This window comes from Lepisma saccharinum, chromosome 18 (assembly GCF_977018435.1).
Source record: "Lepisma saccharinum chromosome 18, izLepSacc3.1, whole genome shotgun sequence".
NCBI lineage: Eukaryota > Metazoa > Arthropoda > Insecta > Zygentoma > Lepismatidae > Lepisma > Lepisma saccharinum.
Window position 1 is genome coordinate 65,355,015 of NC_139246.1, and position 144,179 is coordinate 65,499,193.

Sequence of the window (144,179 nt, forward strand, 5' to 3'; positions counted from 1 at the left end):
CACAGACACGGGTGGCTCGGGAACGTCAGCTGATTGTACCACAGCGCCGTGCGGACGTGTGGGCTGCAGGCGTCTGTTCCGCGTACACAGTGCCAGATTGGAAGTGCAGCGTCAGGGAGCGTGCCAGTGAAAGAGCGAGTGCGGTGGTGGTGTGCTTGACGTACGACAGTTGAGTACGTTGTTTCGAAACCGATGTGACCAGTGTGTGTGTGTGTGTGCCACCTGTGCACTGGAGTATTGGCACTGTCCTCACCGTACCATGGAACGCTACACATAGTATGTAGAACTGAGGGACATGCATTTTGTCTACGGCCTTGCAGATGTATGCGTGTGTTAGAATGAAAGACAAGAAAACAGTTTGAAAATTGAAAGTTGGGCTTTTGAGTACAGTGTCCCGTTCTCCGTTTCTGAAAATATGGTCACCTTACTTAGTGATATAGTTTAACTTTTAATTGAAAATGAAAGAACGAAAAAATAATTTTAACAAAGTAATCTATGCATTTACAGACAAAAATAATTAAACTCTTAACATTGTAAATGATAGTAATCAATTAATTCAATAATGTAACACTATAATTATTTATTCATTTTTTATGACTAAAGAAGGTATTGATTGTATTTAAGTATTCGGAAAGTAACTTCTTAAAAGTGACTGAGTTACTGTTAGAGTTACTTGGTTAAAAAAGAAACTCAGTTACAGTTACTGATAGTTGAAAAGTAACTGTAAGTTACTTTTACATTTACTTTCCGTTGGTGGAAATTTTCTTGCAAACAATTGCATACAACTGACGGTCAATAACAGAAATAAAATAATAAAAATGATAACAAGGCTTCCATGCGTTTTATTTATGCTCCTCTTTGGTACATAATATAAGTCATCATATACAGAGGTGGCCAGATCAACATGGTTAATTTGGTGAAATACATTTTGGTGTCAGAATATTTTGGTGCCTGACCATTTTGGTGCTTAACATTTCGTGCCTTTCTATTTACACACCCTTTCACCTTTCACCTCTGGCATTTTTACTTTCACTTTTCAGTCACTATAAATACTGAATGTGAGTTACTTCCTTATCAGTTAGAAAATGGCTTCGTTAGTGAATACAGTTTCTTAGTTTTTGTTGCACGATTCTAGCAAAGAGAACACCAATAGGATTCTTCTATTTGGGACTAACACCAGCCTAGATCGTAACAAGAATTTTTCAAGCTGGTTTGCGGATGGGACATTTAAGGTTGTACCTACTTTGTTTTATCAGCTTTACTTAGGTATACAATCCATAAGCAGATAGAGAGCTCGGTACTTCCAGCGTTATAAAGGGTGTCTAAAAAATACGGGCTTTCTTAAAATTGTTAGTTTGCAACACTGCAATACATGTGGCGACGTGTAACGCACACAACGTGAAGTAGGTACTACTGTACCATGCCATTCAGTTATCTTGTGAAAGATGCTGTGAAAGCGTATTATAAGAATAACGACAGTGTGGAGGCTGCACGTCGCGATTTTCGGCGATATGCACAAGTTCCATCCGCGCATGCAGTGCGAACTTGGGTTAAAAGATTCGAAGAAAAAGGTTCGACCTTGAAGCTGAAACAAACAAGTCGACCTCGTAGTGCTTGAACACAGAATAACTTACAGGCTGTCCAGGCTGCCGTCGAGAGAAGTCCAAGACGCTCTGTTCGACGCCAAGCGTCATCTCTGCAGCTGCATAGGTCAAGTGTACACCGCATAATGAAGTTTGACCTTAAGTTCCATCCATACAAACTTCAGATCGTTCAGCAATTGAGGACTAAAAGTGGTAAACCTTGAAAGTGCCAAAAGCGAAGGTGTTGGGAAATCGCATCGTTCCGCATATCAGCCCGTAAGAACGGGCACACTTGTGACCTCTTTACACGCCCTTTGAACTACTTAGAGAGCTACCAGCCACATTTCACGTTTACCACATTATAAAGCATGGCACATTTCACAGTTTAAGGTGGAAAATGGTGTTTGAATTATTGTAGCACTTATAACGTTTACCAATTTTAGTCTTCAATTGAAACCAAACGACCACAAGCAACGCAGGGATTTCTGTGCAGCAGTGCTGGCAAAATTGGACATTCACGAACAGTTCATTGACAAGGTGTGGATGTCAGACCAGGCCAATTTTCACCTCAGCGGCTTTATCAATAAGAAAAATTTCAGGTATTGGACCTCTCAAAACCAACAGTTAGTGCATGAAGTGCCGTTACACAGCCAGAAAGTGGTTGTATGGTGTGCAGTGTCATCATCTGGTATCATAGGCCCTTATTTTTTTTGAAGATTGTGAAGATAACCCAGTAACCGTCAATTTCGAACGTTATGTTGCTATGTTGAACAACTTCCAGTGGTGTGGTATGCTGAGACAAAATCTGTGATTGCAACGCAACGAAATTTCAGACGAGTGTATGGAGGAGTTGCTAAATCAATTAGGCTGTGGATTAGTAAGTTTCTAACAACCGGCAGTGTTCTAAAACAATCTGGTGGAGGTCGCCGTCGTGTGTCAGAGGAAAAGGTGGAAGAAATTCAAGCGGGTTTCAGAGAAGCCCGAGTAAATCCATCCGCCAGGCATTTAGGCAATTCATTGTGCCTCCAACAACAATGCATCGAGTTCTGCACAAGCGGCCTCGGTTGTATCCGTATAAAGTGCAGATTGTGTAATAATTGAAGCCAGATGATAAGCCGCGTCGCAAAGAATTTGGTATGGAAATGCTGCAGCGTATCGACATGAATCCTCACTTCCTTGACAACGTCTTGTTTTCAGACGAAGCAACGTTTCACGTGTCGGGGATTGTCAACCGGCATAACGTACGGATCTGAGGATCTGAAAACCCATATGTGTACAGAGAATATGTACGCGATAGCCAAAAATTGGATGTTGGTGTGGTGTAATGAAGGACAGGATCATTGATCCATTTGTTTTCAATGAAGATACAGTAACAGGCATTGTGTACTTGGACATGTTGGAGCAGTTTTTGTACCCCCAGGTAGTTCTTCTACAACCGGACATCCTCTACCAACAAGATGGGCTGCCCCAAACTGGAGTCTGGATGTTCGGAGGTCCCTCAATTCGACATTTCCTAATCGCTGGATTGGAAGCGATGGACCGATTCGGCGGCCACCATGTTCACCTGACCTCACTCCGCTGGACTTCTTCCTCTGGGGTTACGTCAAGGATCGTCTGTTTGCGACTTCAGTGAATAACATCCCAGAGTTACGAACCCGCATACGTGACACGATTGCAACAGTACCAGGGGACATGTTGGAGAGAACATGGCAAGAAGTTGAATACAGACTGGATATTGTTCGTGTTACCAATGGGGCACATGTGGAGGTGTATTAGTTTGTGAAAAAAAAAATATGAGTTTTTCTTCAATTCTCTGAAATTTCATTGCTCCATCATTCATACTTTCTTTTCTACGATTAATTGAAATTAGAGAGATTTGAACGGAACACCCGGTATATTGTTTTATGCATGCATGTATTTATTCGGATCGTGCCTCCTGAGGAACATCCACTGGTCCATTGGCGAACTAACAATCATAATTTTGCTAGTCAGCTGTCGGTTATTGTGTGAGTTAGAGTGTGTTAAAATGTCTACACGATTACACAATCCCGCCAGTTGAGAAGTATTTTCTGTGGTTCGATTTGTTAACGCCAAAGGTCATAATGCTGCGGAAATTCACCGAGAATTGTGTGAAGGAGTGGCGGCTCGTGGTCTGATTTATGGGTGTGCACTTCAGCATCGCGTCCAGAAGAAGTGTTTTATAACCCTCTCAAATACTCGCTTTTTTTTTGCGTTCATAATGATGCTAAATGTATTGGTAACCCAAGTTATGAACACCTTTTACTGAAAAATAAGGTTATAGGAGGGTTTTATTTCACAAAAATATTAAGCTTAGAAATTTGAAATACTGCGGCAAATTTTCCGTCGATCACGAAAAGAGCGATGCTATTGGATATACAGGGTGCTCAGAAACTATAGGGACAATTCAATATTATAATAGATAATTCAACATTCGATAACCTGACAAAATCACTATAAACATAGAAATGCCGATCTACAATATTCAATATTATTGTCGATTTGCAAAATATTTAGTAAAAACATTCCCCATCGCTCCACTAATAAATATGAACAAGAATAAATTACATTTGCACACATGAAACAAGCAGGATCGGGCAAGTACCTAGGGCGCCAAACCGGGGCATCCTCTTTGATTAGAGCCAAATCCTAAGCGTGAGTTTATTTTTTAGTCCACTTTATGCACAGAAAAGCAAACAGAGACAGACGATCTACAATTTAAAGAGGGATCCGAACCAGTATGTGGCTCTACCGGCTGCGTGGCTATTTGTTTTAAAACGAGTTGAATTCATTGTTGAGAGGAATTATTTGAAGCTACTGCTGAATAACTTAATAAGTATATTGCAAAATCATGTAAGCTAGGAGATTATTGTTGTTTTGATGTCATTATGTAGGTATAAAATAAACACATACCTACAATACACGTGTTATGTGGAGATGGAAAACAAACAACGCTGTGGAGGACTGTCATCGAGGATTCCAGTCGCATGTTTCCGCTGACCATCCTACAATATGGCGGTTCCTAGAAGTCCTGCGTAGAGAAGTAGCACTAAACGAAACTCGTTATGGACAGCTAATCAACGGAAATGCCGAGCGACTAAGAAAGAGGTTCAAAGACTGTTACACTTGTGGATGCATATCACAGGACAAATATCGTTCGCTACTTGCGAGGTGTTACCTATAACTTTTACATATATGTAAGAAATGTAATAAAGAGCAATCGATTCAAGAATACTTTAATTTGCTTCTGTACACAAAGTTATATGTTATTTGCACCAAAATGTTCTGGAGAATAAGTGTGTGGTACCAATATTACCTGCCACCAACAAGTTCTAGCATCAAAATGTCCGACTCCCTATTGCGGCATACATAAATCGTGGCAAAACATCAGTGAAATAGTGGACAAAAGTTAACGCTAGATGACAGGGATCACCGAGCATTAGAGAGGATTGTCAGAAAGAACCGCAAAACTACAGGACCAAAGTGACAGCAGAACTCAATGAACATCTTGCAGATCCTGTTTCCACAAAAACAGTTTGACGGGAGCTTCGTAAACTCAACATTAGAGGGTAGGCCTAAACCTCTGATTACCGTCACCAACGCCAGTGCACAAACAAATTGGTGCTATGATCATAAAACATGGACCTGTGGTGACTGAAAAATATAATATGGTCAAATGAGTCGTCTTTCTCGTTGTTTCCGACAACGGGGCGTGTGTATTTGTGGCGAACCCTAAGGAGGCGTACTTTCCGGACTGCCTGAATCCTAGTGTCAGACATGAAGGTGGATTTGTGATGGTTTGGGCGGCGATTTCCTGATATTCTGTTAGCCCCATCATTCCTCTGCAAGGTAAACTTACGGTCAGTAACTATGTGGGCATTTTAAGTGACCAGGTGCATTTTATGTCGCTGTTATTGTTCCGTAACAAGGATGCAATCTTCCAAGATGATAAATCGCCTATTCAAACTACCAGAGCTGTTCAATCTTGGTTTACGGAACATGAGGATGAACTTCAACACCTTTCCAGGCCAGGTCAATCACCGGACCTCAATATTATTGAATCCCTGTGGTTGGTTTCAGAGGATCGAAATACAACGTATATTTCCTCCACCCTCATCTCTGCAGCAAATGCTTGATGTGCTTCTGAAAGAATGGTACAATATTTCACTGCAGACTATTCAGGGCTTGTTCGACTCGATTCCACCAAGAATCTAAGCTGTCCTAAAGGCACCAAGCCACTATAGTGAGGTGGAAGCGGGCGAAATTCTTCCGATGGAGAAGTCTAGGAGCTTCTACAGGCAAAAAGTTATCTTCGCTTCCATCAATTGGCTTGGGGTTGAGGAATGAAGCGGCGGTATTTTTAAACCTCGGGACTCTTGTTTCTTTCCGAATGTCTTCGGGAGACCTCTCCAGAATGACCATGGGTTTGTTGGAGTGAGTCGCAGCCAACATTTCAAAGCAACAACCTGCTTCATCTGTATCTTTTTTTTAAAACGAGCTGAAAAGGTAAGTTGCTCTATCTGGTACAGGTAGATGTCGGTTTAAAGCCTCACAACGTCATCAACGTCTCTACCATCTGTGAGGGCCTCTTTTTTCAGTTGGAAGAAGGACGCAAGACCATTTGTGCCTTACAGCCTTGTGCCGGAGAACCAATTTTTAGGAGTTACTATAAATGAAAATCTAAATTGGTCAAACCACGTAAAAATACTTGTTAGAAAACTAAATTCCAAAATATTTGCACTGAGGTTCACAAACACTTCAAACAAATTCACTAATTCAGGTATATTATGCAATGTTTCATTCACTAATAGATTATGCAATAGAATTTTGGGGGAACTCACCGGCAAGTCTAGAAACATTTAGAAAACAAAAGCAAGCCACTAGGATAATAGCAGGTATAAAGCCTAGGGAATCGTGCAAAACGTTGTTTAAGAAATTTAAAATATTAACCCTCCCTTCTCTGTACATGAAATGTCATTATATGCAAGAAAAAATATTGCGCTGCGAAGTTCAATAGAACACACACATAACACCCGAAATAAACAGCTCTTAAAGCCTTACTTCACCAGGCTAACATTAGTTCAAGAAGGACCCCAACAGATGGCAATTAAAATATTCAACCATTTACCAAATTATATAAAAGCAGAAAGTATGACAACTTTCAAAAATAAATTAAAGAAACTATTAGTTAATAAGGAATATTATAGCGTTAGTGAATATCTAGATTGTAAATTATAGAAAATTTGTAATTATATATTTTTCTTTTATATGAATTGTACTGAACCCTCCAAATACCAATGTATATGGTTAATATGGAGTAATAAAATTGAAAATTGAAAATAAGTAAATGTAGGACCTTCCCCATGAGACAGTATTCCAGAGCTGACGAACTCGTACTTGATCGGGCAACAGTCGCGTACTTTCACACCTAGTATAGAGCCAACGCAAAGGCCTATTGTCCTAGGTGGAACTTTCTACGAGGTGTCTCTGCCGAACAGGAAGGGTAGAATGCTCGAGTCCCTCACCTAGTCTGAATGGGGGACTGCACCTCCCCCCATCCCTTCGCGCTGAGGAGAGTTCCATGGCTCTGGATACCGATAGATGGCGATCAAAACGACGAGCAGTGGCAGATGTACGCCGCGAAAGTTTCTGGCAAAGTTTGGAAAGATCTTACAGGTTTACTTATAGTCCGAACGACGGGGTTCTCCCCTTCAATGCTATTTTGAATGCTATTTGCAACAAATATTATGGCATTATTCTTAGATTGGTTCATAAATATTAGTGGTTGATAAATTACAAAATAATACATGGGTCAGAGCATGAAATTTACCTGTTTTACACATGTTACTTCAGACAAATCCTGCGTGCTATCCTTTGTGTACATATATTAGGTCCAGTCATTAAATAACAGGAAAATTATTATAACTTTCAGGGAGATTGATGCACCACGAAAAATTGTATTACTGGACACAAAATGGTTCCTTAGCAATACGCCACATAGGTGTCTAAACGATCAAGCAGTTTGCGCCTGCGCAGTAGTACATACAACATGGTCGCTCCGCTGTCGAGATACACCAAAAAAGAGCAACGAAGAGTTATTCGTTTTTTGTGGTCAGAGGGAGTTAAACCTTCTGAAATCTACAGCAGAATGAAGGTTCAGTATGGAGACAAGTGTTTAAGTAAGGGGAGAGTGTCCGAATGGGTGGAAAGATTAAAAAAACGAAAAACAAAATGTGAGTGATAAACAGCGGAGTGGAAGATCAGTTTGCGTGGGAACTTAGACAGTGAAGCAGCAGATCGACCAGCGAATCCGTGCCAACAGGCGAGTCACTGTTGATGAAATTGCCGTGGAATTCAACATGAGTCATGGATATGTAACCGATGAGTACCAAAGCATCTGTCGAGTGTTCAAAAGCGTGCGCGGCAGACAATCTCTCCAGAGCACTTGGATCGTTATCGTTCATCGAATTGTGACAGGAGACGAGTCCTGGATGCACCATTATGAACCAGAGAGTAAAAGACAATCAATGGAGTGGAAGCACCCAACGTCTCCGGCCAAGAAAAAATTAAAGACACAGGCATCCGCTGGGAAAGTGCTGCTAACGATCTTTTGGGATGTCAATGTCCCTATATTGGATTAGTGCACTTCAAGGAGAAGGGTCAAACTGTGAATAGTGCTCGATACAGGGACATGTTGGTGAGCAAGATGAAGCCTGCTAGACGATCAAAACGTCGGGGACTTCTCTCAAAAGGAGTATTGCTGCTCCATGACAACGCCCTCCCCCATACGGCTGTGCATACTATGGATACAATACGCGATCTGAAATTTGAGGTGTTGAAACATCCATCATACAGTCCCGACTTGGCGCAATCGGATTTTCACTTGTTTGGTAAAGAAGGTAAAGTGTTCCCCTGTGCATAGCACCACGCCATGAAGGCGTATAGGGGGTGTGAGGGTAACGCCCCACACTTTCTTGATCCGGTCGTGAGTGGGGGTGATGTGATCAGCATCACGCCCCTGACCGCCTTTACCCCCCAGGGTTTCCCCCAGGTACCCATGTTATTCGACACTGGGTGGGCGCCGGGGCCGCTTCCATCGTTAGAAAAGTTCCCGGATTTGAACCGGCCGGGGATCGAACCCGGGACCTTTAGCATGGTGGTCAGACGCGTTACCGACTGAGCCACCGCGGCCATACTATTAATATTAGTGAGATTTCATATCACACTGCAATATATTGCATACCAGAAGGCAAAAGGATACTGTATAATAATCATGTGGTATGTTTATTGTGAATGCCATATCTAACGTACAGAGCTTGCAAGTCAGTAATAATGTTTGCATTCAAGCCGTAGTTGCTTGGACGATAAGAAAGACGCAACTCCTGTGTTCATTGGAAATGTTTGGACCTTTGAAAAAAACTTTGCAGAGTCAGACGTTTGCCGATGATAACGAGGTGATCGAGGCGGTGCAAACAAAGATGGTTACACGTCATGCCTTTTTTTTTTTGTGTGTGTGTGTGGAGTGCATCTGCAAGCTTGTGGACAGGTGGACCAAGTGTGTTGAAAAGCAGGGTGACTATGTCGAAAATTAAGGCAAAAACAATTTCTGTATGTATTCTTGTAAAAAAATTATAATACAATTCCTGTTATTTAATGACTGTACCTTGTACTACACGCTACTGTCAACAATACAAATGGTGGGTGCTCCATCCCGTCGTAATATAATTTACTATTAATAGACGCAGTTCGTCCTGTCTAGAATTCCGAACAACAGTGGCAATGACACTCGATGTACCAACTAGGCGTCCTCGAACTAAAATCTGATTGGCAGGCATTAGCGCTCAGTCAAAATGCTGTTGCTCTTAGGGTTGGTTTATCTATTTTACAGACATCTTAAACATTTTTGCATTTATCATTAATAATGTAAGTGCGATTGAATCTAATATAAATATATATATATATATATATATATATATACATACATACAGTAAAACCTCGTTAATCCGGACCCGATAAGCCGGATTTCGTTTAATCCGGACCCCGTTAAGCCGGACTTCGCTTAATCCGGACAGACAAAAGGAAAAAGAAAGGAGAATGCAAGGTTTTAAATGTGGCTAGAAGTCACCCTGTATATATATATATATATACAGGGTGATTGGTAATTCGACCTATTCCTGGAAAGGGGTAATACTAGAGAACATTTGCAACAAATTTGACCATATGCACCGGGGGTCGGAAATCAATGGGTTTCGAGTTATTGCAGTTTGTAGATTTTCGTGACATATTCCGACATGCGACCAAAAAACTACTAATTGTGAAAAAATTACTACACCCTGGGCACTTAATCGACATGGTGTTAACAGCTGACGAATGAGTGACTACTGGGGGAAAAAATCATGCCCAAAATTCCCATACCCACAGAAAGAAACAGTCATTGGAGCACACGTCATGAAGAAATTTGGAAATTATCGTTTAAATCGAAGAGGATTACTCAAAAAATTGGCAACACACTTAGCGTAAAAATTACGGAAAAAACTTCCTCGTTTCATAAGCTCTCCAAACAATACAAATGTTGTTAACTGGTACACGAGTTGGGGGAAATATCTGAAGAAAAAGCGGAGAAGGCGCGTTGTACACCTCTTTGTAAAGTGAAAAGAAGTTGTCCGTTGTGAGAAATAAAGGAACGAAAATGAAGCGGCTGTCACAATTCTCTCTCCCAACTCTTCTTGGGAATCCACTGGTGTACTGTAGACTAACTCTTTCATGTGACCCCAAATGTAAAAGTCGCATGGCGTCAAATCCGGACTCCTCGCCGGCCAGGAGGTCTGGCCGCCTCGACCAATCCATCGCATGGGATAATTGTCGTCCAGCCACTGTCGCACACCCCCCAAATAGTGAGCTGGTAAATCATACCCCTTTTTGTGGCGAGCGGCACATCCGCCAGCAGCGTCGTCAATTCTTCCCTTAGTTTTCGTAGGTAATGCCTTTCAGGTTTTGTGGCAGATAGAATGGGCCTATCACATGATTGTGGATGATTCCCATTTAGTGAGAATTTTCTCTGGTGAGCCTTTTCTTTAGATTTTCTTGGGTTATGAGCCTTAGGAGACCAAAAATACGCATAATGAAAATTCGTAATACCATTGGGGTCGAATTTGGATTCGTCCGTCCACAGAATTCTTGTCAGATGATGGGGCTCTACAACGCGACTTCTCCGCTTTTTATTCAGATATTTCCCCCAACACGTGTACCAGTGGACAACATTTGTATCGTTTTGGAGAGCTTATGAAACGAGAAAGTTTTTTCCGTAATTTTTACGCTAAGTGTGTTACCGTTTTTTTGAGTAATCCTCTTCGATTTAAACGATAATTTCCAAATTTCTTCATGATGTGTGCTCCAATGACTGTTTCTTTCTGTGGGTATGAGAATTTTGGACATGATTTTTTTCCCCAGTAGTCACTCATTCGTCAGCTGTTAGCACCATGTCAATTAAGTGCCCAGGGTGTTTTTTCACAATTAGTAGTTTTTTGATCGCATGTCGGAATATGTCACGAAAATCTACAAACTGCAATAACTCGAAACCCATTGATTTCCGACCCCCGGTGCATATGGTCAAATTTGTTGCAAATGTGCTCTAGTATTACCCCTTTCCAGGAATAGGTCGAATTACCAATCACCCTATATATGTATATGTGTGTGTGTGTGTGTGTGTGTACACACACACACACACACACACATATTGGATTGGCGTCAATGAATCTCATCACTAGCTTATCATGATACACAAAGGATTACACATCGAATAGAATCGGACTTAGCAGGCATTCCCGATGGCGTAGTGGTAACGTCGACACCTTGTAAAGGGTAAAGGGGTCCCGGGCTCGATACCCGGTGAAGGCATAAAGAGGCTTGAATGCCAATTTAAACTGTAGGTCCAATCCCGATTAGCCTATCTGTGCAGAAAGTGGACTTAAAACGACAACTCTAGGTACAACAAAAACTACTCGGGCCTAGACAGTTGATATTTGTATCTTAACTCACATTTTTTCAAAACATATTTTTGCGGCATTATTGAACTTTTGATCTGGCATAAAAGACAACCTTTTGTTCTAGAAAAAAATTTGTTATGAAATGACACAAATATCAACTTTTATGATAAATATGGAACACTTATGTACTATCATCCTGCACTTGCCAGTGTCTCTCCACTTTGGAATGTAATTCTGTCGTTGTCCTGGAACTAGAATTAAAACTTTATTATTTACTTTAAGTAGAACTAAAAAGGAATCTTCTCAGTCACAACATGTCGAGCAGGCGGTTTTACATGCTGTTTCATAGTTACTGTAACAAGTTTCAACAATGCACAATTATTGTTGAATGCATGAACATTGTCATGATCGAAATATAAAAATCTTTGATCATGTCCTCGCTGATAATGTTTCTACACATTTGCCTTATATATGTACTGTATAATGCGAGTTTCACAAACGTACATTTTATCGCCTCTAACGCCAAGGATGGGATGGATCGATAAAAAGTTGATAAAAGGGCAACTCATGCGATTGTTGAGTGGTAGGAAAGGCATGAATTAGCAGTACGTCACTAGAGTCATGGGTAAGCTCTTCCATTTCAGGTTGGGTATTTCTATATATTTTTAGAAGAAATTTTTGTACATTGTGTTTGGAATGGAGAACCTCATCCCACACAGCACAAATATACCAGCAACGTCAATAGGATATCCACAATGTCCAGATCAGATCCATGGATATTGTGAACATCCCATGAATATACAGTCCTAGATATCCAGCTTTGGACAATAATGGGGCGTTTATGGGTAGCACTTCTTGGATATCCAGAGAATCTCCCATTTTGGTTGTCCAGGGGATCTCCATGTCCTGGATATTTATGGGATATGTGGTATTACGTCCATGTGTTATTAAAAATCCGACATAAATATTTTGATATTCGTGTAAATATTCATTCACAGTATCTACTGTGTGACAAAAATATCGGTTTGACTTGGTCCCCAAAACACGTCCTTTCTGGATATCCTATCGATGTCCCCTGGACGGACATATGGATATCCAGGGGACGTCCCATGGATGTTTACTGGACATTCCTGGATATCCTAAGGACGTCCACGTCATCGCCTTGTAATCAAGGTGTCCCGGGGTCGATACCCAGTTGAGGCACATAGTGGTTCGGATCCCACTTTAAACTGTAGGTCCAGTCCCGATTAGCCTTACTGTGCATATAGTGGACTTAAAACACCAAATCAAAACCTAAGGATGTCCAGAATTTCGGCACGAATATCCAGAAGACATCCATTTAGACATCTCCTGGATATTTGTGCACTGTATTGTTATTGAAGATGCGAGAAATTACATATACTCGGAAAGTTGAGCACAGTGTAATGGCATACTATGACAATGTATATAAAAAGATTGAAAAGAATAACTATTATTTCAAATGTGATTAACTCCAAATACAAATCGTTAAAATATTATTTTTCTCACTGTCTGTTACAACGTGTGTTATTTGTATTTGCCTCCAAATTAGCACATTACACTTTTTCCATCAAGGGATACTTATGTTCAGTGCCATGTTATAAGTGTCCTATAGACCCTGTTAAAAATGTCAACATAAACATTGGTGACCTCTTGACTTGGTCCCCCCAGAACTTCCGGTTTAGCCCACTCCTTTTGTTTACAATAGAGATATGCAGCACAGAACTAAGGTAGAAATGAGCAAATTATTTTCAACAATTGTGCGACAGTAGTCAAGAGAGATATTTGTTAAAACTTTATAATGAAGGTGTACAATTGTTAGAAATGTAAAGCCGTATCAACTTCACCTTTGCATCGAAGAGGTTTACGAGACCACAGATAAGACACGCTACTTTTTTCCTGTACGAATTTACTACTTTTTCTCCTGTACGAATTTACTTCAAACAGCAGGAAACGTGCGATTCCCCACAAAATCATAAACTCATAAACGAAGAGAGTATATTTGCACATACCTGCAGAAAAATGCAAGCCGCACAAACGACTGTGTTCGGTCGGGTACCAATCCTTTCTTTGTACCGGTTGTATCCACAGATTTCTTCTCTCTGTGTCTTTCGGAAACCTCTGGAATGATACTTCACTCAATAAATTTGTTCCCGATCGAATTGTGCTACCATATGCTACACAGCTAGCACCCTATTTTCTCGTTCCATGTTAACGTCCATAACGTATTTACTTTCCTGTATATATATATACCCAAACGTACGCACAGAATCTAGTTCTGCTGCAATACCGCCAATTTTCTCACTGTCTGTGATATGAACAGCCTGCTGGTTGAGGCAAAACTGGCATGGGAGATTATGAGTGCAGTTCTCACATCGAGTAATACAATACCTGCTGCAAACTTAGCCTGTCGTGGGGCATAGGCACGACGTTTGAAAAATACGATGAATAAGTATTTACAGAATCCCACATATTACTTATAGAGAATCAACTTCAACTTAAAGTTACCGCTAATCAAATGCGAGTTTTGGACTTTTCTTATGACCAAGAAATTGTTCGTGTCCTTTTCCAAGTACTTTTCTACACCATTGGACGTTTAATATTCCCGAGAGAAGAAATATACAAAACAGTAATATTGCCTGTAGTATTATATGGGTGTGAAACTTGGTCACTTACATTGAAAGAGGAACACAAATTGAGAGTATTTCAAAATAAGATCCTTAGGAAAATATTTGGACCTAAAAGGGATGAGGAGACAGGTGAGTGGAGAAGGTTACATAATTTAGAACTACATAATTTGTATTCATGTCCAGATATTATTAGAATAATTAAATCAAGAAGACTTAGGTGGGCAGGCCATGTGGCACGAATGGGAGAGGAAAGAGGAGTTCACAGGATTCTTGTTGGGGAACCTGATGGTAAGAGACCTATAGGAAGGCCCAGATGAAGATGGAGGGACAACGTTGAGATGGACCTAAAGGAAATCTGTAGAGATGGAAAAGAGTATATAGATCTTGCTCAAGATAGGGACAGATGGAAGGCCTGTGTTGCTGCAGCCATGAACCTTCAGGTTTAAGAAGGCTAGAGAGTTAGTTAGTTACAAATAAAATAATGCTCCCATAGGCGTAATGCATTTCTCCTTGCCTTCTACGGTCATCCTAGCAGTGTTGCCAAACCTGATGCACATAAAAGAGTTAAATTTCACCTTAAATGGAGCTAAAGTTGACTATCAACGAGCTAGATTTAGGAAGGCTGGATAAAGTGACTCCTAGAGTAATTTTAGGTGTAAGAGAGGTGTGATGACAATATTTCTTAGTTTTCACTGTTTGGATGTGGCAGCATCACCCATCTCAACAATCCACTGATGGTTGTATGAAATCGAAAATAAAGGATTACTGGATCATGTCAACCATGGTGCTATAAAAAGTAGCTGGGGAGGTAAGAAGGGCCGGGGCAAAGTAGCCAATATAACAACATCATATGCAAAATGTATATTCATGGCAAAAGTTGGTCTATGTGGACCGTTCCCAATTCACAGCCAAACGAGTCCACGAAAGATCCACATCTTGCTCCAAAATAGCTAAGTTGGCAGCAGTGCTCAGAGCTGCTGCTGAGGAGAGAACACAGTTGAAACACTCACTTTCTCATTAGATTTCTATGACGTACGCTAGCGGAAATTTTATTTTTATATCTTGATCATATTTGTTGTCACCAGCCTCTACGTAGTGCATGTTGTTCAAAGTAGGATGCCTTCCCGATGGCGCAGTGGTAGCCTCGTTGCCTTGTAATCATGGGGTCCTGGTTTCAATACCCGAAGGCACATAGTGGTTCGGATCCCACTTTAAACTGTAGGTCCATTCCCGATTAGCATTACTGTGCATAAAGTGGACTTAAAACACCAAACCAATCACAACCACAATGTTCGAAGTAGGGGAAAGCCCATTAGAGGATTTTTTCTTTGGGGGAAGGGGGAGGGATTTCTGGGAGTTCATGAGAAAACATTGAGCAACTCTCTACAAAATGATTCCACTTTTTATTTCAAATGCCCAGGTTTGGTACTTTTTGGTTTAATGACACTGTAAAGTGCAGACTAGGGTCTGGTGTGGGGCGCACCCAGCTTCCACCAAACACTAAAACTAAATGCCAAAAGCTCTAAACCTGGACCACCTAACCTAACAATTCAACTTAGGTCCAATAATGCATGTATGATTAACTTAGGATGGACAAGTTTAGAGCTCTTAGCATTTAGTGTTGGCTTTTGGAGGAAGCTGCCATCCACCACAACCATATAGACTACTAAATTTAAGTGCAAAACAGTGTAGAAATAAAATATGAAGACAAATATTATTTTATACAAAACATTTTATTCTGGGATGAAAAAAATTTCTGTTTTTTCAGTCATATTATAGAAAACTCTTTGAGACTTTCAAATAACAATTACACAGCACTAACAAGAATTTCTTGACATAACAATATCAACCTACACAAAAAATCTATCCCACAACATTCTCCCTTTACATAATCCAGGGCATGAAGCACCACAAAGTTACTGTTCAGTATTTACAAACAAACAAATGAACAACAATGGTATTTAAATACCTACAAGTACAAATTACAAATCACAGAATATTCAAAACAAATTATTTTTGTAAAGAAATGCTCACATTTTTTATCTTCCTCAAGCAAGTGTACAGGGTGTTTCAATAAAAGGTAACTGAAATTCAGCACTCAAAAACCATTCTCAGTTACCTTATTTTGAAACACTCTGTACATACTAAACATTTCTGTAATTTATAAATTGCAAAGGCTATGTGTGTATCAGTTGCAAGATAAAAACAAAATTGTAAGTGTTGTTTCCTTAAGTATATTGTGCTATATCAATAATTAACATGGAACTTATTCTTGCAATATCAATGTCTTTCATATTGGTTGACATCAAATAATTTCCTGGGACTCAATTGGAAGGATTAATTCAAAAAAATATTTCTGCAATGTCTGATAAAATTTTACTCAATTTCAATATCATTCCTGTTTGTGGATGGCATTTGTTAATTTTTATTCAAATTACAGTATGACTCTGTAATCCAGTCAGTATGATACCTAACAAACATGACAGAAGTGATTGATTTGAATCTTACTACTAAAATTTTTAATTGTCCATTTTAACCAAGATAACAGAAAAGCAAAGTATCTGAATTGTATTTAATTTAAATCATTTCGATGCAACCAATGAAGCATCATTGCATGTTTAGCCCTTCATTGGTCATGCACGGTCTCTAGTTCTGAGTGTGTGACTGTAACATCGCCAATTATTAATGATTGTTTTGTCAACACCTTCCTCTGTCTAGCTGAGTTTCTGACCTTTCTCTTTTACACCACGACTTATCTTTCAGTCTCAGATCTTTGAGCCACTAAAGGGGGTTTCATTGAAGGCCCTGGTCTCAAAGAGTCCGTGTGCATATCTAGTTCTTACTGAAAATCTAGTCTGTCCTTCCGTGCATTTATTCTTTTTTGTGTGTGTTGTGATTTCTATTAAATTGTGATACTTGTGCAATAACTGAACAGTTGGTGTAATAAGATGGACATACATGAAAGAGAGCAGAAAAAAACAGCAATTTCTGGACATTTTGAGGGAAAGTGATTCAACAGTTGGCAGTTTGATTCAAATGACCAATGGGATCCATCAGCGTAATATTTGTAAGAGTGTTGTGAAAAATGATAAAGATTTTCAATCACCAATTATTTTATTTGCGGAAGAACCAATTTTTTCAATTGCCTCCCCAACGTCATACTGGTAACGTCATCCCATTGTAATCAAAAGTCCAGGGTTGAATACACCCTGTGGAGGCACATGGTGGTTCTACTCACTTTAAACTGTAGGTCCAGTCCCGATTAGTTTTTATGTGCATAAAGTGGACTTAAAAAAAATGATTTTTTCAATTTTATGGTCACACATGTAACACTGAAATCTTTATTATGTGGAGTATTAATTATTTTGTCCTGTGTACTTAATTTTTTAACTAAAATGTACATATCATAATTTTATAGAATCTCAATTTGTTTGCATAAAAGATTTAATTGTAATGATTTAAGGTATGGTACTTTAGACCTTTATTTGAATATATTTTAAGATTCCGGTCTCTGGCACCGTGCACTACCATCGACGCAATTTTTCTTGCTCGATCTACGAAGGGTTACTGGAAGTAGTGCAATGCCATTGTTATTCAACTGTGGTTTCTCACACCATTGAAGGGGAATTGTTGTTGTTTTTGTTAACGTCTGAAAAGCCTGAGAAAAATTACCCCTGTTGTATTGATATTAATTAGAAGTTGGTACTACCTTGCATGGCGGTCAGCAAATGCACTACGAAGCCAGAAATCTCATGTAAGAAGTATGGAAAAAATCACTGATACATCATCATGCTGGTCTTATTCATTTCACGAGTTTACTGATTGTCACGATTAACCCAAGAGGTACAAAAATGACATTAAGTAAACAAAATAGAAAGCAAAAACATAGCATAAATGCTGTTGTAGGGAAAACACTGTAGTTTCAGTGAGGAGATGCAACATGAATTTGCTTCTCTGTTTCAATAATTTTTCAATATATGAGGGCTATCCAGAAAGTCACTCATGGTTCGGCGGGATAGCGCTAGGAGCAAAGCGAGCGCCACCATTTTGTGCAGGGACTTCCGCCCGTTCAGTGTGCATCCAGCTCTGGACGTATAGAGTTCGTGTCGCTTCTGCTCTGTTCATAATACATTGTTAACATGAGTGGTCCGATTGAAAATTCCACCAGTTGTGAAGTGAGGTTGGTCATACGATTTTTGTTGGCGAAAGACAATAAAACGATTGACATTCATCGACAACTGTGTGAAGTTTACGGTAAAGATGTGATGAGTGGAAGTGGAGTGAGGCGTTGGTGCCTCATGTTTAAAGATGGCCGTAAAAACATTCATGATGAAGACCGAAGTGGGCGTCCGAGCATTGTGACAGATGAACTGGTCACAAAAATCAATGACAAGATTCGTGAAAATTGCCGTTTTACGATAACAGAGTTCTTGTTTGAGTTTCCGCAAATTTCACAGAGCTTACTGCATGATGTTGTGACCCAAAAGTTAGGCTACCATAAGTTTTGTGCAAGATGGGTTCCGAAATTTTTGACAGAGGAACACAAAACTCAGTGGATGTTACCTGCCTTGAAATTCCTCGAGGCCTATAACATAGACGGTGATTCCTTTATTGATAATATTGTTACTGGCGACAAGACTTGGGTTAAGCACGTTCATTGTGAAACAAAAAAACCGTCCATGGAGTGGGGACACACAAGTTCACACACAAAAAAAAAAACAAGAAGGAAATGCTTGCAAACCATGTCTGCAAGAAAACTTATGGCTACTGTGTTTTGTGATAGGGAAGGTGCACTGCTAGTCGACTTCTTGGAACGTGGTGCAACAATTACCGATGACAAATATTGTGAAAGATTACAGAAGTTGCGAAGAGCAATTCAAAACAAACACTGAGGAAACGGAGTGCAAAAGTCCTGCTGTTTCATGACAACGCCAGCCCGCATTCGGCCAAGCGGACTCGGGAACTCTTACAGGCCTTTCATTGGGAGGTTTTCGACAATCTGCCATATAGCCCGGATCTCGCACGAAGTGACTACCACTTGTTTTCCCACAGGAAGACCTGGCTAGCAAAGCAGCACTTTGATGACAACACAGACCTTCAGGCTGGTGTGCAAAATGTGTGTCACAGGCGCCAACTTTTTATGACAATGGACTTTGTAAGCTTGTTTATCATCGCTATGATAAGTGCCTAAACTTTAAGGCGACTATGTTGAAAAGTAGTGTAAGAATGTCGCTTCAAAATGTATATAATAAAAAATGTCTACTTTCACTTTTCTTCTTTTATTCCAAAACGTGAGTTACTTTCTGGATAACCCTCGTATATATACAGGGTTTCTATAAATTAGTTATACAAAAGTAACCCTTAATTGTGAAGAAAGTGTATGTGTAACAGAAATGGTTTATACATAAATGAATACAGCATATCTTCAAGTTTATTGTCGCACATCATTTGCTTCCAGTTGTTAGTTTCCGACGCCGGCACTGGAGGCGAGAGCATTTGCTTATATTCTCTAGTATTGCGCCAGTCATCATGGATTGTCAGAGGCATATCAAACCTGGACATGCTTGAGAATTATCTAATGCCACAATTGCGTGAAGATATGGGTGATGATTTAGTTTTCCTCCTCATTTTCATCAAAAAGTAACCACCTACCTCAATCATGAAGTACATGGATTGGTCATGGTGGAACAATTCCATGACCACATCGTTCACCTGATTTAACCCCATGGATTTCTCTATCCGGGGTTACATTAAAGAACGTGTGTTTGTTCCCCCTCTACCCAGCAAAGTCGACGAGCTGCAGGTCCGGATAACGCAGGCAGCTGCGACCATCGATGCAGACATGCTTCAAAGGCTTTGGCAGGAAATTGAATACCGCTGGGACATTTGCCGTGTGATGAAAGGATCACATATTGAACCCTTGTAGAGAAAACTTGAAGATATGCTGTATTCATTGATGTATCAAACATTTCTGTTACAAATACACTTTCTTCACAATTAACGGTTACTTTTGTATAACTAATTTATAGAAACCCTGTATATCTTTTGAATTGTTCACCCAACCTACGAATAGGGTATAAATTGACCAACAGCAGAGTTTGAGTGTGCAATGATGACAGAAGAGATGGATAACACAGTGAGGTAAAATTCAAAATTATAATCTTCTTCCAATATTGTCATGGTTACTTTGTAGGAGAAGCTGAAAATGATAGAATGTTCCAAAGCAAGGCAGTATTTCCTTATTGGAATATGAAGTGTAGAGAAATTATGGGCTCAACTCATGTGTAACGAGGGGTATGTCCAGGTTTCAAACAATGCAGTGTGTTTGTAAAGAATGAGAGCTTTAAAATTTAAATTTTGCTAATTTTTAATATTTTATTACTAGAATGATTATACTGAGGGTATATTAGAAGTCAGGGGTGAGCACCCTGGCATGCCTTTGGGTATACCACACAATTATGTTATGTTAGACAGTGAAGAGCAGGGGTGCCCATCCCCACCCCCAGACCCTGGATGCAGTCTCCTCCAAATTCATTCATCATAATCCCCCACAAATTATTTTGTTAAATATATAATAACTGATTTTAATTTGGATGTAATAGCCTCTCAAGTGGCTGACAGTTCTATCTTAAAATGTTGTAATCTTTCGACACGCAGAAACAAGCACATTGATTAGCTAGACACTTAATTTGAAATGTCGAAAAATAAATTAATATGTTTAAACAGTTTTGGGGATGGGAGAGGGGGCTGGAATTGTAAAGGTAGATATTACATAGTTTCGTTCTGGGAGGAGACAGTATAAAGTATAAAATATTTTTTAAATATTTTTTTTAACTTATTTTTAAAAGTTGTTCAAAGACAAAAAGGGTAATCGAGGGTCATTTAAAGGGGAGTTTGCATTTATCATTTTGCCTCCCCCCTCCCACCTCTGAGTTCTTTCCTGCTTTCATTTTAAAATTTTGAGCTGCAGTGCCAGTGGGACACTCCAAATATTTGTGCTGCAGTTGTCTTAACCAAAACCAGTTTGATTGTACGACCGATTCAATTATTGTTTCATACACAGAGCCGTAGATGGTGAGAATAGAATTTGGTGTCTCCTGCAACAAATTCTCCTCCTGTGCTTAGAGTATTTCATAGTCAAAATTTTCTGGATTGTATCTCGAATGTTTAAAATTCATTTCCTGCGATAAGTTAGAAATGCACATTTTACATTATATATATATTTTCCCTTGCATTGGGTTATTTACAATGTGTATGTAGCATATTTAGTTGAATTATTACAGCACAGGGAATAGACAATACAGTAGTATTTCTGATAGAACAACATTGTAAAAATGGTGCCCCTGCAGAAAGAAATCACATGAGACAAGTCCTGTGAATAGGCTGGATGGGGAATAAATTTGAAGCAAAATTTGTGCAATTTAGCAATTGCGACGCTCGATTTGTGAGACAGTGCATTTTCCTGTTGTTGAAGCACTTCTTGGACTGTTGGGAAAGTGATCTATTCACCTAATGAACAGCATTGTCTCCTGATAATTTACTAACATTTTCAAACAAATAACTGATGTTCTTAATCAACACCAAGAATATTGTTCATGTCTGATAATGCAGAAGCCGACCTTCGTGGTGGAGTGGTTAGCACAGTGATCTAAGACCCCTGGGAATCACGGGGTTTGAATTTCGGTCTGGGCATGTATGTTCTTTGTAAGTATGATTTGCTTTATTTTACTTCCCTTTTTGTGCCATTTTGGTTAATTTGCAAAGATGTGGATGAGTGATGATATGATGAAATTCATGAATGGACACTCACAAATATCCATGCCCAGGCCAGGATTCGAACCTGGGATCCCTGGCATCGTAGCACGATGTGCTACCCACTCCGCCACTCTTCATCAATTTCATCATATCATCACTTATTCTCATCCTCGCGATCAGCCAAAAGTGGAAGGAAAGCAACGCTAAATAACAAAACTCAAAAAATCGCAATGCAGCTATATTATAATCCTTCACAACCATCTTATCAAGACGTGAAACTCAGATAATTGCAAGCGAAGAAAGCAGGAAATCTATTTCTTTGCAAACTTACAAGAATATTAATTTGATTTAATTTAATTTGGGGTCAATACTTTCACAGGATGCCATGATATTTACTATTTCCCAGCTTTTTCTGCATTTGATCATGGGTGCCAACAACACAAAGGGTGCATCACCAAGAATCTGAGGTGGAAAAGTGGTAAAATATCAAGCAAATGGTGAGACAATCAAAAACTCAAATGATGTTTTTGTGTATGATATTATCACTAAATCTGCCCCGTGAAAATTTAACAAGTTTTAGGAGATGTCACTTCCTTCAATTCGCCGTACTCCACCGTGAGTAGATCTACAAAATTTGTACGGTATTTATTACAAAACTGGCAACAATACTAATTTAATAAGGAGTCAATAATTTGTCGCAACAATCACTCCTTCCAATTCTTTCTCCTTTTTGGTCCTTGTCAACCCACTTTGCCTCTGCTCTTCTGGCACCCCTTCGCCTCCTCTCGAAGCAAATGCTGTGTCTAATCATCACTCATCTTCATTAGCCTAAACTGGCAAGAAAGCAAAGTAAAAATAATTACACTTTGAGTTCTTGTTTAGTATTCCGATCTATATGTTACTTCACTGCATTTTCATGTATCCGATGCTTGTTTTAAGAGTGAATGAACAAAGACGGATGGTTATGACACCCACAGCTTAGCGAATAATCCAGAGTAAAATCCACTTGAAACCATACTACTTCCAAATGATTCAGAAAAATGACAGCCTAAATAGTATTCACCATACGAATTTTATACCAAAGTGCTCAATATTGCCCCCCCCCCAACCAACTTCAAAGTTCGATCCCCCCTGACTGTGGAAAATCTGTGTCAATCTAAGACCTAACATTGATATCCAATATCTGGATATTCCCCCCTCAAGAGCACCCCCATGTTATGCTGAATATCTCCCCATAGTAGAATTTCTGAGATAATCTAAGACTTCACATTGATAGTCAAGAGTTTTACTGTGACCCCACTAAAAATGCTTAATTTTCCCACAAGACAATTTAAAACTTAAAAAGAACTAGGCACTGTCCTCCCCAAATAATATTTATTACCCATCCCTTATCAGTATTTTAGGAGTATACAAAGTGATTATTACATGTTAACGAAGTCAATTTCTGTCCAAAAAGCAATTAAAAAATCACCCCCCAAAATTTTAGTGGATGCAACCTGCATCCTCAAACCTACCTGTGGGCACCCCTGGTGACGAGGGAGGGTATATTCCGAACAAGAGCCTTTTCAATGTTTTGATGCATTATGCATAATGAGTAAAAATGACAACATATTCTGTTTCTTGCAGTCATCATTGTTTTCTCCTTTTAACTGCTAACTATTATGAAGCAAATTCAATTTATGTCCATGCCTGTTTCTACCAATTTATATTTGCATATAAAAAAGTAAAGTAAAAAAGTAAAGTGTTCCAATGTGCATAGCACCACGCCATGAAGGCGTATAGGGGGTGTGGGGGTAACGCCCCACACTTCCTTGATCCGGTCGTGAGTGGGGTGATGTGATCAGCATCACGCCCCTGACCGCCTTTACCCCCCAGGGTTTCCCCCAGGTACCCATGTTATTCGACGCTGGGTGGGCGCCGGGGCCGCTTCCATCGTTAGAAAAGTTCCCGGATTTGAACCGGCCGGGGATCGAACCCGGGACCTTGAGCATGGTAGTCAGACGCGTTACCGACTGAGCCACCGCGGCCACCTATATTTGCATATGACTTTTAATATTTGGTGTAGATATTAATAGTCAAATGTATATTTAATAATTAATTTGCAATGTGTGTGTGTGTGCAGACCAATTTTGAGTGCTTTTTTGGGCCCACACTTTTGATAGCTTTTATGACTGAAAATCAGTGCACGTGGCTGCATTGTTTAACACAGGGAACAATTTAATCACACATTAATTCAGTTGTACAGAAAATGTGGATGCTTACAAGTGGCTAATGATACTATAGATAAAGGTAAAAAGGTAAAGTACTCCCCTGTGCTTAGCACCACGCCATGAAGGCATATAGGGGATGTGGGGGTAACGCCCCACACTTTCTTGATCTGATCGTGAGTGGGGGTGATGTGATCAGCATCATGCTTCTCACCGCCTTTACCCCCCAGGGTTTCCCCCAGGCACCCATGTTATTCGACGTTGGGTGGGCACCGGGGCCGCTTCCAACATTAGAAAATTTCCCGGATTTGAACCGGGCGGGACTCGAATGATACTATAGTAAATTGTAAATATGCATACACTCTCATAAAAGAGAATTGTATAGGAGTAAAAGTCTTGGGACTGAAAATTGTAAATGCATGCATAGCCTAAGTAAAAAAAAAAATGTTCACATTTTAATTTTTTATATTTCTCAAGCAAATGTACATACTAAACATTTCTGTAATTCATCTCCCCTAAGAAATAATTCAGGCTTCAAATGAACAACAGATGATACAACAGTATCAACTTTATCACAATTATTAACCTAATTTAAAATTAGGTTCCATTTCTTGGAATATATATATATATATATATATATATATATATATATATATATATATATATATATATATATACAGGGTGGCTACAAACAAGCCGAAATTAAATTCCCTGACTTTTCCAGGTTTTCCAGGACAAAATTTGCATTTTTCCCTGACAATTACAAACTAAACTAAATCGATGTTTTTGCAAATGGAAATAATAAACTCATACAGATCCAGGTGTGGATTTGTTAAGTACCAATATTATCTTCTATGAAATTGACTTAATTTCTCTATTCTCTATCATTTGAATTCAAACTGCAAAATAGTGAATTTGGAAAATTATTACAATAACAAGCTAGGGAAGGATTACGGAATTTTGTCACACGCAGTAAGTTTAAAATAAAATACTTGATTATTTTTTAAAGTTAAGACTAAATGAGATTAGAGTGAAGAGTGATTGACTAAGAAATACATTTTGTAATTTATCAGTCCCCTTATCCAGTCTTGGTATTATATGTTGATATTTCCACTGAGGTTTGGAACCCTCTGCTTAAAGAACCATGAGTGCGGACTCATTTTTCAATGCATAAAACTACTTCTCTCTTCTCTGTAAAGCAAACAACTTAACTCTTGCATATAAGTGAAACAATTGAATCGAACAAAATAAAGTGTCATATTTCCTTACATTATCAATGGGATTTCTGCTTCAGCACAGTATATCCAAGTGAAGTACTGTGAAACTGACAACATGCAGTTATAGGCTACCATTAATGCTGACGAAAAGGGTATGTAGGTATTTGAAATTTAACACAAGGAATTTATAGAATTGCATTGCATAGGTACCTGATTTAGCTAACCACACATTAAAACAGGAACACTCTAATAATAAAAGCTTCTGAAAGTTCATATACGAGGGGCATACTGAAAAAAGCACTAGTGGTCGGAGAGCGACACTCACACACATGCAGGCAGGAAGAAGTGACATGTAGCTGTAATCTGGTACAGTTGCAATGCAGCCATTATAGGACAGTTCTAGGTTAAAGATTGCAGCTCTCATACAGTCTCCCACCGACTGCGATGTAGCCTACATTGCACGCTCAGAATTTGGCACAGAGCCACCAGCAATCGTGTGAGGTGTGCAAACCGGACGTCGTCAGTGATAGTATGGTCAGACGATGGTGCAGACAATTCACGGAAGGCCAATCGAATGTGCACAACCCCATACAGCTGAGTACACATGGGCCCTTTGCATCACTTCAGGTGAGAGATCTTGGACCACTCCCTGTACAGCCCTGGCCTTGAATGTACCGACTTTCATCTCTTAGTTCAACTGAAGAGGTTTCTGGCAGGGCAAGGATTTGACAGCTACACTGTGGTAGAAATAGTTCCAGTCTTTGCTGTCAGACACATATACCATGGGCATACAAGATTTAGTGCCATGCTACGACAAATGCCAGAACAACGGTGTTGATTATGCCGAAAATTAGGTTAGGACTCACTGTTACTAATGCAATAAATTACAACAGATATTCTTGTCTTATTTATGCCTGATCGGAAGGGACCTTGATATTTTGTTATTTTTTTTTTCAAATTGGTGTATTTTCTTATTTTTCTATTTTTTACTATACGGTGTTATTTTTCCCAAAATTCACATTTTCATTTTAGCTCATTTTCTGGCAAATATCTGAAATTATACCTTCATGGTGTTTTTAAACTACTGTTTCAAATTGTAAGTCACATGGCTTACACCTCTTCGTGAGAGTTTGATATCTTGAAAGTTATTTTGGGAACGTTATTTTCCATACCACTTTTTTAATTTTAAGGTAAGGATTTTAGATAATGGAATTTTCCCCGTATATACTGAAGGGTGCATAATGACCATAAGTGGCGACGCACCCAAAAAATTAAAATCAATCAATCTCACGTGACAGATACCGATATATTATGGCACCAAAAATTGGCATTATCTTTTTTTGACTTGTTACTGTTACGTTTCCCAAAATTCGCGTTTTTGTTTTAGAACATTTATCTGCCAAATATACCAAAACTTAATACTCCATTGTGCTTTAAACTATTATTTTCAAGTGTAGGTCACATGGTCTACGTAATTTCGTGACAGTTTGATATGTTGAAACAGATTTTTGAGGAAGTAAAAGTAAAGTGCTCCGCTGCACTTTTCCATGAGGGTGTATAGGGGTGTGGAGTTAGGGCCCCAAAACTTTCTTGACCACGAAGGTAGGGGTGATGTGATCAGCACCATGCTCCTGGCTACCTTTATCCCTCAAAGTTTCCTCAAGGTGCTAGCTTCATATGATGCTGGGTGGGCACCGGAGTAGTTTGAATATGTGGAAAACATCCCGGTTCTCCCCCACAGGGGATCGACCACGGGTCTCTCGCATAGTAGTCAGACGCCCTAACGACTGAGCACCATTATTACTCGCTCAACAAATGCCGATGGTGCGCACTTAGCTTGGTAATTCAAAACATATCTCGTGCGACAAATCTGAAGATGTGAGTCCTGTGTGACGGTAGATACGCACTCGATCTCCTGTTAGAACCCTGCTACTTTGCTCTGTGATGCATATGGTTTTGATAGTTGAAAAAATCGTGGGAAATACATGATTTAATGTGGCTGTCTGAATTATTCCATGTACGTATAACTCTATAGTTTACTCGAGTAAAATGTTGGAAAACTTGCATGTTCTATGTACAAAAACATGGCCTAGAAAAGACAAGAATGTTGTATTTCATGGAATTTTTCGTTGTTTTAGGACATTTCTTTTAAAAAAATCGCTAAAAATGGCAAAAATTCGCATTATTTCGATATTTCGAACGGGCGAAAAATGTGTCCAGACATCACTGCACATTCCTAAACATAACTTCGCAGCAATTACCATTTTTCACGGTTTTGGCGTTTGCGAAAAATCAATGTACCTACTAATTGGAAATTACTTTCTGGCCACCCCTCGTATAAATCAGTAGATGGAATGTAAAAATTTAGCAAGGCTGGCAGAGAAAAGTCAATTCTTGAAGAAAGTGATTTGCTTTTATGATGGAATGATTCGAGTAAATATGATATTAAAATATTTACGTATTTATTATTAGTATTTTATTTCATAATATTGGACATTAACCTTACTCAGTGAGAGATTAATGAAAATCTCTCACGAGTTTAAACAGACAGAACAGAGAGTGGCGTTAATTTCATTGCGATACTAGTGTTGCAGTTAATTTGAGGTTGGGAGCATTCACTTGCCAATTTTTATAATGTTAACCAATGCAGATTTATGTTTCACTTTTTCGTGATAGTATTCAATATATATCCCGTTTGGTTGGATTCTTCTTGATATCTAAGAATAGTGCAATGCCATTGTAAACGTATGTTAACTTGTGCGAAACCAGTAATACGTCTGGATAATGAAAGAAAACCTTCGTAAGCACTGCTACATTAATAAGAAGTGAGCCAGAAGAGTAATAAAATTCCAACAGCTTTTCTTGTTTATGCATGCTGGATGTTGCAGTCCATGCAATTTCTATCGCATGTTGTAGTGACATACTTTGTCGAGTGGCGATATTCGACAAAAATCGTATGAATCAATGGAACCTATTTGTTTCCATGTTCCTTCAGTTTGTCCAACAAAATGCCTTACTACGACGTCCGACAACTATCGGACGGCGCCACCCGCTTTTATCCCCTCCATCTGTTGACAAATTCCCTTACTACTCCCATACGGACAAGAAAAAATGATGATTCTATGCATTTTCCATGTAATATTTAGAGGCTTAACCTTTACTACCCCGATGATACCATATGGTATCACCAGAGTAAGGTCGTACTCGCCCGATGATACCATACGGTATCATGGTGCTGATTACGAAATGAATGTGCTTTTTGGAACTTCATACTCTTATGTTTGGGTGGAAACTGACACAGGTCTGGAGCAAGCCTGGGAAATTCATATTGATGACCAACCTCCCCCCTCCGCAACATATCCATGATGCATTTCCGAACAGAGATTCACATTTTGGCTCATTGTTCAACTTGTATGGCACCCAGGAATATGAAACATGTTTTAATCTCTTTGAAAACGTCCATTCTTTGAAGAGAATACTAAGGTTTGTGCCTTCTCCCCAAACTAGAGGGAGAAGAGGGGGCAAACTCCAGATTTTTATGTTTTTTCATTAAAATTCGGATGTCGCGCCTCCCAAACCTCCCCCCACCCTCGGTTCGGCGTTCTGAATTTGTACACGGTTGCATGCTCTGATGTAAAACAAAACTTATCCGAAGTAGATTGCTCCCATAGTGCCCAGAGTTAAAAAAAAATTTCTGAGCAATATGCAAATTACCTATTTTTCGTAAAAAAACAGAGTTTCACATTTTGGCTTATTATTCAACTTGTATGGCACCCAAGAACATGAAACATGTTACGTTCTCTTGAGAAATGTCCATTCTTTGAAAATAATACTAAAGTTCGCGCCCTCTCCCCAAAATAGCGGGGGAAGAAGGGGCAAACTCTAGATTTTTATATTTTTTCCATTGAAATTCGGGGGTCGTGCCCCCAAGCCCTCTTACTCGGTCCGGCGTTCTGAATTGTACACGGTTGCATGCTAACAAAACTTATCCGAAGTAGATTGCTCCCATGCCCGAGTTATATCAATTTTCCTCCAAAAATTCAAATTACTTATTTTTCGAAAGAAAAATAATCACATTTTGGCTTATTATTCAACTTGTATGACACCCAAGAACATGAAACATGTTTCAATCTCTTTAGAAATGTCAATTCTTTGAAAATAATACTAAAGTTTGCGGCTTCTCCCCAAAATAGTGGGAGACGAGAGGGGCAAACTCCAGATTGTTATGTATTTTTCATTGAAATTTGTGGGTCGCACCCCCCAACCCCCTCCTCGGTTCGGCATTCTGAACTGTACACGGTTGCATGCTCTGATGTTTTAGCTGCAAAACAAAACTTATCCAAAATATATTGCTCCTATAGTGCCCGAGTTATAACAATATTCCTCCAAAAATGCAAATTACCTATTTTTCGTAAAAAAAAAAAATATTCACATTTTGACTTCGTAATCAACTTGTATGACACCCAAGAACATGAAACATATTTCATTCTCTTAAGAAATGTCCATTCTTTGAAAAGAACACTAAAGTTCGCGCCTTCTCCCCAAAATAGCGGGAGAAGAGGGGAGCAAACTCCAGATTTTTGTTTTTTCCATTGAAATTCGGGGGACGTGCCCCCCGTCCCCAAGCCCCCTTCCTCGGTCCAGTGTTCTGAATTTTACACGGTTGCATGCGCTGATGTTTTAGCTGCAACACAAAAGTTATCCGCAGTAGATTGCTCCCATAGTGCCCGAGTTATAACAATTTTCCTCCAAAAAGTGTCCGAATTTAAAATTCCCGCCTATAAGCCCGGGCGAGAGAAATTTCTCTCTCTTTCTCTCCTCCTGCCATCACCGGTTTCTGGCGCCGTGGTTGTGTTGCTCATAAAAGGGGTATAAAAGTTGAGGCCGAAACTTACGAACGAGATTTCCTGTTCCCGTGCAGAGTTCCATACTGATATCTTTAAATAAATAAAAAAATAAAATAAGAAAAAAAACTCAATGAAGACGAAATTCCCTGACATTTCTCTGACTTTTTTTGACACCTCAAATTCCCTGACTTTTCCCGGTTTTCCAGGTTTTCCAGGTCTGTCGCCACCCTGATATATAAAATTTATTTTCAGAAGAGGTATTCACTCTGTTTAGTGTATTAATTGTCATGTTATTACACTACTGTTTGAACAAGGAATGAGATTGCCTACACAGATTCTAAAATGTCTTACCCAAGAAAAATAATGGGTACAACTTATTCAGTTTTAGAATGGTACAGAAAAATATTAAATATCACTTGAATTTTCAATATTGTAACACAAAAGAACAGTTTATTAAATAGTATGTGTATATCTTAATAGTTATTATCAAGCAATTATCATGAATATATTCACTCCAAGTATTTGCATATCACAGTGACTCTAAAGGGGACACACAACTTGGAGGAAGGTAAATAACTATTCTCATCTTGCAACTGAAGGAAATTTTTAATACTAATTCTTTGTAAATAGTTCTGTGAGGATGTGGAAAAAGTTAAATATTTTACATAATACTTGACCAACAAAGAACAAGGTAAGAAATAAAACTGACAGGGAAAAATTGAATCAATACACACATTGCATCAATTGAAAATTAATTATAAGTTCAATGTTTACATTTCATAGCATGTATATGCAAGTAAACTCACTTTCTCTAATGCACAGGACATTTATGTTTGCCAAGAAAAATTCTCTTCCTGGGCTCATAATGCAAATTTACTTTGATAATGAAAACCAATATTTGTAGCTAGTGTAAATTTTTTGATGATCAATTGAAACCTAAAATATGATTTTCTTTTGAACTTTCCAGCCAATAAATTACAAGTAAAGCAAAACAGCTTGAGGAATATAATCAGCAGCGAAATGATGACAATCTCCTGTCGAGGAGAAAATTTCAAAAAAACATTTGAAAAAGCAAAAAAAAGTGCAACAAATAAATAACGAAAGTACCACACAAGGTGGTACACAACATAACTATTATTAACATATGGCACACAACTTATAATTAAATGTTGCTGCACTTAAATAAAAATCATAAACAGAAAATAATAATAATAAAAAAAAAACATACATGCACAGAATGACACTACACCCTATCAATATAATAATTACATGACAATATAACTTGACATTTCTCAACATTGAATGAAGTACCCAATAATTATATATACATAAGATTTGCAGCACAAGTACCAGGAATATTTGTTGTTTGCTTTGGAATGTAGATTTTATCCCCATATAAAATGTGGAGAAATCCTTCATATGCTACATTGGAAAGGCTTTTGCTATAAAAAAAACACATTTGAAAATCACAAAACTATGACTTTTCATTTGGCTAGAAGAGCTAAAGACTGAGGAGTAAAAACATGAACTAAGGAATCCCAACCACAGTCAGCAATTTGACCCTCAACATGATTGTTAAAATCCAAACCATAAACAAATTCTGAGTGATGTTTGATTGTTTCAACAGGGCTGGAAGAAACTTTAAAATCCCATATTCTGAAAGAGAAGTAAGAAATTTATGATAATTACAAATATTCAATGAACGCAAGGTGTCGTCTCTTTGTGAAATATTTTAATTATACGATTTGTATAACACTAACAAGAATATTTAAATGAGAAAAGTAATATTAAAGCATACTGAAGAAAAAGACATTCGTTATTACACTGGAATGGAATAAAGTTTCTGTGTTAAATGTGTTTGATAGCTACAAATTGTCTAAAAAAATATAATTATTTATTTTTCTAATTTCATTTAAAATATTCCAAATTTTTCAAATTCAATATCATAAGATTACAGTACTGTGCAAATTAGTTGGGACAAGCTGTATTTTTCATGAGAGCAAACTACGAACACTATCCCGTCAGTTGACATATACAGTGGTTGATCTTCGACATGTTCACTTGCTGTAACAAGTGAGAGACCAATGATAGCCTGGTGGTGATAAATATAAGCCTCACTTGCGAGCTAGAGCTTGCAGCCATAGGACGTGTCGTGAAGTACTGGAGCATGTTGATGTTTTCTGCTTTGTGTTAAGTGATGGATACCACTCCAAGGAAGAGGGCAATGATTGTTGAACTAAAGAGAGAAAACTTTTAGGATTGTTACAGACATTACGGCAAAAGTTGGTGTTGGAAATTCCAGTGTAAGTCTAATTGTCAATGACTACAAACAATTTGGGTCATCCATTGTGTAACGGAAGGGAAAATCTGGTAGAAAACGGAAAACGTCACCTAGAACAGACAAATGGCTGCTGAGAAACAGTAAAATCATGGCTGCTGAGAAACAGTAAAATCAATCTCCAAAAGACAAGCCAGGATCTACAGAAGGAGTTGACCTAAATTTTCTAGGTTTCTGGAGTCCATATTCATTCAGGAAATGTACGCAGAAGGTTACTGGAAGCTGGGTGCAGAGCACAGAAACCCATCAAAAGGCCACTGTCAACCCATACCATGAGCAAAAAATGTGTGCAATGGACGAAAAAATACCAATATCGGAGTAGTGATGATTGGAAAAAGGTTATGTTTGCAATGAAATTAATTTTGTAGCATAAGAAATCAAAAGAGCTGTAGTGTGACGAAGCAATGACGAGCCACTGAGGCTTTAAACATATTCAACAGTGTGTAACACTCTCCACCCCAAAAAATGTTTTATGGTAACTTTCCATATAGCAGGCCAGGAAGTCTTTACCTTGAACTCACAAACATACACTGAAATACTGTCAAGGAAAGCGCCATACATCAAAATTGGTCAAGAAATTCATGCGGGATAATGGCCTAGGTCAGCCAAGAAATTCACCACCTATAAACTCCATAGAGAATTTATGGGGTATAGTGAAGTGGGAAAGACAGACTGCTCAACAATAGAACGTTCCCTATCCTCTGTTGTCAAGGTGTGGTTTCATGATGACGAAGTGAAGGAAATGTGTTCAAAACACATTGAATCCAAGCCCAAGCGAGTTCAACAAATTCTGCAGGCTAGAGGTGGTCATATCTCATACTAAAAATAGCATGGATATACTGTCAATCCAGTTGCTACATTATATTTCTTAAATTGTGAAAATGAGTTTTTTAATGCTTGTTTCAATTAATTTGCACAGTACTGTAATTACAAAAACAATCTAGGACTGAAGACACCCTGCATTTACTCCACCACATGCACCTGTGGTACAGACTACATTGGACAAACCAGGACAATTGAACAATGTTATAAAGAAATACATCAAGAATTCTCATAACAAAAATCAGGGTTAGATAGAACATTCCATCAATGAAGGCCATGTAATTTACTAAAAATCATCAAGTGGATACATACTGGGACAGAATCAATCATCAATGAGGCAATAGTTCTCAATGGGGAAAATTCAAATCTCAACAGAAACGTGTGTATTTGAACTGGACCCAGCCTGGCTGGAAACAGTCACCAAAAGCAAGGATATGACAGAGATGACCTACATTGCACTTCAATCTCTGGAGATGAGAGTGGTGCATCCCTGAAAAACTCAGGAGCATATCTGCAATTGCTCTGGATAATAACCTGAGAAAATCTCTTCCATCACTAGCTGCTAGGACCTTGAAAACTATTTCACATGCGGAAAAAAAGGGCTTGCACACCACAATTTTCACAAATACACAGGAATGAAAAGTTGTAAACAAATGAAGTGGTTAATCCTATCTTTGCAATGTAGCTGCCTCATTTTTGATCTACCAGTAGTTCAGTAACAGTAACACGGAGTAACAGTTTCATGTTACTTACAGTATCTTCCACTTGAGAAGCCATTGCTGATCAGTAAACCTTGAATTTTAGGTTTCTAACCTATTTTCTTCTTTACAAGTATGTAAGAAATAACAAGTTATGTCAGCGTTTCGTTAAAAACACAAGAACTGATAATGTTTTATAGTGCCTAAAAAATATATTTTGCTTGTTAGAACCTATTTTAGGTTTATGCACCTAAATCAAGCCCATTTTAAGGTTTTTATATATTTTTAAAGGTTTTACAGCATTTTATGCCACACAGAAGTATTTGCTTTGTTTGGTCTTAAAAAATTCCAATGACGAACGTGTTTGTAACATACTCTGTCTATCTTCCTTCCACCAAGTCCATGGTGATTTTTCAAACCTCTAAACAAAGCAAAATGTCTGGTACCACTGTTACCTGTACAGTCTAAAGTGCAAACTTCTCATCTGTATGGTCTTGCTTATTTTCACGTCACTTTGGTGCTTTGTGGCATTCACCCCTTGCAAACTAACATTTCAGCATTGGAGTTTGCACCACTGACTATGTTTTTGTTGAAATATTATTTTCAGCATAAAAGATGATCCTTACAGACAAAACTGAAGACTTTGACTGTGGATAACATGAAAACAGATTTTTTGCAAAACTATACGGTGAAGAGTGGATTTTAATAGCAAATTTCCAATGGTAAGTTCTGCCATCCCTGTAGGGTTAGGCAACACACATGACGTTATGCAATATAGTGCATTTCAGGATATAGGTGACTATACCTAATCAGCATTTTTCAGGAATTCTGAACTATTTAAAATTTTTTTGAACCTACTTCAGGATTTTTCGAGCCTAACTTAAAATTTTTAGGACCTATTTTAGGATTTTAAGAATCTATTTTAGGATTTTAGAGCCTATTTTAGGAACCTAAAAGCACACCTTTTAGAACCTAAAAATCTGAGGTTTACTAATCAGTTTGAATGCCCTCATTCCATATCATATTTTTAACTCCATGAATATTATTCACAATGCAAGTTAACTTGTAGTAACAAATGGTGCACGCATTTCTTTTTTGAAACAAGACTATAATATACATGGGGATCGGAAAGCAGATTCCAGCAGGTGGCCTCCTGTCAACTGCTTTTTTCATCTGGAACATGGTTGGACTCCTTATCTCATGCTCTTTTTCCTTATCCTTTCTTTCTTCAATCCTCTTCCTTCTTCTCTCCTTCGCTTTTGTCCTTTCCACTCTTTCTAACTCCTTCTTCCATTCTTTGTTTATCTTCAGTCCTCCATTCCGGTTCATTGTATCTTCTTCACCTTTCTTCTCTATTTCCTTGGCCTCCTTCCATTTTCTCACTAGTACTATCTTCTCCCTTTCCTATCTGCTTATTATAAAAAAAGACGTTAAAAAAAATTTTAATGTTAAAAACTGTACTTACGAATGCGAGTATGTTGTTCCTATTTTTCTTTCTGTAGAACGTGGTACTATGCTAAGTACCTAGTTTTTTCATATGAACCTGAAGAAGCAGATAGTTAATCTTCGAAACGTCGTTCTACAGAAAGAAAAATAGGTACAACATACTCGCATTCGTAAGTACAGTTTTTAACATTAACATTTTTTTTAACGTCTTTTTTTATAATAAGCAGATAGGAAAGGGAGAAGAGAGTACTAGTGAGAAAATGGAAGGAGGCCAAGGAAATAGAGAAGAAAGGTGAAGAAGATACAATGAACCGGAATGGAGGACTGAAGATAAACAAAGAATGGAAGAAGGAGTTAGAAAGAGTGGAAAGGACAAAAGCGAAGGAGAGAAGAAGGAAGAGGATTGAAGAAAGAAAGGATAAGGAAAAAGAGCATGAGATAAGGAGTCCAACCACGTTCCAGATGAAAAAACAGTTGACAGGAGGCCACCTGCTGGAACAACTGGAAAGGAATGTCCTAGATAAACAACATTCTAATTATCTTGTGTCTGGAGGATAGTGATTTTTGCGTATATATATATCTTACTGTTTTGTACCTTTTTTCATTTGTATTTGGTACAGAGTCTGAAGAAGACCTTGCTAGAAGGTTGAAACGTAACGTTTAGTTTTATGTTTTAAAGTAAAATAAATTCTGCCTTGGTCAGCATATTGAGTTTTTGGTATAAAAAAAAAAGTAAGTAAGTTCTGCTGGACATTCACTCATCTGGTCGATCAAATAGAAAAGCACCCTCCAAATATATAATAGTAATAATAATAATGACAACAACAACTGCTTTATTATTACCTTTAATGGTTAGTCTTGTAAAATAATAATCAAAAGTTTGATAGATTTTGTGTTTTAAGTCCACTTTACGCACAGTAAGGCTAATTGGGACTGGACCTACAGTTTGAAGTGGGATCCGAACCACTATGTGCCTCCACTGGGTATTGAACCCAGGACCCCTTGATTACAAGTCAATGGCACTACCACTACACCATAAAGGAGGATTAATCAAAATCGTTATTATTTCTACTATTCAAGTTTTATCAATGGTCATTCTACGTGAAATCACCTAGAGCAGGTTGCTGTACAGTCATGGATTTGCTTCCAATTTTTATTACTGATAGGTACTTGGTCCAATATGACAAATACTGTATGTAAATATTAGAAATATCCAACAAATACAGGGTGTACATGTTAAACTTCCGGGATTTTGAAGTGATGGGAAATTAAAATGAACACAATTGCAAATTTTTTAGTAATTTTATTGCAAAGAGCATCTTAAAAAGTTTCTTACAAAAAATTACCACACTTCTATGTGAGCACCTTTAGTGACACGAAGAATGTCCAGCAGGAATTCCACTTCGTGCCACGTGTGCTGCAGAACGTCATCAGGGATGATACCAATGGCAGCAACAATTCAATCACACAAAGCATTCATGTTTGGCACCTTCGTTGAGTAAACTGCATCCTTAACTATGTTTACTTTGCCTGAAATGTGAGACATTGCTTCATCTGAGAACATTACCATGATCAGAAACCCAGTGTTATCATCATGCAGGAAAGAACATCGTTTGCAAAGTCAGTCCTTTTGGGCTTGTTGTCAACTTTAATTTGACAAATCTGAACTGTGTACACATACAGATGCAGCAGTATTCTTAGTACTTTTGAAATGTTAAGGAGGCATTTGCAGTTCTCTTGCAGCTTGCCTGATCGACTTCCACAGGATGAGGACAAAAACATTACGAACTTGCTCTACTGTCTCGTCGAAGATGGGTGGCGTTCCTCACCCTGACTTCTTAAGAAAAAATCCTCGTTTCGAGATAACTTCTATACCATGCCCTGATGTTCTTGTCGATTGGTGGTGTTTTGTTAAAGGCACGCCAAAATTTAAGCTGCACAGTAACAATTGATTTTGACTCCACAAACCATACCAGAGCATGTGCTTTCTCTTGAGAAGATGCGATTTTTACAAAAGCGATGACAGCGCTGTCATGCATGATGCATGCGAACTAAGAAAAACACACACAAACTTGAGCGTATATGGCACCAAATAAAAAAAAAAGGATTGTCGTAACATTATTTTCTGATTTTTAACACCACAGGTTCATGTGTACAAACTGTGTGTTAAGTTACACATTTTTGAAAATTTGGAGATTTTCAAGAATTGAGTGGATGAACCAAAGCACCATGTGACCAAAACAAGTCATATCTTGGAAACCAGGTGGATTTTTGTGATGATTTAGATACTTATAGAGACAAGGACAGTTTTTACAAAAAATAACTGTCACCACTCTTATCTGCATGGAAAGTATAAAAATCTTTAAAGAAAGTAATTTGTTGTGATGAAAAGGACACTCCATTTCGGGTAATTGATTGATAGGGAATCCCAGGTTTTACACCAATGGAATTTCTTACACAGCATAATCAATACATGTCAAACATAATATTAAAAAATCCGAAACATAATATTTTTCATAGTGGAAATATCACAGGTTTCAATACTGGGTGTATGAAGCAATGTTTGCACTGGCATTTTTGAAAATGACTAAAACACTCACAAGTTACCACTAATATGAGTACACATAATATTGTTAGAAATGTTGAATGAGTGGGAGAAGTATTATATGATGTTTATCCACTTTTACTTTACAGAAATTGTACCAAGACCAGAGTTTTTTTTCCCGAATGCATAAGGGTCAGTTCATATTGAATGCTCCAGCACTGGTTTCTTGACCATTTTAATTTTTTTATTAATATTTTGCTTGTTCTAACCCCTATGCAGGGTTAGTTCAAAGCTGGCATTATTTTTCTAAAACTTGACTTTGTTCAAAAATGGTGGCCATTTCATGTTTCATGACTTTGGGTATTTTTGGGCTTTGTAGACAGTTGCTATAATTATGATAACTCAGCTAAGAAAAGTGATAGAAAGCTGTGGTAAACAACATTGTTTTAAGTACATTTCAAGCTATATTTTATGTTCCATGCCTTTCTTCACCATCTCTAATGAAAATGTCTGAAATATAAGGCCAAAATTGACCTTCAAATTTGAACAAAAATAGGGAAGTAATATAATATCAATGCTATAATTATTTTTAGATAAAACGTACATCCAAAGTTTTGGCAGAAAATATTTGAGATCTGCTACTGGTTTTATCTTTTTGTTAAAGCTCTTTGAAAATTCGAGATTTTCATTTCTTTTTTTCAAAATTTGAGCTCCTATATCTCTGGTAGTGGACCAAAAAAAGTGATATTTACAGCGTAAAGTGTACTCTGAGATCTATCTGTTAAAAAAATTCACGATTGATATTCATTGGATAACAAAGTTAGAAGAGAGGGAAGTTTCTCAAAATGCTTCAAATTTATGCTAATAGTTACAAATAACAGTTACTATTTAATAGGCATACTAAGTCCGTTAGTAGCTATTTTGAATGGAAAGGTGTGTAAGGCAGAGGTTTCTCTGATCATGTTCAGACATGGAATCGGAGACCATTAGTGAAAAGTTGCACTACTCCATTAGCCAGTTTTCATCTCTTGATTGATCTGAATTGTTCCAATCAACATTTTTGGTGGAACTAGCAAAAAAATGTTAAGAGCTCCAGGAAAAAGTGAAATCTGATATCTGACTTTCAACAAGATATCTTTGTGATTGTGTATACAAACATCTATCCTAAGAAAATACAAACTATGTTTAATGCCAAGAGAATTAATAACCCCTTTACCATCAATCAAACATTGTTTAGCATGCCACTAGATTTATGTCGATGTTACACAGCTCGGAAAGTAAGCAACACACTTACATATATGTGGTATTTCTAGTGAAACCCCTTTTATTTTTTTGAAAATGTGATTTTTCTTATATATAAAAAAAGATTCATAAGAGAGAAAGAATGTTAGCACAAGAGGGAGGGAATGAAGCACTAATGGTTAGACTTGCATGTCTTAACCTGTTCAGACAAACATCTGCCTCACATATCTTTTCATTCATAGTAGTTATACTAATGGACTTATTATGCCATTTGCATGATGAAATTAATAAATAAAATAATTCTCATTGCATGATAGTTCATTAAAGGTAAATGTTTATTTGTAACCAATAATGTAAATTTACCTTTTTTGTCAAAATTTGTCATTATCATTGGAATATGAATCTAGAACTTTTTTCATAGGTACTTCTAAGAGTAACTTTATGCTGTAAATATTAAATTTCTATTAGAGATATAGAAGATCAAATTTTGAAAAAAGAATTTTCAGAGATCCTTAACTAAAAGAGGAAACCAGTAGCAGATCTCAAATATTTTCTGCCAAAACTCTGGATGTAATTATGTTTTATCTTTAATAATAATAAAAAATAATAATAAAAAAAAACACTGATATTATACATATATTACTTTAATATTTCTGTTTAAAACTGAATATTAATTTTGGCCTTATATTTCAGACATTTTCATTAGAGATGGTGAAGAAAGGCATGGAACATAAAATATAGCTTGAAATGTACTTAAAACAATGTTGTTTACCACAGCTTTCTATCACTTTTCTTAGCTGAGTTATCATAATTATAGCAACTGTCTACAAAGCCCAAAAATACCCAAAGTCATGAAACATGAAATGGCCACCATTTTTGAACAAAGTCAAGTTTTAGAAAAATAATGCCAGCTTTGAACTAACCCTGCATAGGGGTTAGAACAAGCAAAATATTAATAAAAAAATTAAAATGGTCAAGAAACCAGTGCTGGAGCATTCAATATGAACTGACCCTTATGCATTCGGGAAAAAAAACTCTGGTCTTGGTACAATTTCTGTAAAGTAAAAGTGGATAAACATCATATTATTCAACATTTCTAACAATATTATGTGTACTCATATTAGTGGTAACTTGTGAGTGTTTTAGAGTCATTTTCAAAAATGCCAGTGCAAACATTGCTTCATACACCCAGTATTGAAACCTGTGATATTTCCACTATGAAAAATATTATGTTTCGGATTTTTTAATATTATGTTTGACATGTATTGATTATGCTGTGTAAGAAATTCCATTGGTGTAAAACCTGGGATTCAGTATCAATCAATTACCCGAAATGGAGTGTCCTTTTCATCACAACAAATTACTTTCTTTAAAGATTTTTATACTTTCCATGCAGATAAGAGTGGTGACACAGTTATTTTTTGTTAAAACTGTCCTTGTCTCTATAAGTATCTAAATCATCACAAAAATCCACCTGGTTTCCAAGATATGACTTGTTTTGGTCACATGGTGCTTTGGTTCATCCACTCAATTCTTGAAAATCTTCAAATTTTCAAAAATTTGTAACTTTTAACATATTTGTTGTGCAAGTCTAATATTACATATTTTTCATATTGGACCAAGTATATATCTGTACAAAAAATTGGAAGCAAATCCATGACTATGAAGCAACTTATTGTCTATCAATTCGGTTGATTTCATGTGGAATGCCCCTCATGCAAGTATTATTAACTGAAATGGTTTGTCTAGCACATTTTGCTCCATTTTCCCAAAATTTAACACTAGCACACACACTCGCTCTCTCTTTATTTTACATGCCATGTCACAGTCATGTAGTGTGTGTGTGTTTACATGCCATGTCACAGTCATGTAATGTGTGTGTGTTAAATTCTGGGGAAATTGAGCAAAATGTGCTAGAGCATTAATAAAGAGTTATTGTATTATTTTGTAATCTTGTCATGATGTTCTCTGTTATATGCCTGGGTGGAGATTGACCTTTTTCTGAAACATTTTTATTTATATTTCTGTTTTAACTTTTGATCATGTTTTAAGCCCAATCTTGTCGAGCCTACAGAGGTACATACAAAAATTGAGTAATACTTGTGCTTTAAGGAAAATGTAACTACTTATGGAGTCAAATATAACTAATTGCCCAGGAGTACTTACCTTGTAGTAAAGTCATATGAAACTGCTGCGAGTACAGACAAATGATAGGGAGAAAACTTCACTTTTCTCACAGCATATTCACAACCCTAGAAAAATAACATATTTTATAACAGCTGTTTTTTATAGTTAGAGAATCAGCGCCAAGTACTGATATAACAATAATGAATATTTACTTCTACAATAACAGACATAGTAGGAATAACCAGTGGAATGATTGATTGATTGATTTGTTGTTTTAAGTCCTCTTTATACACAGAAAGGCTAATCAGGACTGGACATACAGTTCAGAGTGGGATTCAAACCATGGGCAGATATTCCATGGAATGAAGGGAATGAGTCATTCTCTTACAAAGTACAACAAGCAAAAGGCCAGCATATGGCTAAACTTCGTCCGAGGAGCCTTCTCGTACTGTTCCAGAGAAGAAGACCTGGCACTAAAATATGGATATACTGAATGTCAAATCTCCACATGGTGCAACAAAGCTGAAATAAAAGTCAGACAACCTGCACCATCAACACAATACGCTCCACCATTGCAACCAGATCCCAGTAGCAAAACCAAGTGGTTTGCCTTTCCCTACCATCCTACCACATCCAACCACCTTACCAAAGCCCTCTGCCCCTACAACATCCAAATAGCACACAAACCAACCTCCAAAATAGCTGACCAACTAAACAAACATAAACGGTACTTCCTCTCCCCCTCAACAATCCAGGCATCTAAGATGCTGAATGCAAGTACAAGGCTCATTACATCGGCAGATCCATCAGGGCCATCAGTGAGAGAATTCAGCAGCACCTATCAAATGCAAAAACTGCCCAACCCACCACCGGACTTCCCAAGCATATCAAATTCCACAACCATAAAAATTGAAAAAGTACATGTCAAATACAAAGCACACACTCTCATAGACATAAAAATCAAAGAAACACACGCCATCATGCACTACAACCATGAACTGACCATAGATAGTGGTCAGGCACACCACGCCTGGCTTCCGTTACTGCAGCAATTAACACCGGTGAACAGCAGACGACATATACACAGACATACAGGCGACAGCAGCACACCTAGCAGCGATTTAGGAAAAAACAACACCGGTGAACAGCAGACGACATATACACAGACATACAGGCGACAGCAGCACACCTAGCAGCGATTTAGGAAAAAACAACAGAAACGTGCCAAGCAACAACACAACAAATTCCAAAGAGGATGGTGGCAGTGGCTACTGAAATTAATAGAAACTAATGTAAAACAGCTTCACGGAAAATTATCTATTACCGCGTCTTTCATTCCAATTGAAAAAATATTTCAAAATAATATTAATTGGTATCGGTATATTTTGTATCTGTACGAGGGTCACTATTTATATTTTGAGCCTTGGCAACACTGATTGAAGTTAGGCGCGATTTGACCTTTGCACGGAATCATCTGGCATTATTGACCATAACGTACTTCAAATGTTTTGTCAATAGCTTCATTTGTGTTGTTTATGTTGCCTTGGAGATTGCGCGACAACAATAAAATGGAATTAACTCCTGAACATTTTTGTGCGATGATTTTTTACGATTTTCGACGTGGATTATCAAGACAAGAGTGCATCAATCAACTTACTTCCACATTTGGCGATGAAGTCCCATCCTTTGCCACTGTGAAACTCTGGTATAACGAATTTAATCGTGGCCGCCATTCGCTCACCGACGAGATTCGCGAAGGTCGTCCAAAATCAGTTGTTGTTCAAGAAAACATTGATGCTGTGCAAAACCTAATGCTGCAAGATCGTCATGGGACATACTGTGAGATTGAGGCAACCATAGGCATTAGTTCCACCAGCATATATAAAATATTACATGATCATTTAGCTGTGAGAAAGGTATGTTCTCGTTGGATCCCACACAATTTGACAAAAACTCAAAAAGACGCTCGCGTCACTTGGTGCAAACAAATGCTCAATAAATACAATCGTGGTGCTTCAAAAGACGTATATAAGATTGTAACAGGTGACGAATCATGGATATATGCATATGAGCCGGAACGAAAACAGCAGTCGACTGTATGGGTGTTTCAAGATGAACGCAATCCAACAAAAGTTGTTCGTGCTCGAAGCACATCGAAACAAATGGTCGCCTGTTTTTTCGGGAAAACTGGTCATGTGGCAACTGTGCCTTTAGAGGAACGTAGAATGGTCAACTCTGAATGGTACACAACAATTTGTTCGCAAGAGGTCTTCGGTCAAATACGGAAAACAAACAAATGCCGTCGGATAATTCTTCATCAAGACAATGCCAGCTGTCACACATCTTGTCTAACAACAGACTTTATGAACAGTCAAAAAATCAAATTGATGGGTCATCCACCGTACAGTCCTGATTTGGCACCCAATGACTTCTTCTTGTTCCCGAATGTCAAGAATTAATTGCGTGGACAACGATTTTCGTCGGCGGAAGACACCGTTGATGCGTTCAAAGACCATATTATGGAGGTGTCTCAAGAAGATTGGAAAAACTGCTTTGACAAATGGTTCGAACGAATGCAAAAGTGTATTGACCATAAAGGAGAACACTTCAAAAAACAATAAAGCAGTTTTCAATGCCAAATTCCTGTTTTTTCATTGTTAGGCTAAAAATATAAATAGTGACCCTCGTATCACCAAGTCCAACCAAAGGTCAAGCTTAGAAAATTATAGACCAATAGCAATCTTGCCTAGTTTTATAAAAGGATGTTAGCACACGTCAATCCAGTTATCACGAATTTACTCCAGATTTCTTTGCTTCATATTTGGCCGACTGAACACAAACTGTAGTATACAAGAAAATCAAAAGTCCTCCTTTCAAACGCAACAAAATACAGCAAAGTCACTTACTAAAAGCACCTCACGTTTTTCCATACTGAATTTAAAATATCCAAATCACATGCAAGAGTAAAATAAAAGACCTCGGAGTAACCTTCAACACAAAGCTCAAATTTAATAAGCATATTGAAACTGTTACTAACAATGCTTTCAGAAACTTAAGTTTCATAATCTGATCAAGTCACAGCTTCATGAAAATAGAACCAGTAAAAATACTTTATTATTCCCTTGTATGGTCAAAACTAGATTATGTGCCAGTAATCTGGGATCCCACTCAAAAAGACTTAATGCAAAGCCTAGGGAGAATATCCAATATTCGTTTCATACGATAATCAACAAACTAGCACTACAGCAACAAGTAAATGACCTGCTCTTTCTACATAAAGTAATTAACGGTATAATAAGACGATTCCAACATGCTATCAGCCGTAACATTTAAAGTTTATATTTTCAAAACACGTCCCAAACACAAAATCTTTCATTGCCAGAGAGCTAATACGTCAGCTGTTTCTACCTCTCCAGTGTGGAGAGCATGCAACTCTTTCAACACAATTTCAAGTGTGAATAACACCATTGATATTTTTGCAATAGTTAATACAAGTTTTTTTAAAAAAAAGAACACTGCAGTAAATATATTGTAATAATATCATGTAATTATATAAATAGAGCACTATAATGGGAGTCGGCTTGTTGGGTTCCATCAATAAATAAATAAATACATTTCAAATAAATAAATAAATAAATTAACCTAAAAGTAACTCACCTTTTGCTCAAAGAGAGGTTTGCCAAAGTTCCTTAAATCCCAGCCACGAATAAGGCCATCAGAACCACCAGTAGCAATTATATTCTGTTCATATTTACACCAATCACAGCTTAAAACTTCTGCATCATGTGCCTTGATTGTCATGGAAAACTTAGATGGATTATTAGAATCCCAAATCTTCATTGTGCCGTCACCTATACAAATATAAAGGTATACTGCAACTTAGCACTTCATTATTGTGAAATCAGATAAAAGATTACTATTGTTATATTTCATGTATGAAACATAAAAAGTTTTTACTTACTGTAGTGATGCTACACATAATTCTAGACATAAAACTTTCTTTCCAAGAACATACAAATTTTTCGTTACTGACATCCAAACATTAAATAATGTGGTGTCAAATCAACTACAAGGTCTATTCAGAAATCAACTCCCGATTGACTCGCAAAAAGTAATACGTAACCGCAGCGACATGGCAGTGCATAGTAGGCAGCAGTAATTGTAATCGCACTCCACACACAACCACAGTCCATTTGTTTCAACAGTGCATGGGTAGGAACCGACAAACATGGATGCTCGTATTACTGGTCCCACCAGTTGTGAGGTGCATGGTGTGATGATTCCTTCAAGCAGAAGCAGTCAATGCAGCCAAAATTCATCGTTGATTGGGTTCTCGTTTTTTGTGTTTTCTGGAAATGTTACGAAATTCCTCAGAGAGTTGTAAAATGGCATTTTCCTCGCACAATTTTTTCAATTTGTCGGACGAATTCATTGGTCAAAATTGAAGGTCTTCCTTTACCTCCCTCATTATGCACATCAACATGCCCTGCATTAAATTTTCTGCACTAGCACTCATAATGCCATTGCCAAAAACCCAACACAATCGACAATGAATTTTGGCTGCCTTGATTCCATCTGCTTGAAGGAATCGAATCACACCACACACACCTCACAACTGGTGGGAGCAGTAATACGAGCATCCATGTTCGTTCGTTCCTACTCACACACTGTGGAAGCAAATGGACTGCGGTTGTGTGTGGAGTGTGATTACACATTACTGCTGGCTGCTGTGCCCTGCCATGTCACTGTGGTTTTAAGTATTGCTTTTTGAGAGACAATCGAAAGTTGATTTCTGAATAGCCCTCATATAAAATCCTCAAAAACAGTTTGGTCTGACCAAAAAAAATTGACCAAATTCTGACAAATTACTGATCTATTTCTTTACACCATACCAATAATTGTCATCCTAAAAGTAAAAGTGGGATTTCATATTTTCAAAATTATTATCAAGTCTCCACCATCCCCATAGACAAGTATCTAACTAACTAACTCTCTAGCCTTCTTAAACCCGAAGGTTCATTGCTGCAGCAACACAGGCCTTCAATCTGTCCCTATCCTGAGCAAGATCTACATACTCTTTTCCATCCCTACTGATTTCCTTTAGGTCCATCTCAAAATTATCCTTCCATCTTCGTCTTGGTCTTCCTACTGGTCTCTTACCATCAGGTTTCCCAAAAAGAATCCTGTAAACTCTTCTTTCCTCTCCCATTCGTGCCACATTGCCTGCCCACCTAAGTTTTCTTGATTTAATTATTCCAATAATATCTGGACACGAATAAAAATTATGTAGTTCTAAATTATGTAATCTTCTCCACTCACCTGTCTCCTCATCCCTTTTAGGTTCAAATATTTCCCTAAGGATCTTATTTTCAAATACTCTCAATTTATGTTCCTCTTTCAATGTAAGGGTCTAAGTTTCGCATCCATATAATAGTAAAGGCAATATTATTGTTTTGTATATTTTAACTTTTAGTTTCTTAGATATTAAACGAGAAGACAAAAGTTTATGAAGAGAAAAGTAACATGCATTTCCTGAATTAAGCCTGCTCTTTATTTCCTCTTTAATATCATTTTGATTTGTTAGTATTACTCTCAAGTACTTGAATTTGGAAACTGGTTCGAACGAGTTGTTATGAACAATTAGATTTTGATTATTACGTAACACTTGGTTTCAGCCTGTAAGCATATATTTAGTTTTCTCTTTGCTAACTTCCAAACCTATATCTTTAGCTGCTTTGAAAAATATTTTAGAATTATTCTTAATTGTATTTACATCATCCCCCAGTAAGTCTACATCATCTGCATATGCTAACAGCTGAGTCACACCGTTTAGTTTTAGACCTTCGTTAGTTTCTTCTACCTTCCTAACAGCATATTCTAAGGCAAAATTAAAAAGCAATGGAGATAATGCATCTCCTTGTTTAACCCATCATGAATTGTAAATTTGTCAGACATATTAATATGCACACGAATTTTACATTATGTATCACTTTTATCATATTAACAAGCTTCTTAGGTATTCCAAACTTGACTAATATATTATATAATTTATCTCTTTTAACTGAATCATATGCTTTTTTTGAAAATGAATGAATACCTGATGGACATTTTGATTATATTCCTACTTTTTTTCAAGTGTCTGTCTGATGTGAAAAATTTGATCTCTAGTTGATCTGTTACGTTTAAATCCACATTGATAATCACCTATAATTTCATTAGCATATGGGATTAGTCTTGTTAAAAGAATGTTAGATAAAATTGTATATGTTTTTGAGAGTAGAGAAATTCCACGGTAATTATTGCAGTTCATTTTATCACCTTTTTTAAACACAAGAACAATTATGGATTCTTTCCACTGTTGAGGGATTTCTTCTTTATTCCATATTAAACAAATTAATTTATGAAATTGACATATTAACGAATTCCCACCATATTTAATTAACTCAGCTGGTATTAAATCAATTGCAGGTGCTTTGTTATTCCTTATCCTTTTCTTTTCTTATATTGACGATAATAGAGCAGTAAAATTAGACAAATTTTCTCGAAGCAAAGGAACTAATTCATAACAAGCTGAAATTTGGTTCATAACTTCTTTATAGCACTAATAACAACATATTAAAAGTCCCTGGCGAACACCCTGCCACTAAGTCTGCCATATTGAAAAAATGGCAGACAAATTCAAGTTTTCATGAAATAAAGGAACTAATTAACAATAGATTGGATTTTAATATACATCTTTCATTTAACACTAGTAACATCAATTACAACACATATTTCGCATGAGAATGGAATTGGCTTCTAACAGAATGGAATTTGGCAAATATTTTCAGTATGTAAGGTATGAAAACCTACAGCATTTGCCATCTCATCAAACAGGCTGTTGTTTTCACGTGGCTTGTTCTGTTCACAAACTAAATCCCACAAGATGCAAAGAAACTCTCCACTTGTTGCTGTCCTTGCACACAAAGGTCTAGGGCATGCTCGGTGAGCAATTCATTGCCTCAAACCACACCCCGTGCATGCCAGGCCCTCTCCCTCCTCCAGAACAGTCTACAACTGGAAAAGAGTCAACTGGGAGCAGCTTTCTCTTTTCACGAGCCTCATTCCTTGGACAGTAATGGACCCCCTCCCCGTGGAAGAAGCAGTGGTTTTCCTCGTGGACTGTGTGCAGGCTGTAATTAAAGATCACGTGCCCCTAATGAAAACAAAAATCATCCCGATTCCCAGTGTGGTATAGTGAAGAGACGAAACTTACGCTGACGAACAAAAAAAAATGAATGAATCCTGTAGAACCAAATTCCGAATGTTCACACACAGAACAGTTTAACTTACTTAAGGAAGATTAGCAAAAACTTAAGAGACTATAATAATTACATTTAAAGTGTAACAGAAAGTGCTGCTAAAATCTCCAAAACATTGTGGATGCTAATTAACTCCCGCCAACAACATGACCGTATTTCCCTTCAAGTCTCCTTGAAGCTACAAAGGATGAGTGTTCATCGCTTTTTAACTCCTACTTTCCTAGTAACTTTACAAAGAACACTGCTACCACACTACCGGAAGTCAGGTTCATTATTCCCTACACACTCTTTCAAATCTCAACTATTTGCAATGAAGTCCAAGAAATATTACAGAGGCTGTTCAGCGTATATGTGACCAAACGCCATTCCTTCCCCCTGCACTCAGAATTAACTCACCCAACCTTGGTCAGGCATGTTTGTCAGTGTAATGTGTGAGCTGTAAAAGAGTGGTAGTGTTTTCTCACTGGGCCGAAAATCCCACCCAAACTGAGCCACTTTTGGGCGGAGTACGTTGTATAACTTTTCCAAGCGTTTGCGTTTTCTGGCCGGGCCAAAAATGTTGCCAAAACTGAGTTGCTTTTGGGAAGGTTATGTTGTAGCCCTTTATGATGCAAAGTTCAGTGTGTCAATGATCAGGAAGTAGTGTAAGAGCAAGGATTGTGACGTTCGTTTGACTTTATTCAAGAATGTAATCGGCAAGTTTAAGGATTGCATGGTCCCAGCGTTCGGTTCTCCAACATAGGGGACGAGAACATGGCTGTTCACACAAGCCACCATGTGCAAGGTGCGGTTAACAGTTTCCAAAGACATAGTTAGATGATTCGCCATCTGTCTTTGGGTCGGTGGATTCTCTTGCATGGACATTGTGCAAAGTTTCGCCTGCATACTGGTGGTGGTGGCTTGTGTGCATAGCCATGTTCTCGTCCCCTTTGTTGGAGAACCGAACGTTGGGCCATGCAATCCTTAAACTTGCCGATCACATTCTTGAATAAAGTCAAACGAACGTCACAATCCTTGCTCTTACACTACTTCCTGATCATTGACACACTGAACTTTGCATCATAAAGGGCTACAACATAACCTTCCCAAAAGCAACTCAGTTTTGGCAACATTTTCGGCCCGGCCAGAAAACGCAAACGCTTGGAAAAGTTATACAACGTACTCCGCCCAAAAGTGGCTCAGTTTGGGTGGGATTTTCGGCCCAGTGAGAAAACACTACCACTCTTTTACAGCTCACACATTACACTGACAAACATGCCTGACCAAGGTTGGGTGAGTTAATTCTGAGTGCAGGGGGAAGGAATGGCGTTTGGTCACATATACGCTGAACAGCCTCTGTAATACCGGGTGTCCATAAAATCCCTTTACAACTTAAAAAATTCACTACAAATGCAAATTATGAGATATTTGAGTGAATTTTTTATTATTGTACTAGTTTACTATTAAATTTTGTACTAATAGTCAATTTGTGTATTTCCGGTAACATTGTGAAGAAAGAGAGGTCCTCGAAAGAAAAATGGCTACTCCGCAAGAAAAGGCACAATGTGTGGCGTGGTTCATTGAAACAAAATCTGACACTCAGACTCAGCGAAACTTCAGGACTAGGTATGGGAAACAACCACCAGGACGTCCATCAATTCGTGAATGGCACAGGAAATTCATGGAGACCGGTACAAATTTGGATAAAGCAAGAAGTGGAAGAAACGAGTATCAGAGGAAGACATCGAACGTGTAAGACAAGCCTTTGTTAATTCTCCAAAGAAATCCATTCGCACTGCTGCCAGACAGTTACAGCTAGCACGATCAACAGTGCACAAGGTCCTACACCACAACCTGTGATTGATTACGTATAAAGTGCAACTGTTGCATGCCATCGAGCCCAATGATAAACCGAAACGCAAACCATTTGCAGTGGACATGCTTCATCGAATATCGGAGGATGCAATGTTCCTCAACCGAGTGTGTTTTACTGATGAGGCAACATTTCATGTTTCCGGTAAACTGAACACGTACAATGCGAGAGTCTGGGACAGAAAACCCCCATGCGACAATGGACCTTAAATGAGACAGTCCAAAGGTGACTGTGTGGTGTGGACTGATGTTCAATCGAATCATTGGTCCATTTTTCTTTGCGGAGCAAACAATTACTGCAAATGTTTACCTTGACCTTTTGACTGAATATGTGACACCACAACTGGCTGACCTTCAACCAGTCCTTTACCAACAGGATGGTGCACCACCACATTGGGGATTAAATGTTCGTGACTTCTGGACCAAACATTTCCCGGTAGGTGGATTGGACGGGATGGCCGTATTCCCTGGCCACCTTGTTCATCAGACATAACGCCCCTAGATTTCTTTCTGTGGGGCTACGTTAAAGACACTGTGTATCGAACAAATGTACGGAACATTACTGACCTCAAAGGATCATTCATGCCATTGCCACCATTGATGAGGCTATGCTAGAGAGGACATGGCGCGAAATCGATTTTAGCCTTGACGTCCTTCGTGCAAGCAATGGTGCCCATATTGAGGTTAATTAAGTTATGAAAAAAAACTTCAATTTATACTGCTAGTATGTGACAAATTTAATTTAATTATCTCTTCATATGTCTTTGGAATAAAAGTTTGAAGTTGTAAAGAGACTTTATGGACACCCTGTATTTCTTGGACTTCATTGCAAATAGTTGAGATTTGAAAGAGTGTGTAGGGAATAATGAACCTGACTTCCGGTAGTGTGGTAGCAGTGTTCTTTGTAAAGTTACTAGGAAAGTAGGAGTTAAAAAGCGATGAACACTCATCCTTTGTAGCTTCAAGGAGACTTGAAGGGAAATACGGTCATGTTGTTGGCGGGAGTTAATTAGCATCCACAATGTTTTGGAGATTTTAGCAGCACTTTCTGTTACACTTTAAATGTAATTATTATAGTCTCATAAGTTTTTGCTAATCTTCCTTACGTAAGTTAAACTGTTCTGTGTGTGAACATTCGGAATTTGGTTCTACAGGATCCATTCATTTTTTTTGTTCGTCAGCGTAAGTTTCGTCTCTTCACTATACCACACTGGGAATCGGGATGATTTTTGTTTTCATTAGGGGCACGTGATCTTTAATTACAGCCTGCACACAGTCCACGAGGAAAACCACTGCTTCTTCACGGGGAGGGGGTCCATCACTGTCCAAGGAATGAGGCTCGTGAAAAGAGAAAGCTGCTCCCCGTTGACTCTTTTCTAGTTGTAGACTGTTCTGGAGGAGGGAGAGGGCCTGGCATGCACGGGGTGTGGTTTGAGGCAATGAATTGCTCACCGGGCATGGCATAGACCTTTGTGTGCAAGGACAGCAACAAATGGAGAGTTTCTTTGCGTCTTGTGGGAAAATTTACAAATTGTTGAAGTCCGATTGCCTTGATGTAATGATCGAAAAACCACCTGTCATCATTGTCTGTGCAGAGGCCAGAGTTCGATGATGACCATTTTATAAGAAGGTTAAAATAACCAATAAGAATAATGTCCGATTCCTTTGTAGCACTTAACACAGAATCCAATAATGTTGACAAGGTTGCAGTTAGGGGGTCTATAAAACAGCCGATTAAAAGTTTATTTGAGCCTATATTTACCTCAGTCCATATTAACTCGGATGACACATCCAGACGTCTGATGCAGGGCCACTTGTTGTTTACCAGTAACATTACTCCTCCTCCACGTGAGCCTCTATCGTTGCGGAATACCTGAAATTCCGTCAGCGGTATTTCACTATCGTCGATCATTTCACTGCACTGAAACCAATCACATCGTTAAACTCACTACAGAACATTTGTAGAGTTGACTGCAGTACTTGTTAAATTCGCTACAGAACATTTGTAGAGTTGACTGCAGTACTTGTTAAATTCGCTACAGAACATTTGTAGAGTTGACAGCCAGCAGAAGGGCAAACGCAGCCACCAAGAGGCCGTTCTGGGTAGAACCATGTGGCTAGTGGGAAGCATTGTTCTTGCGACTTCCGGAAACTGTCCACACGAGGCTCCGATCCAAATCCATTGCCGAGTAAGAAAATCGCCTGTAACTAAAGGACCAGTCCTCCACACACTTGCAGTTATACAGCATTTCATTTCTTGCAATACTACGAGTCCACGTCACAAATCACACACACACACAACAGCTCACAAACAACTCACAAATCACACACACACACAACAGCTCACAAACAACCTGAAAAAGTTGAAATTTTGAAGCACTAAATGCACGTGTATCAGGCTTCGGTGCCATCTTGCCCTTAATTCCTTCAGAACATAATTTTTTTATTCTTTATGGAATCTGAGTAAGGTAAGATACCATGTTATGCTCATTGCCTTAAGTCCTTGAGAAACTACTGTGTTTCTTGTTTATCGAATCTCGGTAAGGTAAGATACCATTCAGCATTTACAGTCTTTCTCAGCTTAAGAACCACATTTTATTCTTTAAGTCAGCCAGTGGATGTGATACTAGTTTCCTCTTTATTCAGACAAAAGGAGAAATTTTTTTAGAAATATGTCAACGAAGAAGTGACTTATGAGAACATTTGTCAATTTTCAACACCAGATGCAATTACAAAATCTGGAGAATGTTTCTTTCTCTTAGCCCTTTATGGTGCATCTGAACAAGAGGCATGTCTCAATAGTTTCAGACAACAGTATCTGTAAATGTAACAGACGTTTGTAGCAAAAAGGAAGTCAAAATACTAAATTTAATTTCATGTGGCTGTAACAAAAACTGTGATGGAGAATGTATTTGGTCTAGTAATTAATTCGTGCACCTGGACAAGAGATGGCGTAACGAGCGTATCGTCCCACAGTTCCATGTAGCCACACATGCGTTGAAAACTCCTGTCAGCGTGCATCGTTCGTAGTATAGGGCAGTTGATTGACGCGTCAACAACTGCATTTTGTAGTCAACTGAACATGGTGAAGTTCATGCCAGATAAAGTGTTTTTGCGTGATGTTCTGCTTCATTACTTTAACATGCAGAAAAGTGTTACCGAAAGTCATCGTATTTTGGTGGAAGTGTATGGTGACCATGCGCTAGCTCAGCGAACGTGTCAGAAGTGGTTTGCACGGTTTAGAAGTGGTGATTTCGGCCTGGAAGACCAAGAGCGACCTGGACAGCCAAAAAAATTTGAAGACGAAGAATTGAGAGCATTGCTCGATCAGGATTCGTGTCAAACGCAGGAAGAACTTGCAGAAGCATTAGGCGTTGATTAAACATCAGTTTCCAAACGCCTCAAAACCATGGGAATGATTCAAAAGATGTCACATTGGGTTCCACATAAATTGAAAGACAGAAACGTTGAAAGACGAAAAACCATTTGCGAATTGCTGCTTCAAAGACAGAAAAGAAAGGGGTTTTTGCATCGCATTGTTACTGGCGATGAGAAGTGGATCCATTACGAGAACCCGAAACAAAAAAAGGCCTGGGTGAAGCCAGGTGAACCAGGTCCATCACAACCGAAACAAGATATTCACTGTGCAAAGGTTATGCTGTGCATATGGTGGGATATGAAAGCTGCTGCAACCGGGTGAAACTATTAATGGAGAACGTTATCGACGACAATTAATGCGTTTGAAGCAAGCTCTGGCCAGGAAACTACCAGAATGGGAGAACAGACATGATAACGCTCGCCCACCTGTCGCAAAACCGGTCAAAACCTATTTAGAAAATGTCGGATGGGAAGTTTTACCCCACCCGCCGTATTCACCAGACGTTGCTCCTTCGGACTACTACTTGTTCGATTGCATGAATAACGATTTGATTGGACAGCGGTTCACTTCTTCAGAAGATATCGAAAAATGGGTCTCTGACTGGATCGCTTCAAAGGATGAGGACTTCTTTCGCCACGGAATCTGTAACTTGCCTGACAGATGGGCGAAAGTGGTGGCTCGCGATTGACAATATTTTTCTTAAGGTATTTATGTATTTTGTGTTTGAACTACAGCTTTAATGTGTGCGTAACAACTCCACGAATTACTTCCTAGACCAAATAGTTGCATGCAAGCAGGCTTAAGATGTTCCAGACTATGTGCTCCTTGCTAAGATGTTTCCTGTACAAATTTGATTCTTGTTTCAAGTGTTTCCAGTGAAGACAATGTTGAAGACATCGATGACCAACATGACACTGATGAAAGTGAAGAACTCTTTGATTCAGATATGTCTCTTGTGGTATGTTACTTACAGGTGTACATTACGATAGTAACCAATCTGATTTAGTTGAACAGAGACACACGTGAAAACAATAGCCCTCATGATGAGAAGCAAATGTTATAGAATGTTGTCATATTAAACATATTTGCCATTCTTCCAATATGTTGTAATTGATGTTACTAGTGTTACAGAAAGATATATATATATCAACATCCAAGCTATGGGCAATTAGTTCCTTTATTTCATGAAAACTTGAATTTTTCTAACATTTTTTCAATATGGTGAACTTAGCAGCAGGGTGATTGCCGGGAACTTTTGATATGTTATTTTTAATGTTATAAACAATTTATGTACAAAATTTCAGCTTGTGAATTAATTCCTTTCTTTCCTTCTTTTACTTCAATATAAGACAAAGTTATCATATTGTACAAAATTATGCAAGGCAAAAAAAAATCATTAAAATAAAAGAAAATAGTATGTAGCAGATAGTGTGAAATGCAAAATATATGTTATCTTTACTTTGAGTGTCATTGTTTTCTTTTAATAAAGTATTTTGTTTCTCTTATGAAAGACATATTGGTCATAAGCGTCAGTAAACACCAATCTGAAGTTTGTTTATTATTTATAATAATTTAAGTTGGCATAAGATTCACGAAGGTTTCGTCCAAGTAGTTTGTTGGATACACGTTGGTGGAGCACATTTACGGTGCAATAGCAAAATATTTGCTTCGTGTAGTTGAGAGCGCCCCGCTATGTGGCTCTCATGTTGTCCAGCAATTGGGATACTTTCAATCCCAAAAGCGGTGTTATTAAGTGTTTAACCAAATAACGTAAGGTATTTTAATATTTGCTTGAAGGTATTAAGAATGAATGAATATGGTGTAAAAATATAAATGAACAATTTCGAGGACATGAACTCAGCTTGCAGTGATGGACTTTTCAAGATACAGCACGCAGAAGCATTGTGTGAAGCACCATGGTGCAGCGAGCTGGTAAAAAGTGCTGTTGTGAAGCTGGGAGCTGGAGTGCCGTAAAAAAGCTTACAGACCTGTACGGGGGAAAAATCAGCTGTTAACATGATGGACAAAGAAATGTGTAGTGGTAGAATGCTGCCTGAAACAAATTGATATTTGTAGCAGTTACATTGGAGTATGGCTTTGATTCAATTTATCAGTCCAAAACTTGTATTACCAAGAAGAAAACAGTCAAAAGTGCAACACAGAAGTTTCAGAAGGAGATGTGTCCATATGGTATTGTTGTCTTCCCAGCTGAGATTTTTCTGTAAGGTTAGCCTTTTACTTCATGTAAATGGATGAGGGTTCCAAAACACTTACACATCCAGAAATATACTCTACTCTATGTGATCAGAAGTATCCAAGCACCCACCTGAATATGAAGTACAAGGTTGGGCTGCCATCTATCAGGAACACTAGCAGTCAATACAGTGTTGGTCCACCCTAGCCTTGATGACAGCCTTCACTATCGCAGGCATACTTTCAATCATATGGCAGATGGTTTCCTGGGGAATGGCAGCATTTAGGAGGGTGGAAATCTCGCGTACAGAATTCTTACACAAGTGGCACCAAACCACCTGACCACGTTGAAAGGCCGTGAGTTCCTCAGACAGTCCCATACTGCTCTCTCGCATTGTCTGCAGACTACTGAGAACGCTGACCATGTGTTCCATGCGGTAGATAGCAGTACTGCATCACCCTCTATGATAAACACAGGTTTTGCGGTGTGTCTGGATACTTTTGATTACATAGAGTATGTTGTTCACATCTAGGAAGAACTCTATTAAATCTGTGTTATCAGAACATTGTGATCGGCCATAGTGACTTGTTTGTTAAATTGCACTTTGCACGTATAAGAAGAACAAGGGCACAATGCCATCTTGTAAAAATTTTATTACTGCAGTTATAGTTAACATTTAAAAGCTCCTTGCTTTGTCTGGGGAAGAAATACAATGAGATTAAACATATTCGACACAAATTATGCAATGTAAGGCCTTTGGATTATGAATAATTACTGTTTCTTCATGAAAGTTATTTTAATATAAACACAAGAAATAACCACGTTATAGAAATGGTTATTGCAGCTCATTGGTTGTGCTATTAATTAGTAGGATTGGCTTTGCATCGAAACATCGTGGTCCTGCAGACAATTTGATGGTCACCAGAATTTTTTTCAAAGACATTTGAACTCAGAAAAATAAATACAGAATTGTATTTATTCAATAAATGAAACCATATTTCAAACACAGCTGTTGTATTAAATTCACAAGTTGTAATCTCGTGTGCGTACACTTGAAGGCAATAATATTGGGAATATACATTTTGTATCAAGCTCACGAGTGATAATCTTGTGTTTGTACACTCAAATGTAACAATATTGGGAGTACACATTTGTATAAGTTCATGAGTGGTAATCATGTTTGTACACTCGAATGTAACAATATTGGGAGATATATATATGGTATTAAGTTCAAGACTGTAATCTCGTGTTTGTACACTCGAATGCAACAACATTGGGAGTATACTTAACGTGTTAACTACAAGAGTTGAATACACCCAACTGTAACAATATTACGAGTATGCTTATATTAAGTTCACGAGATGTAATCACATGACTTTTTACTGTCGCTTTCACGGCCCATGCTAAGTTTATGGGGGGAGCAGAAGCCCTGCCTTCACGCCTTTCTAAATGATGACACCAGGCCAGTTTTTACTTCAGAATGTGATTTTCAGCACAGTTTGAAGGTGTAGAAAAACGTATATTGCAGAGACATTTTGCACATCTCATTTTTGCGCTATTATCAATAAAATGAATGGATTTGAAATGTATTTCATGCCATAGTGGAAATGTCCATTAGAGGTCCAAGGGGTACATGGGGAAAAAGGGCCAAAGTTCGAAAATTGGCCCAGACCATGTGGGAACAATTCACTACCATTTCTTAAAAACCATGTATGTTATTTCAGTTCAGTACCATGCTCCATCCAGCCTATTTCAGTTCAGTACCATGCTCCATCCAGCCTTACCCTCCCACCACCTGCATTTACTACTTAGTATATGAAAAAAGGTGTGACATACTCAAATTACAAAATAATATAACCAATGTTACTACTGGAATTCTGGATTTTTCCATAAGTTAGCAACACTGCCGCTCTTACACATTGACATTATTTATTTTTACATAAGATGTATTAGCCTGTTTTCAATGAAACTTTGCATGGTTGTAGGGATGTCCAACTGCTATATAGTACACTTCTTAATTCACATTGGTCTATTGTTTGGGGCATGCCAAATTTTTTTGAAAATTTTCAATTTTCTTCTTCTTCCTTGAACACTCATTATTGGGAGGCACAATGTATACATTTTACGTGCGCTAAAAGCCCTGTCTTTAAGAAAGAAAACAAAACTGCTTTCATCTCTCTGTGACAATTAGTTCTTGTTCTACAATTGTTTTGTACTTCACAGCAAGTCTGAAAAGCGTGCACTTGAAAAGGTACCGTCCACAGAGAGTTTACCCTCGAGCGAGGCTCTGTCTGCTACAGGTTAAATAACATTTAGAATCGAAAGTTTAAATAGTAATTTACAACTTAAGAAACTTAATTTAAATGATAAGTAGATGGCTTGTCATTTCATTACATGTCTGTTATTTTTAATGTCCTATGATACTTGTTTACAATTATTGTAATTTTTATGTGTATAGTGCTTACCTGAAACAGATGCAAAGCACGAAGGAATGTGAGGAGACCACATTGCATTGTACACCAACTGCGTGTGACTAAGGAATGTGGCTATGGAGGATGATCTGTTTGGATCCCACTAAAAAAAAAAAGGATATTTAGTGTTGAAGAGGAACTGTACTACTTTATTTTTTATAATTTATTCACTATTCAACCTTTCAAATAGCAGAAATCATACATTATGTTGATCATACAAAACAGAAAGCAAATCATAGTTGGGTGACTTCTCTTCAGATCATACAAGGTGCTGTCCACTCACCATCACGGATATTGCTGAAAATTATATGTTAGAGGACCACAGGACACATGTCCAAAAATTAAATCTTTTCCTTTTCTGTTGATTTGTTACTGTGTTATAAGCAAGCTCACAAAGGAAGACACTGTTTCGTAAAAAAAAAAATAAACATGGAAAGTAAAGCAATTTACAAACCACTACAAATAAAAAACAAAAAATAGTAAGAGACTTAACATTTCCTTTATTTGAAAGTTTGTTCAAAGCACTTCCAAATCCTTATTAAGGAACATATTTATGAAACCCTCTTCAACAACAAAAATTAAAAATCAAAATACAAAAAATTTGGATTTTTATTCAAAGTTCTGAGATTTTCTTTTTTAATTAAGTTAAGAATCAGAGGACATGCGTTCTGCTGGGATAATAGAATATGGAAGCTGAACTAACTATTTACAATGCCATTTCTGCACTAACTTCTAACGTTATGTAGAAAAATCTTTGTAAAAATAAAAAATCCGTTTTAACCTTTTTTAAAATCATTTTCTCAGAAACACCCATCTCAAAATTTCAATATAGTCGTTTACTATACTTGCAGGAGATGCAATCAGATGGCAATATTTTTTTGTGTAACCAGGGAGAAATTTTTAAAAATGGCCTCCATGATCAATATTTTTTTTGATTCTTACTGTAAAATATGTTACACTGGCAACACTGCTTCTAACTGCTGCTTATCAGAAAACCTGTAGAGCATCAAATATATTACTGATAACATTTTGTGTGTGCATGTATGCTCATGCATGCGCAACTGTGTAGTGGTGAGGAACTACTTAAAATTCCATATCATTTTGACCAATCCCTGTCACATCATAAATTTTAAAAATATTAATAATTTAATAACTTATTTATGTGTCCTTCAAGTGTTGAAATTTGACATTTCAGGCTTGCGTTTAGATCTTTCGGCAATTTTTAATTTGTCGCATGCGGTGATTTTACTGTTTTCAGACGTTTATGAAAATCACTATAACTTCTGTCGTATAATTCCACATGTAATGATCCAAAATGTATTTTCTTCACAAATAAATGCACATTCATTTTGTTTATTACAATATACGGTAACCTCTAAGCCAAGGAGACTGGTTGGCACTGATGATCGTTGTGGCAATGTGCATGTGTGTGAACTAAAACTTACACAACTACAAACACCTACTGTGACCATAAATGTATCACCAGAAACCTCTCCCTGTTTTGATAGTCTTATTAGCAACTGAGTACAAAATCATTTTAGAAGCTTTTATTTACCAGTTTAACACTGCAATCCCAAGATGCAGACAGGATTAGCTGCTCCTGACGTGTTTGACTCCAGTCTACAGAATACACTTCCTTCTTGTGCTCTTGGAATATCTGAGGTGGTGACTGAAAGGGAAAAATCAACTAAGTTTCTTGCATAAAGCAAGGGTTGTACAACATACATACATCTCTTAGATAATGTAAAATATAATGGAATGTGTAAATTTCAGATAGGATCAATTTTTATTATTATCTATCCCAATATTTCAACCTGTCACAGTGTTATCATGGGGATAAAAACATCTTAAAAGTCGCACATAAAAATTTTTGAGATTAAGAATGATGAAGTCCTCATTTACTCGTGCCCTGGTGACCAATGCTGAAGAAAGCCTCCTTAGATTCTGCTGGACCTTTCTTAGCTTGTCTCAGCATCTAAAAGAACCAAAGTGATCTCAACTTACTGAATTTCTGAGAACTGTGGCTCAACCAGGCATTGAAACTGAGTCTATGGAATTCCGTGACAATATACACAGTCTGATAATTAAGTAACATGCTGATGATGTCATGTGTTCCAAATTCTACAACCTGCCAGCAACCTTGTGATGCGCATGCTGGGAGTTATGCTGCATGTTGTGAAGGTGTCGTCAAGTAATTGCAATGGAGCAGTGATTGAATATAAATTTTCATGGAAGACATTCTAAAAACTGCTCGCAGGAATAAATATTTCTGGAATTCCATTGTTGTGGAGGATAAAGCAGTACAGTATTTTACTATGGTTCTACAAAACAATGAAGTGCAGAATGGAAGTCAGTAAATTTTACAACAGACAAGAAAATTTGGCTCCAAAAGTCAAGAGTGAAGACAATATTGTGTTTTTTTGTGAGAACAAAGGCATTATTCATCATTTATTTGTTCCGGAGTGAAACTGTATTTGACTGTTACTATCAAGTGCCAAGAATGATTATGAAAGAGAACTGTCTGTGTTCGACCTTAGTATCTTGAACTGGTAAGTTTGTTCCTGCTCCACATTAATGCACAGTGTCAATGGGATCGAAAGAAAGTGAGTGTGTTGAAGCCAAATTACGTACTTTTGATGAACACAGGAACATAACAGGCTGTATGTCGAACATTCAAGTAATACCACATAAAGACTAGCAGATGCTGTTTCAACCATTAACCAACTGTGCCAATTCCTGTATCAATGCAGGAGTACTACTTTGAGTAGGAAAAAGGTAACATTAAAATATTACGTTTCCTTTTTATCTGAGATGAAAGTTTCATTACTTAATTGTCAGACTGTGTACTACCACTCAGTTACCAAGCTAAATGATGCATCTGGTAGTTCAGTGGTCGATCATTTTGAACAGAAGTTCAATTTTCATAAGTAATTTTAATGGTTATAAGTGTCTCATTAAGTATTTATAGTTAGTTCAGTATGAACCACAAACCATCTGAAAAATTAGATTACTATTCAAGAGATTCTTCAATTAGATTCCTGTACCACAACTACAGCTTGGTTAGAGCTGGTATCACTAGTCTATTTTCCATATGCAACATCTACACAATCATGAATGCAATTCACATGAAGAACCCCCTTAATGCCAGTAGGAGGAACGCTACACAGACGAAACTTTTCTAGAGATTACAATATCAGCAGGTGTGTACTTAGATATGCTAATTAGGACTGAATCTTTAGTTTAAAGTGGGATCAAAAGCAGGGTTCAATCTGCCCTTTCCAGGAATCAAACCTAGAACCCCTGGATTACAAGGCAAGTGACCAGATGCATCACTATGCCATTGGAGAGGCACTTGCTATATCTGAGAAAGATATGAACCCTAGAGAATTAAGAAATAATTTATATTGAGTGTAAGAATAAATAAAACCTTTGATGTAGAACTATTGGCCAATTAAGGTCAGTACTGTTTTAATTCCAATATTGTACAGTCACGGACACATCTGGGTTGTAACAACCGTACTGAAGAAGCACTCAAGCAAGCCAACAATGTCTAACCACCAAGCACCAAGTGACTAGACAACTCAACCAACATTACAAGTCTGTGGCTTGCATACCAGTCACGGGGTATGTATCTCTGTAAATTGATTAGTGATGATGCCAAAGCGAAATACAAGATTAAGATTGTCGGTCGTAATGTCTCGTTTTCTTGACATAGAATAATACTAGGTCCACGATACGTTCCATTATTTAATGTTGTTTGGCAACGAACATGACGGACTGGGTTTATATTTTCACTCCTTGCATTACACTAAGTTCTATATTTTACAATGATATTAATGCTTTGAACGAAAATAATACCTTGAACAACATCCAACACACGTTCACACCACTCTTGTCACACACACATGCACGTAACAACACACACAAAGCTAAGTTTTAACTTCCAAGTCAATGTCCATATAACAGTAAACGGAGAAGCATGATGTGTGAAACATGGGATATTTTACATAAAGAATCCATCTATTTTTGACATACGTGGTATTTATCAATAGACAATAAAAACAATTATCAGTGAAATTAAGATGCATTTGCTTTTTCAGGTGTTGAGGAAGGAAACAGACTGACTGTAAAAAATAAAATGTAGTGTTATTGATAATGTGTTGGTAAGCTTGCAGAGCTTTCATCAACGAGTGCTGGGTTCGATATGAACCATGGGCAATAATTTTTATTATTTTCTAGCAGTGAACAAGTATATGATATTGTTTTCTAGGCATTTTCACGAAAGGATACACATCAAATTTCATATTATATCTGTCCTTTCATCCTTCTAATAGGTTCTCTATCACAAGGGGATATAGAGATTCTCTATCTAGGTGAAGGATATCTTCTCAATGGTACCGTAGCTACGATTCTCCAGTCCCTTCCAACCACTTGTGTTATTTATTTACTTTCTTCATATCTACTCACGAAATACCATGAATCTAACAAAACACAGATATAGTTAGAACAAGAAACAAACCATGCATCGAAGGTTCCAGGCTCAAGTTCTGGATTTTTTGCGAGGGTGATTATTCCTGGGTGTGTATTTACAGGGTGGCTACTCTAAGACCATGAAAAAATTCAAGTATAATTCCCGGTTTTCAAGGTGAAATTTACAAAAATTCAAGGGTATAAGTAGAGATTTTTTTTTTAAAACCAAATGTACTACCGCCTCTCACCCCCCCCCCCCCCACACACACACAAATATATTAACAATATAAAGGTTCTGTGTGATTCCAACGTATCCAAAAAGTCAAGGGATATACAGATCTACTAAAAAAAACGTTAATTGCATGAGAATTTCAAACTCAAATTTACCTAATCAGCTTCAAAATATTTTATTTTGCAATAATATTGTCTGTCAGATAGACAGAGAACACTAACAAATCAAACGGATTAAGATAATTCTGTTTATTCTCCACACAGATTTCTCTTCTCTCCTCCATAAACATAAAAAGCTAAACTGTGAAAAACTTGTTTCAGGGCTTTTATAAATATGTATAAATTGAGTTGGAATTCTCGGTGGGTAGCCACACTGATTTATCATCTTCCTCTATAAAACATTCCTCACTATTCCTGTGATTAAATTAGGGAGAGACCAAAGCGACTCAAATAACAAAAGTACAGAAAAATATACCTTGCGAATAAGCAATCTGGAAATAAACTTTTGTTTTAGTCGACTACTTGCAAAAAAGGTTTTGTGTTGTCTCGTTTGGAGTGTTGGTTATTGTGTCGGACTAGCATGCAGGCAACCTGAGTTCGAGCCCAGCAAAAGGTAACTTCATTTTTTGTCCAATTTCATCCAACCTTATTTATAAAACTGAGATTTGTTCAAAACATTTTGAATTACATGTCACTTTGTATGTTGGTAATCTGAAAGCAGCAAAGATTAAAATTTCTTGTTCCGAAGTGGCAATGTACACTCTGCGGCAAAAAATAATCTCCCCCTAGTGATAAAATCAAATATTTTCTTTCAAGCAGTTTGTTTTATTTTTTTGTAATTTATTTGATAATTGTACATACTGTACGTAATTTTAACATTTTCTGATATTTTACTTACTCTAACAATGTAGGTAGGGGGCGATTATTTTTTGCCGCAGAGTGTATTTGTGCATATGTTGAAAAAACACAGTTATTTATTAGTGAAAAGCATGCCGCCACATTATCATTGAGATCACTTCCTAGTTATCAGTTAGTAATATGGCATTAGCTACATTCTGTCAAGACACCAACTTTCAAATTCCCCATAAAATTATTACTTTTCCACGTTTCAAAATCGTGGGTGCTGTCTAAAGTAAATACAGTCAACTCTCGATACAACGACCTTTCACAGTTCCCGGGAAAAGGGTCATTGTTTCGAAGGGGTCGTTATTGGAATTTGCACCAATTTTCAGCTTAAACGGAGCTCAAATGGACATAAAGATGCCTAGCAGATGGTAACACCATGTATCCTGGTAGTTATACAACCTGTTATGCACATGACGCATGTTGTGAGATGGAAAATAGAACATGAAAACGTTTTCATAAAAAAGGATTTAAAATATTGTTACTTTCTTTCAATTGTGCACCATCGTTGCTCTCCCAGGAAATTCTTACAATTCTAGTTCATGAGAAACCCGTTTGCACTGAGACCTATGGAAAAGAAAACAATCTCTCGCTTATTGCAAGCGAAACTCGAAGAATCTTGACACCAGTCAGACGGGTGCCAGCAAAAGTCTGGAGATATCTGGCAGAAAGAAGGTTGGATTTTATACGGGTCTACTGGAGCATTGTCTGTTACAAGATTAACTGGTAAGATTAGATCTCTCGGAAGAAACAACACAACCTTTCTAGGCACAAAAAAAAAAAAAAAGCGGGGCTGTAAATTTTGTTCTGGTTCGGCAGTGTAAAATACATCGTAAAAAAAGGTCACGTTTTCTTTGCTTCAACCAACTTCATTCACCCCCTCCCCCATTCAAGGGAGCAGTCCAAACTCCTTCCTTGACTTGCATTGTAATGCAGCGTGCAAAAGGAAACGTGTAACTTGTGATCTGTTTTCACCCAGTGCGTTGTATTCTAGGACACGTCATTAAACAACGTCGCAGTAAATAATCATTCGGGTTTGGAATTGAATTTCACTTTAAACTGTATATTTAGTCCCGATTAGCCCATCAGCATAAAATGAACTTAAAACAAGCTTTATGAAACTGCGCATTTTCACATATCAAAATGGAAGATCGTTATTTACTCTCACGTTATTCGATGATTTAATGTTGGATTTAGGATTATTCTCGATGTCAAACACCCACTCCTCCAAAAGTTTTCCCCTTGAATAATATCTTTTTAATCAGTCTCAGCGAACATTCCATATTCCTACATTGAACATTTTTCTATTTCTCACAAGAATGGTCTGAAGAAAAGGCTGATGCGAATTAAATTTACAGTTTTGCTTATCAGAACAGAAGGCGCAGAACATGAAGTTGTTTTAACTCTTTTTTCCTTTCTGGAGATCAAATTTCGTTATCGCCAAATCAAAACAGCTTTGCGAGATTCAAAACAATAACTTTTTCCTTGGCGCTGGATGAGTCATTGCTGTTATCAGCAAGCAAGAGCTTTGCAGACGCTAGACAAAACACTGGCGCCAGCTGCATCCTAAAAACAAGGAGACCGGCTGGAAGTTCGAGCAACAGGTGGCGGGAAGAGAAAAATAAGACGGAACTTTTAACAGCAGTGTAAAGAAGAAAGAAATTACCCTTGCTTTACGTTTTACCATGCAACAGACAATAATACGGGCAATATTTCCTATGCAGACAACAGCATAAAAAAATGAAATTCTGCAATTATCAACATTGCCGTGCACACCAGTGGCAGAGAATGAGCTGGGGAAAGGGGGGACCCTTTTTTTATTTTACTTGTTCTATGGTTTTTGTTCGTTTTCAAGAATATATCCAGAACTGGTTCCCCATTTCAGACGTCAAAGGAAAGGATAATCAGCCCGTGTGCACACACGAGCAAGAAAATCGTGGCTGAAACAATCTGCATCGCCCCTCTCCCCACGTTTGCTGACAGGAAAAGAGGAAGAAGTCAGTCAGCCAACAGAACAAATTTTTGGCAGATATTACGACATAGACACAATTAGGAAAATGTATGAAGTGGGATTATGATGCACGTAAGATCGAAGTAAACTTTTATGGAAACCTGGATGACAACGCATTAAGCGGGTTGACGTTCTTTAGTTGGCCTATGTGGTTTTGATTATCTCTAACTGTTTTGCTTTTTTATGAAGTGTTACAGGGAAAAAAGAACACGTTTTGAATGAAAGCGGTTACCGGAAGTTGTCGGCTACAAGGCCAAGAGTTGCTCACTCACGGGAACCTTCTGAACTCTAGGTCAGAGCTGGACAGACGGGCCAGACTTCCAGGTGCCACTCGTCTGTATTTTGGAACCTTCCTGCGATCTTATCTCTCAAGCTGGTGTATTTATCGATGAAATGTGCCATACACATGGCAAAGACTGCAAGTTCAGCGGTCATTTCGGTCTGCTCCCTCCTCCCTCCCCCGCAGTTTTCAGCAGCTCTTAGGACAAGGAAACAAGTCAAGGTCGATTTAAAATAACATCGAAGCACATTCGATCTTCTCTTCTCCCGTATCCAAGAGCAAGAGTGGTAAAACAAGCCTGGCGCGTTGGGTAGCGGCCATCGGGTGCGGGGTAACATCGGTGCACTTGAGGGAGGGGAGGGCAGAGGTCAAGTGCTATTGGATATCACTCAAAATGGTGTAGTGGTGTCCATTTTTAGTTCAGACCCAATTGTGAGCGGTAGAGCGCTCGTGAAGGGAATGAGTGAAAAAAACAACGCATTTTTCGGATGATTTCCTTCAATTGTTTAACTTTTTTTTCCAAATTTTTCAACTTTTTTCTAAATTTTTCACGGTTCCCGGGAAAAGGGTCGTTACTTCGAGAGAGTCGTTATACCCAGGGTCGTAGAATCGAGAGTTGACTGTACTTTGATACTTGCGTTTTCATGTTCGAAACCTAAGTAATACGATTTTTTTAATTCCCAGCAAATGACATTGAAACCATTAATAACCGTTTTTGCAATGTGATATTGATGTCATATATTTAAATTTCGCTTAAACCAACTTATAAATGATCATACCCTGATATGAAGCATAACATGCACAATAAGAAAGCCTGAATGTTGCATTGAAAACTGCAGAGAACAATGCATTATTTTTTAGCAGTTTACAATGCATTATTATTTAACAGTTTACAATGTATGACTTATGAACAGTGAAATGTATTTCATACTATGATAGGAATTTAATTATTAATATATATAAACAAGAGAGAAGAACTAATTATGAACTAAAATTGTAAACTAAAATAAAATATCCAAGTTTTTCAGGAAAAGGCACAGAAGTCACAAACTGCAAACGGGACGAGGCTTTGTATAGTGGTAGGGTACCCTGTAGTATTTTTTTAACTTAAATTAAAGGAATACACTTACTCGTTAGTATCCCCAGTTTTTCACATTTTTCTCAGTTGTCACACATGTCAATTTTCTCTATGTTCCCTTCATTCTCATTCTGACAAACACAAACATCTATGCCTGAAACGAGTATTGATAATATCTCATGTAAGCCAGCAATTTCCGAGGAAAAGTTTGATAGCCGGTTTAGACACCCACTTTAAACTGTAGGTCCACTCCGGTATTAGCTTTCTTACTGTGCATAAATTGGAGTTAAAAGAAGAAAAATATCCGAGGAAAAGTGCTTGAAGGTTTTGATGCTTTCCAAGTGCCTTGATGAGGCAAAGCTATTGTGTGACTTTTAAGTGGCCAGGAAGCCTGTGCTAGCGTATAAGTTTCACGTCCCAAAGGTTTTGGGTTTGATTCCTGTTCCACTGCCCACCTTTAATTTAAATAACTCGAGAAACTGATTTTTCCACTTTATTTAATATGAGGCGTGGCTAGAAAAAAACGGACTGTTGCTACAAAATCTTTTATTGGTAATTTTGTACAATACGAACATTATACCCTTCAAAGTACTCCCCTGAAATATCAATACACCGCTCCATACGAATCTTCCATTTCTGGAAGCAGTGCTGGAAATCATTTTCTGAAACCATGTTCATGACTTCCATCGCTTTTGGTTTCTCAGGTTCTACGGTCGTAAATCTGCTTTCTTTTTTCAGTGCTGATATGACCTTTGGGAATAACAAATAAAGTTGCACGGATAATACTTGGCGAATAGGGTGGATGTTCTAACACTGGGATCTCATGCTTGGCCAAAAAACCCTTGACTGACAATGTCGTATGGACAGGACCATTGTCATGATGAAGAATCCATGACTTGCTTTTTCCACAAATCAGGTCGACATCTTCTTACTCGCTCACGAAGGGTCGTCAGCAGTTTAATGTAATAATGTTGGTTGTTTTGCAACAGCTCGAATACTCAAGCGACGATCCTCTCAAATCAATTCACCGACATTTGCTATGTTTGATTCCATTTTCGACATGCAAGGCTCTCCAGGACGCGAGTCGTCCGCAATCACTTCTCGTTCCTCTTTAAACTTTTGAAACCACTCGAACACTTGCGTGCGTGATAAACACTCATCTCCGTATACTTCCTTGAACAAACCATAAGTTTCTTTGGTGGATTTTCCGAGTTTCATAAGAAACTTCACATTGATACGCTGTTCCACTTTCACACTTAACATTTTTCCGACGGAGCACAGATGTACAGTTCACTTAGCAACAAGATACAGCGGAACTGAGCGCCGCACACCCTCACACCCTAGGAAATCACACAGTCGATAGGCAGGATATCACGTTATACACTCATGCACTGCTTGACCTTGACGTGCTTGCGGTTTGTCAACAGCAACATCAATCCGGTTTTTTTCTAGCCACACCTCGTAATTTATTGAAATAAAGGTGAAATATATTTTTACTTTATTTTTGGATGGAAATCTCTATTTTACAGTTTTCACGTTTTCAATTTTACTTATGAAAATGATTTTTTACGATATTTTCCACTTTTCTCATCATTTTACAAACATTTACATATTAAATTGTCCACGTGTTTTATTCAAAAAATGTTATGTCTGGAGAAAAGTATACATTTATTTAGAGAAAATCTGAGAAAAATATAATAAATACTACTTACAAGTAATTATCGTAAAAATTTGGGAAAAAAAATCAATTCAAAATTCAACAATTCACACAGCAAATAAAATAAGAATGTGCGCAATAAATAAAATGAAATAAATAGTTGCTCGAGTTAAAAAATTAGAGGTAATCAAACGGGAATCAAACCTAGTACCTTCTACATGTCAAACTAACATGCTACCACCACACCACCGGACCCTCTGGGAGTAGGACTATATATTCGCCTCGTGAGTAACGCTTGCTAAGTTTCTAATCTATAAAGTGTTTTTTTCTCGGAAATGACAGCCTAATGTAATTGTTGTTGTGTGTCACAGAGTTATGTTTACTGCAACATTTAGCACACAATCAAAACATACAGAAAAAATGTTTTTTCTGCACATCATTACTTTTCTCTGAATTCGAATGAATATCCGGAGTCCTAACTCAGTGCTAGCTAACCAAAATATGCCAGGACTACACGGAGCATGCGCTTTATCAGGGATGCGAAGGAACCTCACAAAGTTACAGAAGGTTCTCTGTGGTGCTGACGGTTCGCCACGGAGTCACGTGGCATCTGCTTATCAGTCGAACATGACCTTGTGCATTCAGAAGCAGCACACTGAATCAAGCGAGGGTATTTCATGTGATTTGTATGATGGAACAGAGCATTCCCCGCGTTACAACTGACAGAGGTTTGTCTTCAGCTCTCTCTTTAGGGACAGGCAAACCACACTAGGCATACAGGGTATAATGTAAGATAGGAGGCACTTATTTCTCCGTCTCCTTACACTGACAATTTTATTACCTTATTTGGAGTTATTTGGCCACAGAAACTGATCAACTATTGAAGTCTTATCTCATGTGATGGCTTGGTTCAGTATGCTGATCAGGTTTTCTGACAAAAGCAGGACAGGCTACCTAAGAACAGTAATTTTCTACCTTTTATATCTGCTTCCGTCCTCATCCTGTATAAAGCATACGAGCACATACCACAAACATGTAAGAGAAATATTTGTTAATTTGGTAACTTGTTTTGCAATTGAATTTGTATCATGAACAGCTGCAAAGAAACAAAGGCTTTCCTTTTTAAAGATTACAATGAATAGTTTTTATTTGATTAGGAAACTAAAGTATTCTCATGCAGTACACAAGAGATTATAAACAATCTCTAAAACATACTACTGCTCATTGCAACATATTATTTTCACAATCAAGACACAAAATAAAGGGCATGCTCAAATAAAATTATATTTCTGTGAATATCAAGTGCATTACGGGCTCAACGTCAAGTTTGGATTTGTCGGTTATTTAAATATTATTAATTTTGAAAATACTCTTTCAGTTGGTGCAATGTTTCTGAAATTTAATGCCATATTATAAATCGTGAACGTGTTTTGTTTCTTTAAATAAACTTTTTGTTTACAATTTAGTTGGTTTAGTTAGAACCAACCTGTGTTCTTCTCCCTTGTTTATTTATAGTAATAACTAAAAGCCCATTGAAGCATAGAAAAACCTTTCACTGTTCATACGTCAGTCATTGTTCTCTGCAGTTTTCAATGCAACATTCAGGTTTTGTGATCGTGCATCTTATGCTTCACATCAGAGTATGACCATTTATAAGTTGAAAAAAAAAAAAGGTAAAGTGCTCCCCTGTGCATATATTACATTTTTCAAGAAATAACTAAACAATAGCGGAAGGCAATAAAGGCCATAAAGCTCAATAATTTTATCAACTAACCACATTCCTTGTTGATTTCATTATTACCTTCATTGTTAGAGTAAGTAAAGTATCAGAAAATGTTAAAATTACGTACAGTACGTACAATTATCAAAATAATTACAAAAAAAATAAAACATACTGCTTGAATGAAAATATTAGATTTTATCACTCAAGAGAGATTTTTTTTGCCACGAGTGTACATTGTCGCTTCGGAACAAGAAATTTTAATCTTTGCTGCTTTCAGATTACCAACTTACAAAGTGGCATGTAATTCAATAAAACAAACCTGTTTTATAAATAAGGTTGGATGTAATTAGACAAAAAAAATTACCTTCTGTTGGGCTCTACATGCTACTCTGACACAATAACCAACACTCCAAACGAGACAACACAAAACGTTTTCGCAAGTAGTCGACTAAAACAAAAGTTTATTTCCAGATTGCTAATTCACAAGGTATAACATGACTTGGCAGGTGTGTCTTGCTTTTTCTGTACTTTTGTTATTTGAGTAGCTTTGGTCTCTCCCTAGATTAATCACGGGAATACTGAGGAATGTTTTATAGATGAAGATGATAAATAGACACCCAAATACAGAACTTGAGCCTGGAACTTTTGATGCGAGGCGTGTTTCTTGTTCTACCTATATCTGTGTGTTTTCGTTAGATTCATGGTATTTCGTGAGTAGGTATGAAGAAAGTAAATAAATAACACAAGTGGTTGGAAGGGACTGGAGAATTGTAGCTACAGTACCATTGAGAAGATATCCTTCGCCTAGATAGATAATCTCTATATCCCCTTGTGATAGAGAACCTATTAAAAGAATGAAAGGACAGATAAAAATAGAAACAATATAATATACTTGTTCACTGCTAGAAAATAATAAAAATTATTGAACCCAGCCCTCGTTGATGAAAGCTCTGCACGCTAACCAACACAGTATCAATAACACTACATTTTATTTTTACAGTCAGTCTGTTTCTTTATCAATCACCTGAAAAAGCAAATGCATCTTAATTTCACTGATAATTGTTTTTATTGCCTATTGATAGAATCCATGAATGTCAAAAATAGACGCATTCTTTCTGTAAAATATCCCATGTTTCGCACAGCATGCTTCTTCGTTTACTATTATTTGGACATTGACTTGGAATTTAAACTTAGCTTTGTGTGTGTGTTTTTAAGTGCATGTGTGTGTGACAAGAGTGGTGTGAACGTGTGTTGGATGTTGTTCTAGGTTAGGGATGGCCAAACGGATCAGGATCCGAAAAAAATAGGATCCAAAAATTCTGGATCCGGGTCTGAAAGTCTGTCCCTCCGATTTCCATGAAACTTGGCAGGTGTATAGTGGGGCCCAATGGAAGAAATACGTGTTTTTTGTTTCAGCTAAAAAACGGTTTTAGTGGGCAAAAACCCCTCAAATGTCAAGATGAGGACAAATTGAAGTGAGGATCTGACCCCTGTGTCCCTCCAATTTCCATGAAACTTGGCAGGTGTTTAGTGGGGCCCAATGGAAGAAATACATGTTTTTTTTTGTTTCAGCTAAAAAACGGTTTTAGGGGGCAAAACCCCCTCAAATGTCAAGATGAGGACAAATTGAAGTGAGGATCTGACCCCTGTGTCCCCTTCCGATTTCCATGATACTTGGCAGGTGTGTGTATAAACAAACCCAAATGAAGAAATACGTGTTTTTTTTTGTTTCGGCTAAAAAACTGTTTTAGGGGGCAACCCCCCCCCCCTTCAAATGTCAATATGAGGACAAATTTAAGTGGGCATTTGACCTATGCGTCCCCCTCCGATTTACATGAAACTTGGCAAGTGTATAGTGGGGCCCAAAGCAAGAAATACGTGTACATGTTTTTTTTTTGTTTCAGCTAAAAAACGGTTTTACAGGGCAAAACCCACTCAATTGTCAAGATGAGGACAAATTGAACTGACCCCTGTGTCCCCCTCCGATTTCCATAAAATTTGGCAGGTGTGTGTATAAACGGGCCCAAATGAAGAAATAAGTGTTTTTTGTTTCGGCTAAAAATCTGTTCTAGGGGGCAACCTCCCCTCAAATGTCAAGATAAGGACAAATTGAAGTGGGGATCTGACCCCTGTGTTCCCCTCCGATTTCCATGAAACATGGCAGGTGTATAGAGGGGCCCAAAGGAAGAAATATGTGTTATTTTGTTTCGGCAAAACCTGCCTCAAATGTCAAGATGAGGACAAATTGACGTGGGGATCATCTGACCCCTGTGTCCCCCTCCGATTCCCATGAAATTTCACAGGTGTATAGAGAGGCCCTATGCCCCCTGTTTCTTCCTATGCCATATTTACGTGCTTTCGGGTTCAGATCCCCACTTCAATTTCTCCTCATCTTGACATTTGAGGGGGGGCTCTATACACCTACCAAGTTTCATGGAAATCGGAGGGGGAGACTTAGACCTCCCTTGTAAGTGTATTAATTAATTACAAATCGCACTCTCGCGCACACACACACTATATATATATATATATACACTGGTGTTCAAAACCTACGGACGAGATAGATAAAGTAACATAAAATATTTCGTAGTCGGTGCAAATGAATGAAAACCCGGCAGCATGTTGCCAGAGGTTGACTACACATGCACAGGGACCAAGAAGTTGCATGGCATGACGCCAGCGTGACCATTGCTCCGAATGGGTCAGCTCCAACAACACGAAGCAGTTGAATGAATGGGACGAGACAGTGTGTGTCAGTCAGAGGGCTGTTAAGGTGCATTGTGGTAGTGTTACTCACAACAACATGGCCCGGAGACAACATTTGGATGCGTTCACACGGGGAAGAATCATCGGGAAACTGGAAGAAGGACGAAGTGTGACGAGTGTGGCCCAGGAGTTTGGGATTGCCCACAGCATTGTTTCACGTGCATGGACAGCGTTCCAAACCACAGGCACTGCTGTGCAAAGAAGAGGTGGTGGTCGACCACGGTCAACTACAGCAGCGGACGACCGCTACATTGTGCAACAGGCACGCAGGGACCAACGTCAAACAGCGGGTGGAATTGCGAACACATTTAACAGGACCGCGATTCGTCCAATCTCACGATCCACAGTGACACGTCGACTCCAAGGGTGTGGTCTCTTTGCCCGACGGCCATTACGTTGTGTTCCGTTGACACCCATGCATCGGCGGCACCGTTTGCGGTGGTGCCAAGAACATCAGGACTGGACTGAGGAGGACTGGGGTCACATTCTCTTCTCAGACGAGAGAGAACACGCAATGAACCTAGGAACATTGTCGAGCATGATCGTTTTGGTGGTGCAGGTGGTCTTGTGTGGGAGGCATAATGTTGCATGCGCGTACCGACCTCCAAATTTTTGAACACGGTACAGTCACCGGTCAACGTTATTGTGACACTGTTCTCCTTCCCCACGAGCGTCTTTTCAGAGGTGCAGTCGGCCCCAAATTCATCTTTATGGATGATAATGCGCGACCGCATAGAACAGCGCAAGTGGCGGAGCTCTTGGAACGAGAGGATATTCGGCGTATGGACTGGCCTGCCCGTTCCCCCGACTTGAATCCCATCGAGCACGTGTGGGATGCAATGGGGAGACATCTTGCAGCACGTCCATATGCACCAACAACCATCCAATAGTTGACAACAGCGCTGGTGGAGGCATGGACTACTATACCACGAGAACTCATTACTAACCTTGTGAGTAGCATGGGAGCACATTGCAGAGCATGCATCGCTGTCCGTGGTGATCACACACCCTTCTAAGGACCATTTCATTACTTCTGTAATGTCACGGGGCCATCATGAGTGTAATTTCCGGTCTATGCGTAAAAATGTCATTTTCTGTTCTGATCATCACGTGTTTTTCTCTGTTCTTTCCTGTATCATACTGTAACATTACTTTGTATGTATGGTTCAAGTTTCACCGATCTATGCCGCTTGTAACTGACACAGCATGCGAAACTTACTTTCGTCCTTAGGTTTTGCACACCAGTGTCTATATATATATATATAAAAACACAGGAATAGGGTTAGAAATGGTGCCAGAAGGGCGGATAAATACAAATAATGAAGGAGACAGTAAACACTTACCACACGAATAGAAATAATTCAATATTTCGTGATCTGAGTCGCATTTTCAAGGAGGTAGATAAAAGATCGACGACACTGTGAGTAGAGGCACAGAATACTGACCGTAGCGTCTCTACGGTCAGTGTTGCCAGAAACAGTTGAAAGGAAACACGAAATACTTTAGCCAGTGTTTACTGTAAGGTGGGTGGGTAGTTTCGGGGAGGAGAGGGAAGAGTTACTGGTTGGCTAGGTTGAGTTCGGGGGGTATAGTGGCGTGCATGCCTGCTATATAGGCCCTTTCCCATCGCCTGCGGAAAGATGTGTCAGAGCGGGGGGGTAAAAGGTGGATGATGGCAACACGGAAGCAGTTATTGAAGGTGGTGTTATGGCTGTTGGTGTGGATGGCAACTGTGAAATCGGAGTTTTGGGTGGAGGAACGGTGATTATTTATCCTTAGATTCAAGGGGGTGGAGGTTTCGCCTAAGGTAGAAGTTGCCGCAGATTTGACAGATGAGGGTGTAAATTAGGTTGGATGAGTGGCAGGTATATATACGTTACCCCCACACCCCCTATACGCCTTCATGGCGTGGTGCTATGCACAGGGGAACACTTTACCTTTATATATATATATATATATATATATATATATATATATATATATATATATATATATATATATATATATATATATATATATATATATGTATGTATGTATGTATATTAGCAGGTAACAATATGTTATAAGCACATTCTTACTTTCCAAAGGAGCGCATGTGGGATGGGTGGGATAGCAAAACGGATCCGGATCCGGACCGAAAATTCTGGATCCGGATCCGAAAGTTCTGGATCTGGATCTGGATCAGAAAAATTTTAGGATCCGGTTTTTCGGATCCTTCAGGATCCGGATCTGGCCATCCCTATTCTAGGTATTATTTTTGTTCAAAGCATTAATATCATTGTAAAATATAGAACTTAGTGTAATGCAAGGAGTGAAAATATAAACCCAGTCCATCAAGTTTGTTCCCAAACAACATTAAATAATGGAACGTAACGTGGACTGAGTATTATTCCACGTTGAGAACACGAGACATTATGTCTGACAATGTTCATCTCGTATTTCTGTTTGGCATCGCTGCTTAAATTCTCAAAATGTATACCCGGGATTGGTATACAAGCCGCAGAATTGCAATGCTGGTTGGGTTGTGTAGTCACAAGGTGTTTGGTGGCCAGACATCGATGACTGTACAATAGGCTTTAATATGTTATCGGTTATCTAACAAAATTACCATCATAGGCTACTTATTATACATGGTATACGAGGTGTGACACAAAAAAAAACAGATTGATTGCATAAGTGAAAAACAAAAAGGAGTTGGCAACAACAGTTTTGGTGACGTCATGCAACACCCCTAGTCTATCTGTGGTGCAAATTTAGACTCACCCGGTCTTATGAGTTGGGAGTATTGCATCATTGAGTGAACACCTGCAACCGTGTTCTGCCGAAAAAATGTCTAGTGTGAAAAGTGAACAAAGAATCAACATCAAATTCCTTGTGAAACTTATTTTCAGGGTCATAGGTAAAAATCCAGGAAGTAAAAAACTGATTTTTTTCTAGTACTTATGAGAACAATGACGACAATTGAAAGGGACTGGACAGGTGTGCAACATATGGATTTGTACAGTTCTTGCAAAGCTTTCAAATGGTATTTTTACTGAATACATTGAAAATTAATTTGCACCGTACCAGCCACAACAGCATCAGTTGAGAGAAGCTTTTCTGCTCTCAAGAGAATCCATATTTTTAAAAGGTCAACCCAAGGAGAAGAGCGTAATTAATTTAATAAAAAGATACGTATGGCTTTCATATATCAAATGAATGTTCAACTTAAAGCCAACTTATTAAATTATAGCCTAGTCTGCTATGAATGATCCTTCCAGCCTCAGCACTTTCACTCGCACAAATAAAATTTTCTGTGCTCGTTGAAAATCCACTTTTATTTTGTGGAGGCGCTCAAACCTTCCCCATGCAGAGCAGACTTTGTATATCGACCTATGCACATTTACTCTGTTATTGAGTAGATGCTTAATTGTTATTTTGTGTATGTTCGAAGTTATGCTTACTATTACTACGTAGTGATAAAGTCAATTCTCTCTTAATACAAGTAAAAACAAGAACAGCTGTAAAGTGTAAGCTATTTGGAAATAGTAGTTTCACTTCCAAAGTAGCAGTGAAACACTGCAAAGTGCCTGAAATTATCATGAATGAATAGTCTTGTTAACCTGGGATTTGTTCCAAAAGAAACTTAGAATAATTATATTCAACTTTGCTGCTGGAATTTGGCTAGGCAACAATGACCTGTTTTTTCATAGCATGCTTAAAAAAATTGCTCACATTTTGCTACTACTGTGCATAACAGTAAGGATGAGCAATATTTTTTTTTTGTCAGTGTACAAGTAATTCAGATTCCTCATCCCCTGACCATGAAGAGATATCCCAACACTTTCCATTCGCTCCCTCTAACTGGACACTGTGGCAGCCTTTGCCCTGGAACCAAGACTGATTTGTTGAATGAGACCTCTCTTTCCTTTGATGCTTTCCAACTTTGCATCTATGACAAAGCTCTCAATATTCTGAAAATCAAGAGATACTACAACCAACATCTGCATGCCACTTCTCCCAAACTATCTATAAGCCACCCAATTTATTTGTTTTCCTTTTCATCCTACTGCATATGGGGCATAACAAATGCACCAGCTTCATGGACTACTTAGTGGACATGGAAAGAACCAAACTGCATCCCATGGTTCAGAGACATAATGCCTAAAGACAGATCTTTACACATCTTCAGACTTCTTGAATACAGTGCTATAGCCTCCATCCATAAGATTATATTTAAGTATTAGATTATACTGCTGAAAAACAGCATACAAGCCTTATACAGCAGTTCAATACAATATATAAATGACATGTACACAATATACATAATATAAAATGAATAAGTGTACTACATAATGAACATGAAGAAGTGAACGAAAAAGAAAACAGGAAGAAAAAACAAATCTCACATGGAAAGAAGTGGAGGAAGCACTGAAGAGAATGAAGAGAATTAGAGCACCTGGAGTAGATGAAGTGCCAGTGGAAATGATACTAGGAGCAGGAGTGATTGGTGTGTAGTGGCTGTACAGAGTGTTGAACACAGTGTGGCAAGAGAGATCAGTCCCAAGAGATTGGTCAAAGGGATTAATAGTTCCCATATTCAAGAAGGGGGACAGAAAGAAATGTAAAAACTACAGAGGAATAACACAAAGATGTATGAGAAAATATTAGAGAAAAGAATAAGGGAAGTAACAGATCTCAACATGAGAGAGGAACAGTATGGATTTAGAGGAGGCAGACCAACAGTAGATCTGATATAAGGCAAATATAGGAAAGGCACTACAAGTATGGAAACAATTTCATTATGGAATTCCTAGTTATAGAAAAGGCATACGGTAGCATGGACAGAACAAAGATTTGGAAGGCTCTAAGAGAGAAAGGAGTCGAGTAAGAGTTAGTGTGTTGAGTGCAGAGCACACACAAGGCCAATCGGAACTGTGTGAAGATACCAGTGGGGAGAACGGAGTGGTTCAGTACAAGTAATGGACTAAAACAGGGCTGTTTCTCCACTGCTCTTCATAATTACAATGGATGCAATTAACGAAGAGGTGGAGAAGAAGTTAGAAGAGGAAGAGATGAAGGCCCTGTTGTTCGCTGATGACTTAGTAATATGGGGACACAGAAGTACAGGTACAGCTTGATAGTTGGAATGAGGAAATCAGGAGAGCAGCAATGAAATTCGGTGCAGGAGAGCAGCAATGAAATTCGGTGCAGAAAGAGCGAGGTGCTAATAACAACAAGAAACACAGCCAGAAATGAACCAAGAATAAACATGGACACAGAAGAGTTGAGGGTAGTGGAGAGCTTCAAATATTTAGGAAGCATAATTGAGAGAAGTGGAAGAATATATGAGGAGGTAAACAGAGGAGGACAAATGAGTGGTGGGCAATATCAAAGTGTTTGAAGTTTAATATGGAACAGGGATGTACCTATGAAATGCAAGAAAATAATGTGCCAATAATTACGTACGGAGCAGAAACTTGGACAACAGAGAGAGACAAAGAAAGATGCGGGTGGTGGAGATAAAATTTTTAAGGAGTATATTGGGGAAGACTAGAAGGAACAGAATAAGGAATGAGGAGATCCGACAAACAGTGGGTGTGGTGAAGCTTAAGGATAGGATAGATCAGGCACAGATGAGATGGTTCGGACACATGAAGAGGATGGATGCAGAAAGACTACCAGTAAGAGTTTACAATGCACAAGGAGCGGGAATGAGGCCAAGGGGGAAACCAAGATGTCGGTGGAAAGAGCAGATAGCAGAGAGTGTTAGGAGAAGAGGACAAGATTGGAACACCGTGGAAAGAGAGAAGTAGTGGAAGACAAGGAAAAAACAGAGAGGCTTGACTTCTATGCCGTCCCACCAGAGGCAGGAAACAGCAAAGGATGATGATGATGACGACATAATAAAACATATTAAGAAGATTAATTTACATTGAAAAGGTCATAAGCCAGCGGATTATGATCATATTGTGACATTAAGAAAATTAAAATACCTATTATTTCTAAAATGGGAAATGACAGAAATTGCAGAGCAGTTTTTTCAAAATGAATAGTGATGAGTCTGAAGAGAAATTTTAGATAATAAATAGGGTGCATCTTGTTTCCCACTAATTCATTTGCAAATAAAATTGTAATCGTTAGCATTTCTTCTTTCTAAGAGGCACGAAATATTAAGTTAATCTAACAAATTGTAATATTCATAATAAAATCTAAAAAGTCTGAATTTAAAGTACAAAATTGAAATAAATATTTTTTGTACATTTTCAAGCATGATTATTATTATTATTACATGCAAAATTCCAAGTTGTAATACTGTATTCCAAAACAGGCCTTACATACACAGTAAATAACTGAAGTAACAAGAATAGATCGTTTTAATTTGACCAGTTGTTGATTAACCTTTTAACATAAAAGCCCGAGTTTATTCGGGGTTTTAATTCCCATGAAAATATAATATCCCGAGTATATTCGGGGTAACTTCTTTTTATCCGTACACATTTTAAAAGGACGATTATACTCGTTTTTCTATGTTTCTGCATGTTTCCGCTAGATAGTGCTGTTGAAGTTGTTGTTTACTTGATTTTTCCGGTAGATGTCACTAATAGTGCTGTTGAAGTTTTATTTTCTTTGCCTTTCCAGTAATGTCACTAATCTCCTTCTTTTGACGTTTATTTTCGTCTACGGCTTAGGTGTGAAAAAGTCAGTTAGAGTGCCTTTGTTTTCTTCAATGTTTCTTGGCGGTATTTTTCTTCTTTTGTGAAAATGGAGAGTGAAGAAGAGCTTGATATTGAGTTTAGTGGTTCAGATAGCTCCGAAGAAAGTTCAGGAGAAAGTGATGTGTCAGATTCATCAGAAACTGACTTTGGAAGTGGCAGACAGTGGTTGGTGGTTAGTGTTTCAGTGCTATTTTGTGTTTATTTTGATTATTAAAATAACTTATCTTGATTTTTTAACAAGTTCTATTTGTAATATTTTACTCATTGATAGCACGAGTATACTCGGGATTTTATTTTAGGAGCTTTTCAGACGCATGTATCTCATTGTTGAGTTGTCAACAATCAACATTATAATAACCATTTATCATGTTCTTAACTGATTATTTCAACCGAGTAATAAAAAAATTACATTAAAATCGAAACAATTTTTCTTTAAAAATCTGTATGTTAAGAGGTTAAGAGACCACTTTTATTTCGAGCTTCTCTTGCAATTTCATACACATGATGGTTATTAGCCACCCAGTTACCAACTACATTAAGATCGGATTGCAACTGGACATGTCTATCATCAGTATCTATTTCAGTGTATAACTTGATATCATCAGCATAAAATATATATTTTGCATGCTTAACCCTTAAAGGACAGGCCACCACACGGGTGTAACAGTAGGTATTTCCCTTAAGGACAGCTTGTGACACAGGTGTCACAAGCTGCTTTTTCTTGTAGTAAGTTACTTTTTTTTAACATACTGTAACTTGGATAATGATCAGAGATAAATGTTTTGAGTTCTGCATGAGTCTAGAGGTATGTAATTAACAATTAGTAAAGTTTAATTTCATTGTTACTATTTGGAGGAGGCACGATGTCCCAAAAATTGTGATTTTAATTATTTTTTTTTAGTTTTATTTTCATTGGTTTCGAAAACATCACTTCTTTCTCAAATTTAGTGTTTCAAAACACACTTTTGGCAATAGAAGTACGTACGACCTTCCGACATTCGTGGTGCCAAAAGCATGGGTGGGAGCAATGGGAGGGGGAAGGGGGAGGTGGCAGGGAAAGAAAGTCAAAAGCCTTCAGCCTCCAACAAAGGGTTGGAAAACAGCCGACAGCTCTTTGCTGTTTTACAAAACTGCACCATAGGATTACAAAGGAAAAATTGTTGAATGATTTGCCTTGTTTCTGTCGGTAATGCTTTTACTTAGGTACGTTGCTGCAGAGGGTATGACAGACTTAACAAAGCAAGATGGATGAATTAAAATTATTTGAGTTTAAACTTTCGTACAGTGTGTGTGTTCCACCAGCAGAAGGGAACTTCCGAGACAAATGTGGCAACTGCCTGAAGGCTAGTGCAGTTTAAGATTGCAATAGGCACATGGTGTACGTTGACAAGTCATGACAAACACTTAAAATCCGCATCATTATACATGAAAAGGACCATGAAGATACATTTATTACTATTCGACAAGATGATCAATCGATGTTTCCTCTTCACTTTCCCCACCATCACACCAGGGGTTCTGGCAGTCGCTATTACTGGCACAACCACCAAGTTGACAGGGCAATTTCTACAGGATCTTCGGCCTTCAACAAGGGGAGGGGCATGTCAATGCAATCCATGCAGAGAGAGGCTCAAACCCAGTGTCACTAACCACAGAAAGACAGCAGCTGTTGATGCAGTGTGTTCACAGAGACAGGCAAAATAAAAAGAACAAGAATCTGGAGTTTGGTGTGCTGCTCTGCACGGTTCCATATTCCACGGAGTGGCACATTCAGTGAGCCGGAGTTTCTCAAACCCCCCCCCCCCCCAACCCTTCCTTTTTCAACACACACAAAATACAGCATGCGATGTATGTGGAAAAAAATATTCAAATGTTTCCCTCTTTGACATCAATTACGGGAGATGGCAGATTTTCAAAATTTCCCAAAAAATATATATAAAATTACATGCATAATTTCTGCTTCCATTTTCAAAATTGGGGGACACAAATTACACACTCTCGAAAAGTATCATGCTTCACTGCAAATTTGGTCCATCCAGCATTCACATGACAAAGCAAGAAGATAATTTCAAGGACACCTTTGGTTAGATGAAAATGGCAGTTTTTCCTGTAATGGCAATAGTTTATTTGCATCTAACCTCAGGATGACTGGTATACCTGTCCTAACAGTTTACGTTGAGGAAAGCTTCTATACCTGTCTTACCACCACCACTTGGAAAACTACAGATGATAAGTCAGTTCTCTTTCGTTTTTCAGTTATATACACATATAAAACACAAAAAATAGGAACTATTTTTAACAGGATGTTCACTCTTCAATCACCACTTGCTGATATTTTTTACATGCAACAATTATTGGGATTGCTAGTTAAAGGAAGAAAATCAAAATTTTGCAAAAAAAAAAATGGTACTTGGCATGCGCCTGTGTCCACTACAATAACACAGTGAATGAAAAATGTAGTATGTATGTACATTTCTTTAACAATGCATAGTAATTGTATTGAAAATAGGCTGATACTGACGAAAAAATTACAATAATGCATAGGCTAAGCAATGTTAGCAGCTTACAGAAAAAATATCCAGAAAATCGCTTCTAGTGTCAGTCCTATGGATGCCAGATGGACCAAATTTACAGAGAAGCAAGAGAAAAGACCACTCTTTGTAGACATGTAATGCCAGTCCCCCAATTTTGGGAAAAAAAAGGAAATTAATTCAACATTTTCAAAAGTCATAATTTTCAGTAAATTATGAATATTCGGCATTCCCGCTGTACCCATAACTATTGCACATTGAATGTGTTCTTTTGATCAAAGAAGGTAAAGTGCTCCCCTGTGCATAGCACCATGCCATAAAGGCATATAGGGGGTGTGGGGGTAATGCCCAACACTTTCTTGATCCGGTCGTGAGTGGGGGTGATGTGATCGGCATCACACCCCTGACCGCCTTTACCCCCCCCCCCAGGGTTTCCCCCAGATACCCATGGTACCATGGCGCCGGGGGCACTTCCATCATGTGGTGAATCGGGACTTGTTTATCCCATTTCGCTACATTCTTCGGCCCACCCTGTATAGACGAATTAGACCCGATGCGTGGGATTGTCACTTCGCTGAGAAAATTCGTTTGTTTCCCAAGAAACTCGCATGGGGGCGACGAGACAGCCACCTAGCGAGCTTCTCGGGGTAGACGTTTTCCTTGTTGGGCGAGCCAGTATTCTCTCACAGCCGATTCCGATAACATCAATTCCAGCAACGGTGCTCCACGGCGTGATAGTCGGCTGAGTTAATGTGGGCGTGACTCAGCTCTTATCTTCCCGTACACCTCGGACGTCGACTAGAACGTGGAACCTTGCGGACATGGAGTTAAGTATTTTGTAGTAAAAAGGTTTAGTTTACCACGTTACCTTAATAGATAATTTTTGAATCTTTCACCTCCTTTCCCCCCCTTTTTTTTTACTTAAAAGTTTAGAAAACATCGTGACTTCACTTGCAAATATAATTTCCTATTGCCGGGGTCTAATTCCTGCAAAATATATAAGTAGTCAAAAGAAAGAATGATCATGGACATAGTTTTGATAGCATAAGTGTTGTAAGAGATAGTGGGAACCAAAATAAAAGGAATGATTGACGTGGATCGTCATTGTAAATATTTTTGTGAAAATCTGTCAAGGGGGGTAATATGCTAACAGTTTTCTTGTGTGAAACGACTTATTTATAGAGAACACGTTGTTAATATTGTTGTAAGAAATTCAATACTCTGCACTTGTTAAGCAAATAAAAAGCATTTTGAGAAAATAACTAATCTTACTGTTCACGTAATTAAGCAGAGCGCTGGGCACCCTTTAAGATAAGTTCACCCCTTTCCCGTATAATTTCTTGGGTAGCAGATATATATTTTTTTTTGGAAGGGTCAAAAAAAGAGCAGTTGCATGTTTTTTGTCATATACACGTTAGTTCGTCGGGAGTGGGACTAGACGAGCCTGCTACAAAACTCCGGACCAGCTGGCAGTATATGTGCGAAGGCTTGGAGCGACGCATTATTTAATACCTAAAAAAATAAAACTGGGATTTAGTAGTTTTGACTTGTGCCCATTTTGATTGTCTGATCCTTGGTTTTCTCCCTACAGCACCCGAGCCACCCGTGATAGAGAAACTTAATATATATATTCTTCGTATGTATTTTTTGGAGGGGTGTGTTATCTTATTTCTATTACAGGGAGATACCCAAGGAAAACACACGTACTTCCAAAAATAATAAAAAAGTGGGTTGTGACGGATTGTCCCAAACAACATCGAATTTGAACAAGACGTCACAATCGTTAGAAAAGTTCCCGGATTTGAACCGGCACGAGGTCAGGGGCTTGATGCTGATCTTATTATAAAAAAAGTAATGTGTTGTCCTGTGCTTTGCACTATGCCATGAAGGCATATAGAGGTGTGGGGTTAGGCCCCACACTTTCTTGATCACAGTCGAAAATGGGGGTGATGTGATCAGGAGAATACACCTGGCTGCCTTTACCCTCCCCTCCCCCTATCCCCGAGCTTCCTCCAAGTACCCACTTTATACGACACTGAGTGGTTGCCAGAGCCACTTGAACAGGAGGAAAAAATTCTGGTTCTCCCCCGCCGGGGATCAAACCCGGGTTTGTCACATGGTAGTCAGATGCCCTAACAACTGAGCTACCACAGCTCATATTAAAAAAAGCAGTAGTTGAAGAGTAAATAGCCCATTTATAAAATGTATCCCATAATATGTTTGGGGGGGAGACATTTTCAAACTCAGTTTGTTAATAATAGTAACAATGGATATATTTTTTGTGGTTCAAGTATGTCATACCTTTATATGTATACAAATGAACAGCAACGGACAGAAGTTAAATATCATGTGTAGGTTTGAAAAAAATTGCTGCCATGTGGTGCTGGGAAGGCATATATCCCAGTCATTCACTAAGGGTTATAAAGTAAAAAAAGGTAAAACTATCCACTGTACATTAAACTGTGTTCCCAAGCTTTGATCCCAGGTACCTATTGATTATACTACATGGTCAAAGAAGAGCTGCAGACATATTGTCCAAAAAAATCTCACATGTGGAAGTCAGATGCCTTACTAATGGACCACTGATGCTCTTCTTAGTAATATTAATACTAAGTAAATTGCACATTGTCATTTGTATCGAGAACATTTATTTTTGATTTTCTACTATTCCAGTCACATATTTATTGGATGTAAACCATAGATGGTTCCGCACCATGGCTGTGCATTCTACAATTCCAGTCACATATTTATTGGATGTAAACCATAGATGGTTCTGCACCAAGGCTGTGCATTCTACAATTCCAGTCACATATTTATTGGATGTAAACCACAGATGGTTCCACACCATGGCTGTGCAGTCTAAGGTGCCATGGTTTGGGCTCTGGCCACGAGATGCACGCAGGTTAGAGTCTTCTGGGGAAAACGTAACCACTCTTCTCCTGATATTTTGGCCAGTGTATGGGACCAGTGGCCACCCACCATCATGAGGAAATTGGGGAGCTATGAATGAGTAGCGTAACCTGGTCATGGAAAACTACAACAACGACTGGGGGTTTGTCATCCTGACCACACATCACCCCGTAACTGGTGGGATGATCTCTCACCTCGAGTGAGTAAGTAGGATCAGGTGATAGGGAGACCGGCAGTCGGTAGGTAGGCCTGGGCCCTCAATGGGCTGTTCCACTATAGACCATAGATGGTCCATCAAAACTAAAATGACAATTTGTTCCTTAAATCTGGTGCACACAGGCTGAATAGTAAGAATAGTAGAATGAATGTGACCCCTGCAATTTCCTATCTGCATTAGGAGTAGAGTTAGGGTTCACAACCATCCCGGTTTGTCCGGGATTGACCAGGAATTCTTTGCCTTGTCCCGGAAGAGTGTTTTTATCTTTCCGGGTCGCAAGAAATCCCAGAATTACAGTAATTAGTAAACAAGATTTTTCAAATGATTTTTTTCTTCTTGCGGTAGGTGATCTTCATGTGTAGCATGATGCAATACTGTGTACATTCTCACCTTGATTTTATCAACAACGAAGCGTTGTCAGCATCCTCGCACAAATGTGTAACAAAGAAACAAGAGAACGCGATTGGCTGGGTTTGTTACTACGCGGTGTGTGAGTGCCAAGTACTGGACTATTATTATTGTGATTTGCAAACTATTTCTCTTGTGTACAAGTGTTTTTTTCTCGTCAAGGATGTCTCTAAGGCCGGTATCAGATTCTAGTCCATCGCCCAAGAAAAAGAAACTTAAAAGGTATTGTATTTTAAAGTATGAAGGAAAACGTGCTATACAGGTACATTATGCTTCAAAAAAACACAAAAGACAATTTAGCTAGTACTAAACAGAGTAATATTTGATCCAGATTTTTTGTTTAAAGGAGAAACCAAAGAAGATAATGTTCTAACAGTGACAGAAATAGTATCAGCATACCATGGTGTTTTTCATGGCATAAGTTTTAATGCACAAGATTGCGGAAATAAACTGCTACCGAAACACACCTGATTCAAAAATTGCAAGCGAAGTAACTTGTGGTCTAACTAAAAGTTTCTCAAGCATTATTGAGAATGTTTTGGGGCCCCATTCTCGAGAATGTCTCATTCAAAATTTAAAAACCGAGAATGGTTATTTTAGCATTAGTTCGGATGCCTCAAATGTAGGAAATAAAAAAATTCTTTCTTCTAACTGTTCAATATTTCAATCCAAAAACTGGGGTGAATCATGGGGTTCTAGATTTTTACCAAGATTCAAATGAAAGTAGTGAAGCTATTTGTAATCGCATCACAACCATTTTAAACAACAATGACTTGGATATAACCCATATATCTGCATATTCGGCTGACAATGCCTCTGTACATTATGTGAAACATGTTTCAGTTTATCAGAAGTTACTGTTACATAACAAAAAAATTATACAAACAAACTGCAAGTGCCACATTTTAAATAATTGCGTAAAGTCTGCCGTAAAAGCATTTAGGTATATTGATATTGAAGCATTTGCCATTAAAGTGTATAATGAATTTTCCTCATCTGCCAAACAAAATGAGGAGCTAAAACAATTATTTGACTTTGTTGATGTTTAATATAAAACAGTTCTAAGATACGTGCCTACACGTTGGTTTTCATTGTATCCTGCCATTGAACGCCTTCTGTTAAACTGAAAAGCTCTTAAGTCTTACTTTTTATCCCAAGGGAAAGGAGAGTGCAGTAACATGCTGTGGACAGTATTCAGTGGAAGTGAGGATGATGATTCCATTCATTTGTGTACATTATGGTTTATCCACAATGTGCTTAAATTATTCTATATCAGCATTCAGCATTTAGAAAACAAGTCTTTTACGTCCACTGAACTGCATACCTTAATGAGTAAAGTGAAATCTGAGCTTCAATGCAAACAAAATGATAAATTTTATGGCAGTGAAGCAAAAAGAATGCTAAATAATATGAAAAATGAAGACAAAAGGAAGTTCGAAACAAGTGCAAATGTTTTTTTTTTTTTTTGAAAAAGCGCTAATGTACATTTCAAAGTGGTATAATTTTGAAGATTCAATTTTTAAGAAAATGGCTGTTTTGTCTTTACGCAACCCACCCACATGAGAAGAAATTGAGGAGTTGATTAACTGCCTGCGGATCAGCATAAATTTAGATCAGCTGTACAAAGATTTTTGTGTTCTGAGAAGTACAATAGACTCCCTCAATAAAGAAACCGTGGAAGAAAAGTGGATATCTTTCTTTGAAAAAGCTCCAGAATGCAAAGAACTTCTAAAATTAGTATCATTTGTGTTGCCAGTGTCTGTTGGAAATTCATTTTGTGAGCGAGTGTTTAGTGTAATGGGCTATATGTATACGGACATGAGAAACAGATTAAGTGAGAATCAACCAAAAGCTGAAATACGGGTAAAAATAAACTACAGCATGACTTGCAAGGAGTTCTACGATTATGTGAAGGGTAGGCCTGACTTAGTGAAAAGAGGCAAATCTCAAGATAAATACAGGTTTAAAGTATCAGCTGTGATGGCTGCCTCTGCCACATCTAGTACGAAAGATGCAACATGCAACTGAAGCATCGCTGTCCCTGCATTTTGTAAGTATCAGATTATTAAAATAGCTTAAAAATGCATTCGGACTTTTTTTTTAATACTCCTAAGATTTGGGGGGGGGGGGGGTTGTCCTTGTCCCAGAATTCTTCAGCTCAGAGTTGGGAACCCTAAGTAGAGTACAATGAAATTTTATTACCCTGCCACATTCTATAAAAGCTACCAACCTAAAACTAGATCTTTTATTCATTTGTTATTTTCTTATCAGTCTTTACAAAAAATTATTTGAATCAAATATGAAAATGCAAAGAGGTGTGTTCATCTGGTATGGATGAAAGAACAAGTGCTGTGAGTGAACCATGTTTGAAGGCAAGATCATAAGTCGATACTTCTTCAGTAGTTAAAGTTTCGTAATTGCTCAACATTTCCATGATGTGTACAAATCCTCAAGCATAATTTATACTAATGTCTTAACGTTATTTGATAAATTAAGTCAAGAGATTTGGAAAAGACAAAAAGAGCATATGGGATGATTGTGGAGAAATCTGATATGAGGGCTGAAGAAAACCCAAAACAATGGTGGAACTAAAATGTTGCAATGGACCTAAAAGAAATTGCTGAGGAAGGGGTCAAGATTGACTTGTTTGTGTCCTGTACAGAAAGAGATAGAAACCTCATATTAATGTACACTCATGCTCGTAAATTAAGGATAATGATGAATCTTGTACAAAGAAATATTTGATGTGCACGTTGCAGCTTGAAATGATGTCCGGGTACTGTACCAAAGAACCTGTGTTGACTATGACCTTGATCCAGTGTGTGGTGGCGCTGTAAGCAGACAAATGACTCACAGGAGCGAAACTGCTGACCAGAGTACAGTGCCTATATGAAGTGTGCAGTTGTGTTCGGTTGTGCGAATGGTGAGTGTGTGTGTAAAATGGCTCAACAAACACATATTGATGATGCAGTGAGGGGAAGGATACTTGGGCGGCTAGAGGTGGGCCAAAGACAGCAGGTCGTGTCACAGGTGCTCCATGTGCCACAAAGTGTCATCTCACGAGTATGGCAATGATTACAACAGACTGGAAACGTGTCTCGGCACTACAGCAGTGGACGTCCACAGTGTACAAAACCACGAGAACACTGGTATCTCACCGTAAGTGCCTGGAGACACTGACGGAGTATGCCGGGGGCCTTGCTCGAGACCTTGCAGCTGCCACTGGAACAGTTGTTTCCAGACACACTGTGTACAGACGACTCAACAGGCACAGTTTATTCGCCCGGAGGTCTGCAATTTGCATTCCACTGTCACATGGTCACAGAGTAGCCCGTAACATGGTGTAGAGAACACAGGACATGGACAATGGAAGAATGGTCTCGGGTACTCTTCACTGACGAGTCCAGGTATAGTCTCAACAATGATTCTCATCGTGTAACCATCTGGCATGAAACAGGAACCAGATACCGACCCGGTACCATCATCAAAAGGGACCAGTATGGAGGTGGTGGTGTCATGGTGTGGGGTGGCATTATCCTGGGTTCACGTACACCCTTGCATATCTTCGACAGAGGTACTGTAACAGGTCAGGTGTACCGGGATGTTATTCTGCAAGACTACGTTCGTCTTTTCAGAGGTGCAGTCTGTCCTACGTTCCTCCTGATGGATGACAATGCTAAGCCACACCGAGCAGCTATTGTGGAGGAGTATTTTCAAACAGAAGACATCATACGAATGGAGTGGCCTGCCTATTCCCCTGATCTCAACCCAATCGAACATGCTTGGAACCTTGGAACGCTCTAGGCCGAGGTGTCGCCGCACGTCTTCCACCTCATCGGACTCTTCAGGAGCTCCGACAGGCACAGGTGCAAGAATGGGAGGCCATACCCCAACAGCTGCTCGACAACCTGCTCCAGAGTATGCCAAGCCATTGTACTGCATGTGTCAATGTGCATGGGCATCACATTCCATACTGAAACCTGTGCACATGCTCAAAGAACTGTGGAACAATATTTTACAATCTCCCTTGCTTTGTATCATATGTGCGCACTTTGGTTTTTCTCACGTTTTCTGCAATAAACAGGGTTAAACAGGGTATGTGGATGTCTTTCTTGTGTGTTCAACATGTGTCTGTGCTACCACAACTAGTTTGTTTCAGTGCTGTATCGTGGGGCACCAAAACCTCTATTATCTTTAATTTATGAGCATGAGTGTAGTATAAATCTGTAAGATTACTAATATTAGAGTTTTGTTGGTACAACTAGTGTCAGGATATGAATAGCCTTGCCATTTTTTGTCCACACACTTAAAAGAATCTAAACTTGACCCTGCTTTTCACAGAAAGATGCAAGTATTATAATTACATTTAACTACACACCTGTGGTTGGCTTATCTTCCACAACTGCAGACATCCATCACCGCTAGCACTAACAACAGTGTCTGCATTGGCTTCACTCCACACAACATCAAAAAGACCATCAGTCCATTGAAATGACGCTATTTCCACAATGGTACCCGCAGGAGTAACTTCAAGCACAAAGAGGGTTCCACCACCTGAGAATTGTGAAAAATATTAACACATAATACTTTTTGCCTTATAAGAACAATCAAGTATGGTAAAAAAAAAATATTATGAGAAGTATTATTGTTATGATCTACGGGTGATCCTGAAAAGTTGGTACTGGGATTGGGAAAAAAATCCCATAACAATCCCAACTTAGGGAAATGATTTCCAGACCTCTTGGAATCTTAAACAGTTTGGGAATTCTAAATGGTCATTTCTTTTAAAAATGGTTAACTCTCAATATTCTCTGCACTGTAAGTGTCTTACACTTCTCGGAAATTTGTTAGTTATAATTCCAGAAATGTAAAAAACAATAGCTTACCGCAAAATTACATATAGAATTCGAGATTTCCACAGTATCAGGAAATTTTGCACATTTCCAATTACAAAAATTTCCCTACTTGGTCAGGAAATTTTTTCTTTTCCTGTTGGGTCATTCCATGTCAATTCGCCAAACAGATTTCGAGGATACTTTGAAGGAATAATATTAAAAATTAACACGTTGGCCGAAGATTCCCTTTGAACTTGTCTGTATTTTTGTTTCACTAATCCTCTAAGTAACAGTTGGGTTGAAAAGTTCGTAGGCTAACATAGTAAAAAATATTTTTTTGACAAAATTCGATTTTATTATTCAATATAGTTGCCTTCAAGGGCGATACAACGATTATAGCGGTCATACAATTTTTCGATGCCATTTTTGTAGTACGATTTCTCTTTAGCCTCAAAATAGGCCTCAGTTTCGGCGATTACCTCTTCATCAGTGCTAAATTTCTTTCCAGCGAGCATTCTTTTAAGGTCTGCAGACAGGAAAAAGTCACTGGGGGCCAGATCTGGAGAATATGGTGGATGGGGAAGAAATTCGTAGTCTAATTCATATAATTTTGCCATCGTTTTCATTGATTTGTGACACGGTGCATTGTCTTGATGAAACAGCACTTTTTTCTTCTTCAAATGGGGCTGTTTTTTCGTGATTTCATCCTTTAAACGCTCCAACAACACTATGTAATAATCGCTGTTGATGGTCTGGCCCTTTTTGAGGTAATCGATGAATATAATACCATGCGCATCCCAGAATACTGATGCCATAACCTTGCCAGCCGACTGTTGCGTCTTTCCACGCTTTGGATTCGGTTCATCACGTGCAGTCCACTCGGCTGACTGTCGATTGGACTCTGGAGTGTAGTTATGGAGCCATGTTTCATCCATTGTAATATATCGACGGAAAAATTCGTGTTTATTACAGTTGAATATCGCTAAACATTGCTCCGAATCATCAAAACGTTGTTGCTTTTGATCGATTGTGAGCACGCACGGCACCCATTTTGCACACAGCTTTCGCATGTTCAAATATTCATGCACAATATGTCCAACACGTTCCTTTGATATTTTTAAAGTCTCAGCTATCTCGATCAACTTCACTTTACGATCATTTAAAATTATTTTGTGGACTTTTTTGATGTTTTCGTCGGTAACAGCCTCTTTGGGGCGTCCACTGCATGCATCGTCTTCAATGCTCATTTCGCCTTGTTTAAATTTATCAAACCATTTCTCAACGGTTGATTTTCCTGGTGCAGAGTCCGAATAATGTTTATCAAGCCAAGAATTGGCTTCAACAGTAATTTTTTTTTTGCCAAAAAGCAATGCTTTATTAACACACGAAATTCTTTTTTATCCATTTTTTCACAATAACAAAAGCTGCGTCACTCACAATGCTATATCTCACGAACTAATTATCCGGCAGCTGTGAAATTTATACACGTATCTTTTGAAGGTTAGTACTAAGTAAAAATCACATGGATCTAATTCTAGTAACGCCATCTATGAGTCAGCCTACGAACTTTTCAGCCCAACTGTTATGATCTAATATACAGGGTGCGGCAGAAATAGTAAACTGGTTTTAATAATCCATGGTTTCGTTTGTTGCAGAGTCATTCTTGCAGAGAAGGCATGTAGCGGGTACCTTGAAAAATAGGTGGCAAGTGTATGTTCCGTCAGTGATGGGTGTAGTTAGCCATGGAGCGCTGAACAGTGCCAGAGCATATTTGTGCTGTAGAGTGCTTTATTAGGAGTCTCCTTATCACCAAAACCCAGAGAACAATTCAAAGACAACTGAATCGAAGTGATGCACCTTTCTCCTGTTGCTATACGTTGTTGGTCAAGACAATGGTGTGAAGAATAAATCAGCACCCGGCAGACCATGGTCAGTGCAAACACTGCTAATACCACCCTACAGATTAACTAACTATCTAGCCTTCTTAAACCCGAAGGTTCATGGCTGCAGCAACACAGGCCTTCCATCTTTCCCTATCTTGAGCAACATCTATATACTCTTTTCCATACCTACCGATTTCCTTTACGTCCATCTCAACGTTGTCCCTCCATCTTCGTCTTGGCCTTCCTATAGGTCTCTTTCCATTAGGTTTCCCAACAAGAATCCTGTAAACTCCTCTTTCCTCTCCCATTCGTGCCACATGGCCTGCCTACCTGAGTCTTCTTGATTTAATTATTCTAATAATATCTGGACATGAATACAAATTATGTAGTTCTAAATTCTCCACTCAACTATCTCCTCATCCCTTTTAGGTCCAAATATTTTCCTAAGGATCTTATTTTCAAATACTCTCAATTTGTGTTCCTCTTTCAATGTAAGGGACCAAGTTTCACACCCATATAATACTACAGGCAATATTACTGTTTTGTATATTTTAACTTTTAGTTTCTTAGATATTAAACGAGAAGACAAAAGTTTATGAAGAGAGAAGTAACATGCATTTCCTGAATTAAGCCTACTTTTTATTTCCTCTTTAATATAATTTTCATTTGTTAATATTACTCCTAAGTATTTGAATTTGGAAACTGGGTCAAACGAGTTGTTATCAATAATTAGATTTTGATTATTACCTAACACTTGGTTTCGGCCTGTAAGCATATATTTAGTTTTCTCTTTGTTAACTTCCAAACCTATCTCTTTAGCAGTTTTGAAAAATATTTTAGCATTATTCTTAATTGTATTTATATCATCCCCTAATAAGTCTACACCATCTGCATATGCTAACAACTGAGTCATACCATTTAATTTTAGTACTTCTTTAGTCCTTTGTGGCCGCGGTGGCTCAGTCGGTAACGTGTCTGACTACCATGCTAAAGGTCCCAGGTTCATCCCCAGCCAGTTCAAATCCGGGAACTTTTCTAACATTGGAAGCAGCCCCGGTGCCCACCCAGCGTCGAATAACATGGGCACCTGGGGGCAACCCTGGGGGATAAAGGCAGTCAGGGGTGTGATGCTGATCACATCACCCCCACTGATGACCGTATCAAGAAAGTGTAGGGCATTACCCCCACACTCCCTATACGCCTTCATGGCGTGGTGCTATGCACAGGGGAGCACTTTAGCTTTCTTTTCACTTTCGTTAGTTTCTTTTACCTTCCTAACAGCATATTCTAAGGCAAAATTAAAGAGCAATGGAGATAATGCATCTCCTTGTTTTAACCCATCATGAATTGTAAATTTATCAGACACATTAAAACCCACACGAATTTTACTTTCTGTTTTACTGGTGCATACTTTTATCATACTAACAAGCTTCTTAGGTATTCCAAACTCAACTAATATATTATATAATTTATCTCATTTGACAGAATCATATGCTTTTTTGAAATCAATGAATAGCTGATGGACATTTTGATTATATTCCCACTTTTTTTCAAGTGTCTGTCTGATGTGAAAAATTTGATCTGTAATTGATCTGTTATGTTTAAATCCACATTGATAATCAGCTATGATTTCATTAGCATATGGGTTTAGTCTTGTTAAAAGAATGTTAGATAATATTTTATATGTTGTTGAGAGTAGAGAAATTACAAAGTAATTATTGCAGTTCATTTTATCACCTTTTTTAAACACAGGGACAATTATGGATTCTTTCCACTGTCGAGGGATTTCTTCTTTATTCCATATTAAACAAATTAATTTATGAATTTGACATATTAACGAATTTCCACCATATTTAATTAACTCAGCTGGTAATAAATCAATGCCAGGTGCTTTGTTATTATTTAGCCTTTTAATAGCATTGTTAACTTCAGTCAAGTTAGGTTCTGGAACTAAAGGTCCTGCTGTGTGCACTTCATTTACTTCTGATTTATCTCCTACATGAACATTTAAAAGGTCATTAAAGTAGTTCTTCCATCTATTTAGAATATCGTTTGGGTCAGCTAGAAAATCACCGTCTTTATCTTTAATCAAGTTTACTTTAGGTTGCCAACCCTTTCTAAATTCATTTACACCTCTATATAAATCTCTGGTATTTTGGTTTTTGCTGTTTGTTTCAATTTCGTTAATTTTGCTTTTCAAGTAATCTCTTTTTTTACTTCTAAACATGGGGTTAACTTCTCGCTTTATTCTATTATAATTGTTTAGATTTGTATCATCAGAGTTATTTAACCACCTAAGTCTAGCCTGATTCCTTATTTCTATTAGATTATGACATTTATTATCAAACCATGGCTTACTTTTTCTTGGTTTATGGTATCCTATACTTTCTTTAGCTGCTCATTCTATTGCATTACGTATGTGCTCCCAATTCTTATTAAAACCTGTTTCATTTATATTCTCATCGTCATTTAAATCCTACAAAACATCAAATCTATTGGACAGTTTAATTTTGTAATCTTTCTTAATTCTTACATCAGCAAATTTTCCTGTATTAAATTTTAGAACTTTTAGATTTTGTTGCTTATGATTTATCACTGAGAGTCTTTCTCTTAATTTAGCAAATTACTAAATAATGGTCACTAGCACAGTCAGCACCTCTATGTGTATGAACGTCAATTATACTAGTATGCCTTCTCTTATCAATGAGAATATGATCTATCTGATTATGAGTTTTACCATCTGGAGAAGACTAGGTATATTTATGGATATCTTTATGTTTAAAAGTGGTACTTTTGACAAGTAAATTCTTTGAGGTTGCAAAAGTAATCAATCTTATACCATTATCATTACTTAATTCATGAAGACTTTCTTTACCAATCGTGGGTTTAAATGTACCTTCTTTGCAAATCTGTGCATTACAGTCACCTAACAGAATTTTCATATCATACTGAGAAAATTTATCAAAGACCTGTTCTAACTCTGCATAAAAATCATCTTTATCTTCCGTTGGAGCATGTATGTTTATTAAAAAAATTTTACACCACCTACGCTGTAAAACTGCATATGATATCCTATCATTAATAAATTCTACTGTTTTAAGAGCCGAGATAATTCTATTATTTATGAAAAAGCCTTTTCCAAAATTATGATTTTCAGTACCACCATAGAAAAAAGTATAATTTTTAGTTTTACTATTCCATTCTCCTGCCCACCTAACTTCCTGGACAGCTACTACATCTAATTTATACTTAACTATCTCATTAACTGTACACTGAAATGCCCCAGGCCAGTAAAGGCTCAGAACATTCCAGGTGCCTAATTTAATATCCTTATTCCTAATGTAGATCTTATCCTTAGTCCAGGGACCTCCCAAAGTAGTCCCCACCCGGAGATCCGAATGGGGGACTATTTTACCTCCGGAATATTTTACCTTGGGAACATCCATGGCCTCATATTGCTGTTTCTTGACATGTCTTTTACAGTGCAGAGTTGTCAGCTCTGCGCCTAACCCCCAATATGAATGGAGGACCGCACCAATCGTTGGTCAGCGGATCCCTCGGATCTAGCTGGGAGGATCACATTGTAGTCCACCAACCATACCCCACATCTGCCGATTGTGGGACGCTCATAGAGCCATGACAGGACAGCTCTGTAAATCCCAACAGAGCAAAATGTTGACCATTTCACTCTGTTGGTTGACTAACTGCAGTGAACAAGTCACTGGGCGATGAGGTCGTCACATCCCAAGATGAATATTTGTGCGGACAAATGTTACTTCAAATCCATCATAAGCTCCATACCAGTGTGTTTCTTATGCAAGTTGGTGTGCCACCAACGTCGTTGTTTCCTCTTCTTCTTGCACAAACTAGCCATCACTAAAGCCACACGACTCATCACCAAAATCGCATACGATCGAAGACCTGATAACAAGATGAACACTGAACAAATGATTGCCTGTGCTTCGCGGTTTCCCATGGATCGTTGGAAGTTTGCTGGTAAGAATAATTTCAGCGAACGGTTCACAAGCGGCTTGCAAACTGTTCGGTTCGCACATGTATACGCACCTTTATATTCGGCATTTGTAAATGTTCTAAACATGTATTTCATATTTGTAATGTTGTATTTTGAAATAATACACATTGCATGAGTAAAATATATGTAGCCACTAACCCTTTGTAAACAAAGAAGGGGGGGAGGTGCATGCAGGAAAACGTGATTTGTTCAAAACAGCAAGGACGTAGAACATGGAGATTTATCCAGAAACACCACTTATCCACACTGTAACTTTAGAGGATTTTGCTTTGGAACACAGATAAATTAACCAATTACTCCACAGTTGCATAGAATTATAATTTATCATATGCACTGCATTTATCTAAGAACTCACCTGCTAGACCAAAATATTGGGAGGTAGCACAGACAAGTTTCTCTGGTTGAAATGGTGAAAATCTCACAGAGTAACCATGGCGGTTTGGAGTTAGAAACGTAGGCATTGTCAGCTGGAAAGATGAATTACATAAGTTAAGTACATATGCATTGTTAAAATGACGAAGACAATTATCTACACAATCTTTTGTAAGTAGGATAAAAGGTTTCCCATGTAATGAGTGCTATGAATCAATCATATTCTCTTCATAATCAAACACTCAAAGATTAATTATTTAATTTTGATAGTGTTACTTCAGTAATTATTTACCCAAATGCATGATCACAAACACAATAGAATAATAAAATTGGTTCAAGCCTCTGCAATGGCATAGTATTAGTAATGCAATTCTGATTATCCCATGTGAAGATACAGCAACAAATATCTATTCCATATCATTCAAAAACTGTCATCGGATAGATTTCTATAATACTCAGATGCAAAAAAATGAATGTCTACGGCATGGGGAACTAAGAACTGTTAGCATCAAGGTTACCAAAACGATCAAACCTACAACTCATAACGCAGGGTAGAGAAGTATTGAACTAGAAGGCACGGTCATTAACAGGGCCCGGATTTTGATGACCTAAAAATCTTTGAAAAATTACCTTTAAAATGACAACAAAAATCCTGTAAAATGACCTAAAATCTTTGGAAAATGACCCAAAAAATTCGTACAAAACTCAATCTGCTTATTGAAAATAATATATATATTCCAAGACAAACAATTTAACAATTGCTTCTTCACCATGGTCAGTGAAGTCAAGTCGTAAGCTGTATGCATCAAGAAAGCGCAGAGAAATTACTGAAGCTGTGGGTGAGTACACCAAAACAAAACTGACCAAACTATTCAAAGTAGAAATTCAATCTGCAGAAGAAAATGAACCAAAAGAAGCTTGTGCAACTTGCCCAGAATTTATATCAAACATAATTCAGCTGTTGAATCGTGTAAATCCTACAATGAAAATGTGCAAGTTCTAACAATTATCCCAGTGTCACTTTCTAAGGTACAAATTTTGCACCACATTCCATCTGCAACAAAATACATGGTGGACAAAACAAGAAATGTGAGGCCGCAAAAGGAGTGTTTGGAAAACCGGATCCCTATTATGATCATCCTGTGAATGAAGCACATGTTCAAATTGCACAGTCATTTTATCTGGAAGATAAATGGGACTCTTCTCACCAGAGTGCCAACAAAATAGACACTATCACTATAACAGTTGCAGGAGAAAAAGTGGTGAAAGTGAAAAGACACATGACCCGCATTATTAAAGAAACTTTCGCCATCTTCCACATTGGAAGATCAAAATTTTATGCACTATGACCTAAGTGGGTGGTTCCACACCCACCTAGAGATGTCTGTGTGTGTGTTTTGTGCCAATTTTGAACTTTGTGTGGTAACTTTGAAGAACTTATTTGAAGGCATGATATATGACACCTTGGTTGGACGTGTGAAGTCGTTAGTAGTCTGTGACGTAGAGCGAGAGACCTGTTTGTTTCAGGAATGTGGTGACTGCCCTGGAAAGGGAGGACTTGGTCTGGAAAACATAGCAGATGACTCTTCGGAAGTTACATATGCAACATGGGAGGAAAATAAACTCATTAAGAAAACTGTTGCCATTGATACCTTCATTGACGAACTTGGGAAATGGACAGTGAAAGCAGTAACACACCAATATGTGAAGAAATTGCAACAACAACACATTGCAGAAGTGAAGGTACGTGTAGAGGCTGAACAACTATGTTTAGTGCTTCACTGTGATTTTGCTGAGAACTGGTCTGTGATTCTGCCACAAGAAGTACAAGGGTATCACTGGAGTAATGACCAAGTTTTATTTACAGGAGTCACATATTTTCAAAACAAGACCACAAGTGTTGCATTTATAAGTGATGACAGAGGGCATGACTCAGCACATGCATTGTTGGCAATATGCAAAATTCAACAACAGCTGCAATCACAGGCAGAAAAGATCGTCTCTCTCTCTCTCTCAGAGAAAAAGAGAGAGAGAGAGAGAAGGGGGAGGGTGTGGGTGGGTGAAAGAGAGAGAGAAAGAGAGAGGGAGAGAAAAGATCATCATTATTTCTGATGGTGCACTTCAAAAATCGTTACCAACTGTTTGAATTGATTAAATCGCTTGTGCCAATGGAGTGGGTATACAATGATGCTGGTCATGGGAAGGGGCCTTGCGATGGTGTAGGAGGCCTGCTGAAGCACCACGCTACAAAACATAATATTTCCAGCCCAAGTACAGCTGCAATTCAGAATGCCGAGGATTTTACAAGAGTGATGAAGTCATACACATTAACAGCCCTCATCCTGTTGCCCAAAGAGGAAGTTGAAGAATTCCATCAGCAGAAAATGGTCCAACCAAACTACCCCTGTGAAAGAAATTCAGAAGACACATGTCTGGACTCAAAGTGATGGGCGAACCTATATTGCACGAACTTTAAAGAGCAAGAAAGAAGAAATTTCATTTGTCCAACCAAGGTCTCAAAAACGGCAGGAGAATATTCAGATTCACAACCTACAAAGAGGGATGTTTGTGGCCTGTGTGTATGACTGTGACTGGTGGATTGCAGAGGTTATAGATATCAGTTGTGAGTTAAATTAAATCGTCATGAACTTTATGCTACCACATGGACCGGCTGCTGGATATAGATTTCAAAGTGCAAGACAGCGACACCACCACCAGTGCTCACTTTCAATTCGCGATGTTTTAAAGATTTTGGGTGCCCCAGTTCCTATTGGTCCAACAGGAAGGCATCACTCAATATCAAAGGAAGATACTGATGCAGTTGAACAAATTTTTAGTTCATTGAATTGCTACTTTCAGTTCAGTAAGCAGAGTGCACAGAAGTGGTATGCTTTGGAACCTGTAATATGTTTTGGAACTTGCACATATATTTTGAAAGCTGTGTCTGTTACATATCTTTATGAAGAAATAAAATGCCATGTCAAATAAGACTAGATTTTGATTTCAGGAGACCAATATGTGAGAATGTGGTAATGGAAACTGGTTTAATGTATGACAAAATTTTCAAATGTTCGTAAAACCTGTTAAAACTCAAAAGCGGAAGTTCTCCGTTTCAGGGAATACAGTACTGTATGGTACTGATCAACAGTCAAAAATCAAAATTTTTGGGATTGGCATTTTTAAAAAAAAAATATTTTTGATTTTTCAAAAAAAAATTCAGAAGGTAGCTAGAGAACTTGGACACATATTTTCAAACAGTGGTAATCACTTTAATCAGAAAATTCTTTTTCTCTATCCAGAGATAGAGCATTTTAATATTTTGCACGTGAGAAATGACGCCCGAGGTGCCATCTTTGGTAGCCTGTATCTCGGGTCAGGAATTTTTTTTGGACAAAACAAAAAAATACGGGTTTCTTATTTTGTCCTGAATTTTAACATATGTTTAATTCAATAACATCGGAGACTATGAAGGTAAGATTTTTTCTTTGTCTGCCTGAATTGATATGGACTATGCCATTACATTCACACATTCGAAGTGACTCATTGTAATATTGGGGGTCGTTAACCCACTTTACCCCCTCGAGAATTATTTTTAAGTTGTTATAAATAGACAGATTTTGATGTTTTACGTAAGATAAAATTGGTTTGAGCTTGGGGAAAACACAAACAACAGATATATTTTATTTAATAAAATACATCAATTTATATTTTATTTGGTTTTTGACGGGGTCTGCAAAAATACCACCTGACTTTTTGGTGGAGTCTAATTATCCTGCAAATTTTATTTTGCATAAATTTTGCACGATAAAATCTATTTTAATATTCTGATGTAATTCTTGAATATTCTACATTTTGAACAAATCTTATTTATTGCAATCTTCAAGTATCGGTATCGGTGGGAATCTGTAAGAGTACCAGCATCGGTTCAAAGTGGTATCGGCTCAGCCCTAATGAGAACAGTAAGGAATTGACGAAAAATTCCTCTAACATGTCATTAGTTAACGAGCCTATAAAATTGCAAAAGTTTAACAGGCTGCTAAATTTTTAGGGTAACAGGTCAGATGGTTTTATGATTATTTTTTTTCCAAATTCTCCAAGCAGAAAGACTAATTACATTGCACAAATTTAAAGACATTTTCTGTCCTTTAGATGAAATCATGTGATTTGGACTAAACAAAGGATACAGAATTGAAGTGTGAAAACCGTATGCTTCTATCACACATCATTTTTATTGGACAGCGACCTGATGCATTGCTACAAGTATGCGTGAAAGGCATATTAAAATACAGTAACAGTAACAATACCTACGAAAATGACGTGGAGCTTTCACGCTTGTACATATCTGCAGCGATCTCCCTGACCAGCAAAAATTAGCAAGCATACTGCCGTTCCAACGTCTTTTGAAGCCCTTTTCAAACACAGTAATGTTCTGGTGGAACCTTTTCCCATGTTCATCACTGACCGCTCCCAGGATTTGGGGCAAAAGCCCACATGTGAGTCCAGAAAGTGTAATTTGAGGGACATATGGCACCCCATGATATGAAATGAGTGTGCCATGTCACGAACAATGGCTTCATATGCTTTGACATTACCCAGGAAACTAGAACACACCAACTTGAATGCCTGCCATGCTGCCTTTTCTGGGCTATAAATTGCAGAATCAAATGTATCACTGTGAAGAACGACTCTAAATTGTATGTTAATAAACACACCTTCCTTAACCTTTGCCTCACTTAAGTGTGAGAATTTCATCCAGAGGTACCTGAAAGCTTAGCCTTCTCGGTCTAGTGCATTGACGGAGATTTTCATCAAAGCAAGCTTGATGTGTAATGGGGCAGAAAGACATTTTGATTGATTCACTGAATTAAAATTTTTGGTTTTGTCGGCAAGTGTGGCTATTTTGTGCCCTTCAATATATGCGGGGAAATATCCCCTTATCTAAGATTCTAACTTAAAATGTAAGGGGTGTAAAAAGCGCGAGGTTGTAGAGAAACCTGCACAAGACAGAAAGAACACATTAAAATGTCAAATTAACTAAAAGCATCCGCTTCCTCACAGACGAGCTCTTCTCAAAAAGCTAAAATCATTTAATAAAACATTGTCATCATCTCCCAACAGGGATGACAAACAGCTGGGAAAATTAAAAGTCTGCCAAAGGAAAGCAAAATCGGCACATTGAACAAGAATATCTAGAATACTTGAAACGACATTACAAATATGACAGATCGGAGGGTCCAACCTTTTCAGCAAGTGTCCATGGGTTAGATGGCCAATATGCAGTCGAGTAAGAACAACTTATTCTTGACTAGAGAGATGGATGAGGAATGGTATGCACCAATGCTGGGTGTGAAGCTTCTTCCTCGTTGCCGCATCCACATTTTGGGGCTTCTCAATAGGATCTCGTGATATGTTCTTGTTGCCCGTATTGTACGCTTGTCGTGGCAGCCAGTGCTTACGGACATAGTGATTAGCTCTGTCCCACTCACATAGGAAGCAACAGTATTTTGTGTAACCTTGTTGCATGCATCTTATACTGTCATACCAATGTACAATTTAAAGCATTCATTCTTTGTAATTCAGGAGAAACACACTATCGGCTATTCTACCATACGTTTCGTACTATGCAACTTTCAAACTTTGTGTTTTCAGCTAAATGACACGTGATACACGGAAACAAATTGCAGATTCACATTTGTCATGCACAAATACATTAGAAACACACATTTTCATCTAAAGGACAAATTTCGTTTTGTGCAGAGTTATCGTAGACTTTTGGCAATCATTGTGACACGAAATTGGAACCTTCTTTAAAGTAATGAGCACTGTTTGGATTTCGAAAAAGTTATTTATGTTAAAAAAAAAAACAACTTAAAAATAACCTTACGCAAGCATGCGCACTTCCCATGGACAATGCATTTTCCATTGACAAGCGACTGTAAGTATCTTAGACTAGGTGGGAATTAATGTAGAAGTAAATCGGAACCTTAGTGGAATGCATTTAGGGACTTTATTTTAACGGAGTGACTATTTTCATCAGGTGGTGAGGCTAGCTTTTGAGCTATTTTCACCAGATTTTAAACTGCATGTCATGTTCTGCAATCTGGCCTGGCCTGCTACACGGATGGATGTATTCTTTAGTTGTCGATGTATGTGAAGCTTACGTTGGTGTGCATTTATCTTCGTGCAGGAGACAAGTACTTCTTTTCTGCACATCATGGAGTTGAAAATGCACTGCAAGGTGTTCTGATGTAGACTGGTATGTAGACTAATATGTCACATAAGTACAAAGGGGTATTACCTTCCTAAATGCTTTCGTTGTTATGTTAGGCAGGTCAGGTTCAGGGTTTTTACCATTAAAATTACTTATGTTCGGTAAATACTTTCCAACACCTGATCATGTAATTTCGGGTCTTCAGCATTTTCTGCTATTGATATGATATGATTTATTTGCATCCAAGGACTACAATTTTGTACAAGTAGGTACATCTGTAGTATAGGACATGTCAAATAGAAATACATGATAAAGTTTGGTAATTTTAACATAGAAATACATGATAATAAAGTTTGGAAATTTTAACATAAGATACACACATATATATTGGTGTATTATAACTCTTGCAAATAAAGATATTATACTTGACAATTTCAGTTTGATGTGCAACAGCAAGCTCTGCATGTATGGTAACAAACCATACCTTATAACATTTATTCTGATTACACATACACAAGACCAAGAGTCCTTCACACTTTGTCCAATAGACATGTCTGTATGTATTCAAACGATGAGTGTTGCCTCTATATATTCTTGTATGCTGTAAAATGAATGTGTAATTAGCATGGTTTTGATCTTATTTTTAAACCTTTCCCTTTTGGCTCGTGTCTTAACTCTCTGGGCAAATTGTTATACAGGTCAAGTGCTGAGATTTTAGGTCCCTTCTTGTAGAGAGTAAGACGGCATGGCATGTCTTCTTCGAATTTTATATTTATTCCTCTTGTTCAAGCTATGGATATCTTCACTGGTTTCAAAAGTACTAATATTTTGTTTGATGTATACCAGATATTTATAGATATACAAACAGGGTAATGTCAGCAAGCGGAAGTTACGGAAGAGATTTCTGCACAAATATTTCCCACAATTCGAAGTGGTCTTTTTTGTAATTTGAACAGTATGGAGCTATGTGCCTTGTTTCCCCAGCTCATGATTCCATACTTTTTTACTGATTCAAAGTTTGCTACATAGAGACTTCTTACAGACCAAAAGCTGGTAATGTTTACCATTACACGCAGTGCAAAACAGACTTCACTTAGTTTTTGTTGAAGCATGTCGATGTGGTTTGAGAATTTCAAGTGTTCATCTAAAACAATACCCAAAAATGTAGTTTCATTTGCTTGCATTATGTCTGTATTTTGGGACTTAACTTTAATATTTAAGTGTTTTTTAGTTTGAGAGGCTGTAAAATTTATGTAATTTGTTTTGCTTGTATTTCCTTGAAACCAGCTATCAAGCTTTAGCAATGTGTTGTTTACTTTATTTTTTAAGGCATGATCACAGTGATCTGTTAATACAGGGTGATCGAAAATTCCCCAAACCCAAAGTTCAAAAAAAAATTTTGCGGGTCGTTATTATGATAATGTCAAAATTTCTGTGGTAGCTGGTTTGCGAGGGTCTTGGCTGTACACGACACAAGATGGCGCTGGGGAGTGGTGCTAGCAGTCGTGGCGAGGAAATGAACTACGAGCAGTGCTGGTAACAAAATAATGAGGTAAACCAAACCAACAGTTAACCTAAACTGTGAAAGCAAGGAAAAAGTGGACCTTACCTGTGTGTTCGTGTAGATCTTTCTCATTGGATATCTGGGTGGATGTAGGCACATCACAAGAGATGCTGAAAGTGTCCCCCATGCTGCAGCATGCATAAACGTATGCGACGGCACATTTTTCGTGCTACGCGATGCAGAATAGGCACATTAATTGCAGTAATGCACAGGGCAATGTTGGTTTTCAGGGTATCTAAATCGTGGGGATTATTTTTGTACACTTTCCCCTACAAATAACCCCATAAGAAAAAATCAGGTGAGGTTAAATCAGGTGATCTTGCCAGTCAAAACCCTGATAAAATCAGGCGGTCATCAAAAAATTCAAGCAGAAATACCATGGTGGCATTGGACGTATGGCATGTTGCCCCATCTTGTTCCACACATCTCGTTCATCGGCATTCAAAAGCACGATAAACTGCTGTATAATGTCCTGGTACACAATAGAGTTCACTCGGTTTTCGAAACAAATCGGTCCAATAATTCGTGATCTGGACACGGCATACTAGACACCAATTTTCTGCGAGTGGAGGGGGACCTCGTGTAAGATTTGTGGATTTTCTGTGGACCAGTACTGTGCATTAACATGACCTGACAAATGGAACCAGGCCTCATCCGTGAAGTATACCTTATCAAGGACAGCAATATTGTTGCGAGTGAATTGTTGAAACCACTGACAGTACTTAATTCGATCACCATTGTCACCTGGTCACAGTTCCTGAACCACTTTCACGTGGTATGGCCGTAATTTTACCTGTTTTGTTGCCTTATGTACTGAGCCACATGATACGCCCACCTGTTGTGATAACCGCCACAGTCCTTTCTGCGGTGATTGTTGTAATCGTGCGGCGACATCTTCCAAAACATGATTCGTCACAACTAAAGGGTGCCCACTACGCGGCTTATCGTGCACACTACCATGTTCACGAAATCTCTTGATTAATGCATGAAGAGTTGATGTACTCACAGAAAGCCCGAAACGCCTCTCAAATTTCTCGTTCGCAGCACTGTTTGATGTAGTTTTCAAATACTCCTCTAACAAAAACACATGCTCCTCCACCGACAAACTCATCCTTGCAACTGGCATGATTATTTTGTTACCAGCACTGCTCGTAGTTCATTTCCTCACCACGATTGCTAGCGCCACTCCCCAGCACCATCTCTTGTGTCGTGTACAGCCAAGACCCTCGCAAACCAGCTTCCACAGAAATTATTACATCATCAACATAACGACCGGCGAAATTTTTTTTGGAAGTTTGGGTTCGGGGACATTTCGATCCTACAGTATAATGTTTGTGTCATCTGCATACAGTATAGTGCCTCATCCAAAAGTTTTGGCATTTCTTTTACGTAGAGCAGGAATAGAAAAGGTCCAAGTATGCTGCCTTGGGGAACACCACAATTTATTTTTTGAACTGGAGATTGATTATATTTCCATCAGCATTTAAGTAACATATTTCTACAAATTGTTTTATTTCATGAAGATATAATCTAAACCATTTATGTGCTAGTCCTCGTATGCCGTAATTTTCTAGTTTGTTTAGGAGCATTTCGTGAAAAATCCCAAGTGTGTGTTTGCAGTTATCAAGTGATTCACCCACTTGTGTTCAATTAGATCAATCAAGGCTGAATTTGTGCTTCTTTGCTTTGTGAAACCTTGTTGTGTCTTCCTTAGTACTGAATACTTTTCACAGAATTTTTCAACTTTTATCAACATTGCACGTTGAAAAATTTTTGAGAACACAGAAAGTTGTGATATAGGTCTATAATTGGCTACATCTTTTGGATCATTTTTCTTGTATATTGGTTTTACAATTGCTATCTTTAGTCTGTCAGGAAAGATACCTGTTTCAAAGGAATGATTTATAATGTGTAGGAGAGGTTTAAAAAGCTGTTTGTACCAACCTTTAATCAAAAAATCTGGAATTTCATCAAATCCAAATGAGTGCTTGTTTTTTAATGACCTGAATATTTCCCTTAATTCTAGTTCAGAGATGGGTGATATGAAAATTGATTTCTCATTTATCGGAGCTGTTAAAGCCTTTCCGTCTGTCTTGGTCACCTTTTTATTTTGGCCAGAACATGGTACCGAGTTTATAAAGAAGGTGTTGAAAACATTTGCTACATCGTATGGATTAGTTATTTCTTTTATTTACATTTAATGTTATGTCTTTTCTTGTGTTTGAGTGTGGACATGTTCCACTTCGGATTATATCCCGCATGGCTTTGCATTTGTTATCTGATGTTTGGATCTTTATGTCATTATGTCTGATTTTTGCCTGTTTTAATAGTGATTGATATGTTTTCTTATACCTTTTGTAGTACACTATAAAATTTGGGTCATTATTTAGTTTACTTTCTGCATGAAGTAATTTTATTTTTCAGCTAGATATCTTTATTCCATTTGTTATCCAGGATTTTTCTTTATTTTATTTTTTTACTTGTTTTACAGGAAAGTATTCATTGTGGAGTAGGCAAATTTTATTTAGGAGGACATTGAATTTCTTATTTGTGCAGGGTAGTCACACCCATTTTTAATTTAAAATAACTTCTTAGCAGTACGTTCAGCAATACTGCCAAGGAATATAATAAAATAAGGGTAACAGTTCCGTATATCGGAAACAAGATTTCTTCATTTTTACAGAAGAAACTACTTACGGAAATGAGTTTCTGCAAGCTTTCCAATGTTCATCGAGGTATTTTCTTTCATCATGGAATCTATTTGACCTGGAAATCATGTATTTTTCAAGAGAAATAACTCACTGATGCACAATTGCCATTGCTTTTGCTACGTGAACTGCATGATGAGTACGTTTGATGACTTAAGCCCCTGTAAGTGTTTCCAACCCCTTTTTTTTCCCACTATGCTTGCCTAACCTTATCGGAAATGTTTCGTGGGGCTATCCGTGAATGGTTAGTGGGGCTATCCGTCAGCTACTCGTGCATAATGTACAATTTCCACCGGTGACGAACTCGATAGTAGGTATTTTTCGGTGAAGAGGGTTGGAAACACTGCATAACCACAACGTGAGTCAAAATGTGGCCGCCATTTTGTGTGTTAAGGAAGCGAAGAAAGGAATCAAAAAAATCACTCTGTATGTGAGAAATTGTGTTTGTTTTCGTTGCAAAAGCATAATGGCACCTTGAACTATGTTCCGCAATAAGTACGAACCATGCGAAACACAAAATATCCGATTTTAATGTGTTTCCGATATACGGAACTGTTACCAAAATAAGATAGGCTGTTCTCACCACCTGGTGAAAATAGTCCTAGCCTTATTTTAATGCCTGGTCTGCCTAACCTAACTACGAAAGAATATATTCAACAAAATCTTAAGTAATCGCTCAAACTCCGCAGTATGTGTTAACAGAAGTAAATCAAAATCGAATCATGTTCAAATTGCATTCGTAGCATGATGAAATTGCAATAAAACAGAACGAACTTGGGCCTTATTCTATATGCACTATTGTGATTCGTGATGCATTGTTTATTGGAATCAGTTAATAACTAATAACAGGCTTCATTGGTGTGCATATCATGACACATGGAAGCGAAAATGTATGAAATTCTTGTGAACTTATAACTGAAGTAGGTAACAGTTCGTTATATCGGATACACTTTTCTTCAAATTTACAGGAGAAACTACTTACGGAAATCAGTTTCTGTAGCATTGTTGAAGTTCTTCTGAGGTATTTTCATTCATCTTTCAATCTATTTCAGCTGGAAATCAATTCCAGTTGTTTCAATTTAAGCGAAAACGAAACCACGCCGTTTTTTAACAATGTTTGCCTAATCTAACTGAACCTAACCTAACCTTCTATGAATGGTCTATGGGGCTATCCAGGAATGGTTTATGGGGCTATGCGTGAATGTTTTTTGGGGCTATGCGTGAATGGTTTTTGGGGCTATCCGTGAATGGTTTGTGGGACTCGCACCATGACGTGCGTTCCGTAACACTTCGAGAAATAACTTATTTTAGTGTAAAAAATGTTTCTAATCTTGTGAAAATCTTAATGGCACCGTCAAATATGTTCCGCAATACACAATTGGGTAACATTATCGTATGGGCAAAACGGATTCCTTGAAATTTCCTTCAAATTTACAGGAGAAAGTACTTACGGAAATCATTTTCTTGAGCGTTTTGGAAGTTCCTGAATGTAGATTTGATCCATTTTAATGTGAATGCGTGTTGTTTTCTGTGAAAATCTCTGTCCGACACGCTGTTTCTCCTTACGCCATTTGCTTTTTGCATGAGAGTGCAATGTTCCGTGTGTTAAGACGATGCAACCCCGTAGCCAGTGTTTCAGCCTCGCCGTGTTTTCACTAGAACCACCTGTCGAGTTCGGAACAACCCATTTTTTCCGAATTGGTGTCCTTATCGCACAACATTGTAGCAACATTGTGTTCCGACGTCACAGGAGAGAGTTTTTTTTATATTTTTTCTTTGTAATTATGCTAATGGAACCTAACCTAACAGGCCTAACCTAACCACGTAGGCATTCATCGTCTCACGTCTGACGTCAATATTCAAGGTTGGAAGGAAGAGAATTACGAAAGAAAGATGGTTCCGACCCGAATGGGTGTCACTTATCGCACAACACTGTAGCAACATTGTGTTCTGACGTCACAGGAAAGTTTTTCATGTTAGGCAATACAAAGGTAACGCGTCTGTTAGCGAAAATATTATTTTTTCTTTGTATTTATGCTAATGGAACCTAACCTAACAGGCCTAACCTAACCACGTAGGCATTCCTCGTCTGACGTCAATATTCAATGTTGCAAGATGGTTGTGCGTAAAGGAAGAGCATTAACAAATTTCGAAAGAAAGATGGTTCCGACCCGAATGGGTGTCACTTATCGTACAACACCCTAGCAACATTGTGTTCTGACGTCACAGGAGAGACCTTTTTCATGTTAGGCAATACAAAGGTAACGCGTCTCTTAGCGAAAATATTATTTTTTCTTTGTATTTATTCTAATGGAACCTAACCTAACAGGCCTAACCTAACCACGTAGGCATTCCTCGTCTGACGTCAAGGTTCAAGGTTGGAAGATGGTTGTGCGTAAAGGAAGAGCATTAACAAATTTCGAAAGAAAGATGGTTCCGACCCGAATGGGTGTCACTTATCGTACAACACCCTAGCAACATTGTGTTCTGACGTCACAGGAGAGACCTTTTTCATGTTAGGCAATACAAAGGTAACGCGTCTCTTAGCGAAAATATTATTTTTTCTTTGTATTTATTCTAATGGAACCTAACCTAACAGGCCTAACCTAACCACGTAGGCATTCCTCGTCTGACGTCAATATTCAAGGTTGCAAGATGGTTGTGCGTAAAGGAAGAGCATTAACAAATTTCGAAAGAAAGATGGTTCCGACCAGAATGGGTGTCACTTATCGCACAACACCCTAGCAACATTGTGTTCTGACGTCACAGGAGAGACCTTTTTCATGTTAGGCAATACAAAGGTAACGCGTCTCTTAGCGAAAATATTATTTTTTCTTTGTATTTATGCTAATGGAACCTAACCTAACAGGCCTAACCTAACCACGTAGGCATTCCTCCCTCGTCTGACGTCAATGTTCAAGGTTGCAAGAGTGTTGTGCGTAAAGGAAGAGCATTAACGAATTGCGAAAGAAAGATGGTTCCGAATTGCGAAAGGAAGATGGACAATGAACGTGGTAAATCGCAAGGTTATTTCACAAGTTCTACACGTAAATGCGACGTATTAGCATAATTTCAAATAGGGGCACGAAAGTAGATATTTTCCGGTGAACGAGGTTGCACCACTGCATAAATCGACAAAACACTCTCAGAACGCCCCCTAAACCAGTATGCTATCACGGCCATAATGTGTTACAGATTCGAAACAACAAGTAACAGTAAGTACTCGTAAATAGAGAAAATAAACATTATCTTAGTTAGAAATGCATTATTTCGCCTTAAGAAATGTTCCGCAACACGTTAGCAATGTAAAGAAGTCCGAAATATATGATTCGGAGGTGTTTTGCCCATACGATAATAGTACCCACAATTGGTAAGTACGAACCATACGAAACACAAAATATCCGATTTTAAAGTGTCTCCGATATAACGAACTGATACCCTGAAGTGTTTGAGCCCACCCAATGTTTTTCAAAAGTTGGCGGCCCGGTCCATAAATCAATACCTCAATCGTTATTCGTCAAAGTTGGTGTTATGAAATTATCTAAAATAGTGAATAAATATAAATCACTAGTTTCGAATTTCTGAACGCTAAAGCGTCAAAAGTAAATTTGGTTACCCAAAATATTGCACAACACTACATTAGAATACTTGCCACCTTTGCTGACAAATTATTGATAATGAATACTAATTAACTGTATTTCTTATCACCGGCCAGTTTACATCTTGTTTGTCACAGATCACATATCCCCTTGGTCACTAGCAAATTGATCAACAGAATAACAGATTGGACACACAGATTATGGACAGAGCAAAACATACACAATACCATGCACAGATTATAAAGTGATAACACCCAATGGAGTCCATTAGTGGTGACGTCATAAAGCAGACGACGAGCTGGTCTTCACAACGAGAGAACGTGCAATTTTCTTTCGGAAGGGGTAGTTATTATGACAGCAGTTATGAAACAATATTATGATGCGTATCGTACATCAGTGTATAGATGAAATTTCGGAGAATACGACTATATATCACACATACGTTACAGAGGATAAGGTAAAGAATAACCGGAGTTAGAAAAGCATGCATTTTCAAAAATTCCACTTCCGAGCACAGTCGAAGCCGACCCGAATCTCACCCGATCAGGGGCGCGTCAAGTATCTGAGCGCTCAGCAAGCAACGGGATCTCTCGACTACTTGACGGCCAAATAGGAGTTGCTCCGCGAGCGCTGCTCACTTGATCGCTGAGCGAACTTGAACTTTGCTCGCCACAGGTCACAGGTTTGAGCCACAGAATATAGCGTTTCTGTGTTTCTATCTCGTGAGGTAAAGCGGAGAAGAGAAAAACTGTATGAGGATGGCGGGTGGCGAGCCGCAAATGGCGTGGCGACCAATGAGGAAATATTTATGATGAACGGCTTGCGATATAGCGTAATTAGAGAGGAAGTTCAAGTAACAGAAAGTGATGTAATATTCCAGGTTTTGTAATGGACATTTCCACTTTGACATGAAAAACGTTTTAAATCCATTAATTTTACGGATAATGACACAAACATAAGATGTGCAAAATATCTCGGCGATATTCGTTTTGGTTCTCGAGAAACACGCCTTCAAACACCGCTGAAATTCACCTCCTACGTCACCGATTTGAAAACGTCCTCTGCACAGACTAGGGGTCCTCTGACGTCATCACTTAGATATGCGTGCAGGTGCAGGCAGGGCGAAGCAGGGCTTCTGCTCGTCCCGTCAACTTAGCGTGAGCCGTGAAAGAGACAGCATAGAATATGAAGACAGCACAGTCACTTGTTACTGTGTAAAACAAGTATCTTGTAACTTCCAGTGCAAACATCTGTGCTCCATTTCTTGGAGATGAATTATGTTCTAAAAGTATAGCAGTATTTACTATAATTCAGCCACCCGGTAGAGGGTTTTCCCATTAGGCTGACAAAGCAAAACTTGTAACAGTCAATGGCTGAATACGTGAACACCCTTGTTCATTGCGAATACATAGCATTCTATGTACATAGGTTGGTTCTGACTGGCGAGACCTTATTGTTATAGGAATACCTTTTCTGGAATTACAAATATTTTCGTCATAATATTATTCGCAAATTTTAAATTAACAATACGTTTAGAACACTCTGGTTTACACGCCGATTTCTGCAATATAAGAGGTGGTACGGTATAAAAGAGGAACGGGAAGTTTTTAAATTTTCTGCAGTAAACAACAGTTTTCTTCAGTTAATATATATATTGCAAATTTTTGTATTTATCCTCCTTTTACGTCGCTTTTCCGTCACTTTGTTTAACTGCAACGATGAGAACGCATGGTCAATTTAGAATGTATCTTGTCTAACATCACATTTCTTCCCACTTTTGGCTAATCGCGACAGAATGACTAGAAGCAGTATTCGAAGTCAGGGTGCAGGAGAACCCCCCCCCCCTTCACACACACACACACTACAAGCACCACCAACCAGCACAATCTAAATATCACACAACCTGCCACGATACGAGACGAACGTTTTGGTCTGTCCCATCTCATTTCGAAAACATTCGCTTGTCCCGACTCTTTTTATGAGATGAGATGGGAAATGTCTCATCTCGTGAGCAACACTAACGTTAATAATATAAGCATCTCCCTAGCTGTCCCCGAAGTCTCGAGCAAACATCCTCCCATGTAACAATTTCTAGTTCAATGAAATGTCACTCACAAGGAAACAATCATGCTAAGGTTGAGAGTCAAACCTAGAACATGCGTCTTCCTCAGATAAATAATGAATTTTGTGGTTCATTCGTGGTAATTCTGAATCTGTGGTTTGGTTTGCATATATAAGCAGGATAATATCCAGTTTTCGAGAGCTCGTAGCGTCGAAACGAGGAGTCAAACAAACAAAAAAAATCATTAGGAAAAGTTTTTTTTATTATTTATAATATGTATGCACTATGAAAGTTTGCACGATAAGCCTTTGCATACGTTGTTAATTCTATATTTGTCGAGACTTAAGACGAGAAAGAGAATGGACATTTCCACTCAATTTTTTTTACAACAATTTTAAAAACTACACCCTGGAAAAATGACCCCTGCAAGTTCTCGCGTTTCTCTGCGTCCAGTTTAAGGCAGAAACGAGACTTCCAAAGTTGCGAAGCTAGCGTTGCGCTGAAAACACGCCGCCGCCATGTTACTACATCACTCCTTAGGGAGAGCTCGTTTGTCGTCTGCTTCGAGCGTCCAGTTCCGGATGGGTAGCCCACGGTGAGCGAACACGTGCAGCAGTTTTACAAATCTGTACCGATTTAAATAATGGAAGAAGGAGCGATAGGAGAAAGGAAAGCTATGCTTTGTAATGATCATTCTTCTATGAAATATCAGTGCTGCTCACGTGCAAGATAAATGAAAGGGTTCAGCTGCGTGTGTGTTCTCAGGCCATGCGAAAAATATTGCTTATAAAATTGGTTGCTGACCAGACACTCAAAAATATTTTTTAAACTTATATTTATCGAAATTTACCGTAACCTATGTAGTGCAAAATAAGAATTTTCACATTCTTTACTTTATTTATAAAGCGTATTTAACTTTCTTTTCCATAAAGCAATTTCAGTTTGTGTTCCATTTCTGTTGCGCAAATTATGATCAAATATTTTTGTGCAGATAAGAGAAAATACACTGAGAAGATTGCATTAGTTGCACAGTACATATCTATACTTAGTTTATGTATAATTATTACAAGGAAATAATATGTTTAACCATGGGCGTATTTAAGGGGGATTCAACGGGTCCAACCCCCCCTCTTTTTTTGGTTCAATAAAATTACCAGAGTTACCTGTTCTATCCGCTTGTTCATAAAAATTTCTTCGTACTTATTTCATTCTCTTAAATTAGAGACGAATAGGACGGGATACGGATGGGAAGGAAATTTCGTAATTCCACACACCAGATGGGACTGCAGACCAATGTCTGCAATTTCCTGAAAGTTTCGTAATTTCTGCGATAAGAAACTGCATTGAGACTACCAAATCAGTAATTTTCCCCCCCTCGAGTCATCTTAAAGATATTTGGTTTTTAAAAACGCAGTGACACAAGATGAACAGAAAAGTATCAATACTAGCGTGACTTCGTGACTACATACACACAACTTTGTCGGGTCCAGCACCCCCTGCTCCTCAACAAGCTTCCAGCCAGCAGTGTCCTGGACTTTTACTTACGAAATAAAGCAACCCTAATCACACCAAAAGTTGATCCATCCGTATCCCCCCCTGTGAACTTAGGCCCATGTGTATAACAATATCCCATACTGAAATGGTACGATATATTTTGAATTTTGTTATGCGAAAAAAGCCGCCTCATCTCGTTACCCCGAACGCATTAATTAGTTGGTTCACAACTTCACCACTAAGGATCCTATCGAGACGAGACATGGTCTCGTTCTCGTTGAGAGTTGTAAATGTCTGTCTCGTGTTTATTTGTAAATATCTCATTGACAGTCTCGTCTCGATTTATAAACATCCGTCTGGGTTTGGAAGGGCAATTCTCGTTCTCGTCTCAAGTCTCGAAAAATATAGAATTAACAACGTATGCATCATTATAAATACAAAAAAAAAACTTTCTTAATTTTTTTTTTTTTGACTCCTCGTTTCGACGGTACGAGCCCTCGAAAACTGAATATTATCCTGCTTATATATGCAAACCAAACTGCAGATTCAGAATTACCAGGAATGAACTGGCATTGTAATTATTATACACAAAATTCATGATTTATCTGAGGAAGTCGCATGTTCCAGGTTTAACTCTCGACCTGGGCATGACTGTTTCGTTGTGAGTGACATTTCATTGAACTGGAAATTGTTACATTGGACAGAGGTGAAGATATAGTACAAGCAATGCAAGCACTGCTTGCATTATTCGAATATCATTTAATGTACTTAATGTTTTAGCCTTATTTCGTTTCCATCGCACTCGATTTCGCGAAAAATTACGGCCGCAAACTCCCTCAGCAGCTCTGTAGCAAGCACTACCCTCAATGCTTGCGGCTGCTCTGCGGGAAAATAACGCACCCGAAGGAGTCACATGGCGAAGAATGAAATTCGAGTGGAACCCGTCCACAACGCTTACACCAAAAGCTCTGCTTGCTGAGCTTGCGTTATTCCCGAAAATAGCCGAGCTCAACCGAAAGCAGAAGGATATATTGCCACCAAAAACTACGAGTAAAGAATATTTGTCTTCATGAACACGTAAACAAGATCGCGAATATAAAAATAATTCTTAGTCATAAAATAACTAAAATAAGTTATTATCATTGTTCTAAATTCCATATATATATATATATATATATATATATAATTTTATATTACAATTTATTTTAGATTTCGCGAATTGTAAAACGCGTAAAAAATTGGATTTTGGGAGTTCGGGCGAGATGGTAAAGGGCGGGGGTTTGTGTTTCCAGTAAGTGAAATGTCTGCACCCCCGTGAAGAGTTTCCCCAGGGAGGGAGGGAAGATTCGACGGACCTTGGTCTGCACCCTGTGTCCAGCTCGGTCCAGCTCAAATTACGTCAAAAGTGTTGACCGCACAAGTGTTTGCAACTGCCAAATTATTTACACAGTAATTCAAGTGAGCTGTTTCACAAATTTTACAACCACATTCAATAAATTGACTGCTTTTGAATAAAACTTGGGGTGAAAATAAAGCAATCTAAAAAGAACTCTCTACTGATATTTACACAGCACAATTAAATCGTATACATTGTACATATTATGAACACAAGAACATGTTTTAAGTTTTATTATTATGAGACAAGTGGTGCTCCCAGGATTTTTTGTAGTAGTCTCCTCATTTTGTCATCTTTTCCTGCCTTTGACTTTCCTTTCCATAGGAATACTGGGCCAAAGGGGGGGGCAACCCTCCCCCGGCCCCGGACACGCCTCTGTATTTCACTTTATTACTTAAATATTATGTATATACTCTTTCTGCTGTAATCATTCTGATTCCATCGCTTAATTTCTATCTCCAAACTGATATATCTTTCCTTCCCATGATGAATAAAATTAAGGAAATAGGTTTTTATCACTTTCGGTCGTTTCAGCGATTTCCAAAGTGATCTTGCGTGGATGCTTTCCAGTTGTGGAAAGAGCGTGGGAGTGTCTTCACGTTTTGAGAACCTTGAGGACCTAAGATTTGTTGAATTGTTCGATAGCGGGAAATTTCCTATATATGTAAAGGAGTTTGGAATTTATTGTGGTGAGTACATCGTCTATGCATGTGTTTCTTTGGTTTGAAATGAAATTTTTAAAGTTTGTGTTTAACTTTTTATTTTAATGTTTGACTCCGAATGCGATTTTTAGGGTGCCCACAAATCCTAAATTACAATCACGCAGTGTAAATTAAATAAATGAGTTATTTTGCCTAAATCCGTTTGGTCACCGTTTGCCCACATTAAAAAATAATGAACAAATAAAAGTACTAATAAATAAATAAGAAATTACGTACCCAGTAGTATAAAAGTATATAGGATGAGCACACTTATAGCGTACAAATGAAGAGGTTATTTGATTAAACAGCCCGATTTGGCTACACTTAAAACTATGTCAAGATGCCCATATGCCCCAATTGTTCAAGTGTGATATGCTCTCAATCCCCAAGAATTCTGAATTCTAGTGTAGAAATGAAGAACCCCCCTCAGACAGATTTGCCCATGTGTGTAAAAGCTACCTCTCTCAGTTTGTTGTCCATAAGCTTGTCAAAAATATGCCCCTCTTGATATTGTTTTGGCTACACTTAAAACTAAGCCAAAAATGCTCATAAGAGCTTTTGCTCTACAACTTACAGATCTAATTCAATATAGGATTATTTGGACAAAGGCAGGCTGCAAATTGAAGTTTCATGTTCTTTCTAATCTTTGATCAGTTTCATGCCCAGGGCAGTAATTACTTTGCTCAACAATGTATTAATCTGTCTGATCGGGAAAATTGATGCATTGCTGAGCAAAGTAATTATTTACCCCAGGCAATAAATTATGCATGCTTGGAGGCTTTTATATGCTGGCACGCAAGAGATATAATCTACACAGCTAAAAGGGGGCATTATTGATATTTCTGTGCTCTTCCAGGGAAAATTCCCTTTGCATGATAGCATGTATGGGCCTGCATGCCATTGACTCCAATTCACTGGAAGAGCATAAAACTTCAATTAATATTTCTGTATAATAGAAGGAAATTCTTAGTAAAAAAACATTACCCCCCTTGCAAGCTGTCATGCAAGCCTGGGTACAATTCTAAAAGGCTCTGTTCTGTTAATATAAACACAAGTGAGACTTACAGAATATTCATTGCACAGTTCAAAATCCAATTTTGACTGTATTTAGTTGATATAGAGCTCATAGCTCCTGGGTTCTGATACTCAATAAAATGTGGACATAGTCCCATGGCTTTTTGCCTTGTAAACAAGAGCTCTGGGTTTGAGTCCTGGTAAAATGTGAGGCCTCCCCTGATGGCAAAGTGTTAATATTGTTGCCTTGTAAACAAGAGCTCTGGGTTTGAGTCCTGGTAAAATGTGAGGCCTCCCCTGATGGCAAAGTGTTAATATTGTTGCCTTGTAAACAAGAGCTCTGGGTTTGAGTCCTGGTAAAATGTGAGGCCTCCCCTGATTGCAAAGTGTTAATATTGTTGCCTTGTAAACAAGAGCTCTGGGTTTGAGGCCTGATAAAATGTGTAAGATTGAAATACATGTGGCAAAATAATATCTCCACACGTGAGATTTTGAGAATATTCACTGCTAGTTGATATACAACTGATAGCTCCCAGATCTGAAACCTGGTAAAGTGTGTTATACAACAGCATAATAGAGCAAAATTATTTTATATTGGGGATCACCAGAGCCTAGTTATTGCTGTTGTTTGGGTATAAAAGCACCAGCTCAGCCACTAACTACTGTTATAATTGTTTTGGCATATTATCCATAGTTCTGTTTTTTGGACCAAGAAATTTTATATAAATAAACAATAAAAATGCCAAATCAAAAATATTGCAATCAATGCAATAAAAATATATCTAATTCTAATTGGTCTAGGCATATTTGTGACCCTAAGAAATGCAGAAAGGCCACAAAAATGTGTCCAAGATGCCATAAAATATTAAGCAAGGCATATTACAAAAGGCATAAGTGTACTTGTTATGTACAGTCATCAATATTGCCCTCACAACCATCTACATCTGGTCTGAAAAGGAAGCATGAAGCACCTGTTAATGCTAGAGCAGCAAAGCAGCCAACGCTATGCACCACCTATCCATAGCAGTTTTGTTGGCCAATTAAGGGATCACTGTTTAAAATCAGAGCCAAGATGCGACATTAAGAATTTTTTGAACAGTATAAATCCTGATGTGCAGGCAATTCTAAATGCACAAAATGGCTCTTATAAGCTGTCCCTCAAATTGTTTACACAATATAAGAAGCCAAATGGCACAAAATTTACACAGCCCCACATAACAGAAACTGTAGCTATATATTCAAATGCAAATTTAGACAAAATAATCAGCAGTTTGATAGAGCAATTGAATATTAAACACTCTGAATTTGCAGCAAAAGAGTCAGGATGGAGCCTATGCGGATCTCCACACAAGTTATATGTTAATATTTCTGAATTCAGCCCATTACAAGGTTCTACATATCTGCCATTACCTGCCAATATTAAAAACAAAAGAGCCGTGGTTAACATAAAAAATAATGATGAGAAATGTTTTCTGTGGTGTATTTTAGCTGCTTTGTATCCAGTTTTAAGGAATCCACAAAGAATAATTTATTATAAACAACATGAACATGATTTTGATGAAGCAATGGAGGGCTTAGAATATCCAATGTCTGTTCAGAATATTGATAAATTTGAAAAAAAAAAAGGCCAGGGATATCAATGGTAAACAATTATCTATTAATGTATTTATTTGTTCTACTGGCCGTGGCAATTGCTTGATAGCACCTCTCAGAATCAGTACACTTGATGATGATTCTGCTGTTCCGATTGATCTGCTCTTAATTGAAGAGGATGGCACACACCATTACACTCTGATACACAGTCTTGAAGCTTTAGTCAGAAAACAACTAGACAAATCTAATACAATATTCAAGTTGTGTAGAAGATGTTTGACTGTATTTGATGGTAAAAAAATAATAAATGGGATTAGTGAAGTGAATGCAGAAATTGCTAAAAACAAGTTAATTGAGCATCTGAAATACTGTGGCAATCATAAACGTGTTCATATGGTGATGCCTAATCCAAGTGAAAATGCCAATTTTAAAAAATTTGAAGCCTTGTTGGAACACCCAGCATATATAGTCTGTGATTTTGAGTCAAACCTGAAACCTCTTGCATTCTGTAGCCCAGATCCTGAGGAATCTTCAATTACATCATATCAATTACATGAAACTTCTAGTTTTTATTATGTGGTTGTACAGGATGGTGTTCTTAGTAAAGAATATTTATACATGGGACCAGATGCCATCAAAGAATTTGCACATAGAATAGACAATGAGTGCCATGACATAGCATCTAATATCTTATTAAAATCAAAACCTATGATGCCTTTAACAGAGAAACAGATTGAAGATTTCAACAATGCAGAAAAATGCCCGGTATGTAATTCTGAATTTTCAGATACAAATATCAAGGTACATCACCATTCTCATACAGATGGTAAATTCAAAATGGCCCTGTGTAATAGCTGTAATATTAAGATCCAGAGACCAAAATTTGTCCCCATATTTTGCCATGGTGCATCCAATTATGATTTTCATCATTTGATCCGGTACGAGGGGTTTGACAAGCAGAATTTAAATATTTTAGCAGAAAATAATGAGAAATATATTGCCATTAGCAAGATAATTAAAGTTAATGGTGTTCCTATTCACTTAAGATTTTTTGATTCATACAGAATTTTATCGGCTAGCCTGGCTACACTGGCCAGTCAATTATCTGATGATCAATTCAAAATCACATGTGCTTTGTTTCCAAATCAGGACCTGAAATTAATTAGGCGGAAGGGTGTATACCCATATGATTATGTTACAGGTTTTTCTAAATTTAATGAGTGTGCTCTGCCACCACAACAAGAGTTTTACAGCAAACTCAGAGGATCTGGAATCACTGATGAAGATTATCACCATGCCCAGTTGATGTGGAACAATTTAAAATGCCAGACATTTGGTGATTATCACAAGGCATATTTAAAACTTGATGTGGCTCTCTTAGCCGATATACTGCAGGCATTCAGAAAATCTTCCATGCAAAATTATAAACTGGATCCAATGTATTTTTTACAGTGCACCAGGCCTAGCATGGTCTGCAATGTTTTTAAACACTAAAATGCAATTGGATCTGATCCAGGATCAGGACATGTATCTGTTTATGGAGCAATGTATAAGAGGAGGCATGGTGCAATGTTCTCAGAGATATGCCAGAGCAAATAACAAATATATTCCTGATTATGATCCAGCACTGCCATCAAATTATACACTGTATGTGGATGCCAATAGCCTCCATGGTTATGCTATGATGGATAACCTGCCATATGCAGGGCTTGAGTGGGTTGAAGATTTCAATATTAAAGATCTTAAGGATTTTGATGACAGTAACTATGGCCTGTTCTTAGAGGTTGATCTGACAATTCCAGATAATTTACACAACACATTTTCTGATCTGCCCCCAATTCCTGAGGTTGAGTGCTCACCTGGCTCTAAACAGAAGAAATTGATGATGACTCTAGAGCCAAAACAGGATTATGTCATATATTACAAAAACCTCCAGTTCCTAATGAATCATGGTGTTCAAGTAACCAAAGTTGGCAAAGTTTTGAGGTTCAGGCACTCAAGATGGTTGAAGCCATATATTGATACAAACACAGAGCTTCGAACATCTGCAATGAGCCAATTTGATAAGACCTTGTTTAAATTGATGGTCAATTCAGTGTATGGCAAAACCATAGAAAATGTCAGAAAACATACTGATGTTAAAATAATTACTGACCCCAGCCTGAGCAAAAAATTGATTGCAAAGCCTAATTTCAATTATAGAAGAATTTATGATGAGAATATGGCACTCTTCAACATGAAAAAACAAAGATTAAGTTTGATAAGCCTATTTATGTAGGGGCTGTGATATTGGAATTGGCCAAATTACACATGCTGGAGCTCTATTATAATGTGTTGAAGCCTTTTTATAAGGATTGTGTAAAATTGATGTACATGGACACAGATAGTTTTATTCTTGATATTCAGACAGAAGATGTTTATCAAGATATGTCACAGCCTGCATTGCTTGAATATTTTGATACCAGTGAACATACAAAGATTCAACCCCACAACAAAAAGGTGTCTGGCAAGTTAAAAGATGAGACACTTGGTGATGTTATTGTGGCATTTGCTGGGTTAAGGGCCAAGATGTACAGCTTTGAAACATGTAGTGGTGTTGTTGTAAAAAAGCCAAGGGCATTGGCAGAGTAACTGTAGACAAAGAGCTTGAATTTAAAGATTATGAAGATTGTCTCAAATCCCAGAGTTTAATCAGAACATCAGAATGCAGAATTCAGAGTGTGGATCACTTGTTGACTACAAATGTTGTAAGAAAAATTGCTCTGGACCCACATGATGATAAGAGATGCATTTTGTCATGTGGCATACATACTCTACCATGGGGTCATTGTGATTTGAAAAATGGCAATCAATGCCCAATTACAGAGCATGATTTGAAATAAATAAACATGCCTATGAACTTATTTGGGTTCAAAAAACAGGCTATTATGGACCTGCCAACACCACAACCCTCTTCTGATATAATATCTAAACTAAGTGCTTTGTTAATTATTCATCTGAACAGCATACTTACAGATGTTGATGATGAAACAGGTAAAACATTCTACATATTTAACAATAATTTAAATCATTACCAATTACCTGTAGGTGGTCAATTACAATTTATTACAACCCCCGAGGGTAATGTCAAGATTTCAATAGGGAGAAATATTTATAGAATTAAGCAGTCAAACATGATTTCTGGCACTGTTTATACTGTTTCTGCTGGTGACTAATTGAGGTCCCGGGATCCTATGACAAGCTTATACCTTTTTTTATAGAATTAAGAATTAGATATTCAATAATAAATAACCACTAAATCAAAATGCCTAATGATATATTTGGCCATACAAGACATGAAGATCACAGTGATGAGATTCTGATGCTTGATGTCAGAGTCAAGAAATTAAGAAGTGATTTACAAGCTTTACAAACCACACTCAATGCCAGTCTTCAACTAGAAATTACAAATTTACAATCACAATGCATGGACCCTCTTCTTAAAATTGACTCAGAACTCAAATTATTGCTTCAGAAATATACTGATTTGGCCACATTGGATAATTTTCAAAGTTTAGAAGAAGCTGTAGCAGCTCTTCAAGCCAAATTTAAGACCCAGGCCACCAACTCTGAGCAATTGAAACAACAATTGGAAGAGCAGATTAATAATGTCCAGACACAGCTCCAAACAATTGTCAAAAGCATAAAATCACAAGAAGATTTTGATCTAGTGATTTCCACTCTAAAGGAACAGATTCAATCACTGGAGATACCTAATCTGGACCCTCTGAACAATGCCATAGCCGAGGTTAAAGAAAAAATTGAGACACTTGAAAATTTTATGAACAACTTGCCATCTTCTGATGCTTTGAGTGCAATAACTCGGAGTGTTGCCAACATTAAGCTGCAACTTGAAACATATGAAGATTTTGGAAAAATTCAAAGTACCATAACCCATCTTGAGGGTACAATAGCAGCAGTGCAAAGTGATTTTACAAATATACAAGAATCTCTAGAATCCCGCTTGCCTGGTATTGTAGACACCCTTGTCAGTGTCCAGCAACAGATCACAAAACTTGAAAACCTCAACACTGAATCTGAGCTATCTCATTTTCATCACTTGATCGATGATATCCAAACAAAACTTGAAATTTTACAACAATCAACACCTACTCAGGCAGATATAGCCCTGCTCCAAAATGCTATGCAAAGTGTGGCTGATGCTTCTGAATTAAATAATGTGAAATTGGCACTTGAATCTTTGCAGAATACTGTATCAAATCTGCCTACATCACAGGAACTTAAAAATATTAAGAGAGCTGTGAATCGCATATTGAAATCGGAAGATATCAAGAATATCCAGACAGAGATCAAACAACTTACTCAGACAGTGGCCACTCTACCAACTAATCAACATATTAATGAACTGCATGCCCTGTTTGAGGATATCAGAAGACAGGTCCATGATCTTACTGCTCAAAATTCAAAATTGGCAGTTGTTGAAAATTTACAGCAAATTGTAGCTAATATCAAGCAACAGCTAGGGACCATGGAATCCAATCAAGCAAATGCTTTGTCTGTTTTTGCCACCCAGCTACAAGAGATTGTGCAACAATACAAGAAACTTGTTGTAAACATAAAGATCAAGCCAGGCCATGATGATGTTGTTAGGACTGTCAATGAGCACCTTGAATCTGTAACAAGAAGATTGCTTACAACAGAAAAAGAAATAACTGGCATAATCGAGAATCCTAAACATACAGTAATTCTTGAATTGTACAGTATCCCCAACAAAGAATATGATTCACCATTTACACCAGGCGGCAAAATATATATGCTGTCCCCTGCACAATTTTATTACCAATTTTTTGTTGGGGGCACACTTAGACCAATCAAGATCAAATATTGGCTACAACCACAGGCACACCACTACCCTACCTTATCAATAACAAATGCTGATAACAAAGCAAGAATCACCAGTGTAGAGTTAGAGGATTTTACAGATCCCAATACATTAGAAACATCTTATGCTGAAGATGATGGCTCTCTGGAATTTTATATACAAATAGGAGACAAACTGTATTTAGAAAATCCTGTAGTATCAGCTGCTGAACACCCTATAGTTGCAATATTCTTGTTTACATATTATGTCTAGACAAATTATTGTTGATGAATTACACAGACAAGCCAGACATAATTATAAGAGACTGCCAGTGGTTACAAAAGGCATAAATGATTTATGGCAGTGCGACTTGGTGGAAATGGCAAGTGGACAGCTGAAAAACTTAGACAAAATCAACAAGGGCTACAAGTATCTACTCACTGTCATAGATACATTTTCAAAATTTGCCTGGGCTGTGCCACTCAAATCCAAGACTGGAAAATGTGTTACAGAAGCCTTCAGGACAATCATCAATCAGAGTGGAAGATCACCGCGCTATTTGCAAACAGATAATGGCAAAGAATTCTATAATTCTGTGTTCCAACAATTTATTAAAAGCCAGTCAATACAACATTACTCGAGTTACAGTGATCTCAAGGCCTCAATTGTAGAGAGATTCAACAAAACCCTAAAAAATCATATGTATAAACAATTTACACTTCAAGGTAATTATAAATGGCTCAGTATTCTTCCAGAACTTCTACATAAATATAACAACTCTGTCCATTCCACAATCAACATGAAACCCTCTGAGGTAACTTCATCTGATGAGCAAAAATTGATCAGAACTGTTTATTATCCTAGATACCAGCCAACAACAAGAAAAGCCAAATACAAGATGGGTGATCAAGTAAGAATCAGCAAATATAAGCACTTATTCAAAAGAGGCTTTACAAGAAACTGGAGCACTGAATTATTTACAGTGGTTCAAGTTAAACCTGGGACCCTTAACACATATATAATAAAAGATCACCGAGGAGAAATTCTCAAAGGCAGGTTTTATGAAGAAGAACTCAGCAAAACTAAGCAGCCTGACACATATCTCATAGAAAAAATCATCCGTAGAAAAGGCAACAAGTTACTTGTCAAATGGCTAGGACTCCCAGAACACAGCTGGATCGACGCAGACAAAGTGATACTATGAACACCTGGGATGTTATAAAGAGGCTGCCAGAACCTGAACAGCAGATTAAGAGAAATGGCAAGTTGCTGCCTGATAATATTAGATGTCTTATTGTTGGGCCATCGGCTTGTGGTAAAACTACACTAATGATTGATAATTTTTTATTGGCACCCAACTGGTTAGATTGGAAAAACAGGCACTTGTATGTCTTCTCTAAGAGCTTGGAACAATTAAAATATCAGCAGCTGATGAAGCTATATGATGTACTGGATATTGCCACTTTTGAATCAGATGTTAAGCCACTTCATGAATGTCTCGATAATTCTGTTGTTGTGTTTGATGATATTATACTGGATAATCAAAACAAGGTTAGAAATTTCTTTACACAGGGCCGGCACAAAAACATTGATTGCTTCTACCTGGCACAGACTTTTTTTAAAATACCGAAGCAGCTGATCCGAGACAACAGCAATTTTATATGTGTGTTTCATCAAGATCATACCAACCTCAAACACATACATGATGAATATGTAGGTGGGGACTTGAGCTACAATGATTTTTCTAAGTTTTGCAGTAGGTGCTGGAACCAGGACAGCTATGGGTTTGTCACAATTGATATGACAAGGAAACCCAATAGTGGTAAATACAGAAATAAAATCAACAATTTTCTAGACATTGAAACATATATAAATAACCATGAAAAGGCCAATTATTGATGATCTTAAATTAAGAGATTATCTTGTAAAAAGATTTAAGGGATGGAAATCAGAGAACCGAGGAATCTATGAACAACACAAGCAAACAGAACAGCCTATTATTAATGCTATTAGTGAATTAGGTAAAAATATCAAAACTGTTACAGAGCAAAATCAAAATTTGATCACAGAGCTTGTACCTGTAGCTGCAAGGAACATATTAGATTATCCAATCACCCCACTTTCTAGTATTCATACACCTAGTCCTGTTGCTCCTCGAAGAATTGAAGCTACTCAGGATCCTATTGAATTGGGTCTTCTTGCTCAAAAATATTTAAGCACACCTAAAGACAACAAAGATGAGGTCTTTGGTTTATATGCTGACACAGAGCGTGATGGTAGCATCATACATAGAATTGGCAATTTCAGAGTAACATTTATGGGAGATGATCTGATTGTATATTCAGAATCTCATCTTGGAGAAAGAGGTGGTTTTGTTAAGTATCCCGGCACACCTGGATTGTGGGAACTGATGACTCGGAAGAGACCTGGCAGCTATACAGATCAAGATTATGAGCATTACAAAGAAATATTAATAAAATCAGATGCTCTATACCAGAACAATGATCCCACACAAAAAAGAGTCAAGTCTAGCAGTGGAGCAAAATACAACAACTTAATCAAGCCCATATGGTCACAGATCAAGACAGGTAGTGGAATCAAACAATACAACACCCTGCCTAAAGAATTTGTGTGGGTTGATGATGTCAGGAAACTTGTAGATAGGTTGCTGGTGATAGCTGGGGAGGAAAATGCTGGCAACCACAGTTTTTACAATGAAAAGGTTGGAATTATGGACATGATAAGCACCAAATTGTCTAATTTTATAGTGAATGACACTAAGGGGATTGGATATCTTATAAAAATTATTAATACTCTACCACTTAAATTTTGGAATATCTCTGAGGGTCGGGGGTTGGTTAATGATATTATAAACAAGCTGCCATTTGAACTACACATTCCAGGCTATCAGTATTGTGGTCCAGGCACAAAATTGGACCATAGATTAAACAGAGGTGATCCTGGTGTTAATCCCCTTGATGCTGCTTGCAAAGACCATGACATAGCATACAACACACATTCTGATCTTGACAAGAGACATGTTGCAGACAAGAAATTAGAAGAGGCTGCATTTGGTAGATTTGTAAGCAAAGATGCTTCTTTAAGTGAAAGAATAGCAGCATTGGGGACCACCATAGCTATGAACACCAAACAAAAACTGGGGTGGGGGTTGTGAATATGTATATAATAAACCTAGGATGAAGGCCAAGGGTGTTATGTATCAGATACCTTATGCAGGTCTTAAATCTCTTAAAACTATTGATAGCCTTTTAACCAAAAAGCAGCGCAAGAAAAAAAGCTCTTGTCTTGCCAAGGGCCATGGTATGAAATTATTACTTAGTACCCCCCCAATTAAAAAAATTACAGCAATCCAGGAAAAAATCACATGTGGGTGGATTTATATTTACTATCCCGGCCATCTTAGCAGCACTTGGGGCTGTGGGGAGCTTGGCTGGGGGATCAGCTGCCATAGCAAAAACAGTAATAGATACCAAGAAAAATAAGGCAGAATTAGATGAAATAAAGAGCCATAACCTGGCCATGGAGAAACAAGGGAAAGGTGTTAAGAGAGCCATGAATAAGTTTAAAAAAAACAAGAGCCGCTTACAAACCAAGATATTGAAGCTTTAATCAAGCCACTTGGCATCAAAAATTATAGAGGTGTGTACATGTCTGATTCTTTGCCAGAGCAACCACTCAACAAAGAGTGTGGCATAGTTAATTTGGATAAGTACAAAAATCAGGGCACTCACTGGATTTGTTATCTTAAATATTTAAAAAATGAGGCATTTGTGTTTGATTCATTTGGAGGTATTCCACCAGAAAATTTAGTAAAATATCTAAAATCAGCTAATCTTTATTACAATAATGCCCGTGTTCAAAATTTCAAAGATGTTAATTGTGGACATCTGTGTTTATCTGTTCTTAGATATCTGTCTCAAATAAATAAACCATCAATTGAAAATTTTCAAAAAGCCCTGTGGTATCTGAAACACCATGGGGGTATTCCATCTCACCAGCCAAAATTCAATATTGAAACTTAGATTACATGATGATATAGTGTATCCCAAAACAATAGCTCTCAGAGCATTTTATGGCATGTACTTGATCCCTAATATTACACACCACAACAACAAAATTGCAGTAGGGGATCAAAAAATTGTCATCACTCCAGGGCAATATAATCTGTCTACATTAAATGCTCAGTTACCCAGAGGTATAGTGTTAACTCAAAATTCTGTCACTCACAGAGTAGAGATTGTGTCTGCTACAGAAACAGTGGATCTGGGTACTATAGGAGAGCTGTTAGGCTTTGAGAACAACACAAAACTTGAACCAGCCATCAAACACACTGCTATTAATATACCTAAATTCTTAGCGATAGAGACTCTGAATATTCACTGTCATGTGGCCGAGGGTATGATCACCAAATCAGATGGCATTGGCACTCACAAACAAACTGGCATCATTGCAACATTCAAACCTAACTCTGAATTTATGGAGCCCATCATCTACACTCCATCACCAACATTATATTTTCCTGTGTGCCATAACAGAATAGATTACATTGAGTTGATGGTTACTAATGATAAAGAAGAATTAGTTGATTTTGCAGGAGCCACAACAACTGCTATCATAGAGATTAATATTTAAATAAAAATACATACAAGAAAAAAATGGAAAATATTGAGAGTTATGAGCTACAATCATTCCCCCCAAACAGGAGGACCTTTGCAAATTTAAATCAACCCAACACAGAGATTGAGGTTGATCTTGATGTAGGGGATGGCTTTATACACCCCCACAGAGCAGATCTATACATCAAATTTGATGTGGTAAAGCTCGATGGTACAGATTATCCGGCAAATTCAAATATAAGATTGGTAGACAATTTTGTGCCACATCTGTTCTCTGAAATTGAGATCAGAAAACATGGTGTTGTTATAAATAGAGTGGATTACCCCGGCATTACCTCCACAGCTTTGGCCGCACTAAAATTATCCAAAACCGAGGCTTCTTACTACAAAATAGGTGGATTTGAGGCTGGTGATAAAATATTATCCAAGAGCCACACAGTATTGTTCCCCATGCGCCTGTTGCCAGGATTCTTCTCAGATTACAAAGATATTATGTGGAAGGGTGGTTTAAGAATCACATTTAGAAGAGCTGCCAATGATAATAATGCTTTGATGAGGCACAGTACATTAAACTCTACAGGGGAAGCTCTGCCTAATACCCTACCTGATGAGGGCAAATGCATTATTCAGACTATGGAGCTAAGAATGCCAGTTGTTGAATATGAAGTCAGTTATGCTCTTAAATACAAAGCTGATATCCTAAAAAATCCACAGATTCCTTTACAATTTTATACATATCAATGTGTGCAGAAGCCTGCCACTGGTACCTATTATGAGTTTGATGCTACAAATTCATTCTCCAGTATACAATATGACATGCCAGATTTTGTGGTGGTACTGTTTCAGACTGGAAGACACAATAATCAGGAAAAAAATTCAAGTAAATTTGATAACTGCAACATCAAGATCATATATGTTAAAAATGGCAGAAATGAGGTGTTCCCTAGAGAAAATTATAATTTAGACATTTCCAAGGATGATTTTCTTAAATTATATGAAGCATTTACAGCATACAAAAGGGTCACTACTGGCAATACTGACATGTATTACACACCAGATGAATTCAAAGCACAGAGACCCATGTTTGTCATCAACACTTCAAAAAGGAAACAAGTTGTTGTTAATGACAGGACAAACATTAAAATTATCTGTGAATTCCACGATACACTCCCTGATGACACCATATGTAGTGTTATTCTTATAGGTGAAAAATATATGTTTATGATTTAAGAAATGAGAGAGTCACAGAGCAATTCTAGAAAGTCTCTGCATATTGCATTGTCTTAGTACTAGATATATGAGTTGGGCCTGGTGCCCAATTAAAATATTGGGCATATTCCAGGTAACATATTAACATAACAGCAACAAGTATTTAAGCATATATTACATTATATTATTGTGTAAGCAAAAGCTCTTATGAGCATTTTTGGCTTAGTTTTAGGTGTAGCTAAAACAATATCAAGAGGGGCATATTTTTGACAAGCTTATGGACAACAAACTGAGAGATGTAGCTTTTACACACATGGACAAATCTGTCTGAGGGGGGTTCTTCATTTCTACACTAGAATTCAGAATTCTTGGGGATTGAGAGCATATCACACTTGAACAATTGGGGCATATGGGCATCTTGACATAGTTTTAAGTGTAGCCAAATCGGGCTGTTTAATCAAATAACCTCTTCATTTGTACGCTATAAGTGTGCTCATCCTATATACTTTTATATATGCGGAAAGTTCGCATATGTAAGACGTTTACTACCATACGAATAACGTTACCTGGAATTTCGAAAGTAAATGTGACGTTTGAGGATCACATGGTTTATTTTTAGAACAGTCATTTTATTATGATATTTTGACAAATCCAGCGACCGGGCCAATGAGGCTATAAATCTTTAATCCCCCTCTTGGCGTGCCATTGTACTTCATGTTTTGTTGTACTGAAACATTGCTTGCCTCCTTCGTAAGACTACGCTTCGCTACTGACATGGGAGGATGTTTGCTCGAGACTTTGGGGACAGCTAGGGGGATGCTTCTATTCTTAATGTTAGTGTTGCTCCCGAGACGAGACATTTTCCGTCTCGTCTGATAAAAGGAGATGGGACAAGTGAATGTTTTCGAAATGAAATGGGACAGAAGAAAAAGTTCGTCTCGTATCGTGGCAGGTTGGGTGATACTTAGATTGTGCAGTTGGTGGTAGTGTGTGTGTGTGTGTGGTGGGGGTGTACTCCTGCACCCAGACTTCGAATACTCTTGTAGTCATTCATCTTCATTGTAGCGATTAGCCAAAAGTGGGAAGAAATGTGATGTTAGAGAAGATACATACTAAATTAACCATGCGTTCTCATCGTTGCGGTTAAACAAAGTGAACGGAAAAGTAGGCTAAATACAAAAATTTGCAATATATATATTAACTGAAGAAAACTGTCATTTACTGCAGGAAATTAAAAAAAACACAGTACCTTTTTATACCGTATCACCTCTTATATTGCAGAAATTGGCGTGTAAACCAGTGTTCTAAAAGTATTATCTTAAAATTTGCGAAGAAAATATTATGACGAAAATAATTGTAATTCCAGAAAAGGCATTCCTATAACATTAAGTTCTTGCCAGTCAGAACTAACCTATGTATTCGCAATGAACAAGGCTGTTCACGTGTTTAGCCATTGACTGTTACAAGGTTTGCTTTGTCACCCTAATGGGAAAACCCTCTACCGAATGGCTGAATTATAGTAAATACTGCTATACTGTTAGGGCATAATTCATCTCCAAGAAATGGAGCACAGATTTTTGCACTGGAAGTTGCGAGATACTTGTTTTACACAGTAACAAGTGAGTTTGCCGTCGCTTCCACGGCTCATGCTTTGTAAGTTGAAGAAGCATAGGCAGAAGCTCTGCCTGCACGCATTTCTATGTGATGACGTCAGAGGACCTCGTGTCTGTGGAGAGGACGTTTTCAAATCCGTGACGTAGGAGGTGAATTTCAGCGGTGTTTGAAGGCGTGTTTCTCGAGAACTAAAACAAATATCGCCGAGATATTTTGCACATCCCATGTTTGTGTCATTATCTGTAAAATGAATGGATTTAAAACGTTTTTCATGTCAAAGTGGAAATGTCCATTGCCCTCCGAAACCGAGACGTATGTTTATAAATCGAGACGAGACTGTAAATGAGACATTTACAAATAAACACGAGACAGACATTTACAACTCTGAACGAGAAGGAGACCAAGGCTGAAATGTCTCTCGATAGGATCCTTAGTAGTGAGGTTGTGAACCAACCAATTAATGTGTTTGGGGTAAAGAGAAGTGACGGCTTTTCTCGCAATAGAAAATTCAAAATATATCGTACCATTTCAGTATGGGATATAATATTATACACATGGGCGTATATACAGGTATAGTTCACGTAAGGGGGGCTTCAACTTTTGGTATGATTAGGGTTGCTTTATTTCGTAAGTGAAAATCCAGGACACTGCTGGCCAGAAGCTTGTTGAAGATGACTCGAGGAGGAAAAAAATAACTGATTTGACAGTCTCAATGCTGTTTCCTATCGCAGGAATTCCGAAACTATTAGGAAATTGCAGATATTTGGTCTGCAGTCCAATCTGACGTGTGGAATTACGTAATTTCCTTCCCGTCCGTATCCCGTCCTATACGTCTCTAATTTAAGAGAATGAAAGATGTCCGAAGAAATTTTATGAACAAGCAGATAGAACAGGTAATGTGGTAACTTTACTGAACCAAAAGAGGAGGGGGCCCGTTAAACCCCCCTTAAATACGCCCATGGTTATACACATTATTTCCTTGTAATAATTATACATAAACTAAGTATTGATATATACATATACATATATTAATAAATACATTATTATTACTAGTGGTAGTAGTAGTAGTATCAAAGACGTTATTATCCTCATAAATTACGCAAAAGGGAGGTAGATGTCTGCTAAATCATTTAATTGGAACAAACAATGTAAATTTTTTCACCACCAGAAATTTTACATTAGCTAATAATTAAAAACAAGCACACAAACTGTATTTTTGAATCGCAGAAAATGAATGATAAATGCATGCCGAAGATATTTTTTTTGTACATATAACATGTATAACTTTCATATGTTTTACACATATGCAACATGGAGCGACATAAAATAAGAAAATACATATGCAACAAGCTAACACTAAATTGTGTACTATTCAAAGTTTATTCATTACATATATACAAAACATATTATTTAAATACATCACATAAGCGAGAAAGAAAATTTTTAGATCCAATTTTTGCAATTTAAAACAATATTGATTTAATAGGGAACAAATCATATCACATGGCGCCAAGACATTTCTCTTTCACAACATTTTTTTTAAATTTATATTATTTGGCGCCCATGGCCGACTCCCGCCGCCCCCTAGCTACGGCTCTGAACTTGACGAGACTGAGAAAAGCAGGCACTGAAAGCGAAGCGAGCAAGAAAATTTTACGAAATGTATTTTTATTTGAATAAAATTTGAAATAGAAGGGGGCAATTGCTCCTCTGTGCCCCCTGCAGTTGCCTTTGGCCATCAATGTTTGCCCCTCCTAGAATTGACTTCCGTCGAAGATTGGCGGGCAATGCCCCTGCCCACCCTGTGGTTGCACCACTGAGTAAGTCCGAAATTTGGAGGAACAAATTGAATCAATCCTGCAGCAGCAACTTCTTTTTTGCGAAGCAATGATTACTTTATTTCAGGCGATTTTCTTCTATTATTATTGCACGTGGCAAGAGCACAAACAGGGTGATTTGTTCTCATTCTACATGTCCTCCTTTTTAGGTGTCTGTCCGGCGTCCGGGCGGATTTTTTAGAAATCGGTAAATGTCCTCCTTTTTTGGAAAGAGTATAGCATTGACCATAGAAAATGTGCTGCATACAAAATGCTTCATTTGGTGCGCGTTAATTCGAGCTATGATTCGAGCAATACTCACCTAGCATCTGGGAGCTCAATACGATCACTTTCCCGACTGAGTGATTAGTAGGGCGTGTATTTATGGCACTAAAAACCTCTGAAATAGGCAGTCAAATAGGCCAAAATGATGAAAATAGGCACAAAAAGCACCATAAACCAGTGATGTGCGTTGACGTCGACCCTTGGGGTAGCAGTCAGTGGCGTGCTCAAGGGGTTGGGGTTGGTGTGGGTCACACCCCTCCCCCCTTTAGGGCCCAGTATTCCTAAAAAAGAATGTCAATAAGAGGAAAAGATTGCAAAATGATGAATGAGTACTAAACCCCACCCACATTCGAAAATAAAAGACGATTTGATTTCACCACTAAGTCAGAGATCCTGGGTTTGAATCTCGGCTTGCCCATGGGTTTTCTTTGCGTGTGTCCCTTCATCATTTTTATCGCATCATCTTCGCGATTAGCGAAAAGTGGGGGAAAGGCGAAGTAAAATAAACCATATCAAGCAATCAATCAATGATTTGATTTCATTTTTGTTACTTAGCGTCGCTTTTTTGTCACATTTGGTTAATTGTGAAGATGATACGATAAAATTAATGAAGGGAGAAACACAAAGAACACCCATGCCCAAGTCGGAGTTCGAACCCGGAACTCCTGGTGTCCTAGCGCGCTGTGATAACCACTCCTTCACGGTTGGTTGATTTGGTGTTTTAAGTCCACTTTATGCACAGAAACAAAACAGGTAACAAAACACACTTTTTGTAGTTTCTTCAATAATATTCATTTGGCTTTTCGAGTTCTGAGATACATTTTTCATTCCAAATTATTTCATTATTCATTGCAGAAGGAACAAGAATGCGCGCTCATCACGGGTTCGAATCCCGGCCTGGATTGTTCATATGAGGACCCTTCATCAATTTCATCATATCATCACTCATCCTCATTTTCGCGATAACCAATGTGGCAGAAAAGCGAAGTAAAATAAACCAAACCAACAACAATATGAACACGCGTTCTCTTGCCCAAATAAATACATCCGTATTATGACTGTTAGAGGCCAAGTGTAGTAAATTTAAATAAAACACTACTAAAACGAGAGTGAGAGAGAGCCTTAGCACATATTTGTAATTTAATCATTATATATTCCATACTTGAAAAAAAGAAATAAAGAAAGCATAACATTATTGTCTGCACATAATACGTTCCCATTTCATAAATAATGAAACTACATCCCATATTATACATACATATTGTAAAACGTGTAAAAGGTTGTGTAAATACAGAGAACAAAAGTACTGCAGAAAATTTTACCCTGAGTTCTTTAGAATATTTACAAAAAAATCTATGAGAAACCAATCCCCTATCTGTCCTATAGGGGATAGACTAGGGGACCTGAAAGCCTGGGCTTTCAACCAATTGCAGCGGGGGCGAGGGGGGCAAGGGAGGTAGAGGTAGAAATCTTCCTTTTACCTTCTGGCGGCCGTTTCTACCTCGAAACTGGTCAGGCGGAGGAAGAGCGAGCTAGGGTATCCAGCCAGCTTTGCCCGCGGATCGGACCGATGGAAGAGAAGCGCGTGGAAAAGAAAGTGTTGCATATGAGCTGTGGTGGCTTTAACAAGAGAATAAATATTGTGATTTGAATATAATTCGAAATGTGAGATTGATTGATCTATCTCTGCTAGACTAGTTATTACTCAGTGCACGTCACTGCCATAAACTAAGAAAAGGCACGAAAATAGGCACTAAAAAGGCACCCCAAAAAATAAAAAAGGACATAAAAATAAGCAATGGATGTGAACTTATTTAAATTTTCTTATTACAATGCACAGTTATACTGTATTAGCACTTCAGTTTATACATAAAAGTGCGCTAGCGATTAACATACTATAATACTCTTTTGATCGAAATTCACATTTGCGGGGAATCGTCTGTTAAAGTAATTCTCACAAAAAGAGCTTGTGCTAACGACTGCGAATTTGAACAAATGATGAATAAACAATTTGCACCAATGTAACAAAAAAATATTTAAAACAAATTTCCAACTCAGACCATCAAATCTGGCGAATTCCAGATTTCAGTCAGTACAACATCTACAAAGCCTTACTTACATCTTTCAATATAGGGAAAGCCAAATGCACGTAAGAAAAAAGCTGGAGTATGCAAAATTGCAGAATATCAATTTTTTGGCACGATTAAGCAAAATAGGCACTAACCATCAAAATAGGAATTTATAGGCACTATAAAAATGTGTTTTCAGAATAGAAACTCCATGAAACGAACTTAAAGTTTAAACATGAAAGCCTATGGTTTACTACAAAGGAATAAAAACTGCAAATTTCCGCACCCCTGTCATTAGTATTAAGCGCTGAGACTGCTGGAACGCATGTAGGCTGTGCAGTTCTTTTTCGGTTGATTGATTTGGTTTATTTTACTTCGTTTTTTTCACTTTTGGCTAATCGCGAAGATGAGTATGAGCGATGATATGATGATTTTGATGAAGGACACACATGCCCAGGCCGGGATTCGAAACCGAGGCCTCTGGCGTGTGCTAACCACTCCAACACAGAGGTCCAACACATAAAGTTGGACGTATTTATCACAAGAACTCGAACTTGTAATCTCAAACCCAGCTCTTTTAAAATATCAAGGCATAAGATGCAACTTTAAAATTGGTGTATCATCATCGGGTATCGATTCTGGGACCCCTTGATCATAATGTCACTGCTTGATTAACTTAATTTCTTTACTGTCGCATTCCTGCCATTTTTCTCTCATTACAACAATGTGAATTGGAGTATTGGTACCAGCAACCTTTGAACCTTTTAAATTTGTCTTCAAGAGTCCCTGGTTCGACCGTAGACTGGTGACTCCACCAGGTTTCCATCCTTGGAACCTTGAACATTTGTGTTAACCGGTATTATAAGTATATTATGTGCATCATTGCATGTTAACAACATTACAACTACAACTTGTGAAAAAAAACTCTCAATTATTTTACCTTGTCCATATTCACGCAGATTAAATGTGTTAACCATTTCTATTATTTATGGAATCTCTCTTCTTAATTTACACACATTTATCAAGTTTGACTGTTGTGAACTTCCAAGACTTTACGCCCAAATCTTACAATTCCGAGAACTTCCTCCCCACACATCTCCAAAGACCTTGTGGGTCCGGACAATATATGACTCACAGGGTATTCAGCCAGGCATTTTTATTAGAAGGTGACAACATTACTGCTGGTAAATTTGAGATGGACATAGAATAGATATTTTCATTAGGTGTCAAACTCAGAACAGTTAAATACAAGACAATAAGATAGGTTACCATTACATCATTAGTTGATTAAGTTAATTAATTTAATGTCGAATTCCAACCACTCTGAGTTAATAGTTTCAGTATGTTTTTACATCCATTTCATTCACAAAGTGACTAATCAGTAGGGAGACAGTAAATAAAATGTTAGATCAGCGGTATATACCAGCGGTGAAAAAAAATGGCACACACTTTTTCATTATGAGAGCAGACAACATACAAAAGAGTTATAAATTGATAAACTACTTCATTTTTATATACTGTACATATACACAAGTACTTAGCTGTCCAACTGAAAATCACATGATGATAAACAAAATTCATTCATGACTGAACACAAATGACACCATTGTTTCCCTTGATGTGCGGGAACAGACTAATTTTATCGATGCTACAACTAGCAAGTTCAATGAAACTGGAAGTTGAGTAGACATTCGGGGAAAGAAAGGAATGCAGCTTGACAGGGAGCGAAGTTTTCGAACTGAGATTATGTGCATGGAAAATCCCAATTTGCAGCGTCTTCCTGATGTGATAGAAGATAAAACGTTCTTCAACTGCAAGTGGTAGGAAACTTTAAGCAAACGTTTCTTTACAAATCGACAGTTTGCGCTCACAACCTCGATTGCAGTTTTTTGCGTGTTTTCTACTTAATTTGATGATATTTCAAGGTTATTTCGCGAAAAAGCGTTCATTTCGTGGAAAAGCACACATTTTGTATTACTTGGCGAATGAAACTCATGCATATTTCATCATTGGGGGTGTTGTTACGTGCAGAATGTGCAAAATTGCATCTTTTTTTTCACATTTCGCGATTTTGCGCATCGCGAAAATTCAATGTCCCTACTAATCAGGATAGGACCTACAGTTTCAAAAGTGAAATCCGAACCACCATGCCCTCTATCGCATACATTTATATACATCACCATTCATTTCATTGTAAATAATTTATATATGCACCAATTATGTACTTCAAAAATTGTAACTAAACATTCATAAACTTTAAACATATTTTATTTCTTGTAATCATTACAATAAAAAACAGTATAATTTCCAAACATTTAATTGCATGAGTTCTTACATTTTCACATTTGGCATGTTCTCTATACTTAACACATTTTTACTTTTCATAATACCACGGTATTTTTCAACAGCGTGAAAGAACGCTTCACACTATCCACTTGTGGACATTCAAGTTCATATTTATTTATTTATTTATGCAAGTATTATCCTCCTGAAAAACAGCTGGCTGGCCTTAGTACAGCAGTACGTATACATGTAAATACAAAAAGTCATAAATTTATAATACAAGATTGAATGATAAAGATGTGACTGTACAAAATAAATACTAAATACAATAAGAGGTACAATAAAATATGAATGATATATACATTAAAGTATACATGATAAGTCATTAAATAGGCCTGAAGTTGATTAAAATACAATTGATCTTTAGGCTCGTTGAAAATCATTATAACTACTGACTATGGAGTTTAGAAACTCATTATATTTATAATCTGTAGATGTTGTCAATAACGACCCTTTAGTGCGTACTCGATACGACGTAGCTCGTATAGATATTCTCGATAAAAGCGTAGGGACAGAGTAGTAACCTTCTAAAATTTTCTCAACGAATTTTATATCATTTCTGTTTCTTCTAGCTGAAAGGCATTTAACTTTTAACTTGTTCAATAGGTTGTCATAACTATAAAATAATTTAAACAGTTTAAATCTAAAATATAAATAGGAAAGATATTTATTTTGTATATTCTCAATGATGTCACATTTTCCAACACCACACGAAAAATTCCATGTCACAGAACTGAATTCCAGAATGGGTCTGACAAGAGAAGGTGGAGGTTGTTCAGACCTTGCCATTTGTTTATGACCCAACCTGTCAGTTTTCTACTTGTTGACACAATATGATTAAGATGCACCTTAAAGCTAAGTTTCCTATTAAGAAAAAAACCCAAGATCCTTAACATCTTCTAAAAGATTCACATTGTCTATGTTATAATTGTAGCAGGAGTGCTGTCTCTTGCGTGAGAAGGTCATTGCAACTGACTTAGACAAGTTGATAGAAAGTTGATTATTATGTAACCACTTCTTAATTGCATTAATGTCCGTTTGTAGTTTATAATGGTCATTCACATCATTAATCTCTGCATACAGCTTAAAGTCATCAGCATAAAAAAGACATTTCGAATACTTTACAACAACTTATATATCATTTAGAAATAAAATAAACAAAAGGGGACCCAGGGAAGACCCCTGAGGTACACCTTTGTTGATAAAACCAGGTTTGGAAAGAGCATTTTGAAACCTGATCTGTGCCTAGGATAATTACTAAACCAGTTACAATAAATCGGTGTACAACCATAGTTGCTAAGTTTAGCAACAAATGTTTTATGGTTCACAGAATCAAAAGCCTTAGACAGATCTAGGTAAATAGCATCTAATTGGTGTCTATTGCTAAAAGCCTGAGAGATGTCAGTTAAAAATACTGAATGATTAGTACTTATTGATCTCCCAGCCATAAATCCATGTTGGTTGATAGTAATCTTATTCTTAAATTAAAATAGAGTGATTTGAAAATAATTTGTTCAAACAACTTACTAAAAATATTAATAATTGAAATAGGTCTAAAATTAGATACCTCAGTGTTTCCTCTCGCTTTTGGGATAGGAATAATTGTTCCTTCTTTCCACATTTTAGGGTATGTACCACTTGATAGAGACCTGTTGAAGATGATGCACAAAACAGGAGCAAGTAAATTACTGCACCCCTTGAAAATATAATTAGGAATGTGTTGAATGCTGGAATCACTTCTGGGTTTAAGTTTACGAAAAGCATCTAAGATTTCCTTTTCATCAATAACTGGAGGAAATATTGGTTTAGTAGACCACTCTTTATTTGCATAATTACCATTTGAAGGAAGATAAAAATTCTTTTCGAACATTTCACAAAATGTATCAGCTATATTTTGTTTGTCAGTTAAAATTCCGTTAACCGGATCCAGGATACAAGAATCACTGGATGTTGAAGATTTAACTTTTTTTCCAAAATGAATTTTTGTCATGCATAAAACAAAAATTTAAATCATTGTAATAATTAAATTTCGCATTTCTTATCTTCTTCTTTACTGCTTTCCTAATAGACACAAATTTCAAAAACCATGAAATGTTTTTAGTCACAAAAAAATTATTTAATAATAATATTTTTTCTTTTTGTTCAGCAATCTTTTAATTTCAGTGGTGAATCAAGGGGAAGCGAATTTTTGATTGATAGATTTTCTAGTTGGCACATTATCATTAATGACCTGCACAACAGATAACTGCAAAAGTTCTACTAATCTAAATCTAAGCTAGTATCTATGAAAGATACCTTATTTTCAAGATCTTTATAAAGTTGAATAAAATTACATTGCTTAAAATCATATCTAAAATACTGGCCTGATTCTGATGATTTATCAGAACTTTTGTGAGGGACATGATAAGGTAGATTCGCTAAAAACGGAGGATGATATATATCAACCTTGGACACAGGAGGAATTGAATAATGAAGTTCAATATTTACAATATCAGTAATGAAGAGATCCAGTGTAGAAAATGGATTGTTTGAATTGTAAGGCTTACAGTACTGTTTACATTCAAGAAAGTCACACAACTCTAAAATTGTCATATCATTTAAAGATGGCTTAACCTGTGGGATACCCCTCCCAAAAACTCCCAGTTGATATGAGTGTTAAAATCACCAAGTATAATTACCTTTTCCTTTCTACCTATAAACGTCTCAATAATAATATCAAAATAGTCATTCAACATTTGCGTATCTGAACCAGGAGGGATGTATGACAAACATTTTCTCTAACAATAACTTATCCACCCATTTTCCTTTTTTTGGGAGGGGGGGTAGAAAGAGCAGTGGAAAAACAGTTTTAAACAAAACCTATACTTCACTCACATTAACGGTAGAAAAAGCGACATTAAATTACAAAAGTTATATTTTAAGAATGCTGACGCGCCAAAGAGGTCTTTTGTTCGAATACCGAATTAGGTCAAAATGTTATTTGTAAGTATCCCTTCATCACATCATCACTCATCGTCGCGTTTAGCCAAAAGTGGTAGGAAAAATAGCATACAATAAAAAAAAAATCTTGGCGCACATCAAAATCAAAAGTCTTAGGTTCGAATCGTAAATGCGCCAGCACCATTTTCTTCAAATTTCTCAGTTTTGCTAAATACAAACATCTATCTCTTTCAAATAACGCTAGGTTCTTGGGTAGTAAAGAAAAATCCTCACTGTAATACAAACTATTCTGTTGTGAATATAATTAACATATTTCATCTTCCACCGCCCCCTCAATACGCTTAGTAGTAAACTGAGAAGCAACATCACTAGTTTTCATAGTAATAAAATAATTATTTGCGCTACACTGTAACTGAAACTATTAAAAATGAAACAAAAAGATATTGTTCTTGTTTAAAAATTATCACTTATCTATACAAAACATCCATTACCTTAACACCTATCTCGCCATCTGATCGCACCATATGTCCGCTCCTTCTCTGCAATGCATAGCACCAGTTCTTTCAACAGTGAAGACATCTCACAAAGAGTGCAAAGGGTATTGTAGAATACCTGCTCATCTCCTAGCGGATCTCCCTTGAATTCAGGGTGGCTCCGTTGATAGAACTGAAATACATGTAACGTATTCTCTGGTTCCTGCACATACTGCCTCACACTTCTTATCTTGCTCCATATGCACCGATTACATTCAGATTCTACACCTTTGCCGCCGCATTTCAAGAAATGGTCCATCTCACAAGAATGTCCGTCCTGATTATCCAAACATTCGTAACATCCATTGCAAATCACAGCGTAATCTGGAGTGTAACGCTTCAATGAGTTCCAGAGACAGTACACGTCGACATAATCATGCGAACATGTAAAAGGTAAAAAAAAGGTAAAGTGCTCCCCTGTGCATAGCACCACGCCATGAAGGCATATAGGGGGTGTGGGGGTAACGCCCCACACTTTCTTGATCCGGTCATGAGTGGGGGTGATGTGACCGCCTTTACCCCCCAGGGTTTCCCCCAGGTACCCATGTTATTCGACGCTGGGTGGGCGCCGGGGCCGCTTCCACCGTTAGAAAAGTTCCCGGATTTGAACCGGCCGGGGATCGAACCCGGGCATTTAGCATGGCAGTCAGACTCGTTACCGACTGAGCCACCGCGGCCACGTGCGAACATGTACAGAACGTTAAAATTTCCGTAAGAATATCATTGTCTACTTCGATGGTGTTCTTCCCTGCCATCATGAATACCTCGGTCGTTTCATACACGCACTACGTCCACTTCCGTGGGGTTCACAATTACCATGTTTGCGTCGATGGTCATTTCGCTGAAAAATAAAATCTGGATAAGTCTCAAGTTGGTTATTTTTTAATTTTATAAATTTATTACATATAATACAATTGCTATCAATCATTTCCTCTTCGATATTTCCATGAAAGTACAGGGTGGCGCGGAGCCGACTGACACATTTGATATGCTCATAGATGATGAAAAAAAGAAGGAGAATAAGGAAAATCGTATGTAATGGTGCATTGAAGTATGCAATTTTATTACTAACAACTTACAAGTTCATTTTTTGAAAATTACATCAGACAGGTGGCCTCCTTCGGCCTCAATGCATTGTTGCTGACATCTCTGGAAATTATTGTACACACGTCTCCGTAGTTCCTCATCAATAGCCGTTACTTCCTCAACAATGGCTTCTTTCAGTTGTTGAAGAGTCGTGATATGCCTTCTGAACACACGGTCTTTCAAGAATCCCCAGAGAAAAAAGTCGGACAATAACATCGGGTGACCGAGCTGGCCATGCAAACTCTCCCCTTCGACAGATAACACACAGTCGAACGAGTTTCATACTGATTCTTGCGGTGTGGGCTGTTGCTCCATCCTGCTGGATCAATACCTAGACGTCGTAACTCGGGTTCCACAAAGCGTTCCAACATTGCCACATAACGTTCCGAATTAACAGTCACTGCTTCTCCATTGTCATTTTCAAAGAAATACGGCCCAACAATAACGAACACACCAATTCCACACCAAACTGTCACTTTAGGAGAGTGCAATGGCGTTTCATGCAGTTCTTTCGGGTTTACTGGTGACCAGTATCGCATGTTCTGTTTGTTTACATAGCCGAAAGGTGAAAATGTGCTTTGTCAGTCATTTGAAAATTATTGATGGTGTCAGGGTTCTCCCTTAGCAAATTAATCATGGTAGTGCAGCATGTAACTCTTGCTTCCTTGTCTGTGTCGTAAAGTTTTTGAACAACCTGCAGTTTGTATGGGTGAAATTTGATATATTTTAGCATTAAAGATAAACTTTTCCTACTCACACCTA

At 37.9% G+C, this 144,179-nt stretch overlaps 1 protein-coding gene across 4 annotated transcripts; it reads right to left on the reverse strand.

The window, feature by feature from the left end:
• Positions 1–30,307: 30,307 nt before the first annotated feature.
• On the reverse strand, positions 30,308–112,055 carry Pex7 (peroxisomal biogenesis factor 7). Of its 4 annotated transcripts, none has more exons than XM_083140576.1 (8): positions 111,984–112,055; positions 97,665–97,776; positions 90,937–91,112; positions 60,231–60,344; positions 58,670–58,778; positions 45,137–45,330; positions 41,519–41,604; positions 30,308–31,917 (listed from the first exon to the last, which is right to left on the reverse strand). In XM_083140576.1, exons 1-8 carry the CDS (start codon positions 112,044–112,046, stop codon positions 31,746–31,748), a joined length of 1,026 nt encoding a protein of 341 aa, XP_082996702.1. In that variant the 5' UTR covers positions 112,047–112,055; the 3' UTR covers positions 30,308–31,745. The 4 variants fall into 4 exon arrangements, with proteins under 4 accessions (XP_082996702.1, XP_082996703.1, XP_082996704.1 ...); XM_083140577.1 differs by lacking the exon at positions 111,984–112,055 and adding an exon at positions 111,817–111,956 and having other exon boundaries at positions 30,309–31,917; XM_083140578.1 differs by lacking the exon at positions 111,984–112,055 and adding an exon at positions 111,858–111,955 and having other exon boundaries at positions 30,309–31,917.
• Positions 112,056–144,179: the final 32,124 nt, after the last annotated feature.

Excerpts from the sequence above, each read along its gene's own strand:
- Pex7 (XM_083140576.1), bottom strand. The coding sequence starts at position 112,046 with ATGACGTCACCACTAATGGACTCCATTGGGTGTTATCACTTTATAATC. Across the intron at positions 91,113-97,664 it reads CCAATATTTTGGTCTAGCAG|GTGGTGGAACCCTCTTTGTG; the intron begins GTGAGTTCTTAG and ends CACAATTCTCAG. Across the intron at positions 60,345-90,936 it reads GGAAGATAAGCCAACCACAG|TCACCACCTCAGATATTCCA; the intron begins GTGTGTAGTTAA and ends TTTCCCTTTCAG.